At 43.4% G+C, this 115,208-nt stretch overlaps 2 protein-coding genes across 6 annotated transcripts; one reads left to right on the forward strand and one right to left on the reverse strand.

The window, feature by feature from the left end:
- The first annotated feature begins 1,153 nt into the window (after window positions 1-1,153).
- Window positions 1,154-69,253, forward strand: LOC110509536 (pro-neuregulin-1, membrane-bound isoform). Of its 5 annotated transcripts, none has more exons than XR_016493450.1 (8): window positions 1,154-2,722; window positions 41,172-41,310; window positions 45,423-45,481; window positions 59,398-59,500; window positions 59,716-60,114; window positions 64,454-64,551; window positions 65,984-66,184; window positions 67,894-69,253. XR_016493450.1 is itself a non-coding variant. In XM_021590454.3 (8 exons), exons 1-8 carry the CDS (start codon window positions 1,996-1,998, stop codon window positions 68,597-68,599), a joined length of 2,193 nt encoding a protein of 730 aa, XP_021446129.3. In that variant the 5' UTR covers window positions 1,154-1,995; the 3' UTR covers window positions 68,600-69,253. The 5 variants fall into 5 exon arrangements, 4 of the variants coding, with proteins under 4 accessions (XP_021446129.3, XP_021446130.3, XP_090083470.1 ...); XM_021590454.3 differs by having other exon boundaries at window positions 59,716-59,842; window positions 64,421-64,551; XM_021590455.3 differs by having other exon boundaries at window positions 59,716-59,842.
- Window positions 69,254-95,003: 25,750 nt separating this feature from the next.
- Window positions 95,004-100,508, reverse strand: LOC149970625 (uncharacterized). The gene is made up of 2 exons (XM_090227345.1): window positions 100,371-100,508; window positions 95,004-99,951 (listed from the first exon to the last, which is right to left on the reverse strand). The coding sequence occupies exon 2, from the start codon at window positions 98,434-98,436 to the stop codon at window positions 96,568-96,570; it is 1,869 nt and encodes a 622-aa protein (XP_090083471.1). The 5' UTR covers window positions 98,437-99,951; window positions 100,371-100,508; the 3' UTR covers window positions 95,004-96,567.
- Between the last annotated feature and the right edge of the window lie 14,700 nt (window positions 100,509-115,208).

Consider the following 115,208-nt stretch of genomic DNA (forward strand, 5'->3'; position numbering starts at 1 on the left):
TATTTGCACCGGGGGGAAGAGCTTAACAGCTCACCAGGGGGACATCTTTGTCGTGCTGCTCAGGATCGTTAGGATATTGTGCTTAAAACCAGCCATGAAAAGTGTGGATTTTGTGACCAGTAATAATCCCGGCTCCTCTTGCATTGTGGCAGATGGGATTTGAGGGCCAAAGCAAATACGCATGGGCTGTGTGACAAACAAGACAGGGATTTTCTACAGAGGTGTAGTAAATAGTAGTGGAGGCTACTGAGGGGAGCACGGCTCATAATCATTTCTGGAATGGAGCGAAAGGAATGACGACAAACCCATGGAAACCATTTGATACCGTTTCACTGATTCCACTTGCCATTTCCACGAGCCAGTCCTCCCCAATTAAAGTGCCACCAACCTCCTGTGATAAATAGAGCATTCATTGTGCTGTGCATATCTGAGCTATGCTTCTGAATGATGAGAAGTTGAGCTGGTTCTGTGTCCCATGGATTAGCAAGAAATTGTACTCGCTATTACTATTCAGCCCGTCCAATACAGTTTCTTAACTTAAAGTAACATGTATGAAGATATGGCCTTTGAATAACTTGCTGTAGTAATACATGTATGAAGTAAAGTAGTTCCCTAAAGAATAGTATTATGGAAATTAGTTGTACCCATCTGAAGGTAAGGATTCCCTGTGGGAAGAGACTCTTTTAGTGCTAATACATTTTGATTTAAGATTTTAAAACAGATTTAGCTCATTTATGTCCCAATCCCTTTTTTGTTTTGACTGAATTGCCCAAATGTCAGAAGTCTAAGCTTTTATTTCCACACAGACACGCTCAAAACATGCATATGTGTCATATTGAATTTTGAGAAAAGAAGAACATCATGCTAGCGCTGAAATTTGCCTCTTTAGTATGAACAATTAAGCATGGTAAACTATGACACAATTGAATTGTGTTTTGATAATGTGCGACTCCCTATTTGGTTATTTTAATGGAAATATTACTTCACTGATTTTTCCTTTAATTGTCATTCACGCCAAATGAAGGACGATATCTGTGAAGAGCCATAAAACAATAGCTAAATCCCCTTGGGACGGAACATATATCTATTTCAATGGCTCCCACCACTTGACAAAAAAACATACCCATTTTTGTATTAGCATAATCAATGTTCTAGTCTGAGAGGTTAAGAGAGAGAGCGAGGAAGAGAGAGAGGCCTGAGCTGTCTGCTTGCCTGTGATTCGTTGCCATTCCTCATAATTGGATCAAGTACGAACTTGTTTAGCTGTATGCTTTGTATTCAGACTGGGAGCAGCCTGGGAAGAGTGAGTGGGAGAGAGAGAAAAAGAGAGAGAGTGGCTAAAGGGGAGAGGAAGAAAACGGGAATATCCTGACTTGGCAATACTTCCGCATTGTGCGTCTCTCTCTCTCCACTAATGATCTGTTTCTCTGGACCTGCTGAGATGATTCATCCCCTCTCGGCTGCTGCTTGAACACCACAGACAGACAGACAGCATGTCACTCCTGCCACCGCAGTGCCTGCTTCATCTGTCCCAGCCGCTAGAGCCGCATCCTGCCCGTAGCGTTTACACAGCAGCTGTCCTCAGTTGAGTGAGCGTCTATTGATTCCACCCAGCGAAATGCACTGAACTCAACTGGATCATGTCTTCTGGGCTACTTTTGTTGTGCATCTAAGCTGAGCTGAATCTGAAGCTTCTATTTCGGGACTTGTTTTGTGAATACATTTCCCATGAGAATGCTGAGAGAGTGAACCTGTGAAGAAATCTTTCTCCCTGTCACGCAAGTCTTATCGGTTTATTTACCAGACGTTAAAAAGGTAAACCTTTTTAACGTCTGGTACGGCTCTGAAAAGCATCCTCCTTCTTCATCTCCCACCCAACCCCCACCATGGCGATCTGATAATGGACAACACACTTTACAGTACCCGCCGCAGCCAGCTGCTGTGTGCTTTGAGTTGAGTCCAGAGATCCTTCTGTCTGAGAGAGAGAGAGGGAGGATGGCGGAGAGTGTGGAGGCGGAGGACTCCTCCGCCGGGCTGGTTGTCCCTCTCGGATCAGCGTCCCTTACCCACTCCTGCACCGATCCTAGACGAGCCCCCGAGGAGGCGCCGGAGGGGGCTGCGGCAGGTGGAGAGTGCGGGGAAGAGGGCACCGAGGGAGGCGGGGACAATTGCGATGGCGGTCGAGCCGGGCCCCTGGGATTATTGGGCTTGGCAGGGACCTGCTGTGTGTGCATAGAGATTGAACAGGTGCGCAGTTGCCTGCGCTCGGAGAAGATCTGCATCCTCCCCATCCTGGCCTGCCTGCTCAGCCTGGCCCTCTGCACCGTCGGCCTCAAGTGGGTCTTTGTGGACAAAATCTTTGAGTATGAGCCGCCCACCCACCTGGACCCTGATCGCATGGAACAAAACCCCTTCATCATCATTTCTGACCCCACACGGGATCTGCCAGTGTCTTTTCCCTACCCCTCCCCTGTCCCCATGCCGACGACCACCACCACAGGACAACCTGAGGTCATATTAGAGGGGAAACCCACCGGAGGACCCTTTGTACCCCAGTCCCCCAGGGTGACTCAGTACAGCCCTACTTCTGCATTGATGTACCCCACAGACCCGCCCACGCAACCTGGACCCCCTAACACCCCAAAACCAGTGAAAAAGGGAACACCAACCCCCTACACCCAAACTACTGTGGAATCTAATGACGTTGTTCTCCCTAAATTCTGTAAGTACGCCACACTTTGTATTTCCAATGATACCATGTGGTATTTTCATTTCCTCTCAGTTTTAGTTTACGCTCATCTTCAGTAAATATGTTCAGTTATATTAGCCTTGGAAGTTTAGACAAGAAAGGATTCTGAAGTTTAATGTCAGATAAAGACAAACTCACAAATATTCACTAAGGGAACCAGATATTGTAGTCAGATGAAGGAAATCTAATGTCAGTTGATGTTGAAATCAAACATCAGCATACTGGGTACAGACAGAAAGGAGATATTCATGTGATACCATTCAGAGAAATAGTTTGAATACAATCCTCCAGTGTACAATACGCAGCCTAAAAAGGCCATTACTTCTACATGTTGTTTTTAAAACAATATTTTTTTCCTATTATGCAACTCTATGCGGAGAATGATAATGCCTGTTGCTGAGCACTCTGTCTGAAAGCAGACATGCTGTGACTTGCTGTGTAGCGCAAGTGGCCATGACTAAGCCTCAGAAGAATTACCAACCTACCTGGGTGTGCGCAAGAAACAAAATCCCTTTCGAAACCACCACAGGCTATTACTACTAAACAACCAACTATAAACTAAAAAACTATCTACTACTGCATAAATACGCCCCTTACAGTCCCATACACCACATTCGATACAGTTAGTCACAAGCATTTTAATGCTATGCTGTTATGTCAATTTCACCAAAACATGTTCTCATCTGCATATTTGAAATAAGCACAAGGGCCCCCAATGCTAGTCGTGCATTATTTCCATTTCATATGACAAATCATTAGGTGATGATGCACGACTTCCTATATCTAAATGCTGTGGTGACGGAAAGACTTCCTCCTGCCAGTCCGATGCTCCATTTCAATGTCAGAGCCTGCTGGAGGCTAATTGATTCCCCCTCCACCTCTGAGCCACAGAGAAATACAATCCCAGTAATGCTATCTACCATGACTTTGAGAGCCGCCAGAGTTAGAACTGCTGGGAAGCTGCTGACTCTACCAGCACTTCTGTCCTCTTGCAGCGTTATTCCCCATTCCCTATGAGATTTCATATGTTTTTCTCACCTGTCCTCATCTTAATTTGACTTGTATTGTCTCAGCAAAATAATCTTGCAGCAACAGGATTTTACCTTTTAGTCCAAAATGTTCTTAGCAACAAAAGAGTGATCAAATCAAAATCCCACATCTGTATTTGACTCTTGTAGTGTAGCTGTGGGTTTTTGTGGCTGCCTGCCCTTGATGCATTTCCTCATGCAAATGAGATTTTCAGTGTAATTAATTCACACTTGACAATTGCCTGTTGGAGATGTGATGAGTAGATTATAGATGGACATCTGTTCGAAAGGCAGGATATTTGGTTAATAACGCCTGCACTCTGATAGCTGACGTGTGTGCTTGGTTTAGTGAGCAGAGAGATGGGAAGGTTTCCTTGTGTTTTTGACACACCCCTGACGAAACAAAAGCATTGGCATTGAAATCTGCCCATCATCAGCACAGATGAAAGTTTAATACTATGAATGCCTCGCATCGATTGAAGTTTTTCGTAACTCATGCATTGATGACGTTTATAGAATTTATTGGCGTGTTCCACCACAGCAGAGGCACATTTTAGAAATTGAAAGACACAGGTGGTGTGACTGCATTCATTAGTCAAATTGAGGGCTGCTGTGAGGCAAGACACTCACCCCTTTTTTAAGCTGCATGATCAATTTGCGGATTTAAATTGGAAATGTGATCTACTGCTTTGGTAATCCCAGACCAAATCAATACCCAGAGAGCAGGTCAGTTGTCCAACCAGGAAGCACAGTGAACGTGATAGTGATTTGTCGCATTATTTGACACATTGAGCAAATTAGAAAATGTGAAGGAAGCTAACGAATACGCCAGTACGGATGCCATATCAATCTGTGGAGAGGTGTATCAAAGTTGTGTCCGACATTCCTATGACTGCATGTGTGTATGAGACAGTTGGTGTTGTCGGCGACCTACAACACACCTGTAATTGTTCTGCAAAAAATATATATATACAACAATAACTCAATGTTGCAAGTACATGGCATGCTCGGGCTAGTTGACTGTGACATATATTAATACAATTGGTGCACCCTCTTAATCACAAATTCTAATGCACTTCCTTTTCCCTAATTGGTATTTCCTAATAGTAATCAAATGTGCATTTCATTACAGTTTGGGTTGAACTGAGAAATGTCTAATTCCATTGTCACAATTCCCTTTGGTTTACCCACATGAAAAAATACTACAGTTTACTATAGAATATTATAGTACTTACTATACAATTCTGTAATAGACTGTAGTATACTGGGAGACCTCCGGTCGTTCGATCTAAGAAGACGTGTTTGAGAGAGGTCCCCATTTAAACTTTAATTTTACATGCCGCTGTTTTTATGTAGATGTATCAGTTGGTTATATTCTTTAAAAAAATAAAAAGAACTGCTACAACCAACATATTGTTGAAGGTCGAACCAACTACTCGAATGCCTAAAATGGCTGCCGCGGCCAATCCTGATGCTGAGTTGGAGGCCTTTACTATGACCACACTTGTAGCTGAGCTAGCTAAACAAAGAAGCCTAAAAGAGGATATGGCTTGTCTCCTCAGCACTTCACTGGCACCTCTCCAAACTTCCATTGATGCCTTTCGAGAAACGGTCAACACATTTGGGCGAAGCCTCACTACACTAGAAGGTTTCTCCACTGACACCGAGTGGATTGCTGAGCTAGAAGCAGCTGTCTCTCATGTGAAAGCGGCCAACACAGCTCTACTTTCCAAGGTACATTCGTTGGAGAATTATGCCAGAAGGGAATACATCTGGATCATTGGCATCATGGAGGGAATTGAGCCTGGAGTCAATTTGTCTCTGACATGCTGGTGAGAAACAGGACAAACCGCCAGAGCTCGACCGAGAGCACAGATCCCTTACCCCCAAACCCAACTCAGGGGAGTGGCCTAGGGCGATCATAGCCTACTTTTATCATTACCAAAACAAGGAACGAGCAATGTGCTGGGCAAAGGAGTATCAACCAAAATTCTGTGGCCAAGATATACGATTCTACCCGGACCTGAGTGCCAATATCATGAAGAAAAGAGCTGAATTCAAGAACCTAAAAACCTGTCTCTACAAGAAGGGGATAAAGTTTCAGTTCCTACACCCTGCCCATCTTCATGTCTTTTGCAAGGGAGAGACCCTAATTTTTGACACAGTGGCCGAGGCTAAAGCATTCTATGTCCGGCGCGAAGAGTTTAGTTGATAGAAGAAGTGACCCAGCTGGCTAGACATGGCGGGAGGTATATGTGGCTGGCTACTTTGCTAGCTGGCAATGAACTGATTTTCATGACATCCACTTGGATATTACTTTTCACGTGAAAACAATGTTTATTTTTCTTGTTCCGGGAGAAACCGATTTATTTCATTTAGTTTTATTTGACTGAGATTAGTGGCAACGTTAGCTACAATACATCACAATCAATTTGGCTTGCTAGCGGGAGCTTGACTGTTTACTATCTGACTAGCTAACGCCACATTTATATTGAAATTTATTTTTACAATGTAACAAGATGATTGCTTAACTCCAGGAGCACCCGGGGAAAACTTTATACTTGGCTGAGAAGATTTCAGACAACAGGGATATTTGTCTGACTTGCTAGCATGCACACCAAAAACCGGAGTGCTCAAGCACTGACTGGGTTATTTGAATGTGGCGGTGGATTTATCTGAGCACTTCTTCTCTACCATTTCTAGTGGCTATCTAGCTGACATATAGCTTGACATGTGGACACCTAGCTAGCTACATCTAGAATCGACTGAACAAAGACCTGTATCCGTGTAAGTAAAACTAGCTGACTAGCTTAGCTGGCACTAGTAACACATAAATAGCCAACGTGGGTTTGTTATGTTGGCATTAGCTAGTCTGTATAGACTATTTAGTAATGCTACAATCTCAGGGTTTGACTTGTGTTCATTTCTTGTTTGCATTTGCATTTGTTTGCACTTTCATGTGACTGTAATGCATTTGTTTGATTGAGTGGATGTTTGGATATATTAAGCTTTCGCCTCAACCGAGTCTCATTGATGTTGGAATATTTTGGCTTTCGTGTTTGTGGAGTGCGTTCCCTCTTTGTGGTCATGCTGTGCCTGAGTATCATATTTTACTCCCTGTAGTCGTGGACAGTGTGACTGTTGGAGCATGGCTCGAAGTCTTGGCTAACAGAAGTATTTTATTTGGCTATTTTGTTTATTAAAGCCAATGTGGGATGTAACTGATCGACTATTGAGTGCCACTGTTAATATTTGAGTTCAAATGATTTAAACCTGGCGTTGTAAATAATTCTGTTAAAATCCGATCTGAATGGGAAAAGGAACTTGAATGGAGAGATCACTGGTGAAGTCTGGAATAGTGGCTTACTTAGTTTTAATGGAAGCTCCTCTTGTGCCCGGCTCAGCCTTATACAGTTTAAGGTGATATGTATGGTGTGACAGGTGACAGGTGTAAAAGCTTCTAGGTGGATTTGACCCACATGTTCTGGTCCTTTCCTCATCTGGAAGACTATTGGTTCACTATATTTAAAAGCCTTTCTGAAGCATTTGATTTAAAGTTGCAGCCTAGTACAGAAATGGCTATTTTTGGAGTACCAAAAAACAATCCTTCTCTGACCTTTGCCTCCCTGTTAGCCAGCAGAAGGATTTTTAAATGTTGAAAATCTATCAATCCTCCCTTAGCCTCTCTTTGGCTCAAAGATCTGATGCTGTTTCTAAAATTTGAAAAAATGATGTACACCATTCGAGGGTCAACCACCTAATTGTATTCCACCTGGGACTTGATGGGACTTTATTCTGAACAGCTCCAAACACTTCCTCCAGATCAGTATTCTTGGCCCAACCCCCACCCCTTGAGGTTACTGCTATATAGGCCTATAAGATCACCTAATCACCTGATTGTTAGGCTATTACATTTTGGTTTGTATTGAAGTAACATTTTTGTATACTTTTGTTTTGTTTTCTGACATGTAACTCAATGACTTTCCCTTTTTAAATGTGTTTGGAGGCATTATGAGGAGGGGACGGGAGGAAGGAGGTCGAAGGGGAACAAAAATGTATTGTGAATATAAAATTATATATACAAAAAAAGACTGTAGAATACTATACTACACACTGTAGTATCCCTCGAGCATGTGTTGTACCTACTGTAGAACGTTGTAGTAGACTGTAGAATACTATGTCTGCAAAAACACTACAGGTCTGCAAAAACAATACACTTTTTTAACTATGGTAAATACTATAGTATCAAATGTACATATACCCTGCCCATTCCCCTCCTCCATATGGGTGGCACAAATTGGGATAAGTGAGAAACCTACATTCCAAGTTTGGACCATATTGTGTTCCATACAGGTTATAGACAACAGCAGAAGTTCTGAACTATCCGGGCAGACCCCAGTCCTACAGTACCTACAAATGATGGAAAATCTTTCAGTGTTTCTCCAGTAGGTTTCCTGAAAGAGAAAGCCTCCACTTCTTTGTCAAAGATACCGTAGTATCACCGTAGTATACTATAGCATTTTTTCATGTGGCTAGCCACATTAAGTTGAATTAACTTCTTCACTTGAGTTCTGTATAATTTAGAGTTCGATATTCCTATTAAATATTACCTTGTCTCAGCAAAACTGGGCTTTGGAGTGTACAGAACATCCCCCTCTGCCTCAGTTTGACAGATAATACACATACACACCCAATGGTCTTTCCCTGTTCTGTTTATAAAGCCATTACTTTGGTAAATAACCCCATCAGCTATCTTCTCAACACATTCTCTTCAGGAAACAGAGCATTTACAGCAGCACAGTAGAACATTTATTTCAAGCCAAGCTAATGAGCTATTCCCCATAAAGGCCGGAACTCAATAAAGGCAGTAGGTATAGGAAGCCATCTTGTTGTTATAGAACCATTTACACATATTAATCACAGTGGCTCATAGAAAATACCTGATATAGCACAATGCGCCCCTCCATGATCACAATGCTTAGAGATGAACAGTCTTCTATAATGTTCACCCAGCAAACATGCCCACATTGGCACGATGTGGACTCAATGTGGACTAAAATATTGGCCCCATGTAGGCTGCCCACATTGGGCCAATGATTTTTATAATTGTTTCATTACAATGCACAAATTGTATCACTTTAAGCTTGAAAGATATTCAGTGAATGTGTTATATTGTATCAGAAATACAACCAAGTTGTTGCTATCATACATACAGTATATTTTTTGAAAATAAACTGTTCAGTTTTTCATATGTCACATGCACTTGTTTAAGACTTCCTCATTGGCAAGATTCAAGAGTCAAAAGAATTGGCATCACACAACAGAACACTTAGGGCTTGATTCAATCAGATCCGCTTTAGCTAACATCCGAGTAGTTGTTGTTTTGGCGGTGTCGAAAGTGGAACTGTGATAGAGCTGTCAAATCCACAAGCTGTCAAATCCGCAATGTGGGAGTCGCATTAACAGAAATTCCACACAGCCTTGTTTACAAGTTCGAACACTGGAATGTGAGATGCAATCTACACCTCAGTTAGGATTATAGAAATCCCCCTTATTTAGTTGAATTCTTTTTCATTTTGAGCGTAATTATTTATATTTAGCCTACACTTTCTCGTTTTGAAATTATAACACTTCATGACAATGCTGCTCACCTTAGTTCCACCTCCGACACTTCCAAAATATCCGCTATGCGGGTGTCTGCTATCACAGGTGTCTGCTATAACAGGTTATGCTTGATCTTATTCAATCTCTGCCTTAAATTGGAATGACACTTCTCAGTAACGGTTGCACAAAAGGGAGGTGGGAAAAGCCAAATTATTTTAATGAATTGCCGCCTCTATATTATGTAATAGCTGGGCTTGGTGTGGGCTAGCCCGTGTTGGGCTCGTGTAGGTTAGACGTTGTTGGGTTCATGTGGGATTGGTGTGGGCTAGCCTGTGTTGGGCTGTTGTAGGCTAGCCCGTGTTGGGCTGATGTGGGCTTGGTGTGGGTTAGCCTGTGCTGGGCTCGCCCATGTTGGGCCGGTGTGGGCTAGCCCCTGCCCACCTTGCCCACAGAATACTCACATGATGCCAATGGGGTCATGATTGCTGGGCAGTTTGATATACACACTGTCCTTTGGGTTTTTGTATCCAACTGATGCTAAAAGGCATGGTTACATTAACATTAATAATACAAGATATTGTAATGACAAGAAGCAGTACTTGCTGAAGTGAAAGAACTGGAAGAGTGAAGGCTGAGAATAAGTGGGTCTAATAAAATGACCTCTGTGACATGGGATTTATTTTCCTTCAGTGAACTTTCCTTGACAATGCACAAGGGCATTAGTTTGTTTCAACTGAGCTAGTTCATAAGTTGGCATGAGCCTAGCTCTATAACAAGAAAGAAGCTTCATAACTTCACTTGAAAATTATTTTGACTGCATTGAAAGTTTCTCTCGATTTAAAATGTCAAATAATTGTGTTCTCTATGACCCTGCGAAATGATTGTTTGTCTTGAATTGGTAGTATCCTTCTTCCTTAATCTAGGCTGTGGTTTAATTGTACCTTCCCCTTGACTTAAAATTAAATATCAATAGCAAAACTTAGTTGAATATTTTCTCTCACATTGTCGTGTAAATATCCATAATAAACCAGTCAACTACAACCTGACAGCACCATAAATCAGTACACACATATTTGCCTTTGTGGTTTCATTTTGCGTAAGTATACAGCTTCACCAAATAATGCAGCATTTCCCAAACTCGGTCCTTGGGAACCCAGGGGATGCACGTTTTGGTTTTTGCTTTAACAGGAGTATGATGAAGGTGCCGCAGGGGATGGCTGACGTTTTACAGCCTCTGAACCAACCATGCTATTTTGTTTGTTTTTTCATATTGTTTGTAACTCATTTTGTACATAGTGCTGCTGCTAACGGTCTCTTATGACCGAAAAGAGCTTCTGGACATCAGAACAGCGATTACTCACCTAGAACTGGATGAGTAATTTTTCTTTAATGAGTCGGACGAGAGGGATTTACCCCAGACACCGGAACAGGCCCCCATCCCCGTCATTCGCAGGAGAAATCAAATCAAATCAAATCAAATTTTATTTGTCACATACACATGGTTAGCAGATGTTAATGCGAGTGTAGCGAAATGCTTGTGCTTCTAGTTCCGACAATGCAGTAATAACCAACAAGTAATCTAAGTAATCTAACTAACAATTCCAAAACTACTGTCTTGTACACAGTGTAAGGGGATAAAGAATATGTACATAAGGATATATGATGAGTGATGGTACAGAGCAGCATAGGCAAGATACAGTAGATGGTATCGAGTACAGTATGTACAAATGAGATGAGTATGTAAACAAAGTGGCATAGTTTAAAGTGGCTAGTGATACATGTATTACATAAGGATACAGTCGATGATATAGAGTACAGTATATACGTATGCATATGAGATGAATAATGTAGGGTAAGTAACATTATATAAGGTAGCATTGTTTAAAGTGGCTAGTGATATATTTACATCATTTCCCATCAATTCCCATTATTAAAGTGGCTGGAGTTGAGTCAGTGTCAGTGTGTTGGCAGCAGCCACTCAATGTTAGTGGTGGCTGTTTAACAGTCTGATGGCCTTGAGATAGAAGCTGTTTTTCAGTCTCTCGGTCCCAGCTTTGATGCACCTGTACTGACCTCGCCTTCTGGATGATAGCGGGGTGAACAGGCAGTGGCTCGGGTGGTTGATGTCCTTGATGATCTTTATGGCCTTCCTGTGACATCGGGTGGTGTAGGTGTCCTGGAGGGCAGGTAGTTTGACCCCGGTGATGCGTTGTGCAGACCTCACCACCCTCTGGAGAGCCTTACGGTTGAGGGCGGAGCAGTTGCCGTACCAGGCGGTGATACAGCCCGCCAGGATGCTCTCGATTGTGCATCTGTAGAAGTTTGTGAGTGCTTTTGGTGACAAGCCAAATTTCTTCAGCCTCCTGAGGTTGAAGAGGCGCTGCTGCGCCTTCTTCACAATGCTGTCTGTGTGAGTGGACCAATTCAGTTTGTCTGTGATGTGTATGCCGAGGAACTTAAAACTTGCTACCCTCTCCACTACTGTTCCATCGATGTGGATAGGGGGGTGTTCCCTCTGCTGTTTCCTGAAGTCCACAATCATCTCCTTAGTTTTGTTGACGTTGAGTGTGAGGTTATTTTCCTGACACCACACTCCGAGGGCCCTCACCTCCTCCCTGTAGGCCGTCTCGTCGTTGTTGGTAATCAAGCCTACCACTGTTGTGTCGTCCGCAAACTTGATGATTGAGTTGGAGGCGTGCGTGGCCACGCAGTCGTGGGTGAACAGGGAGTACAGGAGAGGGCTCAGAACGCACCCTTGTGGGGCCCCAGTGTTGAGGATCAGCGGGGAGGAGATGTTGTTGCCTACCCTCACCACCTGGGGGCGGCCCGTCAGGAAGTCCAGTACCCAGTTGCACAGGGCGGGGTGTTGATGACGAGCTTGGAGGGTACTATGGTGTTGAATGCCGAGCTGTAGTCAATGAACAGCATTCTCACATAGGTATTCCTCTTGTCCAGATGGGTTAGGGCAGTGTGCAGTGTGGTTGAGATTGCATCGTCTGTGGACATATTTGGGCGGTAAGCAAATTGGAGTGGGTCTAGGGTGTCAGGTAGGGTGGAGGTGATATGGTCCTTGACTAGTCTCTCAAAGCACTTCATGATGACGGAAGTGAGTGCTACGGGGCGGTAGTCGTTTAGCTCAGTTACCTTAGCTTTCTTGGGAACAGGAACAATGGTGGCCCTCTTGAAGCATGTGGGAACAGCAGACTGGTATAGGGATTGATTGAATATGTCCGTAAACACACCGGCCAGCTGGTCTGCGCATGCTCTGAGGGCGCGGCTGGGGATGCCGTCTGGGCCTGCAGCCTTGCGAGGGTTAACACGTTTAAATGTCTTACTCACCTCGGCTGCAGTGAAGGAGAGACCGCATGTTTTCGTTGCCGGCCGTGTCAGTGGCACTGTATTGTCCTCAAAGCGGGCAAAAAAGTTGTTTAGTCTGCCTGGGAGCAGGACATCCTGGTCCGTGACTGGGCTGGATTTCTTCCTGTAGTCCGTGATTGACTGTAGACCCTGCCACATGCCTCTTGTGTCTGAGCCGTTGAATTGAGATTCTACTTTGTCTCTGTACTGACGCTTAGCTTGTTTGATAGCCTTGCGGAGGGAATAGCTGCACTGTTTGTATTCGGTCATGTTACCAGACGCCTTCCCCTGATTAAAAGCAGTGGTTCGCGCTTTCAGTTTCACGCGAATGCTGCCATCAATCCACGGTTTCTGGTTAGGGAATGTTTTAATCGTTGCTATGGGAACGACATCTTCAACGCACGTTCTAATGAACTCACACACCGAATCAGCGTATTCGTCAATGTTGTTGTCTGACGCAATACGAAACATGTCCCAGTCCACGTGGTGGAAGCAGTCTTGGAGTGTGGAGTCAGCTTGGTCGGACCAGCGTTGGACAGACCATAGCGTGGGAGCCTCTTGTTTTAGTTTCTGTCTGTAGGCAGGGATCAACAAAATGGAGTCGTGGTCAGCTTTTCCGAAAGGGAGGCGTGGTATATGCGTCGCGGAAGTTAGAGTAACAATGATCCAAGGTCTTTCCACCCCTGGTTGCGCAATCGATATGCTGATAAAATTTAGGGAGTCTTGTTTTCAGATTAGCCTTGTTAAAATCCCCAGCTACAATGAATGCAGCCTCCGGATGAATGTTTTCCAGTTTGCAAAGAGTTAAATAAAGTTCGTTCAGAGCCATCGATGTGTCTGCTTGGGGGGGGATGTATACGGCTGTGATTATAATCGAAGAGAATTCTCTTGGTAGATAATGCGGTCTACATTTGATTGTGAGGAATTCTAAATCAGGTGAACAGAAGGATTTGAGTTCCTGTATGTTTCTTTCATCACACCATGTCACGTTAGTCATAAGGCATACGCCGCCGCCCCTCTTCTTACCAGAAAGTTGTTTGTTTCTGTCTGCGCGATGTGTGGAGAAACCCGTTGGCTGCACCGCTTCGGATAGAGTCTCTCCAGTGAGCCACGTTTCCGTGAAGCAAAGAACGTTACAGTCTCTGATGTCCCTCTGGAATGCTACCCTTGCTCGGATTTCATCAACCTTGTTGTCAAGAGACTGGACATTGGCAAGAAGAATGCTAGGGAGTGGTGCACGATGTGCCCGTCTCCGGAGTCTGACCAGAAGACCGCCTCGTTTCCCTCTTTTTCGGAGTTGTTTTTTTGGAATCCACTCAGTTGTCCTGTTTGTAAGGCAGAACACAGGATCCGCGTCGCGAAAAACATATTCTTGGTAGTACTGATGGTGAGTTGATGCTGATCTTATATTCAGTAGTTCTTCTCAACTGTATGTAATGAAACCTAAGATGAGCTGGGGTACTAATGTAAGAAATAACACGTAAAAAAACAAAAAACTGCATAGTTTCCTAGGAACGCGAAGCGAGGCGGCCATCTCTGTCGGCGCCGGAAGTGTATAGACAGAGGTTTCACGGAAGGACTTCGGGGTGCCTTGTGAGGATCCAGCGACGAGTGGCTAATCTGCCTTTGCCATCGGTACTATTGACCAATGTACAATCGCTCGATAATGAACTACAAGCACGTATATCCTACCAACGGAACATTAAAAACTGTAATATCTTATGTTTCAACGAGTTGTGGCTGAACGATGACATGAATAACATACAGCTGGTGAGTTATACAGTACACTGTATCGGCAGGATAGAACAGCAGCCTCTGGTAAGACAAGGGGTGGCGGTCTGTGTATATTTGTGAACAACCGCTGGTGTACGATATCTCAGGAAATGTCAAGGTTTGCTCGCCTGAGGTGGAGTATCTCATGATAATCTGTAGACCACACTATCTACCTAGAGAGTTTATCTATATCCTTCGTAGCTGTCTATTTACCACCACAAACCGATGCTGGCACTAAGACCGCACTCAATTAGTGCGAGCACATCCAGAGGTGGTGCTCCTAGTGGCCAGGGACTTTAATGCCAACCAGAAGCCATGGATTACAGGCAACATCCAAACTGAGCTAAAGGGTAGAGCTGCCTCTTTCAATAAGTGGGGCTCTCACCCAGAAGCTTATAAGAAATCCCGCTATGCCCTCCAATGAGCCATCAAACAGGCAAAGCATCAACACAGGACAAAGATCGAATCGTACTATAATGGCTCCGATGCTCGTCGGCTGCGGCAAGGCTTGCAAAAAATGACAGACTACAAAGGGAAGCACAGCCGAGAGCTGCACAGTGACACGAGACTACCAGACCATCTAAATTACTTCTATGCTTGCTTTCGAGGCAATAATGATAATAATAATAACAATGATACAAGATTTAGAGCATCAGCTGTTCCGGATGAATGTGTGATTACGCTCTCCGCAGCCGGTGTGAGTAAGACCTTTAAACAGGTCAACATTCACAAGGCCGCAAGGCCAGACGGATTACCAGGACCTGTACTCCGAGCATGCGCTGACCATCTGGCAAGTGTCCTCACTGGCATTTTCAATCTCTCCCTGTCTGAGTCTGCAATACGAACATGTTTGAAGCAGACCACCATTGTCCCTGAACACTAAGGTAACCTAACTAAATGACTAACGACCCATAGCACTCACGTCTGTAGCCATGAAGTGCTTTGAAATGCTGGTCATGGCTCAAATCAACACCATTATCTCAGAAACCCTAGACCAACTTCAATTTGCATACCACCCCAACAGATCCACAAATGATGCAATCGCTATTGCGCTCTACACTGCCCTTTCACAATTTTACAAAAGGAACACTATGTGAGAATGCTATTCATTGACTACAGCTCAGTTTTCAACACCGTAGTGCCCTCAAAGCTTATCACTAAGCTAAGGACCTTGGGCCTAAACACCTCCCTCTGCAACATGATCCTGGACTTCCTGACGGGTTGCACCCAGGTGGTAACGATAGGTAACAACACGTCCGCCACACTGATCATCAACACGGGCCCCGTCATGGGTGCGTGCTCTGTCCCCTCCTGTACTCCCTGTTCACTCATGACTGCATGGCCAGGCACAACTCCAACACCATCATTAAGTTTGCAGATGACACAACAGTGGTAGACCTGATCACCAAAAATGACGAGACAGCCTGTAGGGAGGAGATCAGAGAACTGATCGTGTGGTGGAAGGACAAACTCTCCCTGAACGTGATCAAAACAAAAGAGATGATTGTGGACTACAGGATAAGGAGGACTGAGAATGTGTCAAGGAAATTTTATAATTCCTATATGTGTTCATTAACCAATTCAATTAAAATCACTCTGTCAGTTTCTAAGAATTTGTAAGATCCTTATTTGCATAAAATAGACAGAGACCAGTCTATTAAAAATGAGTCAATTAGTCAATAGTATTTATTCTCTCTTATTCCTCTTTGCTTACTTCAGACACACACACATTCCTCTCCAACCTAATTGGAATGCTGTTTATTACATTTTAATTACTCCTTGTTCATGCTACATAACCTCTTTCTTATGAACTAACATTATAAATCAGATATAGTAAAACAGGGTAGAATTCAATTAGATATAGTTCTAGTTAAATGTATACATTGTTTAACCATTATTCATCAAATCCATAGCAGAACGCCCCCATTCTCCTCGATGGGGCTTTTGTGGAGCAGGTTGAGAGTTTCAAGTTCCTTGGCGTCCACATCACCAACAAACTAACATGTTTCAAGCACACCAAGACAATCATCAAGAGGGCACGACAAAACCTATTCCCCCTCAAGAGACTGAAAAGATTTGGCATGGGTCCTTAGTTCCTCAAAAGGTTTTACAGCTGCACCATCGAGAGCATCCTGACTGGTTTCATCACTGCCTGGTATGGCAACTGCTCGGCCTACGACCGCAAGGTCAGCTGGGTTTTATCTATTGTGTTTGATGGTCCAATGGTTGATTTTGACAAATGTTCCGAGACAGAAGGCCATCATTTAATTAAGGAAGTTTTATTTTAATGAAACAAGGACCATAATCTTTACACTTCAACCGGTTAGCGATAAGGAGCATTTGAATGGGGCCAAGGGGTGCATTACCATTATGACGAAGGCGACAGTCTCTAATTTAATTACGCTAAAATGTTTTGCCATTGATTAAGGTACGACCACTATTCTGTAATGGCTCTGTGTGTGTTCCTTTGTCCCCATTTAGTGACTCAGCAAATTCAAAAACAGTATGTCTTCCAAGTCCTTCTCATTGAAAAGCCTCACCTATTCTGTGTCTGGCCATTTAGAAACCCTCAGGTTTGGCTGACGTCGGTACAAGTCAAATGAGCACTCCCATTTCTGAATTACAGAATTCTACTTCAGAAAATGTGTAGATTATTTTTTACCTAACCTATTTAAGATAATTTATATGTGAACAGATGCCAGAGTACAGTGCAGAATTTGAGAATAGTCCACTTAAAACATTGGTTCCTTTTGGTGATTAATACACTTAATTGCTGATGAAAGTGTATCCATTGTGCTGTTTATCAAACAAGGTCCATTACCTAATGTTGAGCCATCAGGTTGGCCCAGGGCTGAACCCTAGGTAACCCCATAAATACCCATCCTCAACCCTGAGTGACTTTTTATCTCACAGATAGGAAAGACTTTCTCGCTCTGAGGTGTTGTCAGAATCTCCGGTTTGAAAAACATGCAGTGTCTCCCCTAAATAAATAATGCAGAGAACAGCTTAGAAGAGGGGTTAAAACCAACTGTGTCTGACAGGAAGAGATTGTATTTAGGACAGATCTTTTCAAAGTTCTCCGCTGGATATTTTTAGGGTTCACCTGTCATGTAACTGTAAAGAGTAGATTCTGGGCTTTCACCAAACCCTTTTTTCTCTGAGGTGAAGTTCATGATAAAGAAGCTGTTAAAGCTAATTAAATGGGTAAGAATTTGAGGTCCTTAGCCAATCCTTACTACTTATCTCACCTGTCAATCATTATATGAACCAATGGTAAAACAAGGGCTTGGATCGGCATCCTAAATCAATTGTCTTCCAATGTGCTCAAAGTCATAGCTTCTGAAGGAATTTTGATTGTCACACTGTGGAACAAGGTCCTGATATATAACACCAAAGCCTTGGCCAGAAGATATAGGCTCTATCAGCGACTCAACAAAAGGGAAATGGAAAAGCTACATCACTGTACCTTTGTCATAACCTTTCATAACATTTGATTCAGACTTCAGTACTTGTATTTCCGCCTTCAGTGTTGCCAGTAAGAGACAATGGCTCAGTTGTGGAGTGCCACTGTAAGAGAGGATTGAAATTGACAGAAATGGTACCTGGAGGGTCATGCTTTTTCAAATTCAGTCAAGGGGAGGGTTTAGTATTTTTTATGTAGTCCAGGGGAGTGTCATGTCATTTGTAATTGATGAAATGTCAATATTTCTCAGTGTTTTATAATTAGTTGCTTATTAAGCTATATCGATGTGTGCCCGATGCCACCCCTCATCTCTGAGAGGCTGCAAAGTGCAAGCACAAGTCATATTTCTACAAAAATGTACTTCCTAGTCTTTTGCGCTGCTGGGATGGTGTAAATAAAATTACATTACATCAAATCAAATTGTATTTGTCACATGGGCCGAATACAATAGGTGTAGACCTTACAGTGAAATGCTTACTTACGAGCCCCTAACCGACAGTGCAGTTTAAAAAAAAAACATTTTACACACTGCAATCGATATTCCAGCCCTGAGCCGCGGACAGCTCTGCTCTCACTGATCAAACCTTTTTTTGTGCTGCCTAACCAATACTGTGTAGGCCTACAGAGGCAGTTCAGGAGAGTCAAATAATTGTTCAGATTTTGGGGGGGATTAGGTCTATTCCAAAAAATACAATATCATGCGCACTGACTAGCCTATGTTCTGTTCAGTTTGAAGATGAGAGCGTGATGATGAGGAGGACAGAGGTCAACTTCGATAGCTTGCTACTACTGTAATTGATTTTAATAAAACAATGTTTCTTGCCCATGATGTATTTATCAGAGTTCACAATTGACCTCACAATAATTCAGATTGAAGTCATTTACATTGTGGTGCTGAAATTTGAAGCAATCAAAAAATGGACAGTTCGTGGTGCTGAAAGTAAGCCAGTTTGAGTAGGCATAATTCATTTCAACCGTAGACTTTACTAATACTAACACTTTGTGTTGGAACCTATTTATTCCTATTTAAGAAATAAGAGGTAAGCCCACCTGTTTGACAGACGAAATTAGGGTATAGGCTGCTATATCCATAGATTTGTCGGCCAATTCCTCCACCCATCACTCTTTAAATAGCCTACCTCCGTGTTAGTGAAGGGCTGTTAAGTTAAAACCAGGACTAGAATTTAACGGGTATGAGAAGGTATGCCATAGGACTATCGTCCACATATTCTAAGTCAGAACCGTCCAGAGTAGTGATGCTATACAGGCGGGCAGGTGCGGGCAGTGAGCGGTTGAAGAGCATGCATTTGGTTTTACTTGCATTTAGAGCAGTTGGAGACCACGGAAAGAGAGTTGTATGGCATTGAAGCTCGTTTGGAGGTTAGTTAACACAGTGTCCAAAGAAGGGCCAAAAGTACACAGAATGGTGTGGTCTGCTTAGAGGTGGATCAGAGAATCAACAGCAGCAAGAGCGACATCATTAATATATACAGAAAAAAGAGTCGGCCCAAGAATTGAACCCTGTGGCACCCCCATAGAGACTGCCAGAGGTCCAGACAACAGGCCCTCCAATTTGACACACTGAACTCTGTCTAAGAAGTAGTTGGTGAACCAGGCGAGGCAGTCTTTTGAGAAACTTTGGCTGTTGAGTCTGCCGATAAGAATGTGGTGATTGACAGAGTCGAAAGCCTTGGCCAGGTCGATGAATACGGCTGCACAGTATTGTCTTTTCTAAACAGAGCTTTGGTCAATTATGTTTTATGCTCAAAACACTAAGTAAAATACCGGGGAAAGATGTGACTCCGATGCATAGTGGAATATAATTGTTTAGTTTCTTTGACATTCATAGGCTGAGCTACAACCTTCTATAGCCGATTATACAAAGAATGGACTTTGCTTGGGAACTAATCTAATTCTGTCACTATCAATTCATTAAGTTGTTCACTTTATGTACAATAGAAGATGTTAAAACCCAGACAGCATTCAGGGAAATACTTGTGACCTTCCATCATTGGGTTAAGTCATGGAAGAAGAGAAGCCAGGAGTTAAAGCTCACATTTTTCTGCGTCTGTAGGCCTATTCTCTGTCTGGGGTGGAAAGGTAGGTCTAACTTTTCAAAGTACCATGCTCAGATTCCTAATGACTGCTCAGATTTTATTATTTGTTAACATAGAGTGGAAAGCAGAGAACATGCTTACCATTTACCCTGACTTCTTGGACAGATATTTAAAACTCAACGACAGTTTCGTTGCAAACAACAACACACTGGTTTGGCATTGAATAAATATGATAAGATGAACACAGGCCTATGTCTCTGTCCAGTCTTAGCCTGTAATTTAGGTAATTTGTGAGGTATTAAAAAATATTCTGCTAATATGTAAAATTACGTAGAATTGCATGAAATGTTTATGAAAGGCAATTTTTTCTGGACCTGCAAATACAATGGTAGATTCATGCAATGATTTTAATATAAAGGAGATGTTTCCAACCCTATTCTTGTCCACGGTGGTCTGTGAACCTGGCAGCAGGTAGCCTAGTTATTAGGGCGTTGGGCTAGTAACCAAAAGGTTGCTAGATCGAATCCCTGAGCTGACAAGGTAAAAATCTGTTGTTCTGCTCCTAAACAAGGAAGTTAACTCACTGTTCCTAGGCTGTCATTGTAAACAACTGACTTGCCTAGTTAAATAAAGGTAAAAAAAAAACACATCCTTCTATCCCGCAGCCCTGTGTGCTATCAGAAGTCCTGCGTTGCCATGTCATTTTTACAGGACAAAGAACCGTTTTTAAAACGGCATGTCTGTCCAAGAAGTCAGGGTAAAAGGCATGTTCTCTGCTTTCCACTCTGTTTTAATAATTATTTTGGGTATAGGAGAGGGTCACTTGTTTTTTTCAAGTGTTCAGGGGGGGTTTAGGTTACATATATTTTGCTGAAGGGAGGGCCATCCATTTTTATTTCAGAGAGGTCTGATTTTCTCCATGTAACCCTTATTATAAATAACGTTCACTTAATGGACAGTGTAGCCATCATGTCAGTTTCATTACTGCCTCATATGCCAATGTGAACATGTCCCTTCCACATAGTCCCCCTGCACATCCCGTACCTTGATACAGTTCTTACATGACTGCTGGACTACTCCACACAATATTGAAGTGTTTTGGCAAATCATAAAACAGACAGCTAGGGAATAGACTTACATATTCTACTGTACCATAAAGTCTCACCGAGCGCCAGTATGAAATGCCCTCTGACAAAAAGATGCCAAAATATCGATGCGTTTTCATCCGCTGCAGTGCCACAATAAAGAATAAGACATTAAAATGCCAATAAATGAGGTCAGCCATGAGGAGATGCATTATCAGTGATTATAGTGAGACAGTAAAAACCACTAGGGTAGTCGATTATGGGAACTCCATCAATTACAACATCTCTCTCACACGCTTCCTCCTCTCTCTCTCCCCCTATCAGAGAAGAGCTGAGTGGTTGAATTATTACGCCTTTATTTAACTAGGCAAGTCAGTTAAGAACAAATTCTTATTTACAATGACAGCATATCCCGGCCAAACCTGGACAACACTGGGCCAATTGTGCGACGCCCTATGGGACTCACAATCATGGCCGGATGTGATTCAGCCTGGATTTGAACCAGGGACTGTGGTGACGCATCTTGCACTGAGATGCAGCGCCACCAGCGAGCCTGAATCACTCAGTCTGCTTGTTTGAAACGCATATTCAAGGTTTATAATTGCGATAAAATGTAAACTATCATTAGATATGCTTGGCAGAACCTGTCGAAGTGACGTTTCTCCGGCAATTCTGACACACCTGTAAGTGGCATTCAACAACAGGCCCCTTCTGTGTAATAGCCCCCTGCTCACCATAATGGTTGGTGTGTCCTCTTATTTGTCATTACAGGATAGCTGTGTAGACAGAGCAGGACAAACAATCAAGGTTAATATCGTGTGTGACGCCCAGTCTTCCTACTTCTACTGTGCTCTGCTAGGCTCTTTCCCACCTTGTTGATTAGCTCCTCGCTAATTCCCCATACGAGTCGCCTCTGCGCTCACAACACCTGTGGAGCAGCCACTGCAATTAAAAGTCTCCCCGATGCCATTAGTAACCATCTGAACACTCCTCTGGAGGACTCTCTCTATTCTCTTTGTTTACAGGCTTCCAGTTGGCTCATTCATCCCTCTCCTCTCCCCTGTAACTATTCCCCAGGTCATTACTGGAAATGTGTTCTCAGTTAACTTACCTGGTAAAATAAAATTTAAATAAATAAGGTGCATGTTTCTTCTTAACTCTTCAAATATCCTTGAAGTCCTTGTTTTGAAGTGTGGATGCCATTTACACTGAGTGTACAAAACTAACATTCACTTGCAACCCCCTTTGCCCTCAGAACAGCCTCAATTCGTCTGGGGGAAGGACTCCACAAGGTGTTGAACTGCGTTCCACAGGGATGCTGGCCCATGTAGAGTCCAATGCTTCCCACAGTTGGCTGGTAGTGTATCTTTTTTCCGACTAGCTCGTTCCATCTCATTGCACAGATGCTCAATTGGATTGAGATATGGTGACTAGGCAGGCCACTGCAGTAAACTGAGTTTACTGTCATGCTCGTGGAATCATTCCTGGGCAATCCTAGCCTTGTGGCATGGGGCATTATCCTGTTGGAAAAATCTATTGGCAGATGAATACACTTCATCAAGGAGCCCATTGTGTGCCATGTAAACACACCCCACATCATCACACCACCACAACCAGCCTGCAATGTTGACAAGCGACATTACGGATGCATGTACTCATGTGGTTTTCTCCATACCCATAAGTGTGAAACAGCAGGAACCGGGATTCATCAGACCAGGCAATGTTTTACCAATTCTCCAGTGTCCAGTGTTTTCGTTCCTTAGCCAACTGCAATCACAGTTTTTTGCTGAAGTGGATCTCTGCATGCAAAGCATGGATTTCTGTCATACCTTGTCCATAGACTGCTTACAGGGATTTGTAATTTGGGTGAACTATCCCTTTAACCAAGTCTTTACACCGGGGTGCTGTCTGGAATAGGATTCTCATTATTCTACATGAGGAAATAGCAAGAGCACTTGTTAAATTAGTTTGGTTGTGTTTTTATAATTTATCCATATACCGTAATTTCCGGACTATAAGCCGCTACTTTATTCCCACGCTTTGAACCTCGCGGTTTATACAATGACGCGGCTAATTTATGGATTTTTCCCGCTTTCACAAGATTCATGCCGCCAAAAAACTGAGCACCGTCACATAATGTGACGTAAATCGAGCGCGCTCAAACTTCCCATCATTCTGATTACGGTAGTAATTTTGTCACCCTCATCATGGCAAAGACACGGAGAAATGCATATGATGCAGCTTTCAGGTTGAAGGCGATCGATCTGGCTGTTGGAAAAGGAAATATAGCTGCTGCACGGGAGCTTGGCCTTAATGAGTCGATGATAAGACGTTGGAAACAGCAGCGTGAGGAACTGACTCAGTGCAAAAAGACCACAAAAGCTTTCAGAGGGAAGAAAAGCAGATGGCCCAAAGTATTTGCAGCCACTCGACATCAGTGTAAATCGTGCATTTAAGGTGGTGCTCCTTGTTCAGTGGGAGGCTTGGATGACAAGTGGGGAGAAATCCTTCACTAAAAGCGAAGAGCGAAGAGCAACTTATGGTCAAGTCTGCCAGTGGGTCCTGACCGCGTGGAGCATTGTCAAAAAATCCACTATCATCAACGGGTTTCGAAAGGCTGGACTGCTGCGTGTTGAAGGGGCAGCATGAGCTCAGCGGGGTATTTGCCTCCGGATGAAAGTGACGAGAGCGACAATGAAAACGATCCAACATCGGATGAAGAAATTCTGAGGCTATTCAACTCCGACACCGAAGGAGATGACTTCAGTGGTTTCAGTGCACAGGAGGAGGAAGATAGTGACCAAGTTCATTTGTTTCAATGTACCGGTAGGCACCTGTGGCTTAAAGACATGTGCGGCTTATTTATGTACAAAATACATATTTTTTAATAATTCAGTTGGTGCGGTTTATATTCAGGTGCGCTTAATAGTCCAGCAATTACGGTACATAATTCAAATCAAATAATATCTCATTTTATTGGTCACATATTTAGCAGATGCTATTGCGGGTGTAGCGTAAAGAGTTCAGTAGTATCTAACAATTCACAACAGCAGTATCTAACAATTCACAACAGTAGTATCTAACAATTCACAACAGTAGTATCTAACAATTCACAACAGTAGTAGTTAACAATTCACAACAGTAGTATCTAACAATTCACAACAGTAGTAGTTAACAATTCACAACAGTAGTATCTAACAATTCACAACAGTAGTATTTAACAATTCACAACAGTAGTATCTAACAATTCACAACAGTAGTATCTAACAATTCACAACAAGTAGTATCTAACAATTCACAACAGTACACACTATCAAAAAGTAGAAAAATGGAAGTAAGAAATATTTAAATATTAGAATGAGCAATGTCAGAGTGATATTGACTAAAATACAGCAGAATAGAATACAGTATATACATATGAAATGATTGAGGCATTATGTAAACATTATTAAAGTGACTAGTGTTCCATTATTAAAGTGACCAGTGATTCCATATCTATGTATTTAGGACAGCATCCTCTAAGGTGCAGAGTTGATAGAGGTGGTAGCCGGCTAGTGATGAATATTTAACAGTCTGATGGCCTTGAGATAGAAGCTGTTTTTCAGTCTCTCGGTACCAGCTTTGACACACCTGTACTTATCTCGCCATCTGGATTGTAGGGGGGTGAACAGGCCGAGGCCTGGGTGGTTGATGTCCTTGATGATTTTTTTTGGCCTTCCTGTGACATCGGGTGTTGTAGGTGTCCTGGAGTGAAGGCAGTGTGCCCCCGGTGATGCGTTGGGCAGACCGCACCACCCTATGGAGAGCTCTGATGTTGCGGGCTGTGCAGTTGCCATACCAGGCAGTGATACAACCCGACAGGATGCTATTAATTGTGCATCTGTAAAAATTGGTGAGGGTCTTAGGGGCCAAGCTGAATTTCTTCAGCCTCCTGAGGTTGAAGAGTCACTTGTTGCACCTTCTTCACAACACTGTCTGTGTGGGTGGACCATTTCAGTTTTTCAGTGATGTGTACGCCGAGGAACTTGAAGCTTTTCACCTTCTCCACTGCGGTCCCGTTGATGTGGATAGGGGCGTGCTCCCTCTGCTGTTTCCTGAAGTCCATGATCAGCTCCTTAATTTTGTAAATATTTCTAAAACTAAAAGCATTTGTGACAAATCATTCACCTTTATTTAACCAGGTAAGCTAGTTGAGAACAAGTTCTCATTTACAACTGTGACCTGGCCAAGATAAAGCAAAGCAGTGCGACACAAACAACAACACAGAGTTACACATGGAATAAACAAACATACAGTCAATAATACAATAGAAAAATAAGTCTATATACAGCGTGTGAAAATGGCGTGAGGAGGCAATAAATAGGCCATAGTAGCGAAGTAATTCGAATTTAGCAAATTAACACTGGAGTGTTAGATGTGCAGATGATGATGTGCAAGTTGAAATACTGGTGTGCAAAAAAGTAAATAAAAACAATATGAGGATGAGGTAGGTAGATTGGATGGGCTATTTACAGATGGGCTGTGTACAGGTGCAGCAATCGGTTAGCTGCGCTTGATAGCTGATGTTTAAAGTTAGTAAGTCTCCAACTTCAGCGATTTTTGCAATTCATACCCAATCATTGGCAGCAGAGAACTGGAAGGAAAGGCGGCCAAAGGAAGTGTTGGCTTTGAGGATGACCAGTGAGATATACCTGCTGGAGCGCGTTCTACGGGTGGGTGTTGTTATCATAACCAGTGAGGTAAAATAAGGCAGAGCTTTACCTAGCAAAGACGCATAGATGACCTGGAGCCAGTGGGTCTGGCGATGAATATGTAGCAACATGTAGCGATATGCCAGCCGACGAGAGCATGGTGGTATACGGTGCTTTGGTGACAAAATGGATGGCATAGTGATAGACTGCATCCAGTTTGCTGAGTAGAGTGTTGGAGTTACATTTGTAAATGACATCGCCGAAGGCCATGGAAAGAGTGTTGTATGGCATTGAAGCTCGTTTGGAGGTTTGTTAGCACAGTGTCCAAAGAAGGGCCAGATGTATACAGAATGGTGTTGTCTGCGTAGAGGTGGATCAGGGAATCACCTGCAGAAAGAGCGACATCGTTGATATATACAGAGAAAGAGTTGGCCTGAGAATTGAACCTTGTGGCACCCTCATAGAGACTGCCAGAGGTCCGGATAACAGGCCCTCCGACTTGACACACTGAATTCTATCTGAGAAGTAGTTGGTGAACCAGGCGAGGCAGTCTTTGAGAAACCAAGGTGGTGAGTCTGCCGATAAGAATACGGTGATTTGACAGAGTCGAATGCCTTGGCCAGGTCGATGAAGACGGCTGCACAGTACTGTCTTTTATCGATTGGCGGTTATGAAATTGTTAAATACGTTGAGCGTAGCTGAGGTACACCCGTGACCAGCTCGGAAACCAGATTGCACTGAGGAAAAGGTACGGTGGGATTCGAAATGGTTATTGATCTGTTTATTAACTTGTATGTTTGTTAACTTGGCTTTCGAAGACTTTAGAAAGGCAGGGCAGGATGGATATAGGTCTGTAACAGTTTGGGTCTAGAGTGTCCCCCTTTGAAGAGGGGGATGACCGCGGCAGTTTTCCAATCTTAAGGGGATTTCGGATGATAAGAAAGATAAATTGAACAGACTGGTAATAGGGGTTGCAACAATGGTGTCAGATAAATTTAGAAAGAGAGGGTCCAGATTGTCTAGCCCAGTTGATTTGTACGGGTCCAGGTTTTGCAGCTCTTTCAGAACATCTGCTATCTGGATTTGGGTGAAGGAGATGCTGGGAGGCTTGGGCAAGTAGCTGCGGAACTGTGTGGAACTGTTGGCCGAGGTTGGGGTAGCCAGGAAGGAAAGCATGGCCAGCCGTAGAGAAATGCTTATTGAAATTCTCGATTATCGTAAATGTATCGTTGATGACAGTGTTTCCTAGCCTCAGTGCAGTGGGCAGCTGGGAGGAGGTGCTCTTGTTCTCCATGGACTTTACAGAGTCCCAAAACCTTTTGGAGTTAGAGCTACAGGATCCAAATTTCTGTTTGAAAAAGCTAACCTTTGCTTTCCTGACTGACTGTGTGTATTGGTTCCTGACTTCCCTGAAAGGTTGCATATCATGGAGACTATTTGATGCTAGTGCAGTCCGCCACAGGATGTTTTTGTGCTGGTCGAGGGCAGTCAGGTCTGGAGTGAACCAAGGGCCATATCTGTTCTTAGTTCTACATTTTTTGAATGGGGCACGCTTATTTAAGGTGAGGAAATTACTTTAGATCATAATGGTAGATGTACCCTTCAGTTTTGTGATATTAAAATATGTACCCTTTGAGAACCCTGAAGTTCTTGGTTGTTTGGATTTTAAGTGGGAGGTTTTTGAAAAGATGCCCTGCATGTTTTGTTTTATTGCTACATGGTGAAGCAGTCCATAAAAAGTTCTTACCTAGGTGCACAATCTTTATCTACAGTTTTACTTTCTAACAGTTTATATGAACTGTATGCACATTTGTTTTTAATAGATGTTCTACAAATATATTATTAGTCATGTTCTCCCTCCAGTTTCCCCCTTGTGCATCACTTACTTGATCAAGGCTGTAGGTGTCCAGGGACCCACACGCAAAGAAGTACATTGCTACTGTCTGAATCGCTTTCATCAAACATGGCCTCTTAAAATGATGTCCCGTCACTCCATTTCCGCAATCCCCTCATGGTTCTGCCCCTATTACCCCTGTGTTTTTCAAGTGAGAGTAAGTACTTGAAAAGTTCATTAAAATCAAAGCTCCTTGAAACAATAGTGTTATAGTTCATGTATTTCTTTTACACTTTGATTAACTTATTAGTGCATCCATCCTTGACTTCCGATTGGCTCATTCAGCCCCTCAGTCCCCCCCCCCAATGCAAATCTTCCCAGGTCATTGCTATAAATGATAATGTGTTCTCAATCAGATTACTTGGTCAAATAAGAGTAGATAATAATGATTATAATGATGAAGAGCTAGGTCAACGACCATAGACCAGTAATTTCCGTGAAATCCTATTACTCTGGATTCTTTGTGAATTACAAATAACTTGAAATGAAAATCCTCTTCACTTTTTAACAGTGACCCTACATTTGGAGAATATAATGAGAGTGCTCCTGTTGCCACATGACCATTTCCGAGTGCCTCCTCAGCCTTGAAGGGATGGAAGAGAGGGACAATGGGTGTCAGTCAGACTGAGGACGAGAGGCTCCTGGAAGAGAACAAATCCAGTTTAGCCAGGCCCTTAGATCAGGCGGGATTTAAACCTAATCCATGTATGGTGAAGAACGATGGGGCTTCCAAGGTTCCCATATCCACAGCATGTGTTCTCAAAATACTCCATTCTTGTAGATGTGCATGTCAATGCAAAGCTTGGAGTGGGAGAGTCCTACCTACTTAGCCAGTGCATGATTCACAGGAATTTATTCAAACAGTCCCACAGAAAACCCAAAAGCAAGCTTAACATGGTCTTCCAAACCAATATATTATTTTGAGTTTACCTGATTCCTCTCATTTTCTACAAGCAGATAGATTAAAGATGTAAGTGGGCAGCGGAGATGCCCCAGCCATATTGTAAGATTTAACTTCAGCCCTAAGACATGGTTGCGCAGTGAAAATATGGATGACCATTTAAAGGCTCTTAAAGATCTTCCTGAAATAGGCATTTTTTTTAACTTTTGAGCCAGGGTTGATTTATCCCTACTGCAAAGTTGGCCAGTGGCATGAATATTTAAAGGAAAATTGATACCTCTCCAATCCTTTGCCTCTTCAAGGCTCAGCTAGTCCCTAATTATCATAAACGTATCTTCAAAGTGTCCCTCGCTCTTTCAGGGCTTTCGAAGTGACAACATATGCATTGCTTTAAGGATACACGGGAGAGCAAAGCTCTCCGCTATCCACTGTTCGTCTTTGAGGTTGGATCTGAGAATGGTCACTCCCATCCAATCTAGGGTGGCACAATTCTGGAAACTTTCCCAGTTGAATAACGCCCTTCCTGCTTATTCCTTAATGATTATGTGAATCGTCGAACTGGGATTTCAGAAAAAATGTGGAACTTTGTGAAAATGTTTGTCATCCTTCTCAGCCTTTCGTCTAGACGCAACAGTGAATACAAAACCCCCAAGTAGAGTAACCAGTGAAACTTGCTCCTCTTCCTAATTCCTCCCTATGGAGAGCTGACTCTCCATAGACTCCCGTTGTTTTTTCAGAGCCATCCTCTTGTTCCAATCTGTCAAGTCAGGGAGGTCTCAATATGTCTGAGTAGGAACCAGCACTGCTGGCAATCCCGGGGATAGAATAAATAGAGCAATCAGTTTGGCTGGTCTCACTAATGACTCAACAGCTTGCTGGGAGAAGGAAGGCCCTAAAAATGGTCAAAGATTCCAGCCACCCTAGTCATAGCCTGTTCTCCCTGCTACCGCACAGAAAGCAGTACAGGAGCGCCAAGTCTAGGTCTAAAAGGCTTCTCAACAGCTTGTACCCCCAAGCCATAAGACTCCTGAACAGCTGATCAAATGGTTACCCAGACTATTTGCATTGCCCACCTCCCTTTTATGCTGCTGCTATTCTCTGTTTATTATCTATGCTTAGTCACTTTAACTCTGTCTACATGCACATATTACCTCAATTACCTTGACTAACCAGTGCCCCCGCACATTGACTCAGCACTGGTACCCCCTGTATATAGCCTCACTATTGTTATTTTACTGCTGCTCTTTAATTATTTGTTAATTTTTTTCTCGTTTTTTACTTATTAACTTGTATTTTTCTTAAAACTGCATTGTTGGTTAAGGGCTTGTAAGTTAGCCTTTCACTGTTCTATTTGTCGCATGTGACAAATAAAATTTGATTTGATTTGATCCATCCTTCCTCACTCAACCAGCACAATCGCAGCACATGCAGGGTTTATAGACCTGAGATAAGGGGACCCGACCTAGAATTCCTTACAATCAAATGCCGACCATTTTACCTCCAAGAGAATTCTCGTCAGTTATAGTCACAGCTGTGTTCCCCCTCAAGCGAACACCAAAACGGCCCTCAAGGAACTTCACTGAACTCTATGTAAACTGGGAACTATATATCCGGAGGCTGCATTCATTGTAGCTGGGGATTTTAACAAATACAATTTGAGAACAAGGCTACCTAAATTCTATCAGCATATTGATTGCATGACTCGCAGGGCTAACACTCTCGACCACTGCTACTCTAACTTCCGCGATGCAAACAAAGACCTCCCACGCCCTCCCGTCGGCAAATCTGACCACAACGCCGTCTTGCTCGTTCCGTCTTATAGGCAGAATCTCAAATAGGATGTATCATTGACGAGAACCATTCAACGCTGGTCTGACCTATCGGAAGCCACGCGTCACGATTTTTTGTATCACGTGGACTGGAATATGTTCCTGTCAGCCTCAGAGAACAATATTGACCTATACGCTGGCTTGGTGAGTGCGTTTATTAAGAAGTGCATTGGAGATGTTGTACCCACTGTGACTATTAAAATCTACCCTAACCAGAAACCGTGGATGGATGACGGTTTCAATGGACTCGCAATTCAATGGCTCAGACACAAGACGTATGTGGCAGGGTCTACAGGAAATCACTGACTACAAAGATAAAACCAGCCACGTCATGGACACCGACGTCACGCTTCCAGACAAACGTAAAACACCTTCTTTGCCCGCTTTGAGGATAATTCAGTGCCACCATCGCGGCTCGCTGACAAAGACTCCGTCCCCCCCTCTCCTTCTCTGTGGCTGACATGAGTAAAACATTTAAACTTGTTAACGCTCGCAAGGCTGCCCAGACGGCATCCCTAGTCGTGTCCTCAGAGCATGCGCAGACCAGGTGGCTGGTGTGTTTACAGAGACATTTAATCGCTCCCTATCCCGGTCTGTTGTCCCCACATGCTTCAAGATGGCTACCATTTTTCCTGTGCCCAAGACGGCAAAGATAACTAAAGTAAATGACTATCACCCCGTAGCACTCACTTCTGTCATCATGAAGTGCTTTGGAGGCTAGTCAAGGATCATATCACCGCCACCTTACCGGCCACTCTAGACCCACTTCAGTTTGCATACTGCCCCATCTGCTCCACAGATGACACAATCGCCAACACATTGCACACTGCCCTATCCCATCTGGACAAAAACAATGCCTATGTAAGAATGCTGTTCTTTGACTACAACTTAGAATTCAACACCATAGTACGCTCCAAGCTCATCATCAACCTGGAGGCCCTGGGTCTCAACCCCGCCCTGTGCAACTGGTTCCTGGACTTTCTGACGGGCCACCCCCAGGTGGTGAAGGTAGGAAACAACATCTCCACTTCGCTGAACCTCAACACTGGGGCCCCACAAGGGTGTGTGCTCAGCCCTCTCCTGTACTCAATGTTCACCAATGACTGTGATGCATGCCTCCAACTCAATTATCAAGTTTGCAGATGACACAACAGTAGTGGGCCTGATCACCAACAACGATAAGACACTTGGGCACTTAGAGTATGGTGTCAGGAAATCATCCTCTCACTCAACATCAACAAAACAAAGGAGATGATCGTGGACTTCAGGAAACAGCAGAGGGAACACCCCCCTATTCACATCGAAGGGACAGCAGTGGAGAAGGTGGAACATTTTAAGTTCCTGGGCGTACACATCACAGACAAACTGAAATGGTCCACCCATACAGACAGTGTTGTGAAGAAGGCACAACAACGTCTCTTCAACCTTCAAACTGAAGAAATGTGGCTTGTCACCCAAAACCCTGACAAACTTTTACAGATGCACAATCAAGAGCATCCTGTCGGGCTGTATCACAGCCTGGTACAGCAACTGCACTGCCCGCAACCGCAAGGCTCTCCAGGGTGGTGGGTGGTGCGGTCTGCATAACGCATCAACAGGGGGCAAAATACCTGCTGTCCAAGACACCTACACCATCCGATGTCACAGGAAGGCCAAAAATATCATCAAGGACAACAACCACCCGAACCACTGCCTGTTCACACCGCTATCATCCAGAAGGCGAGGTCAGTACATGTGCATCAAAGCTGGGACTGAGAGATTGAAAAACAGCTTCTATCTCAGGGCCATCAGACTGCTAAACATCACTAACTCAGAGAGGCTGTTGCCTACATTGAGAACCAATCACTGGACACTTTAATAAATAGATCACTAGTCACTTTAAATAAAGCCACTTTAATAATGTTTACATATCTTACATTACTCATATCACATGGACTGTATATATTGTATTTTATACCATCTACTGCACCATGCTTATGCCGCTCGGCCATCGCTCATTCATGTACATATTCTCATTCACCCCTTTAGATTTGTGTGTATTAGGTAGTTGTTGGGGAATTGTTCGATTATTTGTTAGATTTGTGTGTATAAGGTAGTTGTTGGGAATTGTTAGATTTCTTGTTAGATATTACTGCACAGTCGGAACTAGAATCACAAGCATTCCGCTACACTCGCATTAACATCTGCTAACCATGTGTGTGTGACCGATCAAATTTGATTTGTTTCTAAGAGAAAACAAACTCATTTCTTGTCAACAGCTGTGATATAAGGCGCCTCATCTCTGTGCACAAAACCCTGACCTGAAAATGAACAGAAGACACCATGAGAGTAATTAGCTGATCATATGACACTGCTGATTAAAACAGATGCTCCCTATGTCTGGTAGCCCTCGGAACTGTTAACCTATAGCCTGGAGTAGCCTCGCACACACAGGAAGTGGTCGGAGACAATGGGCTTCCTCTCTACTCTTTAACAGATCATTTGGTGTTCAGACCCCCAAGGGATGTGGGTTGAGGATAGGATACTCTGTTTTCTAGGTGTTGTTGCGATGCTTGAGATGAAATAGTTATCACATAACCTCCTAGCTGCTGCTAGCCACACTGGTTTATTCATTCAAACCAGCGTTTTTGACTCTCAGGTCCCAGATAAATGAACAGGCTATATTAACTCCTGAGCCTGCTAATGTTTTACAATTGAAGTGGGATACATGGTGTTTGTCTCTATAATGCCCAGTTATTAATCACTTACAAAATTGTACTCTATAAAGCTATGCCGATAAGTTTATCAGATAACAATGACATACACTTATCGTTACCTCTTCACATGAACTTGTCTAATTAATTATACCTGCCACTACCACTAGTGTGAAATATGGCACAGCAGTGTTTTATTACTCACAACCAATGTACTGTACCCTTACTGACATTGGCATGTGGTGTCAAACACAGTTAATATACTTATCATACATTTACTATTTCTGAATTAAATCAAACAAACATATAGAGGAACTAATATGGTCGGCTACTCTGCCCAAAACGATACCTCATTTAGCTGGTGAAAGTTGAAGAAAAGTCTGTAAACTCGTAAGGTATTCACTAAAATGTTTTACTCAAACTGTATTCTCCCCTCGTTAATTGGGCCCTCTGAAGAGGAGCCCTCGAAAGTCTTTATCGAATAGGAGCAGACGTGTGCTCAAAACAAAATTGTCCCAGACATGGCATCTCCATGGTGTGTCTATTAGATTATCCATCGGTTCAAGTTGTGGCCCTAGAAGTAGACAGTAAAGCCAACCAAAGGGGATGAGGGGGGTGGTTATGATTATAACCCACTCCATTGGTTGGAGAAATCCAATTGGGCTCTTGACTAAACAGACACCAGATGGTCTGAAGCAGTCTGTCAACATCCGTTGGAATGGGGAAAGAAACACTTTCATTTTTTTTCTCCCTTTCACCATCATTAGTTATGGTGCGAAATGGAAAGCATGGGTGTAGTTTATCTCAAAAAACATATTTTTTTGCTTAATCAAAATGTTGCCCTTAACTGCACAGTTACTAGAATTCAAAGTGACTGTAATTTACAGTTACATTAATAATGCAAGCCAGCCCAGCGATTTAAACACAACGCTTAGTAGTATTTAATTGAAATGGAAGATGTTCCATTTAAAATAATATGAATCTACCCTCCCCATCAAGCCAATGTGGTGCTCTCAGCTCAGTTACGAGGTGATCTTATATTCCTGCAGTCACTGCACATATGTATGCCATTTAGCAGACGCTTTTATCCCAAGTGACTTACAGTAGTGAGTGCATACGGGTGTGCCCAGCGGGAATCAAACCCATGAGCTGAGCCACACAAGACCACATCAAAATATTGATTCTGGTGATGTTTAGGTTGTAGAGTAGCATTGATCGTCGTCAGTGATGTAGAGGTAAAAAAAATAAGTGGATAAACTATAAACACCAGTGGGCGATCGAGATAAGACGAACAATCACCGATATAAACCAAAATATATTACATTTTTGGAACTGTATTGTTTGATTGCATTTTCAGGTGGTTAAAAATGACAGAAAACGCACATCAGGTCATGCCTCCCAAAACAGTTAATTTGGACTGGACACTAGAAATGTCCAGAAATATAGGATGTGAAGATGTTTATATTGAAATGTGTTATCTTTTTAATCACGTTCATGTTCTTATTATCTCATGTAATCTGTACTGAAATACAGTTTTCTTTATTGCAAAAGTGTGCAAGTGTTAAATGAACTTAGTTGACTCTAAAATGTTTGAAAAATTACAGATTCTCTCAGGGGACCTCGTTTAAATATCAGGGGACCCCTCATGGGTTCCTGACCCCAAGTTTGGGAACCAGTACTAACTTCTCTCTCAGCTTGCTTCCTCTCTCTGTGTCTCCTCTGCCTCTTCCTGCATTGCAACCTTCCTCATCTCCACCACTGTCTGCCTCAGCACTGTCTTTTTATTTAAAAAAAATATATTTCACCTTTATTTAACCAGGTAGGCTAGTTGAGAACAAGCTCTCATTACAACTGCGACCTGGCCAAGATAAAGCAAAGCAGTGTGACAAAAACAACAACACAGATTTACACATAAACAAATGTATGTACAGTGTGTGCAAATGTAGAAGAGTAGGGGGGAGGTAGGCAATAAATAGGCCATAGAGGCGAAATACTTACAATTTAACATTAATACTGGAGTGATAGATGTGCAGATGATGATGTGCAAGTAGAGATAGTGGGTGCAAAAGAGCAAGAGGGTAAGTAATAATATGGGGATGAGGTAGTTGGGTGGGCTATTTACAGATTGGCTGTGTACAGGTACAATGATCAGTAAGCTACTCAGAGAGCTGATGCTTGAAGTCAGAGAGGGAGATTTTTGAAATTCATTCCAGTCTTTGGCAGCAGAGAACTGGAAGGAAAGGCGGCCAAAGGAAGTGTTGGCTTTGGGTACAACCAGTGCAATATACCTGCTGGAGCGCGTGCTACGGGTGGGTGTTGCTATGGTGACCAGTGAGCTGAGATAAGGCAGAGCTTTACCTAGCAAAGATGTATAGATGACCTGGCGGCAGTGGGCTTGGCGACGAATATGTAGTGAGGACCAGCCAGCGAGAGGATACAGGTTGCAATGGTGGGTGGTATATGGGAATTTAGTGACAAAACGGATGGCACTGTGATAGACTACATCCAGTTTGCTGAGTAGAGTGTTGGAGGCTATTTTGTAAATGACATTGCCGAAGTCAAGGATCGGTAGGATAGTCAGTTTTACGAGGGTATGTTTGGCAGCATGAGTGAAGGAGGCTTTGTTGCGAAATAGGATGCCGAGTAGCTGCAGGGGGGGTGCTGAGATGTTCGCCCAGGGCAGGGGTACCCAGGTGTAAAGCATGGCCAGCCGTAGAAAGATGCTTATTGAAATTATCGATAATCGTAGATTTATCGGTGGCGACAGTGTTTCTTAGCCTCAGTGCAGTGGGCAGCTGGGAGGAGGTGCTCTTATTCTCCATGGACTTCACAGTGTCCCAAAACTTTTTGGAAATAGTGCCACAGGATGCATATTTCTGTTTGAAAAGCTAGCCTTTGCTTTCCTAACTGACTGAATATATTGGTTCCTGACTTCCCTGAACAGTTGCATATCGCGGGGGCTATTCGATGCTAATGCAGAGCACCACAGGATGTTTTTTTGCTGGTCAAGGGCAGTCAAGTCTGGGGTGAACCAAGGCTATATCTGTTCTTAGTTCTACAAACTTTAAATGGGTAAGAAGCCTGGCTTGCTGGCTTAGTTCTACAGTTTTTGAATGGGGTGTGCTTATTTAAGATGGAGAGGAAAGCACTTTTGAAGAGCAACCAGGCATCCTCTACTGATGGGGCCATTTCCTGTTAACAAACTATGGTTTTGGTTAGGACATCTACTTTGTGCATGACTCAAGTAATTTTTCCAACAATTGCTTACAGACAGATTATTTCACGTATAATTCACTGTATCACAATTCAGTGGGTCAGAAGTTTACATGCACTAAGTTGACTGTGCCTTTAAACAGCTTGGAAAATTACAAAAAATTATGTCATGGCTTTAGAAGCTTCTGATAGGCTAATTTACATAATTTGAGTCAAAAAGGAGGTGTACCTGTGAAGGCATTTCAAGGCCTACCTTCAAACTTTGTGTCTCTTTGCTTGACATCATGGGAAAATCAAAAGAAATCTGTCAAGACCTCAGAAAATAAATTGTAGACCTCCACAAGTCTGGTTCATCCCTGGGAACAATTTCCAAATGCCTGAAGATACCACGTTCATCTGTACAAACAATAGTACGCAAGTATAAACACCATGGAACCACACAGCCGTCATACCGCTCAGGAAGGAGACGCGTGCTGCCTGCTAGAGATGAACGTACTTTGGTGCGAAAAGTGCAAATCAATCCCAGAACAACAGCAAAGGACCTAGTGAAGATGCTGGAGGAAACAAAAATATCTATATCCACAGTAAAAGGAGTCCTATATCGACATAACCTGAAAGGCCACTCAGCAAAACCAGCAAAGGTAAGGACAAAATGGATGGCATCATGAGGTAGGAAAATGATGTGGATATATTGAAGCAACATCTCAAGACATAATTCGGGAAGTTAAAGCTTGGTCGCAAATGGGTCTTCCAAATGGACAATGACCCCAAGCATACTTCCAAAATTGTGGCAAAATGGCTTAAGGACAACAAAAATAATGGAGTGGCCATCACAAAGCCCTGACCTCAATCCTGTAGAAGATTTGTGGGCAGAACTGAAAAAGTGTGTGCGAGCAAGGAGGCCTATAAAACTGACTCAGTTACACCAGCTCTGTCAGGAGGAATGGGCCAAAATTCACCCACTTAATGTGGGAAGCTTGCGGAAGGCTACCTGAAACATTTGACCCAAGTTAAACAATTTAAAGGCAATGCTACCAAATACTAATTGAGTGTATGTAAACTTGTGAAAATGATGAAAGAAATTAAAGCTGAAATAAATAATTCTCTCTACTTTTATTCTGACATTTCACATTCTTAAAATAAAGTGGCTACAGGGATTTTTTACTTGGATTAAATGTCAGGAATTGTGATAAACTGGGTTTAAATGTATTTGGCTAAGGTTTAGGTAAACACCCGACTTCAACTGTACACACGGGATGGGACAAAACAGTCGTCCGTCCGGCTGCTATGCCATCTTGGAACAGATGTCTGTCTTACTACTCTCTAAAGCAGTTTTAAATAGATTTTGACATACATGAGAATAATATTAAATTGTCTTTATATTTCACTCTGTTTTAGGTCCCAAATCAAATCAAAGTTTATTGGTCGTGTACACAGTTTAGCAGATGTTATAATGGGTGCAGTTGTGACACAGCCACAAGTGTGAGGTGATAGACACATAGACATATACTTGTGTCTGCTTTAAAGTTTAAAAAAATTTCAAAGGGTAAACCTTTGTGTATTTTAATGCTGTTACAGTATATTATGTATTTGCCAGTTCTGACTGCGTTTATTTGCCTGAGCAAAGCTAGGATGGCCGTCATTGTCATATTTTTGGACTATCCCTTTAAGGGGGAGTAGTATTTGGTGTGTACCTGGCTGAGGTTCCATTTGTATAAAGAGGATAGATTTAACCATTGAAGGCGATAATTGTTGCTCATTCTTGTGGATTGTGTTTGTTTTGGAGGATGCCATGAACATTGAGCTGATGTAAGGAAATCCACCAGCCTGGATTTCCGTCTTCCTCAACAATTCGGTGAGACTGATCCTGTAAGTTCTTTGAACTTTTAATTGCAGCATGGTTTGAAATCCGAGCTGATTGTTACACAGTAAAATGTGAAACAAGTACATGAATAATAAACATTTTTAAATAAAAAATGTATCATGAAATGTCAGAAGGAATCCAATTTTAACAAACCAAATAGCACTGTAACAGTAATCCAAATGCAATCTATAAATACAGTGTACTGTATGTACAGTACCAGTCAAAAGTTTTGACACACCTACTCATTCAAGGATGTTCTTTATTTTTACTATTTTCTACATTGTAGAATAACAGTGAAGACATCAAAACTATGAAATAACACATGGAATAATGTAAGATCAGTTCATTAGAGTTACCATCCTCAGAAATTGCAGCCCAAATAAATGCTTCACAAAGTTCAAGTAACAGACACATCTCAACATCAACTATTCAGAGCATGAATCAGGCCTTTATTGTCAAATTGCTGCATAGAAACCACTACTAAAGGACACCAATAAGAAGAGGAGACTAATTGGGCCAAGAAACACGAGCAAATGACATTAGACACCTCCAATTGACTCAAATTATGTCACTTAGCCTATCAGAAGTTTCTGAAGCTATGACATAATTTTCTGAAATGTTCCAAGCTGTTTAAACGCACAGTCAATTTAGTGCCTGTAAAAGTCTGATCCACTGGAATTGTGATACAGTTAATTATAAGTGAAATAATCTGTATCAATAACTTGTCATGCACAACGTAGATGTCCTAACCAACTTGCCAAAACTATAGTTTGTTAACAAGACATTTGTGGAGTGGTTGAAAAGCGAGTTTTAATGACTCCAACTTAAGTGTATGTAAACTTGTGTATATGCGTGAACTGTTTTGACTGGGAAGCATACGGTAAGCTGCAATGGGCTGTTGGGTCGGCAAAAATCCACCACCAGCCCGCCATTGGCCCAAAGGGCCGATGCAGGAGAAGGACGAGACACTCCATCAAGCAGCTCCCCAGTTCTGGGTTTCTTATTCACCACACACATTTTGTTGTTGTTGATTGAACTGTATCTTTCTCTTCCATCAAACTCGGTGGGTGAAAAAGGTGCAGCTTGAGCTCTGCAGCGTCATTAAATATAGCCCTCATGACCCTCTCTCTCACTTCTCTCATTAAGCCTCTGCTGTAAAACTAACAATATTTCAAACCATATTTCTCCCTGTTTTGATACTGGATTAAGAACTAGACTGTACAAGGAAGTAAGGTGTGTCGTGACTGATTTGGTACCGATCGCTTACCAGTTCTAATGCATACAGTATGTGCTGATGTATTTCAGATAACAATGCTGACTTTTGCTGATTGAATCAATGTTAGTGATAGGGTTTGTATCAATAGCTGGTTGACATTTTGAAAGGTCCCAAACAAAAGCTGAAAACGTCAGTAATGGCAATCAGATGTGTTTCTTTTTTCCTCACTGGGCAATTATCCTAATCTAGCAGAGCAATCGTAGGTAGGCCAGTTGCCAGTCTTTTAGTTGCAGTGCTGAAAAGGCTCAACATTTCTAATAGATAAACTGCCCTACAATTTAGCACCTGGAAGTTGGTGGATTTGAAAAAGTGAGGAAGGCTGTCTGAGGGTCATATCGTTGGAATGGTTGGTATTCATGATTAGTTGAGTGTGTCATTACTTAAACTTGTCCCTTATTTAAGCCCTAGTGTAATTGCATTGGCGTCTGTGAGGAGAGATTGTTCCCCATATATTAGCTACAGTCTATCTGTATGCAGAGGGGAGCTTACATTTGTTTTTTAGAATGAAGAGTAGGATGCAGACTTTTGATTGATTTAACGGTGGCATAGCAAGTAATTTGATTTGTGGGAGATAAGCAATCTGTTGCATTGTCAATTATTCAACCAGTATTGGCTGTTTACTGGGAAACAACAGTATGGCCCCTAGAGATTGAATTGCATTTAGTCAAAAGGTAATGTCTCTCAGTACAAAATGTAAGCTGATGGTGTCTGTGACCTATGAAATCATTGCGTCATCTCAAGAATAATCTATGAGTTAACTCGATTGTCTGTCAGGAAGGAGACACAGGCACGGCACTACGTCGGAATCGTCAATGAGGCCTAAACCAGTCACATTGGCATCCGGGTCACGATCCTCTTCCCAGGTAGGTTTTTAAAAAGGAGTAAAGTATGCAACAATGCTCACCTCGTCCGGCTGGAATTAGCCAGGACCAAAATGTGGTTTTAAGCCAAAATTATGTATGTGAAAGTATATTCCTCCTGCCCTTGTGGTGCTCTGAGTCTGAGAGGGCCCGGTAGGGTGGTTCACGGCCCAGGTTCACGGCCCATGTTTTTTTTTGCCCTAAACACTGTCAAACCGACTAGAGCGTTCATCCATGCCAGGAAGTAGATTTGTTTTGCAAGATAACTCATTCAACCCCCTAGTCATCGAGCTCTGACGTCTTTTCGGCCGGCAGTCGCATCCATTGTATTTCCGATGCGCAAAGGCTTCTGATGCCAGAAGTGACATCCGGATGAGATAGAGGGTTAGGGGGGGGGGGGGGGGAAAGTGCTTATTTAAAATGTTTATGGGCTTTCACACAGTGTAGACTGGGGAGGACAGGCTGTGGGGAGAGGCTGTCGAGACCACCAGCTGACAGAGTGCTTAGAGCTCCAGCCTATTGATTCACTGGACGGCACTGGCCTGAGCTGCTCCAATGGGCAGAAAAGGGGAAATGCGTCTCCACGTCTTGAGACTTTTCAGAAACATCACTGCTCCAAAGCTGGTTCATTGAAGATAAGATAACCATTCTGAATTGACTTTAGGTTTGAAGTCATTATTTAGACAGCAAGGAGTTGTAAATGTTTTATTAATATTTGAGTTATATCAGGCCACAGTAGCTTTCTCTAAGCACTAGCGTTCAGCTGAACACTCCCCAGGGGTCTACTGGGATGACTGGATCCATTTCCTGCTAATCCCTCGTATCTTCCTGCAGCTGCCACCAGCACCACCGCTGTGGTGAAGACCTCAAGCCACATGACGCGCTGTAGTGACAGCCAGAAAAACTACTGTGTAAACGGAGGGGAGTGCTTCACCCTGGACATCACCCCTGGAAGGTCCAAGTTCCTCTGCAGGTAGGACATGATGAAACACAACAACATCCACACCACACACTGTACTATACTATGCAGACTATGTTTGACTTTATGCTTAATACAATTCCTGATGGCTTATAGCTGCTGTTTCTAAATATTTAATTGTGCTCCCACATGATGCCGGTGCCGACTTCAGCACACTACTTTGCTTTTTTGTACATGTCAAGAAGTAGCACATGCTGATACAGTAGATGCAGTCATAACATTTACTATCTATCATGTTTGAAGTCATGATCTTTTAGAATGCGCTATGTCCAGCCCCATTTATGCCTGCTAAATTAGGCCGCAGAGCTTTTTAGGCCCAAACTGTGCCTTTTTTACAGTAAAGCAAAGGTGTCAGTTGAATGTTTTTTGAGTAAATCATTAAAAAATCCAAAGACCCGAGCAGAGATTAAAGTGAATGCACAAGACATCATAGCGGTGTACAAATGTGCTGCCTCTGCACTTTGAAATGTCTTTTTGGGCAGCTGTAGGGGAGGATGTTCTAATGGATGCTTTGGATGACATTAACTGGGCTAAGCAACATGGAGAGCAGAGCAGGTGGAGGTCCCTATGCCCCCTTACATTATTAATGCCGGCTCCTTTCATCGCACTCCATTTAAGAAAAACAAACCCCAAATCTGGGGCTATGTTGTATTTATGAGATTTTCTTTCTGTCTTCTTCCCCATTTCATTTTTCACTTTGTAACCTTAGAGCTGGGTCATGTTCATTAGGCACCAAATGTAACTAAACAGACTGTAGTAGGGACTTGTCCAATAAGAAAGGGTCATTTCAGTTTGTTGTTGTGAAACGTTTTAAAGTGTTTTCCGTCACATGCCCTACTGAACATGACTCTGTGCTGACATTGTGCTGGTGTCAGGATCAGCCGTGTTCTTACAGCAGGACTATGCTATGTTCATGCTATGCTATGCTCCAGCATCGCACTCTTGTTGTCGAGAGTGTTCAGCCCTGATCCAAGTGATAGAGCCGATGAGAGACCGAGGCAGGACGGGGCTTGATGTGCTTTCCCAGTGCCCTCTGTGGCTTGAACCTCTGTGACTTTCAGTCTCTGAGAGTTTGAGTACTCAGCTCAAGGCACATGAGTAGCGAATCATCCCGAGCAGCAAACAAGCTGGCATGCTCTTTACACGCTTCGTATGAGAAGCAACAGCATACATCGCTGACATCTATATTTGACAAGATAATCACCTCTCTGCTGTCCTGTCCACATTCTCCATCATTGTCATTCATATAAAATCCATCTGAGGAAAAATCATGTATTATCCAGACCAATTGACCACTAAGGCATTGAAGTACACTGTGGTCTGTATAGCAAAGTGGATTGACCCTTTAGAAACATTGCTAGGTTGTAAACTCTTCCTAATTATCTACAGCATCTCCCAATTTGTATATTACATCATTACATCTGTGGTTAGAAAACCCAGTCGTTTTCAAAAGACATGGTGAGGTGGGGATAGCTCATGGTATTATTGTTTCCATTGCAGCAGCAAGAAAGATCACTGCTGCTCCTCCCTCTTTGTGCCTGACACAAGGCTTGACATTGCCAAGGATACACTTTGGGTCTGGGCCATCCAACACATACATAAGACAGACTCTTACCGTCCACCGACAGATTGAGTTTCGTGTTCAATACTTCGGTGACTAAGCGCAAAAACGCTGCTGTCTCCGGGATATTTCGTTTCCTTTCAGTAAATGATGCAGCATGCCGTCACTCCCTCAGAAACCCTCTACAAAAATAACCTGTCTGCCAGGGGTCCCTGTGGAGCCTGATTCGCTGAAGCCTGAAGAGTCAGAGCACGGATTCTGTAACAGGCACACAGTGTGGAAGGGTCAGAACATCATGGAAGCAACGCTTTCCATCCTGACCCCCTCCTCAATTTATTTATAGCAAATTATATGTTTTATTTAATTTAATCTGTATTTAACTATTCATAGCCAATACGAATGTCTTTCTTTAGCCATGCGGTTATTTGAAATGGCAGTACATTCGAATTACGTCCTACTGTACTCTACCTGACAATGGTCACTGACCTCTGGGTAAACCAGCATACATACCAGCAACACTTACACCTATCAGTTTCCTGCTATTTTCCATCCCACTCCCACGTTCCCCTCTCTCTATCCCCCTTTTCTTTCTCTGCCTCTGAGAGAATGGGCTTGCCCAGCAGACCCTGTCAGAACTGAATCACAGCTGGACTGGCTTGTTGGATTATTTCTGCATCTCACTCCACAATCTCTTCCTTAGCAAGACATTACTCAGCCTCCTGCTTTGTCATCAAACACCAGATGATCTGCATGTCTTCGCCCCTAACCCACACGTTAATTCCCGCTTCAGTACACAAACAACTTACAAACGAAGAAACGTCAAAGGCAGATTTTTCCAAAAAACTGAGCATTGGTCAGTATGTTGCCCTTTTTCAATTAGCCTCTAGTCATTTAGATTTTAATGAAGGGCTTAATTTGTTAATGTGCCGCTACTTGGTAGACTGGTAGATGTTACATCAGGCCCCCCCAGGTGCTTAGCGGAATACATTGGGAAGCGATGTCAAGCCACTGTGCCTGTGAGAGTCATAAACCCCAAATATTTGTGCACTCAGCCATTCGTGTTCTCTCTGGTGTTTCATACCTGTTCTAAAGTTCTAATCACTGTCTCTCCCAGAGCCAGACGGACAATACATCCAGACAATTTGTTGTGTGTGTGTGTGTGTGTGTGCGTGCGTGCGTGCGTGCGTGCGTGTGTGTGTGTGTGTATGGAGTGGGGTAGAACGGCATACAAATTACTAATAGACACACACACACACACATCCTGACTCGATATCCTTTCTCGATGGATCAAAAGAGGTTGATAATCAGACAATTATTCAGGCATGGAGTCCACAGCTAAGGCGTCTCGCTAGCGGGACAACTTCCGGTGACACTGGAGGGCGCACAATTCAAATAAATAATCGTAAAAAATTATGGATATTAAACATTTAGGTACACACAAGTGTCTATTGGTTTAAAGCTTAAATTCTTGTTAATCTAACTGCACTGTCCGATTTACAGTAGCCATTACAGCGAAAGCATGCCCTGCGATTGTTTGAGGACAGTGCCCCACATCAAAATATTTTTCCACCGCCACAGGTTTCATAAATTCACAAATAGCGATTAAATATTCACTTACTTTTTGAAAATCCTCCTCTGATTTGTCATCCAAAGTGTCCCAGCTACAACATGTAGTGCCGTTTTGTTAGATAAAATCCTTCTTTATATCCCAAAAAGTCAGTTTAGTTGGCGACATCGATTTGAGTAATCCACTCGTTCAACATGCAGAGATAGGAATCTGAAAATGAAACTTTCATTTTGTTTCAATAAGTCAAAATACATTTCTATTGACTCCTCAGATACCCTAAAATGTAATCAAACTATACAGTTTCATACGGAAAAAAGTATGTTTAATAGGAAACTTAGTACAGGTCTTGGAAATTTGTGTATGCACGCAAGATGAAGACAGAACCCACCTGCTAAAATCAAACTGATATTTCTCATTCCCTGTGGAAGTCATAGAAATGTTATCCTGGGAGATTCATTATGCCCATATACTTTCCATTGTAAGAGCATGGGCTCTCAAAAAACCAAAATCCGATTGGTTGTTCTTTGGATATTCTCCTACCATATCTATTGTGTTATAGTCTCCTACATTATTTTAACATTTCTACAAACTTCAACATGTTTTCTTTCCAAAGGTACCAATTATATGCATATCCTGGCTTCAGGGCCTGAACAACAGGCAGTTTACTTGGGACACGTCAGTCAGGTGGAAATTTAGAAAAAAAGGACCCTAGCCCGAAGAAGTTTTAATTAAATCTCCCTGGAATCAGAATGCATGAGCCAAACATTTGCTGAATTTCGAGGCCTGTTGAATAAGACATTGATTGAGACTTTTCTCTCAAGTACATATGTTTTTGCAAACAGAACTGGCAATGGTTGCAAGACATATCAGTCTCCTTGACAACACCAGCGATGCACGTGAGTCTTCTGTAGATCTGGTGTAAACTCATCTTCTCTTCTTCCTTGTCTTCTGTTTGTGACTTTTTTGTTTCCCTCTCAGGTGTCCAAATGAATTTACTGGTGATCGCTGTCAAAACTACGTAATGGCCAGCTTCTACAGTACGTCTATTTTCTCTTCCTGTCTGTGCTTGTGATTGGAGCATGCTCAATCAGCGCTACTTCCTGTTGCTTCATTTTTTTTAATGTATGTATCCCATAACGGTAGCTAACGCACTTTTGTACGTTGCGATGTTCCATACATTTGACCTTAATTTAAGCACCCCAAAAACGTAATACTTCCAGGTCAACTGTAATATGAATACCATTGTAAAGCACAATTTCTCCCCTTTCCAGCAAAATCAATGACGAGACCTTGATGATGCCCGTCTCTGCATGATCGTCTTTTTAAAAATGGTGGGTGGGGAAGCAAACGCTACTGCGTCATAGTGAAAGGGGAGATATGTCGTATGGGGAAACTGCATTTTTCACCCGCCCAACTTATTAACTCTAAAATGTAAATATAACACCATTAAGAGTTTATATAATGTGTCATTACATACCTATGTAAAGGTTTGTGTCAATTTTGAATATGGTTTTCAAGGGGGCGCTAAATTTATCTTCACAATTCAACTGTGGCTGTCACAGTTTTTGAGAGTCATGATGGCTCGCAGTGATTACGCAAAAATTAACTATTGATGAACTCACGAGTAATTCCCTTTACACTCACCATTACACTCACCATTGATGATTTATTGTTTTGGAAAGAGGCTGTACGGCACAGAATGAGTTGAATAATGCGTGCAGTACGTTACGTTGTGACACGTCACACTTTAAAGTACAGCGGGGTCAGTTATTTCTCCAGTACTATGGGTCCATTACCATGTCAATCGAGACTTAGTTCACACCCCGGACTTTGATGCCAAAACAGTCGCTACAGTCCCATTAGTTTTCATTGCAGCCTCGTTTAAATGCTGCAGTTGCGCAAATGTGTACGGATCGGGGTTAGTCACCGTTACCTGTTTCTCGCATGTCCATTTTTTTTGCCTTGTTTTGTAGAGTTGGATGAAATTTAAAGCAGTTCATTATAGTTTCCTGATATTGTTATGTCATGATTGAATGGAACAATAATAGATGATGGGGAAATGAACACTCAAACTTATGTATATTCAACTTTCCAAACTTGAACCTTCAAATAGGAGGCAGGGGACAGTGTTGTTTGCTGTACTAAAAAAGCTCTATCTCGCTACTTACTGCCTTTGAAAGGAAACAACCTAAGCCTGCAATGTATTTTATAATCTGAAGAGCAATAACACTTATGGGAGGTGGGTAGGGGTCATTGTGGATTATGGAGGCACTGTAAAAACCGGAACAGAGACCTCTTTGATGTCATGGAAAGGCAAGAGAGGGAGAGAGGCAGCCGCCCAGGCAACGGCCCCAGTGCACTTTATCACTGTGACTTACCCACTCACCTTACTGTCCAATTACCATAGGTTACCTGGCAACAGTTGCGGTGCGTGGGTAAAATCACTGAGGAAGCCAAGCCAAGCCAGTTAAAAAGCCATATTACAGCCTGTGTTTTGATAATTTAGTTGTTTGCTCTATAAAGGGTGATTTACACTTTGTCTATTGACATGTCTGTAGACAGTTGGCGCAGTGACATCATGAACATTCTATTGTCGTCCGACATCACACTTGTCGTTGACATTATGAAAAAGTATAAACACAAAAACGACAGGCTGCACGACACCAGCACCCTGGTGGTCCAAAATAGCATAACTGGTGTATTTTAACACCAATAACCCTTCCATTTAAAAATATATTTAGTATATGTAAATCTAGCAAACCAGGCAACTAAAGCAACTCTCTAAACAATGTATTGGCTTGCTTCTAGCTTGTTAGCTAGCTAACTAACGTTAGTTCAAATAATGACCATATCACAGCTGACAACATCTTAACTTTATTACATTTTTATTGATTATTACAGGAAAATAAACTCACAAAAATATCATTATTTACAAGTTAATGGTGAGCAAATGAAAGAAAATAGCTTACGATGTGAGGAAATAAAAGTAGGGCATTCTACATGAGGATTTTAAAACTTGAGCAGTGTCTCGTTGCTGACTTAGTCAGGTAACCATGACGGACGCAGCGACAGGGTCAAAGTTTGACTTTTTTTCTTCTGCCTGCAACAAGGAAACGGACAGTCGCAGCAACGGTCTACAGACATTCCACCGGAGTATAAATTAAATATAATTTGAACCAGCGACACTTGTCACATTCCAGTTGTCTAGAGACATGTCGATAGCCAAAGTATTAGCTAGCTTTAACCCATTCGTTCATACACCACCATGATATACAATGATGCTGAGACAACAAAAAGACAACAGTCACACATAGGCCTGTAACAGTGACCGTATTACCGCCACACCGGTGGTCATGAAGGCAGTCATATTCCGTGTGACCATTTAGTCACGGTAATGAGGCTTCTCCAAGCTCTGATGCTGCTGCTGATGGTCATTCGTATTAGCATGTTGCGCAACATTACTATAAGCTGTGCAGTTGCGTGAGAAAACAGAGTGATGGCTTTAATAAATAGAGGAAGATCCCATCACCTTTCCACAGAATTAGGCAACTACATTGATTTCTCAAGTTTCCTAATATTAAACACATTGCTTTACTTTACAGCAGGAGTATAGCCTACCTGGCTGGCATGAAAATGAACCCCGGGAAAAGCGTCCTCCATTCACTATTTAAGTGCATAGTTGACATGCATTTTAACCCCTGCCCCTGTTTCGAGAGAGGCTCATGATAACGGTCCATTCTAAATCAAAACAAATTTCACACATACATAATTTAGTAGATGTAAAGACGAGATTAAATCAAGAATAATCAGATGGGTGACAATATTAGCCTATCACTTGTGAATTAAATATTATCACTTGTGAATGATGCCCAGTGTAAGGCAAGAAATAATAACTTTTTTCTAATTTTCTAATCACAGTCGCACACCTCGTGTTTGTATAACAACTAAAGTGGACAAAATTACTTCTTAAGATTAAGCACATTAATCCGCTTTACAAGGTGTGTAGAGCCTAACTGGTATACATAAGCAGGGCGTGAGTTTCAAGTTTGGGGAAGATGAATTTCACCATAAAAATGACCCTTCATAATACAAGCACTACATGCATAATTGCATTTGAGGTCATTTGTGATAATGGATGTGTGCAGTTGCCTCCCCGGTGTGTCTGTCTTCACCTGTAGCCTGTGAGAAAGCCCAGATCACATGATGGAGAGCCATGTGAGTGAGAGGTGCTTCGGAGCACACAGCACTCAGGGAGAAGGGAATTATAATTATTATATTCAGCCCAAAGGCAAAACGGCCACTGACTGCAAAAGGCCTGGATTTTTTGAGGGGGCATTACAGCTACACAAAAGGATGCCGCTGGGAAATTTGAGGCATTATCAAGTGCTTGTCAAATTGTGAACGAGAAACTGATGAAGTCTGTACAGCCTGCGCAAAAAACAAGGCAGAGCTCATGCCTTTCATGCGACTTTTTTCAAATAATCATTTGTCTCATTATGCAGCCTTTGAATGTATTAAAAATCAAAACAATTGTAGAATAACTAAAGTTCTTATTTACAATGACGGCCTACCCGGGATGACGCTGGGCCAATTGTGCACCGCCCTATGGGACTCCCCATCACAGACATGTTTTTCTGAAATTACATTTTTTCTTAGGAAGTGATTTGATTGGTGTGAAGCCAAAACCAATCTAGCCACACTTGGGGGACATTTTGCTGCACCAGGACAACTCCCAGTTGAGCTTAGTTGAAGGGAGGCCAAGTGCTTGCTGGCATCAATCAAATGCTACAACTGCAACATGTTATACTCTTTTGTTAACGACAGGCATCAGATACTTTGGCTACAAATCAAATCAAATTTTATTGATCACATACACATATTTAGCAGATGTTATTGCAGGTGTAGCAAAAATGCTTGTGTTCCAACAGTAGTATCTAACAATTCACAACAATACACAGAAATCTAAAAGTAAAAGAATGGATTTTAAATATTAAGATGAACAATGTCAGAGTGTTATTGACTAAAATACATTAGAATATGGTATATACAGTTGAAGTCTGATGTTAACATACACTTAGGTTGGAGTCATTAAAACTCATTTTTCAACCACTCCACAAATTTCTTGCTAACAAACTATAGTATTGGCAAGTCAGTTAGGACATCTACTTTGTGCATGACACAAGTCATTTTTCCAACAATTGTTTTCACTTATAAGTACCTGTATCACAATTCCAGTAGGTCAGAAGTTTACATACACTAAATTGACTGTGCCTTAAAACAGCTTGGAAAATTCCAGTGAAAATTCCAATTATGTCATGCCTTTAGAAGCTTCTGATAGGCTATTTTACATCATTTGAGTCAATTGGAGGTGTACCTGTGGATGTATTTCAAGGCCTACCTTCCAACTCTGTGCCTCTTTGCTTGACATCATGGGAAAATCAAAAGAAATCAGCCAAGACCTCAGAAAAAACATTGTACACCTCCACAAGTCTGGTTCATCCTTGGAAGCAAACGCCTGAAGGTACCACGTTCATCTTTACAAACAATAGTATGCAAGTATAAACACCATGGGACCACGCAGCCATCATACCGCTCAGGAAGAAGACACGTTCTGTCTCCTAGAGATGAACGTACTTTGGTGCGAAAAGTGCAAATCAATTCCAGAACAACAGAATCTCAACAGAACAACAACAATTCCAGCTCAGCAAGGAAGAAGACACTGCTCCAAAACCGCCATAAAAAATCCACACTACAGTTTGCAACTTCACATGGGGACAAAGATCGTACTTTTTGGAGGAATGTCCTCTTGTCTGATGAAACAAAAATAGAACTGTTTGGCCATAATGACCATCGTTATGTTTGGAGGAAAAAGGGGGAGGCTTGCAAGCCGAAGAACACCAGCCCAACCGTGAAGCACGGGGGTGGCAGCATAATGTTGTGGGGGTGCTTTGCTGCAGGAGGGACTTGTGCACTTCACAAAATAGATGGCATCATGAGGAAAGAATATTATGTGGATATATTGAAGCAACATCTCAAGACATCAGTCAGGAAGTTAAAGCTTGGTTGCAAATGGGTCTTCCAAATGAACAATGACCCCAAGCATACTTCTCAAGTTGTGGCAAAATGGCTCAAGGACAAAGTCAAGGTATTGGAGTGGCCATCACAAAACCTTGACCTCAATCCTATAGAATATTTGTGGGCAGAACTGAAAAGGCTTGTGCAAGTGAGGCCTACAAACCTGACTCAGTTACACCAGCTCTTTCAGGAGGAATGTGCCAAAATTCACCCAACATATTGTGGGAGGCTTGTGGAAGGCTACCCGAAACATTTGACCCAAGTTAACCAATTTAAAGGCAATGCTACCAAATGCTAATTGAGTGTATGTTATGTTCTGACCCTCTGGGAATGTGATGAAATAAACTAAAACTGAAATAAATCATTCTCTCTACCATTATTCTTTCATTTCAGATTCTTAAAATAAAGTGGTGATCCTAACTGACCTAAGACAGGGAATTTCTACTGTAAAAACTGAGTTTAAATCTATTTGGCTAGGGTATATGTAAACTTCTGAATTCAACTGTAAATAGTTGATATGAGTAAAAAATAATGTAAACATTATTAAAGTGACTAGTGATTCCATCGATGTACAGTACATACAGTAGGGCAGCAGCCTCTAAGGTGCCGGGTTGAGTAACCGGGTGGTAGCCGGACAGCGATGGCTATATAACATTATGATGGACTTGAGATAGAAACAGCTTTGATGCACCTGTACTGATCTCGCCTTCCGGATGATAGCGGGGTGAACAGGCCGTGATGTATGTGTTCTGAAAGACAGGCAGTCAAATCAAATTAAATTTGATTTGTCACATGCTCCGACCTTACAGTGAAATGCTTACTTACAATGCAGTTTAAAAATTAAAAATAAAAAAAATAATAAGAAATAATAGTAACAAATAATTAAAGAGCAGCAGTAAAATAACAATAGCGAGGCTATATACAGGGGGTACCGGTATAGAGTCAATGTGCGGGGGCACCAGTTAGTCAAGGTAATTGAGGTAACATGTGCATGTAGGTAGAGTTATTAAGTAACTGCATCGATCATAACAGAGAGTAGCAACAGTGTAAAAGATGGGGGGGGGCAATGCAAATAGTCTGGGTAGCCATTTGATTAGATGTTCAGGAGGCTTATGGCTTGGGGGTATACGCTGCTTAGAAGCCTCTTGTACCTAGACTTGGCACTCCGGTACCAGTGGCTGGAGTCTTGGACAATTTTTAGGGCCTTCCTCTGACCGCCTGGTATAGAGGTCCTGGATGGCAGGAAGCTTGGCCCCAGTGATGGACTGGGCCATACACACTACCCTCTGTAGTGCCTTGCGGTCGGAGGCCGAGCAGTTGACATACCATGCAGTGATGCAACCGATGGTGCAGCTGTAGAACCTTTTTGTCACATCTACTCCTGCCACCCTCCCTAGTGGTCATCCAGTATATGCTTTACCTGCAGCTATTTGCTCCAGTACACTCGTTCTCTCTCGACCCCTCCCTTTCTATTTGTGTGTGATGGTGTGGTTGGAGACATGTGTGCTGGAGTCAAAGCAGATCTCTATCAGCTGTGACTCGTTCCATAAATCAAGACCTCTACAAATACCCATTCCTGCCAATTCAACTCTGCCAGATCGTAATCTCTGCTCAGACAGTATCAGTCTAGCCTTTTGTTTATTCTCAAGATCCTGTTGCTCTGCTGTGCTCGTTTCCCTGCCTTACACCATTTTCGTCCTCTCCTTGTAGTTACCGCTCTGTCTCTGTCTCCTGTCTCCTGTTCCACATCTCACCACCAACCACCTTGCTCTGGATATCACTCACCACCATTACCTTGGATTCCCCTCAGGACATGTTCCCCTGTCCTACTCAGCCAACTCCAACCTCACTCTACAATCCTGGTTTTTGCAACTCATCTTAGCTACCCCGGTTCTGCACTTCCCATTTCTCTGTGATCAATAAACCTATTTGTGCATTCATCCCGGCTTCCTCTTCTGAGTCCGCTCTTGGGTTCCCCCCCTTCGCTCATCGTAACACTTTCGAGGATCTGAGGACCCATGCCACATTTTCAGTCTCCTGAGGGGGAATAGGTTTTGTCGTGCCCTCTTGACCACTGTCTTGGTGTGCTTGGACCATGTTAGTTTGTTGGTGATGTGGACTCCAAAGAACTTGAAGCCCTCAACCTGCTCCACTACAGCCCCATCGATGAGAATGGGGGTGTGCTCGGTCCTCCTTTTCCTGTAGTCTACAATTATCTCCTTTGTCTTGATCACGTTGAGGGAGAGGTTGTTGTCCTGGCACCACATGGCCAGGTCTTTGACCTCCTCCCCATAGGCTGTCTTGTCGTTGTCGGTGATCAGGCCTATCACTGTTGGTGTTGTGCCTGGGCGTGCAGTCATAAGTGAACAGGGAGTACAGACTGAGCACACACCCCTGAGGGCCCCCACGTTGAGAATGCAGTGCGCCCGGCCCACCACAGGAGTCACTAGAGCGCGATGGGACAAGAGCATCCCTGCTGTCCATGATCAGCTCCTTCATTTTGTTGACGTTGAGTTTATTTTCCTGGCACCATTCCGCCAGGGCCCTCACCTCCTCCCTGTAGGCTCTCTCGACGTTGGTAATCAGGCCTACCACTGCTGTGTTGTCTGCAAACTTTTTTTACCACTTTTTCTCCCCAATTCCATGGTTTCCAATTGGTAGTTACAGTCTTGTCTCATCGCTGTAACTCCTGTACGGACTCGGGAAAGGCGAAGGTCGAGATCCGTGCGTCCCTGCTTCTTGACACAATGCCCACTTAACCCGGAAGTCTGCCGCACCAATGGGTCGGAGGAAACACTGTACACCTGGCGACCGTGTCAGCACTTATTGCGCCCGGCCCGCCACAGGAGTCGCTAGTGCGCGATGGGACAAGAACATCCCTGCAGGCCAAACCCTCCCCTAACCCGGACGACACTGGGCCAATTGTGCGCTGCCCCATGGGTCTCCCAGTCGCAGCCGGCTCTGACAGAGCCTAGACTCGAACCCATTGCAAATTGTAAATTGCTGGAAAATTATGAAAACACAGAGAGAGACTGAAGATACATTATTTGATCATTTCAAATGTTTTATTGAGTATCCATGAATACACGTCATTGCCTGGCAAAACAGCAGCAATAAGACCTTTAAGGCCTGGCTTTCATCTACGAGGTGGAGCAAAAAAAAGATGCCTATTGAGATGTAATCGGAGTGTGGAGGAAGCAAAGGAACGGAGGGAGTTGTATTTTGCGTCTCCCTGAGATGACAGCGAGTGAATTTGAGGAGCTAATCAAAGGAATGCTGCTGTCGCTATCTGTTCCTCTAATCATCGTGGCCCACTACTCCTCCTCCCAGTTGGCATAGCTGTGGGTAGTAGGGATGCTGAGGATGATGTAGCACCCCTTGAAAAATCAGAACCCCAAGAAATATAAATGTAAATTATTGTACTATTTAGAAAAAAGAAGTGCACTGGGACTTTACTTTATTAGCGGGCCAAAAATTCTCAGCACACCCCACCCCCAAACCTCTTCCCGCGGCCAGTTGGAGGCATTTATCTAGCCAGGGAAAAATACAGTGTCCGTGAACCCCTGGACCTGCAAGGAGGGCACGCTGCCAGCAATGTAACAAGAGACACTCACTGCTACGGAGGAGGAGGAGGGATGCTGTAGATGAGGAGGAGCTACGGATGCTGTGTGTGCGTAGTATAGGCCGAGAAAGGATGGACGCAGCCCTATCCTTGACGATCAGGAAATATTATCCAAAGGGGGGACAGCCAATGTCTCCGTATGGCTGTTGCCAAAATAGTCCTATATTTTCACATTTGCTGTGGGAACGCAGCTGAGGTCGGAGAGGACATACATGAAGAAGGCTCCGACAGCAGTTCAGAAGAGCTGAGAGCACAATCATTTACCCCTCGCTGACAAATGGACCTCCTGACAAGGGCTGCTGTGGGTCGAGGGTACGCTACTCAAAATGGAGGTATATGTTAGGGTCTGTTCAGAGTAGTATTCACGAAGGAGTCCTTTCCTTCTGATTTGACTAGTCCTTGTTTGACCCAGCGAGAGTAGTTGAAGATGTTGTTGATATTGATAGTACTCTGTACTCTCCTGAGGCGTCACAGTTGCCCGTGACCAAGTAGGGAAAGTTGCAAACACTTTGAAACTCAGTCAGCTGTCATGTTACACACGGTGAAAGCAGGACTTTGATATGTGTTAACAATGAGATGAGTCATAGAATTTGACCAAGAACAGAGTGGTTGTTATTGTTGTCACTAACCATATTTTGAGTAGAGAACATGGATAGGGTACAAAAACATTTTTTGTTCACATTGGCATAATGGGACTAAATCTAATCCCATTTCTAAAGTATTGTCTGAATTTCTATACATTTTTCAGAGCAGCGTTACTGGGGCAGTCATATGGAAAGGTGCCTTGGAGCTTCTAAGCTGAGGGTTCACAAGTGCAGAACAGCCATGTGTTTATGTTTTGCATCGTTTTTAAGGGCCAACAAGATGTTTGAATATTAGTCAGATTTACTCAGGGAAAAATATGCCTTCTGTTCCTATACTACCTCATTGCGTCAGTTTATACACAACTTTATAATCACATCATAGCTCCTTTGATAACACAGCTATTAACCAAAATACCAGTATGATAATTGTAGACTATTGTCGAAGAGAGAATAGGAAGTACATCACAGTACATAACAGTGTCATTGGAATTTTATCCATTTTAGAATAAGGCTGTAAGGTAACAAAATATGTCAAAAGTGAAGGGGTCTGCATACTTTCCAAATGCACTGTATATATACTGTATATATGGTTTTTGTATTCCTCTGAACATATTTAACAGGCATGGCTGTTGATCGGAGTAATGGCAAATCAGAATTTGGTATGATGGCAAAATTGACTTTGTAGATCTGCATTAGTGTGTGTTGGGAATCGAAATAGTACATGATCATCACACATCATGAGAGTTGTAAGACATGTCGTAGTGTTTAACATTGAACGACTAATGCCCTAACTAGTGCCCGTAAACCTGCCTGATTGACAGTGTAGTGACATTACCATTGGTAATGCAAGCAAAGTGATGTTTGCATGTGCATGCCACTGCACTGAGAAAGTTTCTCTCATGGTAGCGATTATTAGATGGATACATTTGAATGCATTTTTGATTAACTCATGTATTCGATGGGATAGGGTGTTTGATCACTTTTCCTAATTGTGGTAACATCATCTTAGTTACTTAGTTAGCTGTTAGACTATAATAGAGTGGATATTCTAGAAGAGGGTTTCCCAAACTTGGTCCTGGGGCCTCCCATGGGTGCATGTTTTGTTCAGCTGTGTAGTGCTAGGGCGAACAAAACATGCACCTATGGGAGGCCCCAGGACCAAGTTTGGGAAACCCTCTTCTAGAATAATTATAGAATTATTCTATAAGGTGAAATAGTCAGTTATAATGCATTATTCCATTCTCTGTAGAAACATTTTGTGAGCAATATAATTCTGAATAACACCTCATCTGAAAAATACCTCTCTTTTCTTTTTGTCACGTGTCTGCATTGGCAGAACATCTTGGGATTGAATTTATGGGTTAGTTCCTTTCTCTTTAGTTTGCAGACGTAGGACTAGAAGCTTGAGCCTGCCCCCCTCATCTCCAGTCAGTTTCCTTGTGCCAATGAAGGGATCATCCAGCAATAACATACCATATTTGTTATAGAATAATAAACATACATTCACGCTATATACAGCGGGGGAAAAGTATTTAGTCAGCCACCAATTGTGCAAGTTCTCCCACTTAAAAAGATGAGAGAGGCCTGTAATTTTCATCATAGGTACACTTCAACTATGACAGAAAAAATTAGGGGAAAAAATCCAGAAAATCACATTGTAGGATTTTGAATGAATTTATTTGCAAATTATGGTGGAAAATAAGTATTTGGTCACCTACATACAAGCAAGATTTCTGGCTCTCACAGACCTGTAACTTCTTCTTTAAGAGGCTCCTCTGTCCTCCACTCGTTACCTGTATTAATGGCACCTGCTTGAACTTGTTATCAGTATAAAAGACACCTGTCCACAACCTCAAACAGTCACACTCCAAACTCCACTATGGCCAATACCAAAGAGCTGTCAAAGGACACCAGAAACAAAATTATAGACCTGCACCAGGATGGGAAGAATGAATCTGCAATAGGTAAGCAGCTTGGTTTGAAGAAATCAACTGTGGGAGCAATTATTAGGAAATGGAAGACATACAAGACCACTGATAATCTACCTCGATCTGGGGCTCCACGCAATATCTCACCCCGTGGGGTCAAAATGATCACAAGAATGGTGAGCAAAAATCCCAAAACCACACGGGGGGACCTAGTGAATGACCTGCAGAGAGCTGGGACCAAAGTAACAAAGTCTAGCATCAGTAACATACTACGCCGCCAGGGACTCAAATCCTGCAGTGCCAGACGTGTCCCCCTGCTTAAGCCAGTACATGTCCAGGCCCGTCTGAAGTTTGCTAGAGAGCATTTGGATGATCAAGAAGAAGATTGTGAGAATGGCACATAGTCAGATGAAACCAAAATATAACTTTTTGGTAAAAACTCAACTCGTCGTGTTTGGAGGACAAAGAATGCCTAGTTGCATCCAAAGAACACCATACCTACTGTGAAGCATGGGGGTGGAAACATCATGCTTTGGGGCTGTTTTTCTGCAAAGGGACCAGGACGACTGATAAACTGTAAAGGAAAGAATGAATGGGGCCATGTATCGTGAGATTTTGAGTGAAAACCTCCTTCCGTCAGCAAGGGCATTGAAGATGAAACGTGGCTGGGTCTTTCAGCATGACAATGATCCCAAACACACCGCCCAGGCAACGAAGGAGTGGCTTCGTAAGAAGCATTTCAAGGTCCTGGAGTGGCCTAGCCAGTCTCCAGATCTCAACCCCATAGAAAATCTTTGGAGGGAGTTGAAAGTCTGTGTTGCCCAGCAAAACCAAAACATTACTGCTCTAGAGGTGGTCTGCATGGGAATGGGCCAAAATACCAGCAACAGTGCGTGAAAACCTTGTGAAGACTTACAGAAAACGTTTGACCTCTGTCATTGCCAACAAAGGGTATATAACAAAATATTGAGATAAACTTTTGTTATTGACCAAATACTTATTTTCCACTATAATTTGCAAATAAATTCATTAAAAATCCTACAATGTGATTTTCTGGATTTCTTTTTCTAATTTTGTCTGTCATAGTTGAAGTGTACCTATGATGAAAATTACAGGCCTCTCTCATATTTTTAAGTGGGAGAACTTGCACAATTGGTGGCTGACTAAATACTTTTCTGCCCCACTGTATGTAGCTTAAATATGCTGCCCATCTATCAAGCCTTGATGCTGTTATTCTGGCAGCATGCCCAAAAATGGCAATGTGATTAAAGCCATGTAGTTCGAAGCCGCATGGTGTAGCCAGCATCTACAATGCTTAGTAATGACACCTTCTATTATACATTTCTGGAAAACCTCAATGTGTTAGTGTATAGTCAAATTAACCTGCACACATACAAACAAACGACGAGCAGGTCCTCAAAATACCAACACACATTAGGTTCTAAAATGTCCACCATAAACTCACATTAGACTCATTCAAACGTTTGAGCTACAGTAGACTATCTCTTGTTGTTGTGTCAGACACACAATAGATAGTGTAGGTGCCCAGAGAGACTGCAGTGTGTTTATGCTGTATGTTCAGATCCCTTCAGCTCTTGCTTTTGCCTTTTCCTTGCATCTCCCCTGATCCCTCCTCTGTTCCAACCAGTATTTAGCATGTCATGCCAACTATGCTGACAGCGCCCTCCCTCGCGACCTATTCATTTCATCTCCTTCTTTCCTGTCGTCCTATTTCCTACTGTACCGTGTGGATGTACTGTATGTGTCCAACAGTGTCCCCTTTGTTTTCCTGTCGCCCTATTTCCTAGTGTACCGTGTGGATGTACTGTATGTGTCCAACAGTGTCCCCTTTGTTTTCCTGTCGTCCTATTTCCTAGTGTACCGTGTGGATGTACTGTATGTGTCCAACAGTGTCCCCTTTGTTTTCCTTTCCTGTCCTATTTCCTAGTGTACCGTGTGGATGTACTGTATGTGTCCAACAGTGTCCCCTTTGTTTTCCTGTCATCTCATGCTTCCTCCCCTTGTCTCATCAGTGATGGCAGTTTTTGCTGTAGGTCTTTTAAGGGATCTTGAAGTTCACTCTGAACAATTTACCAAATAATTGTTCTTCATTTTTAAAAAAAGTGATTGTTTCTAGCATCATTTGTTCACAGGACACCTAATACTGAGGTGTGATTACTAGGTGTGATTACTGAACAGTTTATATAATTACTCACTTCACTTGATCCCCTAATCTGGTGACTGTTAACCTCTAAGTATTTTGAAACATAATTATTCCATAATTCCAAGCGCTGAGTCCTGTGAACAAACAATGTTGTACTGTTTGCAGTATTAGAATATTAACATTACACAAAGGAGTGATTTTAATTGTGGAAAATGTGCCTAGTCATGATCACTGAGCCCGACCTTGAACTAACACTTCCTCGCTTTCCGACTGGATTCAGCAGAACTGCCTCCTCAGATGTATTCGATTTCCTCCGTCTCGGTCGACAGCCACTAATGTTATATCTGGGCCACGTTCAGTAGGCAAACATTGTTTAACATTGCAGAAAGAAATGCCATGAATGAAGCCCACGTGACTCCTCTAAAACGTTGTGCCCCGGCTTGTTTGTTTCTGTGAATGTAATACATAACCTAAAACACGTTTGTTCGTTTCCCTTGGGATTTCCAAGTAGAGTTTGGTTTGTGTAACAGTAAGGCCTGCATGTTGTGGAGTTTTAAGAATGCGTTGTCCTCTTTTCCAGAAGCTGAGGAGCTGTATCAGAAACGTGTATTAACAATAACAGGAATCTGCATTGCACTCCTAGTGGTTGGAATCATGTGTGTGGTTGCCTACTGCAAAACAAAGTAATTCACGTCACATTTTTATGCTAAACTCAAAATCATTATTTACTAGTATCCTTATTATGTCATTTGTAGTTTTCTCTGAGGTAATAGCCTGCACATTTGAACATTGAAATATTTGTTTTGGTCGATCACAACCTCTGATGTCATCCCTCTGGTTTTTGGATTGGCTAAATGGCTGGTCAGTCTCACAATGCAGTTTGTCTTTACGTGCACAGAAAGCAGAGGAAAAAGCTCCATGATCTTCTGAGGCAGAGCCTACGAAATGAAAGAAACACCATGGCAAGTATGGCTAATGGACATCCGATTTATAACCCTTCACTTGAAAACGTCCAGTTTGTCAATGTAAGTCACTCACATCTTATAATGGTGACTAAGCAACTCTCTCGCTAACTTTCAAATATTCATTGATTTCAGAAAGTATTCACAGCCCAATACTTTTTCCTCATTTTGTTGTGTTACAAATTGGGATTCAAATGGATTTAATTGTCTTTTTTTGTCAATGAGCTATACAAAACACTGTTAAAGTCGAAGAAAACCCAGACAGGAAGACCACGTCATTGACTCAACCCACTCAAGTGACGCACCCCTCCTAGGGACGGCATGGAAGAGCACTGGTAAGCCATTGACTCAACTCCTGTAATAGGGTTAGAGGCAGAGTATCCCAGTGGAAAGAGGGGAACCGGCCAGGCAGAGACAGCAAGGGCGATCTGTTGCTCCAGTGCCTTTCAGTTCACCTTCACACTCCTGGGCCAGACTACGCTCAATCATAGGACCTACTGAAGAGATGAGACTTCAATAAAGACTTAAAGGTTGAGACCGAGTCTGCATCTCTCACATTGGTAGGCAGACCATTCCATAAAAATTGAGGTCTATAGGAGAAAGCCCAGCCTCCAGCTGTTTGCTTAGAAATTCTAGGGACAATTGGTAGGGCTGCGTCTTGTGACTGTAGCGTACATGTAGGTATGTATGGCAGGACAAAATCAGAAAGATAGGTAGGAGCAAGCCCATGTAATGCTTTGTAGGTTAGAAGTAAAACCTTGAAATCAGCCCTTGCCTTAACAGGAAACCAGTGTAGGGAGGCTAGCACTGGAGTAATATGATCAAATATTTGGGTTCTAGTCAGGATTCTAGCAGCCGTATTTAGCACTAACTGAAGTTTATTTAGTCCTTTATCCAGGTAGCCGGAAAGTAGAGCATTGCAGTAGTCTAACCTAGAAGTGACAAAAGCATGGATTAATTTTTCTGCATAATTTTTGGACAGAAAGTTTCAGATTTTTGCAATGTTACGTAGACGGAAAAAAGCTGTCCTTGAAACAGTCTTGATATGTTTGTCAAAAGAGAGATCAGGGTCCAGAGTAACGCCGAGGTCCTTCACAGTTTTATTTGAGACGACTGTACAACCATCAAGATTAATTGTCAGATTCAACAGAAGATCTCTTTGTTTTTTGGGACCTAAAACAAGCATCTTTGTTTTGTCTGAGTTTAAAAGTAGAAAGTTTGCAGCCATCCACTTCCTCTGAAACACAGGCTTCTAGCGAGGGCAATTTTGGGGCTTCACCATGTTTCATTGAAATGTACAGCTGTGTGTCATCCGCATAGCAGTGAAAGTTAACATTATGTTTTCGAATGACATCCCCAAGAGGTAAAAATATATAGTGAGAACAATAGTGGTCCTAAAACAGAACCTTGAGGAACACCACAATTTACAGTTGATTTGTCAGAGGACAAACCATTCAGAGACAAACTGATATCTTTCCGACAGATAAGATCTAAACCAGGCCATAACTTTTCCGTGTAGACCAATTTGGGTTTCCAATCTCTCCAAAAGAATGTGTGTGATCGATGGTATCAAAAGCAGCACTAAGGTCTAGGAGCACGAGGACAGATGCAGAGCCTCAGTCTGACGCAATTAAAAGGTAATTTACCACCTTCACAAGTGCAGTCTCAGTGCTATGATCGGGTCTAAAACCAGACTGAAGCATTTTGTATACATTGTCTGTCTTCAGGAAGGCAGTGAGTTGCTGCGCAACAGCTTTTTCAACAAATTTGGAGAGGAATGGAAGATTCGATATCGGCCAATAGGTTTTTTTTATATTTTCCTGGTCAAGGTTTGGCTTTTTCAAGAGAGGCTTTATTACTGCCACTTTTAGTGAGTTTGGTACACATCCGGTGGATAGAGAGTCGTTTATTATGTTCAACATAGGAGGGCCAAGCACAGGAAGCAGCACTTTCAGTAGTTTAGTTGGAATAGGGTCCAGTATGCAGCTTGAAGGTTCCAATTTTCTGTAGATTGCTTCAGAGTTCGGGTATTTTCTGTATACCAGGGAGCTAGTTTCTTATAACAAAGGTTTTTCGTTTTTAGGGGTGCGACTGCATCTAGGGTATTGCGCAAGGTTAAATTGAGTTCCTCAGTTAGGTGGTTAATTGATTTTTGTCCTCTGATGTCCGTGGGTAGGCAGAGGAAGTCTGGAAGGGCATCAAAGAATCTGTGGGTTGTCTGAGAATTTATATCACGACTTTTGATGATCCTTGCTTGGGGTCTGAGCAGATTATTTGCTGTGATTGCAAACGTAATAAAATAGTGGTCCGAAAATAGTGGTCCAGGATTATGAGGAAAAACATTAAGATCCACAACATTTATTCCATGGGACAAAACTAAGTCCAGAGTATGACTGTGGCAGTGAGTAGGTCCGGAGACATTTTGAGTTGATGATGACTCCGAAAGCCATTTGGAGTGGGTCTGTGGACTTTTCCATGTGAATATTAAAGTCACCAAAAATTAGAATATTATGTGCTATGACTACAAGGTCCGATAGGAATTCAGGGAACTCAGTGAGGAACGCTGTATATGGCCCAGGAGGCTTCTTAGCTGTACCTATAAAAAGTGTTTGAGTAGGCTGCATAGATTTCATGACCAGAAGCTCAATTTTTTTGTAAATTGAAATTTGCTATCGTAAATGTTAGCAACATCTCCACCTTTGCGGGATGTGCGGGGGATATGGTCACTAGTGTATCCAGGAGGTGAGGCCTCAATTAACACAGTATATTCATCAGGCTTAAGTCATGTTTCAGTCAGGCCAATCACATCAAGATTATGATCAGTGATTAGTTCATTGACTATAACTGCCTTGGAAGTGAGGGATCTAACATTAAGTAGCCCTATTTTGAGATGTGAGGTATCACAATCTCTTTCAATAATGGCAGGAATGGAGGAGGTCTTTATTCTAGTGAGATTGCTAAGGCGAACACCGCCATGTTTAGTTTTGCCCAACCTAGGTCGAGGCACAGATATGGTCTCAATGGGGATAGCTGAGCTGACTACAGTGACTGTGCTAGTGGCAGACTCCACTAAGCTGGCAGGCTGGCTAACAGCCTGCTGCCTGGCCTGCACCCTATTTCATTGTGGAGCTAGGGGAGTTAGAGCCCTGTCTATGTTGGTAGATAAGATGAGAGCACCCTTCCAGCTAGGATGGAGTCCGTCACTCCTCAACAGGCCAGGCTTGGTCCTGTTTGTGGGTGAGTCCCAGAAAGAGGGCCAATTATCTACAAATTCTATCTTTTGGGAGGGGCAGAAAACAGTTTTCAACCAGCGATTGAGTTGTGAGACTGCTGTAGAGCTCATCACTACCCCTAACTGGGAGGGGGCCAGAGACAATTACTCAATGCCAACACATCTTTCTAGCTGATTTACACGCTGATGCTATGCTGCGCTTGGTGACCTCTGACTGTTTCATCCTAACATTATTGGTGCCGACGTGGATAACAATATCTCTATACTCTCTACACTCGCCAGTTTTATCTTTAACCAGCACATCTTCAGATTAACCTTAATGTCAGTAGCCCTGCCCCCTGGTAGACAGTGTATGATCACTGGATGATTCGTTTTAAGTCTATAACTGCGGGTAATGGAGTCGCCAATGACTATGGTTTTCAATTTGTCAGAGCTGTGGATAACAATATTTGCACACCTGGATTGTACAATATTGGTACATTATAAAAAAAAAATATTCTACATGCTCTGTCAAGTTGGTTGTTGATTATGTCTAGACGGCCATTTTTAAGTCTTGCCATAGATTTAAGTCAAAATTGTAACTAGGCCACTCAGGAACATTCAATGTCATCTTGGGAAGCAACTCCAGTGTATATTTGGCCTTTTGTTTTAGGTTATTGTCCTGCTGAAAGGTGAATTTATCTCCCAGTGTCTGTTGGAAAGCAGACTGAACCAGGTTTTCCACTAGAATTGTGCCTGTGCTTAGCCCTATTCCGTTTAGTTTTATCCTTAAAAAACTCCCTAGTCCTTGCCGATGACAAGCATACCCATAACATGATGCAGTGGTAGTCAGTGATGTTTTGTGTTGGATTTGCCCTAAACATAACGCTTTGTATTCAGGACATAAAGTTAATTTCTATGCCACATTTATTGCAGTTTAACTTTAGTGCCTTATTGCAAACAGGATGCATGTTTTGGAATATTTTTATTCTGTACAGGCTTCCTTTTCATCCTGTCATTTAGGTTAGTATTTTGGAGTAACTATAATGTTGTTGATCCATCCTCAGTTTTCTCCTATCACAGCCATTAAACTCTGTAACTGTTTTAAAGTGACCACTGGCCTCATGGTGAAATCCCTGAGAGATTTCCTTCCTTTCGAAAAAAATTATTCAACGTTGACATTATGGGCTGTTGTGTGTGTGTGTTGGCCAGTGACACAATCTCAATTTATTCCATTTTAAATTCAGGCTATAAAACAACAAAATGTGGAAAAAGTCAAAGGGTTTGAATACTTTCTTAAGGCATTGCATATATTTTTTGTTGACTTGTTTCAGAGTACATAGAGCTACAGGTACTGCACGTTTCATAATGTGAACGTGATTTCATGGCCTTACTATTGACGCTTCTTTTGATTGTTTCCCTTCTTATAGCAATTTGTGTCTAAAAATGCATTGCCCACACAGCATCTACTCGTGAAGGAAACGGAAATGTCTTTCTCCACGAGCCAGTACACATCATCAGTGCATCAATCGACAACGGTCACCCACACCTCCAGTCAAAGGTAATCCTGTACAATCCTACCTACCTTTCCTTTTTCCTTTCCTTCCTCTCCTCCCATCTGTGAAAGTCGTCCGCTTTTAAAAAGAGATGAGCAATAGCTCTAAGAAGATACTGTAATAATGTGTCAAAGATAAAGTCCTAATGTTCTGTTCATTTCCGTCAATCTGTCATAACTGTCAACATGCATTACAGCCTCTCTACTCTATCCTAATCCTTCTCATTTCACCCCAGCCAACCCCACTTTTCCTCCTTTCCTCTATCCTCTCCGTTTATGTCAGGGGTTTGAAAAGCAATGAATTCACATTGGGGGGAATTCCGACCCCAGTTAAGGCACGTAAATTGAACGTAATGATCTCTTTATGATCTTTTCTCTCCATGCGTATTCTGACCTTGAATTTAAACAGCACATGGATTAAATCATCAACATGTATTTATCACATCTTTACTAATACTGCAGAAATTTGCTCCAAAGCAATATCCAGATCCATGGAATGTAGCGATCACAATATAGTAGCAATATCTAGGAAAACAAAAGTTCCAAAGGCTGGGCCTAATATAGTTTATAAGAGGCGATAAAATATGCTTTTTAGTGATTCATATGTTGATGGTGTAAAGAATATTTGCTGGTCTGTGGCGTGTAATGAGAAGCAACCAGACGCTGCACGTGACACATTTATGAAACTACTTATTCCAGTTACTAATAAGCATGCACCCATTAAGAAAATGACTATACAAACTGTTAAATCCCCTTGAATTGATGAGGACTTGAAAAATTGTATGGTTGAGGGGGATGAGGCAAAAGGTATGGCAATTAAGACTGGCAGCCAAACTGATTGGCAAATGTACTTCAAATTAAGAAATCATGTGACGAAACTAAATAAAAATGAAAAGAAACTACACCATGAGACAATATAAAGAATGATAGTAAAAAGCTTTGGGGCACCTTAAATTACATTTTGGGGAAAAAAGCCAGCTCTGCTCCTTCATTTATTGAATCAGATGAATCACAAAGCCCACTGATATTCATCACAAAGCCCACTGATATTCATCACAAAGCCCACTGATATTCATCACAAAGCCCACTGATATTCATCACAAAGCCCACTGATATTGCAAACTACTTTAAGTGCTATTTGAATCCTTTAAATACTTTTGTGGTTTTGTTCTAGCCTGCTTGGAGTGTAAGAACGGCAGTTATAGCAGATTTGGGACTATTTTATTGGTCCATTAAGCCGGGCAAGCTCAATCAAGCCCAGCTGGAGTATTTGAAATGATTTCTAAAAGTATTTGAACCCAGGTTTGCAATAGACATGTTTTAACGTGTTTACAGCTTACATCAGGGTCTGAAGCAGCCAGTGTTATGCATAATTTAAGAGAAGCAATTAATTCCCCTCTTCTGTCTACCCTCTTCATTCTCCTCTGTCTCCCCTCAGCTGGAGCAACTGCCACAGCGAGAGTGCCTCATCTCACAGCTGCTCTGTCTTGGTGATGTCATCAATGGAGAACAGCCGGCACGCCACGCCCATCCACCGGGGTCGTTTGGACGCCACGGGCGGCGCCAGAGACCTGAGTGTCTACCTAAAGAACACCCGAGACACGCCAGACTCCTCCAGGGACTCGCTGTTCAGAGACAGGTAGGAGAAAGATGCCCTAATGTAGCTAATGGTGCTACGTGCTGCTTTACACACAATAACCTCCCTTCAGCCCATACAACTAATTGAGGGTTTGTGACTAATGATAGGTCATTAAGAAGTGGCAGACACTGAGTTAAATAGAGATATCCATTTAAGAATAAGGTATATTTTAGAGATTATACTTGATATCATGTTTAGGGAATAACATTAATTTTATATATCACCAAGATTTAATCCAAGATTTGTGGTATTTCCATTGCCATGCTATCATTTTCTTTCTTCTGAATGAAATAGTTATTTTTTAATTATTAGAGGTTTCCTATGAGCTGTCCTATTGTAACGATGTGCACTGAGAGTCCGGAAGCAAGTTCAGGGAGTGTTTCGATAAATAAACACAGCATAATGTAAAACAAGAAACTAATGTGCCTGCCTGCGGCTATGGAATCCTGACCTGTTCACCGGACGTGCTACCTGTCCCAGACCTGCTGTTTTCAACTCTCTAGAGACAGCAGGAGTAGTAGAGATACTCTTAATGATCGGCTATGGAAAGCCAACTGAAATTTACTCCTGAGGTACTGACTTGCTGCACCCTCTACAACTACTGTGATTATTATTATTTGACCATGCTGGCCATTTATGAACATTTGAACATATTGGCCATGTTCTGTTATAATCTCCACCCGGCACAGCCAGAAGAGGACTGGCCACCCCACATAGCCTGGTTCCTCTCTAGGTTTCTTCCTAGGTTCTGGCCTTTCTAGGGAGTTTTTCCTAGCCACCGTGCTTCTACACATGCATTGCTTGCTGTTTGGGGTTTTAGGCTGGGTTTCTGTACAGCACTTTGAGATATCAGCTGATGTACGAAAGGCTTCATAAATACATTTGATTTGATTTGAAACACGAACAATGCACAGACAGGAAACAGAAACAATTACACCTGGGGAGGGAACCAAAGGGAGTGAAATATGTAGGGAAGATAATCAGGAAGGTGATGGAGTCCAGGTGAGTCTGATGATGTGCAGGTGCGAGTAACGCTGGTGACAGGTGTGCGCCATAATGAGCAGCCTGGTGACCTAGAGGCCGGAGATGGAGCACACATTACACCTATATTTAGACTTCACAAACAGTCCCTCCTAGATCAAACCTAATGGACAATGATGACTTCATAAATGCTCATTAGTAAACCAATGTGGTGCTGATGAGCGCAGGTGTAACCGTGTTGTCAGTCGAGCTGTGCAGCAAAGGTCACAGGCCACACTGAGTCAGAGAGAACCCATCTGTGCACATAACTCTAATGACTGGCTGGGGCAGACGGAGACAAATGCTCCAGTGTTCTTCACATCTGTGTCTCTGTCCTCCCCACACATACTAAGAGAAAGGCCTATACAGTTCTATACCTGCTTGATGAAATGGATCGGGAATGAATGTGTATCCTGAACAAGAGTAGAGGAATGTAAAAAATAAAGTATTTGAGTGGAGACTGGTGAATTGCACTGCACTTCAGTAAAGGAGCCTACGCTCATCGGATGTGCACTTGAGGATTTGACTGTACCTATAGGGAACAAAATGTAATGCTATGGATTTAGTTATTTTAGCTAAAAAGCATGTGTCCCTAATAAGGATTCAAGTGGTGTCCATGCATACAGTTGTGTGTTCTCACTTTTATGTTCCTAATCGATAGTGGCTTCTCTTTTGGTCCTGTCTGTCAGGTATGCATCAGCAATGACCACCCCAACGCGCCTGTCTCCTGTGGAGTTGCTCTCTCCCGTGACCCCGGCCTCCCCTCCTTCTGAGATCTCGGCCCCACTGTCCAGCCTGGCCACCTCAGTCCCCTCGGTGGCAGTCAGCCCCACTGGCGAAGAGGAGGACCCCCTGCTGTTCACCACCACGCTGTGGCCCCGTGACAAGCCGCCGCGCCCCGACCACCACCACAGCCAGTCCAAAAGGAACTGTGCCCACTACAACTATGGCCATAAGGCCCACAGCCCCCCGCCCAGCCCGCTGAGGATGGTCGAGAACGACAACTACGAGACAACGCAGGAGTACGAGGCGGTCGCCGCCACGGTTGTGGTACCAACCGTTCCCCCGCAAAGCCTCCCTAAAAAACTCACAAACAACAACAATGGCCGCTGTGCCAATAGCACAAAGCCCAATGGCCACACGGCGGGCCACAAAACGGAGTCCAACGACCGAGTCAGCAGTACGGCGAGGAGCAGCTCGGAGAGCGACACGGAGGAGGACTGTTGCGTGGGAGAGGACACGCCCTTCCTGAGTTTACAGGATTACATGGCTGCAGGTGTGGAGCCACTCACAGACAGCTGCAGAACTTACCCAGCACTCCGACTCTCCCCACAGGATGACCTGCAAGCCAGGTTATCCAGCATCATCGCCAACCAAGATCCAATTGCTGTATAATGTCAAAAATGTAAATATTGCTTAGAAAAATACTTAAAATACTTCAAAAATAAATAATAGTCACCACTAAACTTTTATTTTCTATAAATTAAATATTTGCAAAAAAAAAGAAAGACAACGTTTATTTTAGCAAAGTAGTGAAAAAATATTTTATAAATAAATAGAAATGTGTACAAACATGCTCATGTCATGAAAGAAAGTGCCATATACACTACTATATACCAATGGTTCAGAGTATTTCAATGGAGAAAAATATTAATGGTGCCTTTAATTTCCATTTGATGTGCTTAAGGGAACTGCATCATGACTCTGGTCCATATATTCATAATTTTCTTCTCGCTGTTGGCGTTGCTACCTGACCCTTAAAACAAAAGAATCCACCAGCACTATGGATTACCTATATACCTGTATGAACTACTCACTGTAAGCTCAATACAATGGTATTCTACTGAATCTGCGATATTGCTTATGTGTTCAAGTGCATGTCATTTCTCCCCATTTACATGAATGCAGTCATAGTCTACTTACAGAGGTGCATACAACAAAGTATTTAGTGTTCACCTAACACAGCACCAACATTTTATACACTATTTCAAGATTTCCATACTCACTTTTGGTTGACTCAAATGGTAAAATAAAATGTATTATTTAGTATTTTTTTATGCTTTTCTTGGCCTGTTAGCTAATAACACATTAATTACCAATGACCTGGAAGAATATTGAATGTGTAATCTGATTAACATGATTAAATATTTGTATGAACATAACAAGATTCAACAACTGAGACACAAACTGAACAATTTCCACAGACATGTGACTAACAGAAATGGAATAATGTGTCCCTGATCAAAATTAAGTCAGTATCTGGTGTGGCCACTAGCTGCATTAAGTACTGCAGTGCATCTCCTCCTCATGGACTGCACCAGATTTGCCCGTTCTTGCTGTGAGATGTTACCCCACTCTTCCACCAAGGCACCTGCAAGTTCCCAGACATTTCTGGGGGGAATGGCCCTAACCCTCACCCTCCGATCCAACAGGTCCCAAACATGCTCAATGGGATTGAGGAGGGACATGTCAGGGTGAGCCTGCAGGAAGGGTACCACATGAGGGAGGAGGATATCTTCCCTGTAACGCACAGCGTTGAGATTGCCTGCACTGACAACAAGCTCAGTCCGATGATGCTGTGACACACCACCCCAGACCATGACGGATCCTGCCCCTCCAAATCGATCCCGCTCCAGTGTACAGGCTTCCTTTGACGATAAACGCAAATCTGACCATCACCCCTGGAGAGACAAAACTGCTACTCGTCAGTAAACAGCACTTTTTGCTAGTCCTGTCTGGTCCAGCGACGGTGGGTTTGTGCCCATAGGCGACGTTGTTGCCGGTGATGTCTGGTGAGGACCTGCCTTACAACAGGCCTGCAAGCTCTCAGTCCAGCCTCTCTCAGCCTATTGTGGACAGTCTGAGCACTGATGGAGAGATTGTGCGTTCCTGGTGTAACTTGGGCAGTTGTTGTTGCCATCCTGTACTTGTCCCGCAGGTGTGATGTTCGGATGTACCGACCGTGTGCAGGTGTTGTTACACATGGTGTGGTAGCAGAATCAGAATTAGTTAGGTAACATTGATAAATAAGATGTTTTATTTATATAATAATGCTTATGTGAGATATTTGTCATTAGGATGTTTTCTTTTGGATAATACTGTTGGCAGTTTGCAGTTATCCCTTCTCTGCTATGGCTTAGTCACTAGGGGCCCAGAGAGTGGAGAGGTCAGGCTTGTCTTCTTATGGGAATGTGTCTGTAACTATTACACGTCCCCTCTGAGGTTGCCCTTATCTTGATTTAGTATATGCCCTAAGAGGCTCACTGTCTTTTCTGATCTTGTCCAGGAGGGGCTGTGTTTGATATGGGAGTATCTAGAATTGACAATTGATATATGCCATTGGATGAGTAATGTTTTGGTCCTAAGTGGTACCAAGAACGAGATAAGAACTTCGTCTAAGAGGGCAAACTGAATGATAATTTATAGCCAATGCTGTCAGGCTATGGGACACTCCTCTCTAAAGTAAAATCTTGCTTTGTGTAATGTTCCTAAGATCTGTTATTTGTCATGTGAGTTTAGATGGGTCTGTCTTTGCTATAAAGGATCTCAGTTGCCATCCTGTCATCCTGTCTCCCTGTAGCGTTGTCTTAGGCGTCTCACAATACGGACATTGCAATTTATTGCCCTGGCCACATCTGCAGTCCTCATGCCTCCTTGTAGCATTCCTAAGGCATGTTCACACAGATGAGCAGGGACCCTGGGCATCTTTCTTTTGGTGTTTTTCAGAGTCAGTAGAAAGGTCTCTTTATAGTGTCAGCTGTAAGCTGTTAGTGTCTTAATGACCGTTCCACAGGTGCATGTTAATTGTTAATTGTTTATGGTTCATTGAACAAGCATGGGAAACAGTGTTTAAACCCTTTAACGATGAAGATCTGTGAAGTTATTTGGATTTTTACGAATTATCTTTGAAAGACAGGGTCCTGAAAAAGGGACATTTATTTTTTTGCTGAGTTTAGAAGAATTAATCAAATCAAATAAAAATAATTGGGTAAATTGGGTAACGGTTAGTATCTTGGGACATTTACTGAATGCACTATGTATATCCTTGCCATTATTCTGTGTATTGCGTTCTATATAATAGATATATTTAGTCATCTCTGGTTAAGCAATACTCTGTACGATTCTTGTTCTCACTATAGCCACATCTCATGACTTGCAAGTCCAAATTGTAGAGATATGTACTGAATGAATGATTGAATATATGACTCAGTCTTTCAACAACACATCTGTGGGTAGTGCATTCTGGGGATCAATGATAAAGCACCAATAAGGTACATAGCGAAAGCTTTTTCATTTGTTTCAATTGTGTTTTAGTATTCAATTTCTGCATTTTTGTCCTACTAAACATTTTGGATAATGTAAACATTTTGGATGTTACATTATCCAATCTGTTATTTTGTGTGAATACTGTACATATTTGTTTTCAGCTGTCCGACTTTGTGTTCTGTGTAATATCTTTCTCTCCAAGATCGCATAGCAGTTCAGACGTCTTTTGTCCTCGTCTTGTCGTGTCCTGTATATATATATATATTTACAACTTTTTTCACATACATTTTATTTTTATTTTCCATCAACTCATCTTCAAAACACTCTCCTGCAACCCGCCTCACCAATTTATATTTATAAAAAAGTATTATTTACCTCAGATCTGTAATCCTCCAAGAAGCTAGCCAGAAACTCCAAGAAGCTAGCCAGAAACAAGCCAGAAGCTAGCCAGGAGCTAGCCCAGAAGCTAATCCAGAAGCTAATCAGAAGCTAGTTAGCTTCTTTACTGGCAAATCGTTAGTATTCAGCTAACCACGGTTTGTGGTCATCAGCTATCCTTTAGCTCGAAAATCTATCGCCAGTTTTGTACGGGGCAGCGCGGCTCGGAACGGAACACACCGGACCAATTTTTCTCTACATGTCCCTGGATTTCAACTGCTCTCTGGACATTCATACCCGGATCTCACAGCTAGCTAGCTGCTATCCGTGTGACAATCGGATTTCGTCGATTCCGGAGCAAACATCAATTATTCCGGTGCTAGCCAGCTCCGTCAATCACTCCTGAGTTCCATCATTCACTCCTGGGCTGCAGTCACCTATCCGGACCCGTTTTGCTGCCTACGCGTAGCCCCACCGGGCCTTCACAACTGGACTGCCGACGTTATCTACCCGAAGGAGATCCGGCTGGCTCCTCCGTCGCAACGTTACCTGAACGCCCATCTGCGGCCCGCTAACCGTTAGCTGTCTTACCGGCTGCTATCTGAGTAGACAATCGGACAATTTATTTATTTTTATTATTATTATGTTTTCTTCTCGGGCCTCTATAACTATATCTATTGTTCTTATTTTTGTTGTTGTTGTGTGATTTGGATTAATCCCCTCTACCACACGGAACCCCACTAATCTACCGAACGCAAGAGGTGGCTAACAACATACCTCCATCCTATGCTAGCTTGCTACCGATGGCCTGGCTAGCTGTCTAAATCACCGTGACCCTCAACCAACCTCTCCACTCACTGGACCCTTTTGATCACTCGACTAAGCATGCCTCTCCTTAATGTCAATATGTCTTGTCCATTGCTGTTCTGGTTAGTGTTTATTGGCTTATTTCACTGTAGAGCCTCTAGTCCTGCTCACTATACCTTATCCAACCTATTAGTTCCACCCACACATGCAATGACATCTCCTGGTTTCAATGATGTTTCTAGAGACAATATCTCTCTCTTCATCACTCAATACCTAGGTTTACCTCCACTGTATTCACATCCTACCTTACATTTGTCTGTACATTATACCTTGATGCTATTTTATCGCCCCCAGAAACCTCCTTTTACTCTCTGTTCCAGACGACCAATTCTTATTGCTTTTAGCCGCACCCTTATTCTACTCCTCCTATGTTCCTCTGGCGATGTAGAGGTGAATCCAGGCCCTGCAGTGCCTAGCTCCACTCCTATTCCCCAGGTGCTCTCTTTTGACGACTTCTGTAACCGTAATAGCCTTGGTTTCATGCATGTTAACATTAGAAGCCTCCTCCCTAAGTTTGTTCTATTCACTGCTTTAGCACACTCTGCCAACCCGGATGTTCTAGCTGTGTCTGAATCCTGGCTTAGGAAGACCACCAAAAATTCAGACATTTTAATTCCAAACTACAACATTTTCAGACAAGATAGAACTGCCAAAGGGGGCGGTGTTGCAATCTACTGCAAAGATAGCCTGCAGAGTTCTGTCCTACTATCCAGGTCTGTACCCAAACAATTTGAACTTCTACTTTTAAAAATCCACCTCTCTAAAAACAAGTCTCTCACCGTTGCCGCCTGCTATAGACCACCCTCTGCCCCCAGCTGTGCTCTGGACACCATATGTGAACTGATTGCCCCCCATCTATCTTCAGAGCTAGTGCTGCTAGGCGACCTAAACTGGAACATGCTTAACACCCCAGCCATCCTTCAATCTCACACAAATTATCAATGAACCTACCAGGTACCTCCCCAAAGCCTTAAACACGGGCACCCTCATAGATATCATCCTAACCAACTTCCCCTCTAAATACACCTCTGCTGTCTTCAACCAAGATCTCAGCGATCACTGCCTCATTGCCTGCATCCGTAATGGGTCAGCGGTCAAACGACCTCCTCTCATCACTGTAAAACGCTCCCTGAAACACTTCAGCGAGCAGGCCTTTCTAATCGACCTGGCCGGGGTATCCTGGAAGGATATTGACCTCATCCCGTCAGTAGAGGATGCCTGGATATTTTTTTTAAATGCCTTCCTAACCATCTTAAATAAACATGCCCCATTCAAGAAATTTAGAACCAGGAACAGATATAGCCCTTGGTTCTCCCCAGACCTGACTGCCCTTAACCAACACAAAAACATCCTATGGCGTTCTGCATTAGCATCGCACAGCCCCCGTGATATGCAGCTGTTCAGGGAAGCTAGAAACCATTATACACAGGCAGTTAGAAAAGCCAAGGCTAGCTTTTTCAAGCAGAAATTTGCTTCTTGCAACACTAACTCAAAAAAGTTCTGGGACACTGTAAAGTCCATGGAGAATAAGAACACCTCCTCCCAGCTGCCCACTGCACTGAAGATAGGAAACACTGTCACCACTGATAAATCCACCATAATTGAACATTTCAATAAGCATTTTTCTACTGCTGGCCATGCTTTCCACCTGGCTACTCCTACCCCTGTCAAAAGCACTGCACCCCCAACAGCAACTCGCCCAAGCCTTCCCCATTCAGCTGATGTTCTGAAAGAGCTGCAAAATCTGGACCCCTACAAATCAGCCGGGCTAGACAATCTGGACCCTTTCTTTCTAAAATTATCTGCCGAAATTGTTGCCACCCCTATTACTAGCCTGTTCAACCTCTCTTTCGTGTCGTCTGAGATTCCCAAAGATTGGAAAGCAGCTGCGGTCACCCCCCTCTTCAAAGGGGGGGGACACTCTTGATCCAAACTGCTACAGACCTATATCTATCCTACCATGCCTTTCTAAGGTCTTCGAAAGCCAAGTCAACAGATTACCGACCATTTCGAATCTCACCATACCTTCTCTGCTATGCAATCTGGTTTCAGAGCTGGTCATGGGTGCACCTCAGCCACGCTCAAGGTCCTAAACGATATCTTAACCGCCATCGATAAGAAACATTACTGTGCAGCCGTATTCATTGATCTGGCCAAGGCTTTCGACTCTGTCAATCACCACATCCTCATCGGCAGACTCAACAGCCTTGGTTTCTCAAATGATTGCCTCGCCTGGTTCACCAACTACTTCTCTGATAGAGTTCAGTGTGTCAAATCGGAGGGTCTGTTGTCCGGACCTCTGGCAGTCTCTATGGGGGTGCCACAGGGTTCAATTCTTGGACCGACTCTCTTCTCTGTAAACATCAATGAGGTCGCTCTTGCTGCTGGTGAGTCTCTGATCCACCTCTACGCAGACGACACCATTCTGTATACTTCCGGCCCTTCTTTGGACACTGTGTTAACAACCCTCCAGGCAAGCTTCAATGACATACAACTCTCCTTCCGTGGCCTCCAATTGCTCTTAAATACAAGTAAAACTAAATTAATGCTCTTCAACCGATCGCTACCTGCACCTACCCGCCTGTCCAACATCACTACTCTGGACGGCTCTGACTTAGAATACATGGACAACTACAAATACTTAGGTGTCTGGTTAGACTGTAAACTCTCCTTCCAGACCCATATCAAACATCTCCAATCCAAAGTTAAATCTAGAATTGGCTTCCTATTTCGCAACAAAGCATCCTTCACTCATGCTGCCAAACATACCCTTGTAAAACTGACCATCCTACCAATCCTCGACTTTGGCGATGTCATTTACAAAATAGCCTCCAATACCCTACTCAACAAATTGGATGCAGTCTATCACAGTGCAATCCGTTTTGTCACCAAAGCCCCATATACTACCCACCATTGCGACCTGTACGCTCTCGTTGGCTGGCCCTCGCTTCATACTCGTCGCCAAACCCACTGGCTCCATGTCATCTACAAGACCCTGCTACGTAAAGTCCCCCCTTATCTCAGCTCGCAGCAGGTATATCTCTCTAGTCACCCCCAAAACCAATTCTTTCTTTGGCCGCCTCTCTTTCCAGTTCTCTGCTGCCAATGACTGGAACGAACTACAAACATTTCTGAAACTGGAAACACTTATCTCCCTCACTAGCTTTAAGCACCAACTGTCAGAGCAGCTCACAGATTACTGCACCTGTACATAGCCCACCTATAATTTAGCCCAAACAACTACCTCTTTCCCAACTGTATTTAATTAATTTATTTATTTTGCTCCTTTGCACCCCATTATTTTTATTTCTACTTTGCACATTCTTCCATTGCAAAACTACCATTCCAGTGTTTTACTTGCTATATTGTATTTACCTTGCCACCATGGCCTTTTTTGCCTTTACCTCCCTTCTCACCTCATTTGCTCACATTGTATATAGACTTGTTTATACTGTATTATTGACTGTATGTTTGTTTTACTCCATGTGTAACTCTGTGTCGTTGTATCTGTCGAACTGCTTTGCTTTATCTTGGCCAGGTCGCAATTGTAAATGAGAACTTGTTCTCAACTTGCCTACCTGGTTAAATAAAGGTAAAATAAATAAATAAATAAAAATAATCATCAACATTAACATATTTTATTATATAATATGTAAGTTATATCCCAAGGATACATTTAGGAGTCATGCTAGACAGGAACCACATGAGATATGGGTTGAATGAGTATTCATGGCCTGCCGAAGACTGTCACCAATAATGTATCACTATAATGAATAGGTAACTAGACAGATTTTCTTTACAACATGATCACATCACCAACCCGTAAAGATTAATTGTTTCCAAATGGTAATTTCCTCATAATAATTGACATTCTTCAATCTGCTTGTCGCCAGCATTAGCATGACACTATGTTATGAAGGCTTTCCCCCCCTAAATTATATGTTTGTAATGATGATGGCCCAATCTGAAATGTATCAACAGATATATATTTATTTAGTGTTTATTTATTTAGTGTTTTTTTTTTTACAGATTTTTTAATCAGCGTTTTATATATTTCTGCCATGACTTCGGCCGAAGTTGGTCCCTCTCCTTCTTCAGGCGGGGTTCGGCGGTTGACGTCACCGGCTTTCTAGACACCACCGATCCATGTTTCATGTTAGTTTTGTCTTGATTATTTACACACCTGGTTTCCATTCCATTAATTATGCTCATTATTTAACCCTCTGATTTCCTTCTCTGTTTTGTGCGTCATTGTTTGTCATGTGGGTTCTCGTTGTTCGTGCTTTAGTTTATTGTATGTGTTCCTTGTTGGAATCTTAACATTTATTGAGTAAATCTTGGATTATTACTCAGAACTGTGTCCTGCGCCTGACTCTGCATTTATTCAATTTTACCAACGGCCTCACAGAGTAATGCACCAATATTATGGAGTCAGCAGGTACAGCCAGCCCTCCTCTCCCAATGGAGGAGCGTGTTCAGCAGCACGCGACCATGTTACAGAGTCTCGGTACAGCCATGGATCGCCTGCTGCAAACCATGGACCGATGGGAGAGAGAGGGTTTTCCACTCCCCCCTTCAGCACACTCCCAGCTCCCACAACAACCGACCCAGAGATCTACACTTCCTACATCATTAGAATAAAGTGGGATTCGACTCTCGTTCCCGGGAGCATATGATGGAACGGCTCCCGGGTGCCAGGGTTTCCTTCTCCAGCTAGAGCTCTACCTGGCAGCTGTTCAGCCAGCCCCTTCAGGACACGAGAGAGTGCTGAAGGGGGGACCGGTGTGACTGCAGTGGTCAGCGGACAGGGCTTTTTGTCAACTGAAGGCTCTGTTTACCTCTGCTCCCGTGTTGGCTCATCCTGATCCCTCTTTAGCTGTGCTTTCTCAGCCCCCTAAACTTTCTTTTCGAAGAGGCTCAGCCAGGCGGAGCGAAACTATGATGTAGGGGACCGGGAGCTGTTAGCTGTTGTTTGGGCTCTGAAAGCGTGGAGACATTGGCTTGAGGGGGGCTAGACACCCTTTCCTAATTTGGACCACCGCCATCTGACCACTGCCATCTGGACTACATTCGGGCAGCTGAACCCTCGCCAGGCGAGGTGGGCCATGTTTTTCAGCCGCTTTGTTTTCACTCTAACCTACAGACCAGATTCCCAGAACATTAAGGCAAACGCACTGTCCATGATGAATGACACGGAGGAGCAGTCCGCAGAGCCTACTCCCACAATTCCTGCTTCTTGCCTGGTGGCACCGGTGGTATGGGAGGTATGGGAGGTGGACGCGGACATCGAGCGGGCGTCACGTACAGAGCACACACCGCCACAGTGTCCAGTTTGGCATCTGTACGTTCCGTTGGATGTCCGTGATCGTTTGATCTGTTGGGCCCACACGTCACCCTCCTCGGGTCATCCTGGCATCGGTCGGACAGTGTGCTGTCTTGCTGGGAAGTACTGGTGGCCCACTTTAGCTAAGGACGTGAGGGTTTGTGTTTCCTCCTGCTCGGTGTGCGCACAATGTAAGGCACCTAGACACCTGCCCAGAGGGAAATTGCAGCCTCTTCCCGTTCCACAACGACCGTGGTCACACCTATCGGTGGATTTCGTGACGCATCTTCCCCCGTCACGGGGTAATTCCACGACCCTAGACAGTGTGGATAGGTTTTCTAAGTCCTGACGTCTCCTTCATTTGCCCGATCTCCCTATGGCTCTACAGACTGCGGAGGCCCTGTTCACCCACATATTCCGGCACTACGGGGTGCCTGAGGATATAGTTTCTGATCGGGGTCCCCAATTAACATCTAAAGTCAGTAGGGCATTTATGGAGCGTCTGGGGGTCTCGGTTAGCCTCAGCTCAGGTTTTCACCCCAAGAGTAACGGGCAGGTGGAGAGAATTAACCAGGTTGTGGGTAGGTTTCTGCAGTCCTATTGCCAGGACCGGCCGGGGGAGTGGTCGGTTTTCATCCCCTGGGCGGAGATGGCCCAAAATTCCCTTTGCCACTCTGCCACTCTTCCACTAACCTATCTCCTTTCCAGTGTGTGCTAGGTTATCAGCCGATCCTCCGGTGGTGGTTGGTCCGCTCCAGCAGTCTGAGGTGCGGGAGGTTCCTCCGCCCCCTCTGGACATCGAGGGGGCCCCGGCGTATACTGTGCGAGCCATCATGGACTCAAGACGTTGGGCGAGAGGCCTTCAGCACCTCGTGGAGTGGGAGGGGTATGGTCCGGAGGAGAGTTGCTGGGTGCCGGGGGAGGACTTCCTAGATCCATCATTACTGCAGGAATTTCACCGCCTCCATCCGGATCGCCCTGCGCCTCGTCCTCCTCATCCTCCGGGTCGTCCCCAAGGAGGTGTGGAAATTTGAAAAGTGTGGAAATGTTATATTTTGGAACCATTGTGTTTCTCTGTCCCCATTTATATATGTTGTCTTCAATATGGGGTCAAACGTCTGTTTGCCTTTAAGCATTGATACCGCTATTTTATTCAACATATGAATTCAAATAAAAAATGCACTCGTACTTTGAGTGTACATACACACTGATGATTAACTGTGTGGCTAGAAACCAGGACAACATTTCCCGTCACATCTTGATCTATCCCTTGATGAATTGCTTTCAATTTATGTAAACACCATGAAAATCTTAAGTACTTTAAAAAAAATAAAATATGAAACCAATGTTTTGTGTTTGAGGACCACTACCTCAAAGCCTTTGTCTCTGTAATGGTTCTCGTCGAAAGGAGTGGACCAAAGTGCAGCGTGGAAAGTGTTCATGGTTTTAACCTCTCTGGGATAGGCGGGATGCTTGCGTCTCACTTGGCCAATAGCCAGGGAAAATGCAGAGCGCCAAATTCAAATGAAATGATATAAAAATCTAACTTTCATTAAATCACATATGTAAGATACCAAATTAAAGATACACTCGTTGTGAATCCAGCCAACATGTCAGATTTCCAAAAGGCTTTTCAGCAAAAGCATAAGAAGCTAGTATCTGATGATAGCACAACAGTAAACAAAGAGAGAGTAGCATATTTGAACCCTGCAGGCGCAACACAAAACGCAGAAATAAAATATAAATCATGCCTTACCTTTGACGAGCTTCTTTTGTTGGCACTCCAATAAGTCCCATAAACATTACAAATGGTCCTTTTGTTCGATTCATTCCGTCGATATATATCCAAAATGTCCATTTATTTGGCGCGTTTGATCCAGAAAAACACAGCTTCCAATTTGCGCAACGTCACTACAAAATATCTCAAAAGTTACCTGTAAACTTTGCCAAAACATTTCAAACTACTTTAGGTAGTTTTAAACGTTAAAAATTGATCAAATTGAAGATGGGACTATCTGTGTTCAGTACAGGAAGACGCCTCTCTCAGAAAGTACACTTCAAGTGACACTCATTCAAGATGGCCGTACTTCTTCATTACACAAAGGAATAACCTAAAGACTGGTGACATCCAGTGGAAGCGGTAGGAACTGCAAACAAGTCCCTTAGAAATCTGGTTCCCTAATGAAAAATAGACAGTGACCTCAAAAAAAAAATCTGAATGGTTTGTCCTCTGGGTTTTGCCTGCTACATTAGTTATGTTATACTCGCAGACATGATTCAAACAGTTTTAGAAACTTCAGAGTGTTTTCTATCCAAATCTACTAATAATATGCATATCTTATATTCTGGGGATGAGTAGCAGGAAGTTGAATTTGGGCACGCTATTTATCCAAAAGTGAAAATGCTGCCCCCTATCCCGTTTTCAAAAACACTCAAACAAAATAACTATCGTGAAAACGAAAGCGAACAATTCTGTCAGGCAAAAAAAACAAGATCCCACAAAACCCAAAAGGAAACTGACAACCTATATGTGATCCCCAATCAGAGACAACGATAGACAGCTGCCTCTGATTGGGAACCACACACGGCCAAAAACAAAGAAAAGCAAACAGACTTTCCCATCCGAGTATCACCCTGTCCTAACCAAAAATAGAGGGTGGTACTGTCAGGGCGTGACAGTACACCCCCCCCCCCACACCTGAACCTATAGGGGAGGGTCCGGGTGGGCATCTACTCTCGGTGGGGGCTCCGCTGCGGACACAGACCCCTCCCGCTTGAGGCTCCCCCCACTTCTGTGGCGCCTCTGGTGCAGGGATCATTTCCGGGGCCTCCGGACCGTAGATCGTCGCTGCAGGCTCCGGCCTGTGGACCGTCGCTGGAGGCTCCGGACTGGGGACCGTCGCTGGAGGCTCCGGACTGGGGACCATCGCTGGAGGCTCCTTTCTCTGGATCATCACTGCAGGCTTCGTGCCATGGATCATCACTGCAGGCTCCGGGCCATGGATCATGACTAGAGGCTTCGTGCCATGGATCATCACTGGAGGCTTCGTGCCATGGATCATCACTGGAGGCGTCGTGCCATGGATTATCACTGGAGGCTTCGTGCCATGGATCATCACTGGAGGCTTCGTGCCATGGATCATCACTGGAGGCTTCGTGCCATGGATCATCACTGGAGGCGTCGTGCCATGGATTATCACTGGAGGCTTCGTGCCATGGATCATCACTGGAGGCTTCGTGCCATGGATCATCACTGGAGGCGTCGTGCCATGGATTATAACTGGAGGCTTCGTGCCATGGATCATCACTGGAGGCTCCGTAACATGGATCATCACTGCAGGCTCCGTAACATGGATCATCACTGCAGGCTCCGGGCCATGGATCATGACTGGAGGCTTCGGGCCATGGATCATCACTGGAGGCGTCGTGCCATGGATCATCACTGCAGGCGCCGGGCCATGTATCATCACTGGAGGCTTCTTGCCATGGATCATCACTGGAGGCTTTGTGCCATGGATCATCACTGGAGGCTTCGTGCCATGGATCATCACTGGAGGCTTCGTGCCATGGATCATCACTGGAGGCTTTGTGCCATGAATCATCACTGGAGGCTTCGTGCCATGGATCATCACTGGAGGCGTCGTGCCATGGATTATAACTGGAGGCTTCGTGCCATGGATCATCACTGGAGGCTCCGTAACATGGATCATCACTGCAGGCTCCGTAACATGGATCATCACTGCAGGCTCCGGGCCATGAATCATGACTGGAGGCTCCGGCCATGGATCATCACTGGAGGCTTCGTGCCATGAATCATCACTGGAGGCTTCGTAACATGGATCATCACTGGAGACTTCGTGCCATGGATCATCACTGCAGGCTTCGGGCCATGGATCATCACTGGAGGCTTCGGGCCATGGATCATCACTGGAGGCTCCGTAACATGGATCATCACTGCAGGCTCCGGGCCATGAATCATGACTGGAGGCTTCGGGCCATGGATCATCACTGCAGGCGCCGGGCCATGGATCATCACTGGAGGCTTCGTGCCATGGATCATCACTGGAGGCTTCGTGCCATGGATCATCACTGGAGGCTTCGTACCATGGATCATCACTGGAGGCTTCGTGCCATGGATCATCACTGGAGGCTTTGTGCCATGGATCATCACTGGAGGCTTTGTGCCATGAATCATCACTGGAGGCTTCGTGCCATGGATCATCACTGGAGGCGTCGTGCCATGGATTATAACTGGAGGCTTCGTGCCATGGATCATCACTGGAGGCTCCGTAACATGGATCATCACTGGAGGCTCCGTAACATGGATCATCACTGCAGGCTCCGGGCCATGAATCATGACTGGAGGCTCCGGCCATGGATCATCACTGGAGGCTTCGTAACATGGATCATCACTGGAGACTTCGTACCATGGATCATCACTGCAGGCTCCGGGCCATGGATCATCACTGGAGGCTTCGTAACATGGATCATCACTGGAGGCTTCGGGCCATGGATCATCACTGGAGGCTCCGTAACATGGATCATCACTGCAGGCTCCGGGCCATGAATCATGACTGGAGGCTTCGGGCCATGGATCATCACTGGAGGCTTCGTGCCATGGATCATCACTGGAGGCTCCGTAACATGGATCATCACTGCAGGCTCCGTAACATGGATCATCACTGGAGGCTTCGTGCCATGGATCATCACTGGAGGCTTCGTGCCATGGATCATCACTGGAGGCTTCGTAACATGGATCATCACTGCAGGCTCCGGGCCATGAATCATGACTGGAGGCTTCGGGCCATGGATCATCACTGCAGGCTTCGTGCCATGGATCATCACTGCAGGCGCCGTGCCATGGATCATCACTGGAGGCTTCGTGCCATGGATCATCACTGGAGGCTTCGTGCCATGGATCATCACTGGAGGCTTCGTGCCATGGATCATCACTGGAGGCTTCGTGCCATGGATCATCACTGGAGGCTTTGTGCCATGAATCATCACTGGAGGCTTCGTGCCATGGATCATCACTGGAGGCTCCGTAACATGGATCATCACTGCAGGCTCCGTAACATGGATCATCACTGCAGGCTCCGGGCCATGAATCATGACTGGAGGCTTCGGGCCATGGATCATCACTGGAGGCTTCGTAACATGGATCATCACTGGAGACTTCGTACCATGGATCATCACTGCAGGCTCCGGGCCATGGATCATCACTGGAGGCTTCGTAACATGGATCATCACTGGAGGCTTCGGGCCATGGATCATCACTGGAGGCTCCGTAACATGGATCATCACTGCAGGCTCCGGGCCATGAATCATGACTGGAGGCTTCGGGCCATGGATCATCACTGGAGGCTTCGTGCCATGGATCATCACTGGAGGCTCCGTAACATGGATCATCACTGCAGGCTCCGTAACATGGATCATCACTGGAGGCTTCGTGCCATGGATCATCACTGGAGGCTTCGTGCCATGGATCATCACTGGAGGCTCCGGGCCATGGATCATCACTGCAGGCTCCGGGCCATGAATCATCACTGCAGGCTCCGGGCCATGGATCATCACTGCAGGCTCCGGGCCATGGATCATGACTGGAGGCTTCGTGCCATGGATCATCACTGGAGGCTTCGTGCCATGGATCCTCACTGGAGGCTTCGGGCCATGGATCATCACTGGAGGCTCCGTAACATGGATCATGACTGCAGGCTCCGGGCCATGGATCATGACTGGAGGCTTCGTGCCATGGATCATCACTGGAGGCTTCGTATCATGGATCCTCACTGGAGGCTTCGGGCCATGGATCATCACTGGAGGCTCCGTAACATGGATCATGACTGCAGGCTCCGGGCCATGAATCATGACTGGAGGCTTCGTGCCATGGATCATCACTGGAGGCTTTGTGCCATGGATCATCACTGGAGGCTTCGTGCCATGGATCATCACTGCAGGCTCTGGGCCATGGATCATCACTGGAGGCTCCGGCCATGGATCATCACTGGAGGCTTCGTGCCATGAATCATCACTGGAGGCTTCGTAACATGGATCATCACTGGAGGCTTCGTAACATGGATCATCACTGCAGGCTCCGGGCCATGGATCATCACTGGAGGCTTCGGGCCATGGATCATCACTGGAGGCTTCGGGCCATGGATCATCACTGGAGGCTCCGTAACATGGATCATCACTGCAGGCTCCGGGCCATGAATCATGACTGGAGGCTTCGGGCCATGGATCATCACTGGAGGCTTCGTGCCATGGATCATCACTGCAGGCTCCGGGCCATGGATCATCACTGGAGGCTTTGTGCCATGGATCATCACTGGAGGCTTTGTGCCATGGATCATCACTGGAGGCGTCGTGCCATGGATTATCACTGGAGGCTTCGTGCCATGGATCATCACTGGAGGCTCCGGGCCATGGATCATCACTGGAGGCTCCGGCCATGGATCATCACTGAAGGCTTCGTGACATGAATCATCACTGGAGGCTTCGTAACATGGATCATCACTGCAGGCTCCGGGCCATGGATCATCACTGCAGGCTCCGGGCCATGGATCATGACTGGAGGCTCCGTAACATGGATCATCACTGGAGGCTTCATGCCATGGATCATCACTGGAGGCTTCGTACGTGGAGCCGGAACAGGTCTCACTGGACTGAGGAGTCCTACTAGAAGCCTGGTGCGGGGAGCTGCCACAACGCATCCTGGCTGGATACCCACTTTAGCTCGGTGAGTGTAAAGAGCTGGCACAGGACGCACTGGGCTATGAAGGCGCACTGGAGGCATAGTGCGTAGAGCACCGCAAGTGCGGGGAGCAGGAACAGGATATCCTGGACCGAGGAGACGCACCGGAGACCAGGAGAGCTGAGCCGGCACAATCCGTCCTGGCTGAATACCCACTCTAGCACGGCAAATGCGAGGAGCTGGCAAAGAGTGCCCCCGGCTGTTAATGCGCACCGCATAACACAGTGCCTGCCCTGTCACACGCTCCCCACGATAAGCACTAGGAGAGTTGGCTCAGGTCTAAACCCTGACTCAGCCAATCTCCCCGTGTGCCTCCCCCAAAAAAAGATTTTTGGAGCTGCCTCTCGAGCTCCGTTGTTGCTCTAACTCCTCGCATCGTCGCCATTCAGCTCTCGCGCCTCCATCTGCTCCCTTGGACGCGATACTCTCCGGCCCTTGTCCAGGGTCCTTCTCCATTCATTATTTCCTCCCATGTCCACTCCTCCTGGCCACTGGGCTTGGTCCTTTGGTCCTGGTGGGATCTTCTGTAACGTTTCTCATCGAAAGTAGTAGACCAAAGCACAGCGTGGAAAGTGTTCATGATTTTAATATTCAAAAACACTCAAACTAAATATTAAAAATTAAAAACGAACACGAACATTTCTGTCAGGCAAAAAAACACTAAACAGAAAACAAGATCCCACAAAACCCAAAAGGAAAATGACAACTTTTATGTGATCCCCAATCAGAGACAACGATAGACAGCTGCCTCTGATTGGGAACCACACACGGCCAAAAACAAAGAAATAGAAAACATAGAATTTCCCACCCGAGTCTCACCCTGACCTAACCAATCATAGAGAATAAAATCGATCTAAGTTCAGACAGTCCCTGTCTTAAATATTTTCCAAAACCAGTGGCTTAAAGTACTTAAGTAGTACTTTATAGTATTTTTTAAAATATTTTTACTTTAGTATTTTTGCAGTATTTTTTACTTTTAATACACTATATATGCCGAAAGAAAATAATGTACTTTTCACTCCACACATTTTCACTGACAACCAAAAGTACTCGTTACATTTTATTTTTTTATTTTAAATGTAACCTTTATTTAACTTAGCAAGTCAGTGGGTTAACTGCCTTGTTCAGAGGCAGAACAACAGATTTTTACCTTGTCAGCTCGAGGATTCGATCCAGCAACCTTTCAGTTACTGGCCCAATGTTTTTCCTATTTTGTTGCATTACAACCTGGAATTTAAATGGAATTTTATTTGGATTTCATGTAATGGACATACACAAAATTGTCCAAAAAATAATATTTTTTTCTAAATATTCTAAAAAGTAAAAAATGGAAAAGTGCTGCATGCATATGTATTCACCCCATTTGCTATGAAGCCCCTAAATAAGATCTGTTGTAACCAATTACCTTCAGAAGTCGCATAATTAGTTAATAAAGTTCACCTGTGTGCAATCTAAGTGTTACAAGATCTGTCACATGATCTCAGTATATGTTCTGAAAGGCCCCAGAGTCTGCAACACCACCAAGCAAGCAGCACCATGAAGACCAAGGAGCTCTCCAAACAGGTCAGGGACAAAGTTGTGGAGAAGATATCAGAAACTTTGAACAACCCACAGAGAACCACAACAAACCTTCCAAGAGAGGGCCGCCCACCAGCACTCATGGACCAGGCAAGGAGGGCATTAATCAGCGAGGCAACAAAGAGACCAAAGATAACCCTGAAGGAGCTGCAAAGCTCCACAGTGGAGATTGGGGTATCTGTCCATAGGACCACTTTAAGCCGTACACTCCACAGAGCTGGGCTTTACGGAAGAGTGGCCAGAAAAAAGCCATTGCTTAAAAAAAAAAAATTGCGTAAACATTTGGTGTTTGCCAAAAAGCATGTGGGAGACTCCCCAAACATATGGAAGAAGGTACTCTGGTCAAAGGAGATTAGAATTGAGCTTTTTGGCCATCAAGGAAAACACTATGTCTGGCGCAAATCCAACACCTCTCATCATCCTCATCACCTCTCATTTTTCATCGGCAGGGACTGAGAAACTGGTCAGAATTGAAGGATGGAGCTGAATACAGGTACATTCTTAACGGAAACCTGTTTCAGTCTTCCAGAGATTTGAGACTGGGATGGAGGTTCACCTTTCAGCAGGACAATGACCCTAAGCATACTGCTAAAGCAACACTCCAGTGGTTTAATTAAGGAGAAATATTTCAATGTCTTGGAATGGCCTAGTCTAAGCCCAGACCTCAATCAAATTGAGAATCTGGGGTATGACTTAAAAACTTCTTAGGGCTGAGATCCCGTTAACGGGATCGATATGACAACAGCCAGGGAAAGTGCAGGGCGCCAAATTCAAACAAAAGAAACAAAAAAAATCCTCAACCATAATTCCTCAACCATACAAGTATTTTATACCATTTTAAAGGTAATCTTGTTGTTAATTCCACTACAGTGTCAGATTTCAAATAGGCTTTACAGCAAAAGCACCATAAACTTGTGGCGAAATCCGCACGGAGCCTTCACCGTGCACTGCCACTTTAAGAGCGCATGAGCAGTAAGGAAGGAGAAAATAAAGAGAGCTCGTTCAGCTCTTTGGGGAGGGGCTCTTTGGTGGCGCGACAGTTTGATTGTGTGTGCTGTGCTGCAGAAGTTTTGTTTGTTTTCAGCGTGTGTAGTTTATAGAGTGTTTAACTCGATCATCGGTGTAATTGCTCTAGGTCGTGGTTGTTTTCGTTTGGGACCGCGCCCGTTATGGATCGCATGGATTAGTAGCAACATTGTTGCGAAGCTTTAACATACAAACCATCGGACAGTCAGACAGTACACCTGCACGCCTGAAGACCACAGCTAAGATCTCTCTTTTTCGCTTTCTCTTTTTCTCTTCCCTCTATCGTTCCAGTGCTTTACCCTGCAACAGACTCTCTATTTTTCCAATGCACTTCCCATTGAAGTTCATTAGAGCTGGACTATTATTGCCCTGCCAGAAGTATTTGGACATTTCAGTTAAAAGGGAGGTTGCTTGCAAGTTGTGTATTGTTATGTGAACTGTATTGAGATGTACTAATGACATGTGGCCGAGAAGACTGGACATTTTTAAGGCCTTTGTTGTGTCGATGAACACCCCCCACATTCATACCCTCTGCACTCATCCACTAGAAAATAATACAGATAATTGCAAATCCTATGTTGATGACTGGGTTCATTCTTGTATGCAGTTGCTGTTGAATTGCTCTGCCATTATTAGTATTATTGTATGAGGTATTCTTGTTTGGGTTACCCCTGTGCTGTGATGTGGTTTTATATGGTGTGTATTCTCTTTTCTCTCCACTGGCTATCTGGTAAACAGGCTACACTCTAGGCAGTCTCTTCTGCTGATGTGTGTGGGTCTGGTAGTGGTTCTCTCTATTCTACTCTTTTCCTTTCGGCATGGTTAATACCTGCCTGGCGCCCGAACAAAAGCTTTCTTTACCCCTCTCTAATAAATACCGCTACAAACTATTATGTTAGGTCAGAGCCAAGTCAAAGAAAAACACAGCCATTTTTCCAGCCAAAGAGTGGAGTCACAAAAATCAGAAATAGAGATTGAATTAATCACTAACCTTTGATGATCTTCATCAGATGACACTCATAGGACTTCATGTAACACAACACATGTATGTTTTGTTCGATAAAGTTCATATTTATATAAAAATAATCTCAGTATACATTGAGGCGTTATGTTCAGTAGTTCCAAAAACATCCGGTGATTTTGCAGAGAGCCACATCAATTTACAGAAATACTCATTATAAATACAAGTGTTGCACATGGAACTTTAGATAAACTTCTCTTTAATGCAACCGCTGTGTAAGATTTCAAAAAAGCTTTACGGAAAAAGCAAACCATGCAATAATTTGAGTACGGCGCTCAGAGACCCAACAAGCCAAAAATATATCCGCCATATTGTGCAGTCAACAGAAGTCAGAAATAACATTATAAATATTGACTTACATTTGATAATCTTAATCAGAATGCACTCCCAGGAATCCCAGTTCCACAATAAATGTTTATTTTGTTCGATAATGACCATCATTTATGTCCAAATAGCTACTTTTGTTAGCTCGTTTTGTAAACAAATCCAAAGTCAAAGCGCGTTCACTAGTTGCAGACGGAATGTAAAAAAGTTCCGTTACAGTCCGTAGAAACATGTCAAACGATGTATAGAATCAATCTTTAGGATGTGTTTAACATATATTTAACATATATCTTCAATAATGTTCCAACTGGAGAATTCCTTTGTCTGTAGAAAAGCAATGGAACGAGAGTTACCTGACCACTGACTCAAATAGCCCTCATGAGCCCCTCCTTTACAGTAGAAGCCTCAAACAAGTGCAACATGACCAATATCCTACTGTATCTTCAATAGGGAATGAGTTGAAAATCGAGCAACCTCAGATTTCCCACTTCCTGGTTGGATTTTTTCTCAGGTTTTTGCCTGCCATTGTCACGTTCGTCGTATGAATCGGACCAAGGCGCAGCGTGGTATGCGTACATACTTTATTATATTAAGAATAAACACTGAACAAACTAACCAAAATAACAAAACGACACGTGAAGCTATACAAATGAGTGCTGAGAGGGAACTACACATAGACAAGAACCCACGAACACAAAAGGGAAAATGGCTACCTAAATATGATCCCCAATCAGAGACAACGATAAACAGCGGTCTCTGATTGGGAACCATATCAGGCCACCATAGACATACAAATACCGAGACCTACAAAACCCCTAGACATACAAAAACCCTAGACAATACAAAAACTAGCATACCCACCCTCGTCACACCCTGACCCAACCAAAATATAAAGAAAACAGATATCTAAGGTCAGAGCATGACAGCCATATGAGTTATGTTATACTCACAGACATCATTCAAACAGTTTTAGAAACTTCAGAGTGTTTTCTATCCAAATATACTAATACTATGCATATATTAGCAACTGGGACTGAGTAGCAGGCAGTTTACTCTGGGCACCTCTGGGCACCTTTTTCATCCAAGCTACTCAATACTGCCCCCAGCCATAAGAAGTTAAAGATTTCTGTACACCAACGGAACCCATCCAACTTGAAGGAGCTGGAGGAGTTTTGCCTTGAAGAATGGGCAAGAATCCCAGTGGCTAGATGTGCAAAGCTTATAGAGACAAACCCCAAGAGATTTGCAGCTGTAATTGCTGCAAAACGTGGCTCTACAAAGTATTCACTTTGGGGGAGTGAATAGTTATGCAAGCTCCAGTTTTCAGTTTTTTCGTTTTATTTCTTGTTTGTTTCACTATAAAAAATATTTTGCATCTTCAAAGTGGTAGGCATGCTGTGTAAATCAAATGATACAACCCCCCCAAAAAAATCTATTTTAATTCCAGGTTATAAGGCAACAAACTAGGAAAAATACCAAGGGGGTTGAATACTTTCGCAAGCCACTGTAAACCTGTAGATGTCCCCTGTCTGTTTGAAGGTCTTGTAAGAAGGAAGGAGCTGGCATTTTTCCATTCTACCTCTGTTCAACTTAGTCACACGGTCAAGAAAAGAGCCTCTGAGAGTGACCACAGTTTTTCAGTCTATCCTGTCTTTTACTATCTTCCAAGGGCACAGTTGTGTGGAGATATGAAGAGAACAGAGGCTGGCTTGAACAGAGAGGGGTAACGGAACTAACGTTATCAGTTGTTTGTGCGCTATTACCCGATACACAAGAAGGAAACAAGGTTGCTTATGATGTCCTGATCTGCTGGGGAGGGGTGGAACCAGCCATGACTAAGCATCCACTGTATAAGACCTCAGCACTTCCTGTATTGTCGGGCTCTCATACGGGTGGACGTTGACCAGCTCCATTATTACAATAATTCATTGACGTTAAAGAAGGATTGCTTGAAGAATTATCCAAGTCTCTCCTGATTCTTTAGAACTTGCACGACACTCACTAAGCACACATGATTCATTTGTAAATGATGTCTGAGTGTTGGGGTGTGCCCGTGGCTATCTGTAAATAAAACAATGTCGCCATCTTGTTTGCTTAATATTAGAAATTTGAAATGATGTATGCTTTTATTTTCGATACTTATTGTATCTATGTATATTTTAACAATTACATTTACTTTTGATACTTAAGTATATTTAAAACTAAATACTTTTAGACTTTTACTACAGAAGTATTTTACTGGGTGACTTTCACTTTTACTTGAGTAATTTTCTATCTTTACTTTTACTCAAATATGACAATTGCGTACTTTTTCCACCACTGTCCAAAACCATACATATTATGCAAAACTTTTTTGTAGTGATTGTCTCAATAACATAATTTAACCTAATTTCAACTAACCTAATTTAGTTGTTAAAATGAAGGCCAATACTGATATTCTGATTTCTGATTGAGACTACATACTGTGTGCAGGGCTTACCATGAATGAAGTCTCCGCGAATGTGGCAACATTGCCTTTAAATTTCAATCGAGCTGTAACACGGATCTTCTGAGAACTGAAAGTGCACCAGCAAGATTAGAACCTGTGACCTTCCGCAGCAGAATACATTTAATCACACCTTTGTTTCATCACAAAACCGGAGACCAACCTCTGTCTGGTGAAGTCCACAAAGCATATTGCATGTAACAAACAGTTACATGACCTACAGCATGGTCAAGAAAGTAACATTTTGATTTAGAACCACTGACAGTTACTGCAAGATGCAAAGAAAACAGGAGCGGCCTCCACTATTCCAGCACCATCTTAACTTCAACATAACAACATCATCAAATCACCCATGCTTAGTCTAATACAGTGACAATTAAAAGATACCAAAAATGATTTAGTTCAATCAACTTAAGCGAAATATGATGTGGCTGTTAAAGTGAATTTGATGGATTTTAAAGAACTGATTGTAGCATTAAAAGACTACAAAAAACTGCCAATAATTTCAGGTCCAGTATCAGCGTTGGGCCGCGGTTGTGAAAGATTCAGCAGACTGCTGGCATTACACATGTGGCTAAAATACTACTGTAGCCCTGCTGGCGTCACTTTTATAGATACCTTTGACATCTTCTGGAAACAGAAGATACTCTACAGGAATTACGGAGTCCATCGAAATCATCTTGGCTCCTGGACTCCGTCCACGCATTTCAACGCTGCGTTGAAACAATTGCTGTTTAATGATCTAAGACCAACTCGTTTAATCCCTACCATTGTGACAATGTCATTATAATGCTGCATCAAATGTACATGATTCTAGGGGCATTGGCAAACACAATGTTAGTAACTTAATTGATGTGCCCCTAATTGCACCGAATATTTCTGTTTACCCTAAAGCTATTGAATGCAGTAATCATGAGCCTATGAACCAGAGTTACACTGTTAGCACTGAGGAGGTGTGCCCTTGTAGGAAGACTACTTTGTGCAGCTCACCCTGCACTATCAGCTCCAATATAAATAACATGAGTAAGTCTACTTCTGATAAGCTTCCCAGAAAGCATTAAAAACGATCAAGCAACCCAGAAAAGTGCTAAAAAATAGCCCATATTAACATATGAGGCTGAGAAACAAGGTCCATGAAGTCAATAACTTGCTTGTAACAGATGACATTCATATTCTGACTATCTCTGAAACTCATTTAGATAATACTTTTGATGATACAGTGGTAGCAATACATGGTTATAACATCTACCGAAAAGACAGAAATGCCAACTGAGGCGGTGTTGCGGTCTATATTCAGAACCACATATCAACAGAGAAGTATATTTTCTGGGCGACTTAAATATTGACTGGCTTTCATCAAGCTGCCCACTCCGCGAAAATAATCTAACTGTAACCAGTGCCTGCAACCTGGATCAGGTTGTCAGTCAATCTACAAGGGTAATTAAAAAGCACAGGAATTAAATCATCAACATGTATTGATCACATCTTTACTAATGCTGCAAAAATGTGCTTTAAAGCAGCATCCAGATCCATAGGATGTAGTGATCACAATATAGTACCATAACTAGGAAAACCAAAGTTCAAAGGCTGGGCCTAATATAATGTATAAGAGGCCATTCAATAAGTTTTGTAGTAATTCATATGCTGATAATATAAAGAATATTTGATGATCTATGGTGTGTAATGAGGAGCAACCAGAAGCTGCACTTGGCCCATTTATGAAATTGCTTATTCCAGTTACTAATAAGCATGCACCCATTAAGAAAACTGTTACATTCCCTTGAATTGATAAGGAATTGAACAGTTTTATTGTTGAATGGCATAAAGCAAAAGGTATGGCAAAAAAGTCCTGCAAATTAAGAAATCATGTGACTAAACTAATTGAAAATTAAATACACTTTGAAATAAAGATAAATTATATGAAGAATCAGAGTAAATGTTATGGGATTTTCATGAATAATGACTAAATGATATATACATTTAACGTAGAACTATAACTAAACAGAATACTACTCTGTCACTGTATGAATGTATGAATCTTATTATAATCATAACACTGAATATAATGTGTGTAGTTTTAGTTCTGAATTAGAACAAGGACTTTCTGTTCCTTGTTAGAAACGAATGGAGCTATTGTCAGACCGGCTGGAATACTGTGTTCCTTACAGGACATTCTGTCCCCACCCAGGGAGGGGAGAGACCTTGGTCTTGTAGTAGATTGTTTAATGGGTGCATGCTTATTAGCAACTGATATAAGCAATTTCATAAACGTGTCAAGTGCAGTGTCCTTTTGCGCCTCATTACACACCAAGGACCAACAGATATTCTTTACATCAACAACATGGGAATCACTACAAAACTTATTGTATGACCTCTTATACACTATATTAGGCCCAGCATTTGTAACTTTGGTTTTCCTAGATATTGCTACTATATTGTGATCACTACATGCGATGGATTTGGATACTGCTTTCGGCAAATTTCTGCAGCATTAGTAAAGATGATCAATACATGTTGATGATTTCATTCCTGTGCTGTTTTTAATTACCCTTGTTGATTGACTGATAACCTGAACAAGGTTGCAGGCCCTGCTTACAGTTTGTAACCTTTTCTTGAGTGAGCAGCTTGATGAAAGCCAGTCAATATTTAAATCACCCAGAAAATATACCTCTCTGTTGATATCATATACATTATCAAGCATTTCACACATGTTATCCAGATACTGACTGTTAGCACTTGGTGGTCTGTAGCAGCTTCCCACCAGAATGGGCTATAGTTGGGGCAGATGAACCTATATTACTTCAACAGTATTTAACATGAGATCCTCTCTAATCTTTACAGGAATGTGGTTCTGAATATAAACAGCAAAACCTCCACCATTGGCATTTCTATCTTTTCTATAAATGTTATAACCTTGTATTACTACCACTGTATCGTATTATCTAAGTGAGTTTCAGAGATAGTCAGAATATGAATGTAATCTGTTACTAGCAGGTTATTGATTTCATGAGCTTCGTCTCTTAAACTACATGTATTAACGTGGGCTATTTTGAGCACTTTTCTTCTGGGATGTTTACTTGCTTTCATTACTTTACTGGGAAGTTTAGCACCAGTAGTTCATGTTATTTATGTTAGTGTAGGGTGAGCTGCTCACAGTATTCTTCCTCCTAGGGCACACCTGCTTAGTGCTGGAGTGTAGACTGGTTTGCTGGAAGTTGCAGCCTTCGAATTCCACGGCTCGTGACATGCGACCATCATTGATTGTCTTGCTGTGCTCCTTCGACTCCGCTATCAGATGTGGGAGCTCCGGGAAACACCAGCCAGTCGGATAACGATAAACAACAAGGCGGAGATGCATCCCACAAGCGTGAATGCTGTCTAGCCACCGGCTTAGAAAATGTAAACATTCCACTGTGCGCTTTCCCAAGTTTCCTATGTAGGCTGGCGACCTGTGTGATCAATGAAGCCACCTCCACCCTATAATCCCCAGCAAGTAAATAATTGCTACATTGGAACTCCGTGTGGTCCGGTTTGTCCCGAAACAGAGCGTAATAGATACAGCTCCTACAGCGCAGGAACCGTTCATTTATTTCTCCAGACAAAGAGGACTCCGTTGCAAAACTCATCTGGTACCAACTTCGTTAGCTTGTTGGCTAGCAGTTTAGTGTCTCTGCGAAGCAGGCTTAAACCTGTTATTCTGCCCTTGAGTTGCGTTCCCATGCAAAACTAGACAGATAGCTAACAACTAAGTCTTCAATAAAACTCCCAAGGCGTGACTTTTCTTGAATGAATATATTGAAAACGTTTATGTTGTGAAACTGCAAAATACAGAAAATAATATACTTTAGTATTCAATTCACACCGAAACACTGTAGCTGTACATTATACATTTGAAGTTGCATAAATACAAAGCACGCGCTAAGGTACCATGCATCTGGCATGATGCCAAACCATATAGCTAATTGTTACTCATATGGTCATTGGCTCCTTTCATTACTCTAATAATGTACAACCATTTATGTAGAATAACAAAGCATATTACACTAGGAACAGTAACAAAACTACAGTATTGTATATTTTACAATTCGTTTGCATGACGCACGAGCAAAGTAATACAGCTAACGACATACATGAAAGGCATTGCAATTTGTGAGTAAATGCAACCAACATTGATATGTAAGCAACTCTATCAATAACAAGATTATAATCATTAGCTAAATGCTTGAATTGAACTTACAAACAAATATTTTCCAAGGCTGAAGCGTGACTTGAAAGACCTGCACCGTAGCGTTGTTTGTAGCTGCTTCTATGCGTGCAGAACAAATTCTCTACTTCCTGTTTGCGTAGTCTTTCTGAGTACCAGAAACATCCACTAGGGGGCAAATAACACCATTGAACACAATGAAAATCCAATTGAACCATTGTAATAAAATAATCTGTTACCTTCTAACAGGATGGCAGCACACTCACACTGGTATAATGAAATTGTGCCACTATGAAATAAAACATATCAAGAAACAAATAATGTCCTTTCTATTTTTATCTTTTTTCTCTAGGATGCTTCAGAAAGAAGAACAACAATCTCTGAGATTGGTCTCAGAAACACCTTAGCAGCTCCTTGCTTGACAATTTTTAGTTCTACTTTCCTAACCTTTTTGTCAGTACTGGGAAAGGTTTTTACCACAAGCCTGACTGGCCAGTCATTTCTGTGTGCCTGACTGTCTTTCAATAAGACAACATCTCCCACTTTTACATTTGGCTTTTCTGCTGTCCATTTTCTGCGTCTCTGCAGCGTTGTCAGGTACTCCTGTCTCCACCTTTTCCAAAAGGTGTCAGCGAGACACTGGACTTGCTTCCACTGTTTCCATTTCTCTTATTTTTCTGTGGGAAGAGGGGCATCCCACTCACTCTGATCAGAAGAGAGTTCTCTGATTAAGGCTTTACCTTGCATTGTTATTGGAGCCACGAACCCAAGGGGGTCATAAAGACTATTCACTGTGGACAGGATGCCTCTCCGCGTAAAAGGCTTCTCATTGTGGGACACCTGGAATGAGAAGCTGTCTGTTTCCAGGTTCCAAGAAAGTCCCAGACTCCGTTGAAAGGGAAGAGGATCCACTCCTAGGTCCAGATCTTTTAAGTCTTTCGCACGGTCCTCCATAGGGAAGGCTTCCATAACTGTTTTGCTATTGGATGCAATCTTGTGTAGTTTCATGTTGGACTCCGCCAACATTGCTTGTGTTTTTCTTAGAATGTTGATAGCTTCTTCTGTAGTAGCTACTGATGTCAGACCATCATCGACGTAGAAGTTCCTCACTGCATATTGCTTGGGTTCTGACCCGTGTTACTTCTCACCCTGTAGCGCTGCTCGTCTCATACAGTAGATGGCTACGGCTGGTGAAGGGCTGTTCCCAAATACATGCACTTTCATCCTGTACTCGGTTATGTTTCTATCTGGGTTGTTGTCTTCATACCAGAGAAACCTTAAGTAATCTCTGTGATCCTCACGTACACCAAAACAGTAAAACATTTGTTGCACATCTGCTGTTAGTGCAATGCAATCCTTGCGGAAACGCATTAGGACACCCAAGAGTGTGTTGTTTAAGTCTGGACCACTGAGCAGAACATCGTTAAGTGACACTCCTTGACACTTGGCACTGGAGTCAAATACTACTCGTATTTGTTCAGGCTTTTGTGGATGGTAAACACCAAATATGGGCAGATACCAACATTCTTTGTCTCCCTCTAGTGGCTGTGAAGGTTCGGCTTGGTCGTTATCCAGCATCTTTTGCATGAAGTCAATAAAATGACGCTTCATGTCAGGCTTTTTGTCTAAAGACCTGCGAAGTGATGTGAGACGGTTCATGGCCTGCTCCCTGTTATTAGGGAGGCGACGTCTAGTGGGGCGAAAGGGTAGTGGAGCCACCCAGTTGTTTCCATCATCCTGGAAAACCTGTTTGTCCATAATGTCCAAGAAGGCTTTGTCCTCCACTGATGGTGCTGGTTTATCATCGTCTTGTGTTTTGTCGAACACGGAACATCCCAGGCTGTCTGTGTTCACAGTTGTGATTGGATCTCTCGAGTGCACTGTAGAGGGAGAGATGTGTTTCTGAGCTAAACTGTTGTAGTTCTCTTTTACCTGGATGATGTCAGGGCAAGGGCTCAGATAGGATGTGCGACCATTTTGAAGTATGTTTGTCCTGAACACGTTAACATTGGCTGGTCGGTGAGCCGTTCCCAGACAGACCTCACCCACGATGACCCACCCGAGGTCGAGTCGCTGTGCATAAGGAGTGTCGTGGGGCCCATTGATTTGCTCTCGTACCTTGTGTACCCTTAAGATGTCTCGTCCTAAGAGCAGGAGGATGGGAGCGTCTGGGTCCACTGCTGGAATTTTGTCCATAACTGGTTGCAGATGGGGATGATGATACGCAATGTCGGGGGAGGGAATCTCCATCCTATCGTCTGGCATCATATCACACTCTATCAGAGTAGGGAGAGTGAGCTGCATGTGTCCATCTATAGACTCCACCATGAAGTTGACGGCTCTCCTGCCTGAAGTCTCTGTTACCCCAGAACACGTCTTCATGGTGTATGGAGCAGAGTTGTCATTGATGTTGAAGAGACTGAAAAACTCTGTCTTGGCCAGAGATTTGTTACTCTGTTCATCAAGCACTACATACATTTTGACAGCTTTCTCTCTTTTCCCAGCCGGATAAGCTTTGACTAGGCATATTTTTGAACATGATCTTGGATTGACTGCCTCACCACAGATCTCTGTACACTTTGAGGTGACAGATAGAAGAGCATCGTCACCTTGCTCCCCGCCATGCTCCGTCTCTGCTTTAGCGGTGTCTGTATTTGAAGGGGCTGGGACTGGATGCAGAGCAGCAAGATGCCTGTCGCTGTCGCACTCAGAGCACTTGATTGAAACCTTACAGTCTTTAGCTCTGTGTTGAGTTGAGCCACAACATCGGAAACAAATGCCATTGTCTTTGAGATATGATTTGCGATCATCTAGAGTTTTGTATCTAAACCCACGACACTTTTTAAGAGGATGAGGCTTGTTATGTATTGGACAGTGATGGTCAGGGTTTTCAACCTTTGTCTTACTGGGTTTGGTTTGGTGGTCTGAGGCCTCAGATGACACATCTGTCTTATATACAGTCACAGGTGTCTTGCTGCTGTACCTGGCAGGTTTCTCACTTTTCATGGACACCTGGTTAGTTGAGGTGTAGAGGGTGAAGATGGGGTCATTTCTAATTTCGCCTGGTTCCTGATGAATCTCGAGAAGAACGAGAATGGTGGGAATGCTACCCGATAGTCCTCCTTATATTTGGATCCCTGTGCTATCCATTTTTCTTGTAAACTGAATGGAAGTTTCTCTACAATAGGCTTTACCCCCCGAGATGTGTCCAGATAAGCGAGGCCTGGAGGGTACCCTTCTACTTTAGCACACTCCAGTTCGAGAAGAATGTCACCTAGTTCCCTTAGTTTGTGATTGTCTTTGTTAGCCAGTTTTGGAAAATCCTCAATTTTCTTCAACAGTGCATTCTCGATCACTTCGGGTGTACCATAGCACTCTTCTAGTCGTTGCCAGACCATGTTAAGTCCGGCTGTTGCATTGAAAATATGGACAGATCTAATTCTGTTTGCTTGCTCAGACGACTCTGCCCCTAGCCACTTGGTAATTAGATCTAACTCTTCCCCGGCTGATAAATTCAAGTCTCTGGTCGCATTGAGAAAGGATGCTTTCCATGCCCAATAATTTTCAGGACGATCATCAAACTTCAGGAGTCCGGAACTCACCATCTCACGGCGTAGGAGGTACTTGATGAGGTCTGGTGCCACTTGTGACTCAGGGAAGTTTTGTGTGTGTGACTGGAAGTGGGCTTGTTTTCCATTTCCACCATGCTGCTGTTCCTTTCTTTTGAACGGAGAGTCTCTGCTCATGTTCTGTTGTTTGCTACTTTCTGGATTATGGCATGTAGCTGGGTCAACACTAAGCTCTTGTTTCTCCACTTCAAATGGAAGTTCAGCAAAGTAGGGCCTAGCATGTTGTTGCACATACTCACATGTACGTTGGACTGGACTTAAGGGCTGTGTCCCTGTGTCTAGTTCTTTGCGAAGCTCTCTGCGTTCTGATTCTACAGCTTCTTCAAAGGCTGCAGCTTCAGCCAACGCAGCAGCAGCTGCTCTCTCAACTTGGAGAACATATAAACTTGCCTCGAGGTCAGCTTTTTGCTTCAACAAGCTGGCCTCTATTTCTGCCTTTTGTTTCATCACAGAAGCTTCCTTCTCAGCATAAGAGACTTGTGCACGTGCTGCGTCCGCCTTGGCGCGTGCTTTGATGGCTGCAGAACTCGCCGTTGAGGATCTGCTTGACTGTTTTGATGACCTTGATCTTGTAGATTGAGACTTGGTCCCAATGTGCTGAAGAGGCTCTTCCATCTCTCTCTGTTGAACACCTGACTCTGGTTGTTGCATCGTAGACTGCTGGTCTTCCCTAGGATAAGAGGCTTTGTTGGCTGATGAACGTAGAAACATAACCACCGTGTGCAGTTATTCTTGTGCTTGAGCCCGCTGTGATGATGTTTTTTCACTATTCTGCCCTTGAGTTGCGTTCCCATGCAAAACTAGACAGATAGCTAACAACTAAGTCTTCAATAAAACTCCCAAGGCGTGACTTTTCTTGAATGAATATATTGAAAACGTTTATGTTGTGAAACTGCAAAATACAGAAAATAATATACTTTAGTATTCAATTCACACCGACACACTGTAGCTGTACATTATACATTTGAAGTTGCATAAATACAAAGCACGCGCTAAGGTACCATGCATCTGGCATGATGCCAAACCATATAGCTAATTGTTACTCATATGGTAATTGGCTCCTTTCATTACTCTAATATTGTACAACCATTTATGTAGAATAACAAAGCATATTACACTAGGAACAGTAACAAAACTACAGTATTGCATATTTTACAATTCGTTTGCATGACGCACGAGCAAAGTAATACAGCTAACGACATACATGAAAGGCATTGCAATTTGTGAGTAAATGCAACCAACATTGATATGTAAGCAACTCTATCAATAACAAGATTATAATCATTAGCTAAATGCTTGAATTGAACTTACAAACAAATATTTTCCAAGGCTGAAGCGTGACTTGAAAGACCTGCACCGTAGCGTTGTTTGTAGCTGCTTCTATGCGTGCAGAACAAATTCTCTACTTCCTGTTTGCGTAGTCTTTCTAAGTACCAGAAACATCCACTAGGGAGCAAATAACACCATTGAACACAATGAAAATCCAATTGAACCATTGTAATAAAATAATCTGTTACCTTCTAACAGGATGGCAGCACACCTGTCTTAAGCGGGATTCCAGGACAGTAAATAGCGGTCCTTGCAGTTAAAAACTAACCGCATTGCGGAATCCACGCAGAAACAAGTTCTGTATTCGTATTCAATGAATATTGGATTTTTATAAATCAAAAATAACAAACCAAGTGTTTTCCAGCATGCAATGTTCAGCTGCACACTGAATACTTATGTACATGTGATATTTCAGTTTAATCAATAATCTAAAAACCTGTTTTTGCTTTGTCATTATGAGGAATTGTTTGTAGTTTGAATAGGGAAAACAACAATTTAATTAATTTTAGAATAAGGCTGAAGGGTAACAAAATGTGGAAATAGTCAAGGGGTCTAGATCCTTTCCGAACGCACTGTATCACCATCATAGACTAATCCACATTATACTGACCTGCTAATGAAATTAGGATATGTGTGTCAAAATACAAACCAAATCAATTAACTTATCTACGGTGTGATCAGCAATAGCACAGATTACTTTACATTGTGTACTGTGGAAAAATAGGCCATACTGCAAATGTAGCCTGAAGAGAGCATTCTCAAGGAAAAGCTTTGTTGCTATCCATGTGAGTGTTTAAAACGTTTGAAGTTAACCCAAACCTATTTTTAAAGAATGTGTAAAGGTTTGGAAGGATCATACGGTTCAGCAAATAGGCTAATTTGTAATTTAGTGTTACAGGTTACTATTACATGGAAGAAAGTCATAGATCAAAGAATTTCTTAGAGGGTAAGATAATTCAATGGGAAAATAACTGTCATGAAACTGCTTGAGTGCATGTATACAACTATGTGTACTATTGTAGTCTAAGTTACAGAACATATGTCACTCCCTTCCAGGAAGAAAGAGTGAATTCACAGCTCTGTTTTGTGTTCCTAGCTTATGTTCCGAGCAAGGCAGGGGATGACTTTAAGCTCTCAAAGCCACTTGCCCATACGGCAAGTACAGTTTATGTTTTACTTGCCCTAAGGTCAAAGTTACTTGCCCAAAAAATGTAATGGTCCGTTACATGCACAAATGGATCAAATTTCAAGTACCTTTCATTTTAACGGGAGACGCACATACTCGAGGCTCAGCAGTGACACTGGTAGCCAAAATGCCATTGTATCATATGACAGGGCAATCTTGTCTTGTCACTAACTTGTGTCAGACAAACAATATGGCCTGTATTCCCAATGTTGTTCTAACAACAATAAATTGAATTAGATTACATACACACCAGCTCATTGCTATTGAACTGCAGTATTTTGTTTAGTACTTTGATAATGAAAAATTAAGTAATGTACTGTAAGTGTAGAAGTAATAACTAAATTGATCTAGTAACTGTAACATTAGTCCTTAAGGGCTGGGTACCGATGAGTGCGGATCATCGTTACAGTCATCCCAAAAGGAAATAACGTTACACAACTAACAAAATATCTGCTAAAACACAATACTGTCTTGAGGTTTCTATCATACGATAGCTAACGTTAGTTAACATGGGTCTGTGCAAAATGTTAGTACCCTACTGAAAACTAGCTAGGCTATATTTCACAGGCTTGAAATATAGCTAACATTAGCTATAGCTACAACTTGACAGGTTTAAGGGTAGCTACATGAGTTCGTATCTAGGTTTTATGATGAGAGCCATATGTTATCAAAAAAGCTAATACAATTTGCATACACCCCATACTAAGTCAATTGCTAGCTAGACAATAATAGTTTATCACCTATATGGGATAACAAACAAACTGGGAATGTAAAAATATTAGCTAGCTAGTCGCCTCTCCTGAGTCTCCAACAATCGGATGTTCCGGTTGTCAAGGGAAATGGAAAGAGAGCACGTTTGAGTGGTAAGCCGAAAGTAGCTGACTTTAGACGGAGTCGACGAGAAAAGTCGGGATGAGGTACATATGCACCGACAGCAAGACGGCCAACTTCTGCTGTTTCCAGGAAACGCTTCAATGGCAGGCATACACTACCGTTCAAAAGTTTGGGGTCACTTAGAAATGTTCTTGTTTTTGAAAGGAAAGCACATTTTCTGTCCATTAAAATAACATGAAATCGAAGAGAAATACATTGTAGACATTGTTAATGTTGTAAATGACTATTGTAGCTGGGATAAGGCAGATTTTTTAAATGGAATATCTACAAGCTTAACATGCCAACCCCATGAGTGGACCTTTCTGTTTACCACAGTGAGTGTTTGATTCTATCTGTTCTCTTCTACCTTTCCTGGCTGGCAAAGTACCAGGACGTTGTCTCTGGTTTTTCTAATCTGAATTTAGAGAACTGAATTCGAAAACTGAAACAATCCATTTGAGAAGTGGAATATATTGGTCCTATATTTAGGCGATGTAAGAAAGCTCAGGAAATATATATACACACTACTGTTCAAAAGTTTGGGGTCACTTAGAAATGTCCTTGGTTTTGAAAGAAAAGCACAAAAAAAATGGTCCATTAAAAAACATCAAATTGATCAGAAATACAGTGTAGACATTGTTAATGTTGTAAATGACTATTGTAGCTGGAAACGGCAGATTTGTAATGAAATATCTACATAGGCGTACAGAGGCCCATTATCAGCAACCATCACTCCTGTGTTCCAACGGCACGTTGTGTTAGCTAATCCAAGTTGATCATTTTAAAAGGCTAATTGATAATTAGAAAACCCTTTTACAATTATGTTATCACAGCTGAAAACTGTTGTTCTAATTAAAGGAGCAATAAACCTTTAGATTAGTTGACTATCTGGGGCATCAGTATTTGTGGGTTCGATTACAGGCTCAAAATGGCCAGAAACAAAGACCTTTCTTCTGAAACTGAAACTTCTTGTTCTGAAAAATTAAGGCTATTCCATGCGAGATATTGCCAAGAAACTGAAGATCTCATACAATGCTGTGTACTACTCTCTTCACAGAATAGCACAAGATGGCTCTAACCAGAATAGAAAGAGGTGTGGGAGGCCCCAGTGCACAACTGAGCAAGAGGACATGTACAGTAGAGTGTCTAATTTGAGAAACAGACGTGTCAAAAGTCTTCAACTGGCAGCTTCATTAAATAGCACCTGCAAAACACCTGTCTCAATGTCAACAGTGAAGAGGCGACTCCGGGATACTGGCCTTCTAGCAGTCCAAAAGATACAGAACGGCAGGCAGGCTCAGGGGCAGGGCAGGAAGAGGTCAGTAATCCAGGGTGGTGTGACAAGATACAGAATGGCAGGCTCAGGGTCAGGGCAGGCAGAATGGACAAAACAGGAACTAGAGGAAGGCAGAAGCACAGGAAAAACACTGGTAGGCTTGATGACACAAAACAAACTGGCACAACAGACAAAATACACTGGGGATAATGGGGAAGATGGATGACACCTGGAGGATGTTGGAGACAAGCACAAAGACAGGTGAAACAGATCAGGGTGTGACAGTACCCCCCCCCCCCCCCCCCCCTCTAGGGGTGGCCACTTGGCATCCTACTTGGGCCCATACATGGTTGATCGGGGTGCCAGCGTTGGAACTCAGCGATGAGGTCTGGGTCCAGGATGTGCCTAGCAGGGACCCAGCACCTCTCCTCTGGACCATAACCCTCCCAGTCAACCAGGTACTGGAATCCACTGCCCCAAGGTATAACCTTCAGGAGGTGCCTCACCGTGTACGCCGGTTGGCCATCAATGAGACAGGGGAGAGGGGTGGACCTGGAAAGAGGAGACAAAGGGCTGTGAGACATAGGTTTAATCCTAGACACATGAAAAGTAGGATGTATATGGAGGGTATGGGGCAACAGAAGACGAACAGTAGAGGGGCTAATGATCTTGGAGACAGGGAAAGGGCCGATAAAATGGGGGGAAAGTTTATGGGACTCCACTCGGAGGGGCGATCTTGAGTGGACAGAGAATATCTCTGCCCAAGACGATTCCGGGGAGCCATGGTCTGGTGGCAGTCCACTTTTTTTGATACCTGGATGTAGTCTTGAGAAGAGCCAACTGGGCTCTCTTTCAGGTATGGCAACAGCGGCGGACAAACATCTGGACTGAGGGTATGCCGATCTCTTCCTCTTGCTATGGGAAGAGCGGGGGCTGATAACCCAGGGAACACTCAAAGGGTGAGAGACCCGTGACAGAGCAGGGGAGGGTGTTGCGGGCATATTGAACCCACACGATTTGCCTGCTCCAGGTGGTGGGGTTAGCGGAAACAAGGCAGCAAAGAGTCATCTACAGATCTTCATTGGCTCGCTCCAACTGGCTGTTGGACTGAGGGTGGAACCCGTAGGACAGGCTGGCCGATGACCCAATGAGTGTGCAGAACACCTTCCAGAACCGGGACGAGAACCTAGGACCCCGGTCGGAGACCATGTCAACTGGGAGTCCATGATCCGGAAGACGTGCTGCACCATGAGCTGGGCCATCTCTTTGGCAGAGGGTAGCTTGGGGAGAGGAATGAAATGGGCGGCTTTGGAAAACCAGTCCACTACTGTCAGGATGGCGGTGTTGCCATCAGACGGGGGGAGACCTGTGAAGAAGTCCAGGGATAGGTGAGACCAGGGATGGTGATGGACAGGCACTTGCTGAGGAGTCTTGTTCTGTGCAATGATCGTGCAGGCGGCGACAAACAAGGAGACATCCAGAATCATAGTAGGCCACCAAAAGCGTTGACAGCGTCAGGAACAAATATCCGGTTATCAGCCCCCCTGGAGTTCGGCTGGGAACGCTGCGCTTCACGGACCTATTCCCCAACTGAGTGCTGTTGCCAGGCACAAGGTGAAAAAGATGGTCTCAGGGTACGAGAGTGTAGCCGCGGGGCTAAAGCGGCGTGACAGCGCATCCGGCTTGATATTACTGGATCCTGTAGCAGAGGGAGAAGTTAAACTGTGTGAAAAGCAGGGCCCACCTAGCTTGCCTGGATTTGAGATGCTTGGCAGTGCGGAGATATTCCAGGTTCTTGTGAATCATCCACACAATGAATGAATGTTCCACCCTCTCCAACCAGTGTCTCCATGCCGTCTTCACCGTGAGGATCTCACGATTCCCCACATTGTAATTCCCCCCATGGCGTTGAGGCGATGGGAGAAGGCGCATGGATGTAACTTGAGGTCCAGGGCTGAACGCTGGGACAGCACAGCCTCCACTCCGATACCCGAAGCGTCGGCCTCTACCATGAACTGACGGGATGGGTCAGGATGAACCAATATGGGAGTTATGGGTAAGCAGTGTTTGAGGTCCCTGAACGCCCGGTCAGTAGCTGGGGATCACATGAATGGAACCTTGGGAGAGGTGAGTGCATACAGGGGAGAAGCCAGGGTGTTGTAACCCCAGATAAAGTGGCAATAAAAGTTGTCAAATACCACGAAACTACACTCTGAACGTAGGCTGGGGCCAATCCACCACCGCTCTCACCTTCCCGGGATCCATCTGTACATTCTCTGCAGAGATGATGTAACCAAGGAAGGTGATGATGGAGCGATGGAATTCGCATTTCTCCGCTTTCACAAAAAGCTGGTTCTCCAGGAGGCACTGGAGGACCTGTCAGATATGAAGCTCGTGTTATTGGGCTGAGTGGGAGAAAATTAGGATATCGTCAATGTAGGCGAAGACAAACTGGTTCAACATGTCGCAGAGAAAATCATTAACCAGGGCCTGGAACACAGCTGGGGCATTGGTTAGGCCAAATGGCATGACCAGATATTCATAGTGACCGCTATTCGCACCAGATGGTAGGCATTCCGCAGGTCGAACTTGAATAAAACGGTGGCCCCCTGGAGCGTTTCGAAGGCCGAGGAAATGAGTGGTAGCTGGTAGCGGTTCTTCACAATGATGTCATTGAGGCCCTGGTAGTCGATTAGCCTGGTGCAGCGGGGGAGGCAGAAGGACGAATACACCTTGCAACTAGGGAATCCTCAATGTAAGTTTCCATAGCCTTGGTCTCCGGACACGACAGAGAGTACAGTCGTCCCCGGGACATTTGATTTATTGATATTTTATCAATTTAAGTATTTGTGCTGTTGAATGAAAGACATGTTTCTTATTTAAGATGTATATCCTAGTTTAGATATAGTGAAATAGTTTTTCCCCACTTACAATAGAGGGAACTCAACAATGTATAATCTTTACACAACTTGAGAAAGACATGGCATGTCATTCTTGTCTGTGCCAAGAGCCAGAGAAGGATGCAACAGTCCTGTCAATCGTCCTTTCTAAAAGTAAGTCATGCATTCCTGGCCAGGTAAAGTCATATTTGATAGTACTGCTGCATTAAGGACAGAATGTACAGTCATTTTCTATGGCATGGTTAGATGGCTGGGTCATCGCTCTCCTTTTGTAATGTTTTTCTGTTGTATGAATATTGATCTTATGACAGGGGTGGCCAACTCCAATAAGCTACCACAGGCAAAACAATTCTGATATTTTTTTCACTTAATTGCTCTTTTGACCAATCACATCAGATCTTTTCCAGACCTGATCTGATTGCTCAAAAGAGCAATTAGTGGAAAAAATATCAGAATTTCGCTGCTTGTGTAAAAGCAGCCTTAGAGAACTATAGGAGTACATGGGATGAGGTAGAGGCTGAAAGCTGTGGCTAGCGATCAATTGTTGATAAACAAACAATCCAACTTTACTCGGTGTGGCGGCGTTTCGGCATGGCTGTGCTGTGCTGTGACTGGGTCAGAGATGGTAGGAGATAGTGATGGAGAAGAAAGTGAAGCAAGTATGGAGCATAGTGGGACAAATAAAGAGGGGGGGTAAGAGGCTGTGATAAAAGAGTTGATTGGGGAAGTTGTCAAAGTGTTAAGATGGGAGCTTGTTGGTGTTCTGTAAGGACATGGCGCAGAGGGAAAAAGCTCTCAAGGTGTAAGGTAGTGTCGAGCAGCTAGACTGATCAAGCAGAGAAGCAGTGGATTAATTAAAGGGGTGATAACAGGAGTGCCTGTGAGTGTTAGCACTAAAGAGGTAAGCGACAACTTGAGAGGAGGCGTTCTAAGTCAAATCAAATCAAAGATGATTTGTCACGTGAGCCGAATACAACAGGTCTAACCAATAGTGCAAAAAAGGTATTAGGTGAACAATAGGTAAGTAAAGAAATAAAGGCTATATACAGTAAAAAAATACAGGCTATATACAGTAGCGAGGCTATAAAAGTAGTGAGGCTACATACAGATACCGGTTAGTCAGGCTGATTGAGGTGGTATGTACATGTAGATATGGTTAAAGTGACTATGCATATATGATGAACAGAGAGTAGCAGTAGCGTAAAAGAGGGGTTGGCGGGTGGTGTGTGGCGGGACACAATGCAGATAGCCTAGTTAGCCAATGTGCGGGAGTACTGGTTGGTCGGCCCAATTGACGTAGTATGCACATAAATGTATAGTTAAAGTGACTGTGCATATATGATAAACAGAGAGTAGCATCAGCGTAAAAGACGGGTTGGAGGGGGCTCACAATGCAAATAGTCTGGGTAGCCATTTGATTAACTGTTCAGGAGTCTTATGGCCTGGGGGTAAAAATTGTTGAGAAGCCTTTTTGTCCTAGACTTGGCACTCCGGTACCGCTTGTCATGCGATAGTAGAGAGAACAGTTTATGACTGGGTTGGCTGGGATCTTTGACAATTTTTAGGGCCTTCCTCTGACACCGCCTGGTGTAGAGGTCCTGGGTGGCAGGCAGCTTAGCCCCAGTGATGTACTGGGCCACACGCACTACCCTCTGTAGTGCCTTGCGGTCAGAGACCGAGCAATTGCCGTACCAGGCAGTGATGCAACCAGTCAGGATGCTCTCGATGTTGCAGCTGTGGAACCATTTGAGGATCTCAGGACCTATGCCAAATATTTTTAGTTTACTGAGGGGGAATAGGCTTTGTCGTGCCCTCTTCACGACTGTCTTGGTGTTCTTGGACCATTCTAGTTTGTTGTTGATGTGGACACCAAGGAACTTGAAGCTCTCAACCTGCTCTACTACAGCCCCGGCGATAAGAATGGGGGCATGCTCGGTCCTCCTTTTCCTGTAGTCCACAATCATCTCCTTAGTCTTGGTTACATTGAGGGATAGACCTCCTCCCTATAGGCTGTCTTGTCGTTGTCGGTGATCAGGCCTACCACTGTTGTGTCGTCTGCAAACTTAATGATGCTGTTGGGGCCGTGCCCGGCCATGCAGTTGTGGGTGAACAGGGAGTAAAGGAGGGGACTGAGCACGCACCCCTGGGGAGCCAGGATCCAGTTGCAGTGGGAGGTGTTTAGTCCCAGGATCCTTAGCTTATTGATGAGCTTTGAGGGTACTATGGTGTTGAACGCTGAGCTGTAGTCAATGAATAGCATTCTCACATAAGTGTTCCTATTGTACAGGTGGGAAAGGGCAATGTGGAGTGCAATAGAGATTGCATCATCGGTGGATCTCTTTGGGCGGTATGCAAATTGTTGTGGGTCTAGGGTTTCTGGGATAATGGTGTTGATGTGAGCCATGACCAATCTTTCAAAGCACTTCATGGCTTCGGTCGTGAGTGCTACGGGTCTGTAGTCATTTAGGCAGGTTGCCTTTGTGTTCTTGGGCAAAGGGACTATGGTGGTCTGCTTGAAACATGTTTGTATTACAGACTCAATCAGGGACATGTTGAAAATGTCAGTGAAGACACCTGCCAGTTGGTCAGCACATGCTCGCAGCACACGTCCTGGTAATCCGTCTGGCCCAGCAGCATTGTGTAAATTGACTGGTTTTACATCGGCTACGGAGAGCGTGATCATACAGTCATCCGGAACAGCTGATTCTCTCATGCATGTTTCAGTGTTATTTGCCTCGAAGCGAGCATAGAAGTAGTTTAGCTTGTCTGGTAGGCTCGTGTCACTGGGCAGCTCTCGGCTGTGCATCCCTTTGTAGTCTGTAATAGTTTGCAAGCCCTGCCACATCCAATGAGCATCAGAGCTGGTGTAGTGCGATTTGATCTTAGTCCTGTATTGACTCTTTGCCTATTTGATGGTTCGTCTGAGGACATTTCTAATAAGCTCTCAGGTTAGAGTCCCTCTCCTTGAAAGCGGCAGCTCTAGCCTTTATCTCAATGCGGATGTTGCCTGTAATCCATGGCTGCTCGTTGGAGTTTGTACGTACGCTCACCGTGGGGACGATATCATCGATGCACTTATTAATGAAGCCAATGACTGATGTGGTGTTCTCCTCAATACCATCGGAGGAATTCCGGAACATATTCCAGTCTGTGCTAGCAAAACAGTGCTCTAGGTTAGCATCTGCTTAATCTGACCACTTTTTTATTGATCGAGTCACTGGTACTCCCTGCTTTATTTTTGTTTGTAAGCAGGAATCAGGAGGATATAAGAATTGTCAGATTTGCCAAATGGAGGGTGAGGGAGAGCTTTGTATGCGTCTCTCTGTGTGTGTAAAGGTTCCAGAGTTTTTTTCCCTCTGGTTGCAAATTTAACATGCTGATAGAAATGTGATTTAAGTTTCCCTGCATTAAAGAACCCGGCCACTAGGAGCGCAGCATCTGGTTTGCTTATGGCGGAATACAGCTCATTGAGTGCAATCTTAGCGCCAGCATCAGTCAGTGGTGGTATGCAGACAGTTACGAAAAATACAGATAAACTATCTAGGTAAATAGTGTGGTCTACAGCTTATCATGAGATACTCTACCTCAGGCAAGCAAAACCTTGAGACTTCCTTATGTGCACCAGCTGTTATTTATAAAATGCATAGTTCGCTGCCTCTTGTCTTACCAGACGCCGCTGTTCTGTCCAGCCGATTCAGCGTATAACCAGCCAGCTGTATGTCGATAATGTCATCGTTCAGCCAGGACTCCGTGAAGCATAAGATATTACAGTTTTGAATGTCCCCTTTGGTATTTTAATCTTGCGCGTAGGTCAGAGATTTTGTTTTCCAAAGATTGCACGTTTGCTAGCAGAATGGAAGGAAATGGGGGTTTATTCGATCGCCTACAAATTCTCAGAAGGCAGCCTGCACTCTGGCCCACTTCTCTTCTCTTCTCCACCTTCTCTTCATGCAAATGATGGGGATCTGGGCCTGTTTCTGCAAAAGCAGTATATCGTTCACGTCGGGCTCGTTAAACTCGTTAAAAGAATAAAAGGATTCTGCCAGTCTGTGGTGACTAATCGCAGTTCTGATACCCAGAAGTTATTTTCGGTCATAAGCAGCAACAGTATATACAAAATTATTTACAAACAACGCAAAGAAACAAACAAAAATAAATAAAATTGGTTAGGAATACGTAAAACATCAGCCTTGTTCTCTGGCGCCATCTTGTTACTGGAGTTGGGGCGAGGTAAGGTCGGCGCAACAGATGAGAGTAGGAGCCTGTTGGAGACAAAGCGGATTAACAGCACAGCCCCTCTCACAGCATAGAATGAACACATATACAGTACGTTTGGACACAAGCGGGCAGGTGATGAAAAGTAAATGGCCATAAACACACACCTGAATCCAGTGGACTTTTTCAAATGTATTTTATTTCACCTTGATTTAACCAGATAGGCTAGTTGAGAACAAGTTCTCATTTGCAACTGCGACCTGGCCAAGATAAAGCAAAGTAGTGAGACACATAAAACAACACAGAGTTACACATGGAATAAACAAACATACAGTCAATAATACAGTAGAAAAAGTATATATACAGTATGTGCAATTGAGAAAGGATAAGGGAGGTAAGGCAATAAATAGGCCATGGTGGATTTGGGTGAAGGAGAAATGGGGGAGGAATGGACGAGTTGCTGTGGGGGGTGGAGGGCTGTTGATCGGGGTAGGGGTAGCCAGGTGGAAAGCATGGCCAGCCGTAGAAAATAGCTTATTGAAATTCTCAATTATAGTGGATTTATCAGTGGTGACAGTGTTTCCTAGCCTCAGTGCAGTGGACAGCTGGGAGGAGGTGCTCTTATTCTCCATGAACAATACAGTGTCCCAGAACTTTTTTTAGTTTGTGCTACAGGATGCAAATTTCTGCTTGAAAGAGCTAGCCTTAGCTTTGCTCACTGCCTGTGTATATTGGTTCCTGACTTCTCTGAAAGGTTGCATATCACGGGGGCTATTCGATGCTAATGCAGAACGCCACAGGATGTTTTTGTGCTGGTCAATGGCAGTCAGGTCTGGAGAGAACCAAGGGCTGTATCTATTCCTGATTCAATATTTTTTGAATGGGGCATGCTTATTTAAGATGGTGAGGAAGGCACTTTTACAGAATAACCAGGCATCCTCTACTGACGGAATGAGGTTAATATCCTTCCAGAATACCCGGATCAGGTCGATTAGAAAGCCCTGCTCGCTGAAGTGTTTTAGGGGGCGTTTAAAAGTGATGAGGTGTGGTCGTTTGACTGCAGACCCATTACGGATGCAGGCAATGAGGCAGTGAGCGCTGAGATCTTGGTTGAAAACTGCAGAGGTGTATTTGGAGGTTGGTTAGGATGATATCTATGAGGGTGCCCGTGTACCTGGTGGGTTCATTGATAATTTGTGTGAGATTGAGGGCATCAAGCTTAGATTGTAGGGCGGCCAGGATGTTAAGCATGCCCCAGTTTAGGTCACCTAGCAGCACAAGCTCTGAAGATAGCTGGGGGGCAATCAATTCACATATGCTGTCCAGGGCACAGCTGGGGGCAGAGGGTGGTCTATAGCAAGTGGCAACGGTGAGACTTGTTTCTGGAAAGGTGGATTTTTAAAAGTAGAAGCTCAAATTGTAAGACAGAACTCTGAAAGCTATCTCTGCAGTAGATTGCAAAACCGTCCCCCTTTGGCAGTTCTATCTTGTCGGAAAATTTTATAGTTACGGATGGACATTTCAGGGTTTTTGGTGGTCTTCATAAGCCAGGATTCAGACAAGGCTAGGACATCCGGGTTGGCAGAGTGTGCTAAAGCAGTGAAATAAACAAACTTAGGGAGGAGGCTTCTAATGTTAACATGCATGAAACCAAGGCTTGTACGGTTACAGAAGTCAATAAATGAGAGCACCTGGGAGTAGGAGTGGAGCTAGGCACTGCAGGGCCTGGATTAACCTCTACATCACCAGAGGAACAGAGTAGGATAAGGGTACGGCTAAAGGCTATCAGAACTGGTCGTCTAGTACATTCGGAACAGAGAGTAAAAGGAGCAGGTGTCTGGGCGCGATAGAATAGATTCAAGGCGTAATGTACAGACAAAGGTATGGTAGGATGTGAGTACATTGGAGGTAAACCTAGTCATTGAGTAATGATGAGAGAGATATTGTCACTAGAGATGTTTACACCAGGTGATGTCATCACATGTGTGGGAGGTGATACTAAATGGTTGGCTAAGGCATATTGAGCAGGACTAGAGGCTCTACAGTGAAATAAGGCAATAATCACTAACCAGGACTGTAATGGACAAGGCATATTGATATTAGGGAGAGGCATGCATAGCCGGGTGATCATAGGGGTCCAGTGAGTGGTTGGGCTGGCTGGAGACACAGCGATTCAGACAGCTAGCAGGCTGGGGCTAGCAAGCTAGCAGAAGCGCCTTAGAGGGACATCTCGATGGAGGAAAGTCTGTTTTAGCCTCCGCATGCAGTGACGTCGATAGACCAGTCGTGATGGATTAGTAGGGTTCCGAGTAGCAGAGGGGCCCAAGAAATTGGCCGATGGATCTATTCAGCTAACAGTCCAATATGCTTTAGACAGCTGGCGGGCCGTGGCTAGCAGATGGGCATTTAGGAGACGTGGCGATGTAGGGGACAGGTGACTACCCCCTCAAGCAGATTACGTCATAGTCCAGTCGTGAAGGATTGGCGGGGTTCCATGCCCCGTACCGGCAGTAGAAGGGGTCCGGTTATTGTAGCCCAGGAGTGGCTGATGGGCTAGCCGGGAGAATGGGCCTAGCATGGGCTAGCTCCAGGTTAATTGGTGCTTGCTTTGGGACAGATGTTAGCCAGGAGTAGTCACTCGGATAGCAGCTAGCTAGCTGCGATGAACCAGGCGAAAAGGTTCAGAGCTTGCGGTAGGAATCTGGGGATATAGAGAGAAAATAGGTCCAGTATGCTCTGGTTTGAGTGGCGTTGTACAAACTGGCGAGAGCTTTCCTAGCTAAAGGTTAGCTGATGACCGCTAGCAGCGGTTAGCTGACTACTAGCTAGTAACTAGTGAGCTGACTAGATTCTGATGGGGGATTCCGGTTACGAGGTAAATAAAAATAGTTTAGAAAAAGCAGATCCACACCACATTGGGTGAGGTGGGTTGCAGGAGAGTATTTAGAAGTTGAGGTTTAGAAAAAAATCTAAAAGATATGCGAAGACAAAGATATAAAACGATATATGCATGGGACACGACAAGACTAAGGTCAAAGACGTCTGACTGCTACGCCATCTTGGATCCATCATGAACTTCTCGGTGTCTTTCCTGTATCTTTATTCACTCATTTTTTTTGTCTCATATAGGCTGTATTTTATGTGTGAAGGGCACTTTGAAATATACCTTTTGTAATTATACTTGAATGACAATTTGTACAGTATGTAAACTCAGCAAAAAAAGAAACGCCCTCTCACTGACAACTGTGTTTATTTTCAGCAAACTTAACGTGAAAATATTTGTATGAGTATAACAAGATTCAACAACTGAGACATAAACTGAACAAGTTCCACAGACATGTGACTAACAGAAATGGAATAATGTGTCCCTGAACAAAGGGGGGGAGCGGGGGGGTTAAAATCAAAAGTTACAGTCAGTATCTGGTGTGGCCACCAGTTGCGTTAAGTACTGCAGTGCATCTCCTCCTCATGGACTGCACCAAATTTGCCAGTTCTTGCTGTGAGATGTTACCCCACTCTTTCACCAAGGCACCTTCTGGGGGGATGGCCCTAGCCCTCAGCCTCCGATCCAACAGGTCTCAGACATGCTCAATTGGATTGAGATCCGGGCTCTTCGCTGGCCATCGCAGAACACTGAAATTCCTGTCTTGCAAGAAATCACGCACAGAACGAGCAGTATGGCTGGTGGCATTGTCATGCTGGAGGGTCATGTCAGCATGAGCATGCAGGAAGGGTACCACATGAAGGAGAAGGATGTCTTCCCTGTAACGCACAGTGCTGAGATTGCCTGCAATGACAACAAGCTCAGTCCGATGATGCTGTGACACACCGCCCCAGACCATGACGGACCCTCCACCTCCAAATTGATCCCGCTCCAGAGTACAGGCCTCGGTGTAACGCTCATTCTGTCGACGATAAACGCAAATCCGACCATCACTCCTGGTGAGACAAAACCGCGAAACAGTTTTCATAACTGTGACCTTAATTTCCTACCGTCTGTAAGCTGTTAGTGTCTTAATGACCATTCCACAGGTGCATGTTCATTAATTGTTAATGGTTCATTGAACAAGCATGTGAAACTGTTTAAACCCTTTACAATGAAGATCAGTGAATGTTATTTGGATTTTTAAGAATTCTTTGAAAGACAGGGTCCTGAAAAAAGTTTATATTTGTACATTGTAAAACTGGATGGATATCAGTTTGGCATTAAGATGATTCTTTCAACTTTTTTCACATGCATCTATTTATATAAACTCAAACATACATCTTTATACTGTATGTGTGTGGTAGAATATGCCTCCTCAAATGTTTGTTTCTTCTCAATGTGAAGGACAGTTGTTGGTATAACAAGGAGATTCCCCTTCAGTCCA

Source organism: Oncorhynchus mykiss, chromosome 29, assembly GCF_057628025.1.
Source record: "Oncorhynchus mykiss isolate SJ-2025 chromosome 29, ASM5762802v1, whole genome shotgun sequence".
Classification (NCBI taxonomy): Eukaryota; Metazoa; Chordata; class Actinopteri; order Salmoniformes; family Salmonidae; genus Oncorhynchus; species Oncorhynchus mykiss.

Bases quoted from the DNA above. Each gene is read 5' to 3' on its own strand.
- LOC110509536 (XM_021590454.3), top strand. From the start codon at position 1,996: ATGGCGGAGAGTGTGGAGGCGGAGGACTCCTCCGCCGGGCTGGTTGTC. The intron at 41,311-45,422 runs GTAGGACATGAT...TTTCCCTCTCAG, and splicing joins AGGTCCAAGTTCCTCTGCAG to GTGTCCAAATGAATTTACTG. The intron at 66,185-67,893 runs GTAGGAGAAAGA...CCTGTCTGTCAG, and splicing joins GACTCGCTGTTCAGAGACAG to GTATGCATCAGCAATGACCA.
- LOC149970625 (XM_090227345.1), bottom strand. From the start codon at position 98,436: ATGAAAAGTGAGAAACCTGCCAGGTACAGCAGCAAGACACCTGTGACT.